Here is a 101,112-nt window from a genome sequence, read left to right on the forward strand (position 1 = left end):
AGTGCGTCTCACTTCGCCTGCATTTGTGCCTCTCAGGCTTTACTTAGTTGCATAACTACACCTGTGTGTTCCCACATGCTGCAGCTCCGAGCAACTCTAAGCCCCTGCTGCTGCTGCTGCTGCTGCTGCTCCTGCTGCTCCTGCTGCTCCTGCTGCTGGCTGCTGCTGCTGCTGCTCCTGCTGCTGCTGCTCCTGCTGCTCCTGCTGCTGCTGCTGCTGGCTCTGAAAGCCTAGCATTAGCCTCCTGCATCCGACCACACCGCTTCCAATCGCGCCCTGTGTTTGCAGCTACAGTGGGGTGTTAAAGGTGTGCTCTGTCGGTCGGGCGGAGAAAAGAAAGTGTTCCCATGATTGTATAGCCAGACTTAAGATAGATCCAGCAAAGAACATCCTTCCAGCCAGCCTACACCTCTCCCGCCGCTGTCGTCTCTTCTAGTCACAGACCAGAGACGCCAGAGCTCGGCAATTATGGCAATTTTTGGATGACATCAGACGAGCAAATGAATGATTTCATTTAGATGTCATTTTTTTTCTCTCAGGATCTGGTGCGGAATGCAGAACCTATAATAGAGCATGTCAAAACATGGTGGGAGGATTGTTTAGACGTTCACATGTGCAGCTGGCTGCGAGGTAATCCCAGCCTGGTAGGGAGGTTCGTCTGCTAATAATGACCACTGTTTGGTGTCGCCACTTCCAGAAAGAAGGCTGAGAAGCCGGACCACCCAAAGACTTTAAGGACCTCCTTTCACGTTCAGCTGTGTCTAAATCTATATTTACTGCCACACACACACACACACACACGCCCACACACCCCCACTCACGCCTGCACGCACACGCTTGCCAATTGTGCCATATTGAGAGTCAGTTTGGTGGTGCCACAGTTGTAGACTACCTTTGACCAAAATAACTGGGGTACCAACCAAAATAGCTAAATGACTGAGTAAACTAAGCCTGAATTAAACACAAGACATTTAACCCCATCCTGACAACTGAAGGTTCATTTTACTGTGTGACACCTGAGCTGCAGATCTGGGAGGAAAAAAAATGGAGACAAAGAAAATGATTCAAGGCAACAAAGGTTAAAGGCAAAAACAATAGAGAGGAATTGAGAAACTTATACCATATTTAGTCCAGAATTGGCAAATGGATTCTAACACACAGTAAGGAGTTATTTAAATGGCTGGTCTGCAAGAGGATCCTGTGGTTCTTCTCAAGGCTGCGATTTCGATCTCTGAGCTTCCCGTTGGTGCTGCGTTTTCAATTTTCTGACAAACGGTGAAAAAACTAACACCTTCCCCGTTTTTCTAAACAAAAAAGAAAAGGCTTACATGCAAAAAAAAAAAAAAAAAAATCTATCAGAACGTGGCCAGGAGTTGATCAAGTATTCCTTGTGCTTTAATGTCCCCAAGACAAACGACTTGAATAATGTAGCTGTTTGCAAACATGCCCATCAGGTCAAACTTGGCTAATAAATGAAGCAGTGTTCCTGTGCCAATAGGATGAATTGTGTTAGTGTGCAAATCCCCTCTTAGTCTGATTTCCTTTTCAACTGCACAGTAATCCACTGAGTGCACTATAGTTCAAACGCTGAGACGTGTCCGGCACCTTTCCCCTACCTCTGTCAGCGGCTTTATTCTTTCACAGTCTGCTAAATAGATAAAACAGGAGTCAGAGCTTGTTCTCGCATGCAGTATTACCTCACACTTCAAATTATTTTGCAGGAAATTTTATGTGACAGATCGAAAGAAAGTAGGAAATCATTAAAACTAGGAAGACGTTGTGCACCACAAATCTGGAACAAGCTTTCAGAAAAGTGCAAAACAGCTGAAACACTGAAATCAAGGCTGAAATCCCACTTGTTCAGAGAATTTAGCTGCCTATGTGCAGTGGTGATACGCAGGTTACATTTTTCAGTGACGAATTTCAATATTTGTAAACTTCTCATCTGAAAACTAACAGAGTTTCTCTTTAACAATCTGAAAGAGTTTACTGATGTCTCGTCTCATTATTTCTTTACCAAAGGGGCCAATAACTGTCTCGGGCATTTAATGGTCCCTCAAAAATATTGCCGCAATAAATTCTTACATTAAGCTGAACATAGGGAAACAATAAAGACTTGGACTATGTTTTCTCCAGGAGATGTTATGAGGGGGAATATCTTTAAGCAATTGGGTTTCTCCTAACTGTTGAATAAAACATAAAGAGACAATAAGCACTTCATTGGCAATTTAAATGACTGAAATTTACATGTCGTGTTGACAGGACATGAATCCTTGTTTGAATCATTGTTTGGATCCTCAATGCTTTGTGAATTTTAGTCCAGCTTTCAGGTGCCAGCTCTGGAGGAAGGGTTTCGTTCCCCCGACTTTATTCTGGACAGTGATAATCACATTCCTTGTCTAGTTCATGGTGTTCTTGATGCTCGATGCTTTCCTCGGTTGTTCCTGAACATTTCAACAGATTTCTTTTTTTCTGTAAGGGCGGCTGTTTTGGTGTCCTTCCAGGCGTGGGGAGAGTTTTGGAACATCCAGAATATTTGTGCTGAGATACAACAATATGAACTGAACAACAACATGACTCTATGATTGGTTAGAACTGACTCCAAGTTCCTCGTTGAATGTTGGTCATTTCTATAAGAGCTATCTAACAACCAGCTGCACCCAATACTACCAATTAGTATTGGGTGCTAATACTACTATTGATTAGTATTGGGTGCTATACCAGTAACAGTCTAACAAGTCAAGTTGAGATACTTTTAAATAAAAATGCATACAAATTCACAATCAATTTAAACATGTGATTCTAGTTCCTTCAAAAAAATCATCAAAGTTGTTATTTCCTCGATCTAAAATCTACACTTAAGTTACACTCACATTGTCGCCTATTGTCTCCACTTTCACTGTTTGCTGCCACCCTCCTCTTGTGCTGGGATCCCTGTGGGAGGAACTAAAACTGTGAAATCATGAATCATTTTAGAAAAAGAAAACAGTAAAATCAAGGCTTGGCTGTACAAACATCTGTCCTGGTTTCAAGCTTGTGGAATATTTATGGCCGCCACACGAGACTTCAGCAGCCCAAAGGAAAAGGAACCTTGTCCAAAAGCTCCATCAAACAAAAATAAGTAAACGAAGGAACCCTCCTGAGCTCAAGCTGACATGTTAAAGCGTGGGTGTCATCTCTGCTCGGAGGTCTCCAGTGTGTGTGTGTTGAAGACAGGGAATGTATGGAGTGTATTCTGGGGGAGGTGGGAAAGGCTGATGAGTGTATTTGTGTCGGTCTTGGTTCACTGACAACGCACAAACCCCACTCTGTTTTTGTAGGTCCAGGAAGTCACAGGGTCTCAGAGCAGAGGAGGCATCTCCGGCTTGGAGAGGATGCTTTGAGACCCCTTCTCAAGCTTCCTGCAAACACACCACGAGATGATGTAATCTTTTAAACACATACACCGTTAGAGCAACAAAGTAACGCTGTCGTCTTGATATACGTACTCTTTAACCGTAGCCTGAATATTAAAGAAGATGGGCTAATGCAGGACTTCTGATGGTCAGCCTCAACCAAGCGGAAGGATGAAAACAAAAAGATTACAAAGATGAAGAAAAGCATTTTGATCCAATCAAATCATTAATGTTTCAGTCTCCACTGAGCCATGGAAACCAGGTTACTGTGTTACATCACTTTGGCAAAGTACCAAAGGCCCGAGTTGGCTGCTACTGTAAACTTTAGCAGTGCTTTATCACTGTTCTGCATCTCTGATGACAGTAGACGCTGGGACAGTCGTCTCCCAGCTGAGGCTACAGAGCTGGCTGACAGTTTTAAGGCCCTTCAAAGCTTTACGTTAACACTAAAATAAATTTATGTTGATTTTTTCTTCATCAAGTTACACTAAATCCATCACAGTGACAAAACACCATATATCTGATGTTACCATGATTAAACTCAACTGCTGATACTTGTTTTGTACTATTTGGTCTTTATGTCATAGTGATACGGAGCAAACTGTACATCTGCATATTCCATTATGAATTTCATGAAATCCCAATCCTTTTTTCTTTTGCAACGCTTTTAGAACTACACTCCCAACCACGAGCATTATTTTGTTGATCTAACAAATCAAAATGCTTATTCCTCTGGGCAACGATGTTCACAGTGAGATTGTGAGAAACAGTATTGTCCCTTTCTGTCTCTGTCATGTAGCCTGGTTGGCAGGCTTTTCTTAAACCTCCCACGGTATTAGCGCATTAGCTCAGGAAGAGCGTAGCAAATGTCACGGTCGGACATTAAGGAGTTGTCCCGTTAGACCATCACTTTCCGAAACCACACAAGAAAAAATTGTAAAAGCGCACACAGGATCAGTGTGACATCCTTGGACCGCGCACTGATTCCGTGTTGGAGGAGCTCTGTCCTCGGCCATCACGTAATCCATCCATCACACACTTAACTGTAGCTGCAATAAAATATGCTACAAGCCAAATTATCAACAAGTCAAATTAAAACGGAGTGAAAAATAATTTTGATTGAGACATGCTAAGCAAATTCAGCTTGAAATTAATGTAATGCAAGTTTTTTTATAGATGTACTGAGATTGTTTTAGATCATATTTAACATTTGAGAAGCTCTGCTGGGATCAGGGCAAATCTGTTGTCCTCGTTGTCTGTTTCTGGTTGTCATCATCGGGTTCTTGGTTAAACAACGGTTTTCATGATAAATACTAAGTTTGTTTGGGCTTCCGGATTAACAAAGTCTGCTTATGCTTCTCATTTTGGATCTGCAATTCTGTCAGTTTCAATTTCCTAACTTTGTTTTGCATACCCTGGACACTGAGACATAATGTGGCAGAAATGTGCAACACTGTGATGCAAAGGGCTAAACAGAAAAGCTTTTCATTCGCTGCTGCAAACAGCAATGAACATTCTTACAATCAAGCCAGAACTTGGGGAAAATTCAGCAAAATTGGGAAAACAACAATGATCGGTTTAAGCTGACTCACCAAATCCACTTCGGGGGAGGAGTCTGAAGCTTTGTTTCATTACGGTGAGATGTCCAAATACGGATATTTCAGAATCTGGAAATCTGGAAGATCGCTCAAGTTGACAAATGAGATTCTTCCAAATCTGTTTGTTGTGCTTTATATTTTATTGTCTTGAAAATATGAAATTTGAAGCACACAACACACCAGCCAAAGTCAACACTCCTAGATAGTTCAAAAATGTCTATCGACTAAAATATCTCAGAAGAATGTAATAAAGAAAGATAAATAGGAACTCTGATATTTTCACATGGAAAAAGTGGGGTTTTTTTCTCCCTCTCTTTCTTGGGGTTCCCCTGGAGGCGCCACAGCTTCTGACAAACTTTAGACCTCTTGGTAGACAGACAAAATAATTTCATGAGAAATTGAGCTGCTCAGCTTTATGTCTCACTGTGGGAGCTGATGGATTATTCAGGAATTAACTTAATCAACAAAACAGCAGGAAACACTCAGATCTAATTTTCTCAGAACTTTCTGAAGTGTGATTTACAACTTGGAAATGTTCTCATGCAATTAACTCAATAATCTTTTGTTTCACTCCTTTATATTGCTTAATCGGGGAATATTAAATGTATACCAAGTATTTTCCAAAAGTTCTAATTTAAGTTTATACTTCTATTACACAATAGTGTAAAAAAACATTAACAATTAAACCTAATTAAATTATGTTGAGACACTAGTTTTAGTCAACCAACTCTTATAACCGTCTTATTTGTCTTTACAGATCAAATCAAAAGAAAAATATTAATAAAAAGCTGGTTTGATGCTCCCATAATGTTTTTGACGGCTCCGTTATGACTGGCATTGAAACATTATAAGGATTACCATGTTTTGGAGGAAAACACTCATGTCTCTGAAGTGAAAACTGGCAGAACAAAGCAGTAGATTTATATGTTTTGACAATGACCCCTTTTTTTTATTAAACTATATAAAGACAAGTTGGTTTTGATTTCGGGAAAATTCCCTCCTCCAAAGTACTCCAATAACTCTGGCGTAACATCAAGATATAAAGGCTTTATATCAGCACCAAACCATGCGGGTTATTATAACCAGATCATGTTCAGAGAACTGGTAGCCAGTATTCCCAGTCCCCTGCAGCTGGAGAATGATTGTGGGAGCTGGACAGCCAAGCAACCAGAGCACGATATAGAGATGTGGAAAACCCAATAATATTTCTGAGCCCTGAATAAACAAACCTCCATCAGATTGGACCAGGGTCCTCCTGCATGAGTCACCAGACTTTTGAAACCCCCACAGAGATCTTCAACACTCCCCTAGTGTTGATGAAGAGCATGGCCCAAACCCTTTTCTCAGACTTCCTGTCCTGTTCCAGGAATGTAGGAAGGACTGGACACAAGTGAAAGAAGTCTTATTGATGAGCTACATGGGGGTGAGAAGGTAAGCCCAGGGTGGTAGCATCACTTAAACCCACTTCTGGAAAGTTTTTCCTTTTTCCTTGAAGAATTTGCAAAATATGATCCTCTACATTGAATGCACTTAATCATGTTGTGGTCCCTTTTGGCAAGGCGAGTATAAAATTTACAGTACAATTTCCCATTTTAAATTGACAGTTTGATAAATAAAGTCTCCATCAAAACTCTTAAACAAGCTCCGAGTTTATATGAGCCCATAATTCCTGACAAGAGCTCTCTGAAGTAGCTTCACATCAGCAAATTCTTCCTGTTAATCTTAAACTGAGACGGTTGCAATGTTTCCCACAAGTCAGGATCAAAACTCTAAGTCATATTGCTTAGAAGGTTTCCTAAAGCTTCGGAAAAAATTAAGAGACTATTTAAAATGATCAGTTCCTCTGGTTTTACTTTTTGTAGTTATACGTTTGAGTAAAATGAATATTGTTCTTTTATTCTATGAACTACTGACAACATGTCTCCGAAATTCCAAGCAGAAATTTTTTATTTATTTGCAGAAAATGAGGAATAGTCGAAATAACGAAACAGATGCAGTGCTTTCAGACCTCAAATAATGCAGAGAAAACAAGTTAATTTTCATGTAGAAACAACAATACTAATGTTTTAACTCAAGGAGAGTTCAGAAATCAATATTTGGTGGAATAGTCATGAGAATTTCAATGGGGTTCAGTGCAGTGGGCTCTTAATTTTTGAGAAGTTGGAATCATCTAAGCAATGCAGTAATTTCTGGTATAGTAATGGCAAAATACTGGAGTCAACAACACAGATGTTCATGGATATCAAAGCTAATTATTGGCACATTTTTTCTTGACTTCGTCACTGCATGGTGGCAAGAATGTGGTTCCTTCTCCAACTGTTGTTTCCAATTTTAAGCATTTCAGTTATTGCTCATTCGATAGACATGGACAAATTCAGGCGAGCAGCTGTTCCCAGATGACTTTTATTACATGTTGTCTTGTCTTTCACATCACAAAGAGAAATCAGGATCTAAATGTTGTGTCATGTTTATACTTCAGGAAACAAGAAGTCCTGGATTACTAATCAGACATTCCTGGACAGTTTGATTAGCCTTGAATAATCAAAGTATGATTTAAAAAAGGGGGGGGGTTAGTTACATTTATTTTAAAGTAACTAAGATTGCAAATAATTGTGGTTTTTAAAAATATACATATCTTTTCAAATTTCCCCACCTGTCAGTGTGAGTTCATGTTAAAACAACAGGCAACTTGGTTTGATCTGGATGTTGTGGAGCTGTTTCAACGTGTCACTTTGGCCAAATTAAACACATGCTGATTTTGCACTAAAATGTTTGTAATTGTAGTTGATTAAGTTTATAGAAAGTAAATAAGGGCTTGTAGAAAATCCCCGTGTATCTGGTAGTAATTATCAGCATGTGTCAGACCTTAAATCTCTAAAGCAATATTTTTGATGCTGTGCTAGAATCATGATACCAACCGAGTTTAACAAATGAAAGCACTGGCAAGTTTGTTTGCTAGCCCCCAAATTCTGTAGATTATTTTGGGGGGGATTTTCAGGGAAGATTTACTGGCACCGATACAGAAATGATGATAAACGCAGTTGACAGTCCAGCCTCAGACATCACAGCATTCGGATGGGAACAGAGTTAGGCTGGGGCGAGCTGCAGCCCCCCTTGGTGGGTAAACTCTGCACACTGCCGCCATTCAGTTGGCCCGGCTCACAGGATAAAGTTAGGATTGTTTGTCAGTGGGTTGCAATGCCAAGAATCCTCAGCGCTGTGTGCAAGTGTCTCTCACACTTCTGCCTCCCCCAGCAGCAGTTTCCATCTGCCGTGACACCCAGTCCCCCCTGATCTTTAAAGTCAAGTCAAGTTTCAGATTCAAACTTTTTTGGTTGCTAACACTTAATATCCCTTGCCACCCCTCCCTGCTCCAAGCAGAGAGAGGCCAGTCTATTCTTTGCTCCAGTCTTTTTCAGGATGCTCCATCTGCACGCCATGACATCACTTCCTTCCCATAAACAGCCAGGCATGTCTGATGATTCACACCTTTTGTCAGTCTGAATATAACACCTGTGGATCTCCATGTGTGGTTAAATAAGTGCAAAGCACAGTGAAATGCATCCTGGCTTTGTGTAAAGGCTGTGCAAAAAGTGAAAAGAATTGGAAAATATAAAATATTATTATTAGTAAAGCAAAACTAATTTTGCAAAACTAAATATTTAAAGTACCAAGTAAAAATCGTCTGATCCGTATTTCTTCTTTTCATTCTTTTATATCATAATTAAATGTTTGAAATCATTAAAATAAATTAAATAAAAAATATCAGAACAGATATGAAATGCAGGTTTCGAATTATATTTTCATGTGTTGGATGGGGAGATCATGAAAACCAGGGTGTTCATGAGACAGATATGACACTGTCATAAATATGACACAGCACCCGATAAGAACATGAAGAAGTTTTCATTAATGTTTATAACTGCTGTCATGAAGTATAATTGGTAATGTTGTCTTTGGAGGCAATGAGATCAGAGTCCTTATCTGTCTGCCATAGAGATGAAACATTTAGCTGCGTTTACCTTCTTCTCTCTGACTATATATTTTGATCATGATCAGAATCAGTTTTTATTGTAAAGTGAATTGACATTACATTTATTGCGAATTGATTCTATCCAAATAAACTGAATTTAATTTAAAGTAGTTGAACAACGGTCCTGGTACAGTCCTTGAGTGACCATACAATTCTAGGTATACAGAGAACAGCAGCAGACTAAGCACCCATCTTTGTGGAGCTCCAGTATTGACAGTGATACTGTTTTAGGTATAGCCCCAATCCAATACTTTCATGCTACATAAGAATATTATTTAAGCTTGTACAAGTTCAAGTTTTTTGGGTTGATTAAGGGTCATTGCTCATTTTTTCTGAAACCTTTAATTACCCCAAGAAGGCTGCTGTGCTCCAACTCTTCAGAAGCTTATTCTCATGTTTGAATTTGTGATGAACTTGTAGACATTCCTCAACGCTTCACCCCAGCAACACACACACACACACTCGCGCAAAACACATTTGGGTAAAGCCTCGCTGTCAGCCTGCTCCAATCACCCTCAGTCTTTAGAGCAGACATGTGTTTCCGCTCTGCACCCTCAGGATGATGTCACATCCACAGTCATGTGCTCCCAGAGTCCTGCTTAATTTAAAACATCATTACATCCTGACTCAGGCGAGCGTGATCAGGATCACAGGGAGTGTTCAAAGTTTGACTTGGACCAGCTCAACCAACCACATATCTTGGATGAGTGGAACTTTTTACTCTTTTGGATGATTTGATATTTTTCCTGGTCAGAGAGAAATGTTAAAGGCAAACCAGGGCAGATTCTGTTGTGGCTAAAATCTAAAGTGTCTAAATTACTGTTCAGATTTCACACAACCGCAGGAAACTTCATATTCATGCAAGTCTAAATTAAACATCTCAGACTTCTCAGACTGCTATTGCTGGCTATAATTTCCATTTCTGTCATCTGGATGAGGCAGTTTTTTCAGAAACCACAGCGAGCCATCATTAAACACTGCTGCTCCCAAGACTGGAGGTGTATCGTCTCTCCTGGTTGTACAAGAAAGAAAATAAAAACTGCTGGATTCATAACAGATTGGAGCAATTCTCAGAAATTCTTTGATTTCTTTCCATTATTATGTCGCCAGAAAAAAAAAACACATCTTATTGGATTTTAATTGGTTATGACTGAGTAGCCAAGCCACAAGAGAAGCAGGTGTGTGGGCAATAGTCAAATAAAACTTCTTTAACTAATTATTTAAGCGGATTTGCAGAAATCACACCCTAAAATACAAAAAAAAAAAAAACCACACAGTGAAACATATGGCTTATTGTAGTGTTTAAAGGTCTGCAGAGGCTGTTGTGGTCAATCATAGCTACATTTGCTTTCCTTCTAGGCTATTTACAGTTTTACTAAATTCTTTCATATTCATAAAATTGAATGTGACAAACCTAAATGTCCCGTGCTGTTTTAACAGTTTCTGGTGTTTATAGCAAGGCTCAAAAGAGCTTTTTACAATAAATATAAGACGGCTGAGTCACAGGGAGGACAGTTATACAAATACGTGTTTTAGCCTTGTTACTCTGTGGCTGACATCAACCAGCATTTCAGGGATTGAAGTATTTATGCACAACATTGGTAGGAAAATCCAGAACAAGGACAAAAATTAAAGGACGAAGTCTCACTTCGTCCTGAAGAGTAGCAGAAGTCTTAACCTTTTCTTTATAAAAAGTCCTCTTCAGCTGAAGGTTTTCATCATTAACACTGTTTGGTCTGATGAGTAAAGACGAGGGAAAGCCTTGAAATAAATTCTGCTTTTATTGCATCAATTCACTTCAAGCTGAAGTGGAAAAAACAATATATCTTTTATCTGGGTACATTTATCGAGCTGGCAACTAAATTTGTACATTGTTATTGATATTGAAGCAGTTTTCAATCATTTCAAATAACATTTTTGTTGCTGTTTGCACAGTTTTTCTTTACTTGTAAATTTTTTTGTAGTTTTTAAATTTTTACATTTTTTTACATTTTGCAAATTTCTTGAATTGAATGTCACTTTTAATAATTGCACAGTATTTTCGGTAACACTTTATTTCAAAGGGTGTTCATGAGACAGATATGACACTGTCATAAATATGACATAGCACCCGATAAGAACATGAAGAAGTCTTCATTAATGTTTATAACTGCTGTCATGAAGTATAATTAGGAAAATAATGATAATTTCAATGCAAAGTTGCTTGAAAAGGTGCATTAAAAGTCAATTTAAACTGCCAACTTTGCCTTAAAGCGTCGATATTCACCAGTCATAAACATTCATAAAAACTCCTTCATGTTCTTAACAGGTGTTATGTCATGTTTGATAGTGTCATATCAGTCTTATGCACACCCCATCAAATAAAGTGTTACATATTTTCTTATGCTGTAAATTTGCCATTACTGTACATTTATCATTAGTTTTGTTTTTATATTTTTATTTTTGTGACATGTCTGTCACTTTGCTACTGGTACGCCTGGATCTCCCCACAGAGGGACAATACAGGTTATTGTCTATTATGAGGATAATCTTATCCTCATTTGATCAAAGCTCAAGGGTCAGCGGTATCTAGTAAACCTTCATAAACCAACATCTGGTTGGCATGTAAACAGCATCTAGTCACTGTTTAGGAGACAGTCTGAGTCCAAGATCTCTTTCTTTGTTGTTGTTGATTAGTGGTGTGAATTCCTTCCCATCTCATTGTTCATGGTGGCAAGGTACATTTAGATCTTCACTAAGTTTTGTTTGTTGAAATTCCAGTTTTTGAATTGCTTTAACTTACTGTCTTATTTGTACATATGAGTGGCTTATATGTACTGAAGAGAACTATGTTCTCTTGTGTTCCTTATCTAAAAGAGTGGCTAAATAAAATAAGCATCTGCGTTATGTCATACTTATTTATACCCCATGGATCATCAGCTCCATTTATTTTAGAGGAATTTAGTCCCCGAGACAAAACTAATGATTACAAAGTGTGGTATTTTTCCCTTGAAAGAATAAACCTACTCAATCTTAGGGTTTATTTTTCTGCATTTTCATATTCAGGAATTTTACATATCTTTATCAGGTGTGCCGTATTGGCATTTAGTTGCTTTAGACTTGAATATGGGAGGATCTTCTTTTTTGTTTTCTCAAGCATCAAAGTGCATATTAAAACATCATTAGCAACAGTTTTGCCTCACAATTGACTCAAATTCCTAAAAGGATGATTTAATGACTGCCAGCAAGCACTCCAAAGGTGGTGGCTGTACATTATTAAAAGGCTTATGCACACACCTGTGAAAAGGGACTTTCCAGCCCTTTTTCCAACTTAATCTGACCTTGCGTGCAACAGAGTATCACAAAAGTAAAAGAATTTCACAGTCGTACATTCGAAGGCTTACTGTACTTTACTTTGGCACTGGGACGGTTCATCTAGGGCACTGATGCTGTGACCAGGACCAATACCCTGCATTTAACAGATTTAGTCTGGGATCTGACTATGCATATATATAGCCTTCAATAACACCGCATTTTCAATTCTGCCTTTCAACATCAGTATGGTGGATTCAGCACGATCAGAGTCTGAATGTGTGTGTGAGAGGAGGGGATGTCACATATGGAAAAACATGCTGTTCTTTGCTCTCAGATTTCAGAGTAGATGTAATTATTGGTCAAAATATGAGCAGCGCAACCGTGCAGCGATCTAAATTCTGCCGACGAGATGTGTCACTCCCAGTTTGTCTGTCTTAAAAAAACTTCTTCTTATTTTGACTAAGACAAAATGACAGGGATATAGGTAGTCTCGGTCAAGCAAACAGGGCCGGGTTACCAGTGGTAACATGGATTGAGAACAAGCCAGCCTTTGTTAAAAAGGTTTGCTATCACAGAGGAGAGAGAAGCCATTGTGCTTTAGAAAAGCCTCCTTATAGTTCATGTCCTCAGATTGTAATGGATCCTCAGCTCCAGTTTAACAAACGCAACTCACTCCGCATATCGGTCGATGGTTTTCAATGGGCCGGGTTTGTGGAAATGAACCAACTTGTTGCCACTACGACAAACAGGAACCCATTCATCAGGACGGTACAGAACAAACAAATAAAGATGGAGTTATACAAGTCTCTGGTTTAAAGTCGAGACTTCTCACATTTAATGAAAAGAGGCATTTATTAAGGTCAAATGACAAGTAGGCATGGATCAGAATGAGATTCCCACAGCATGAAAAATACTATGGGAACACTATGGTTACCTGATAATTAAGAAAAAACTCCATTAAAAATATAGAAATGCGAGAATAAAACTAAAAAAAAAGGTTTTTGCTAAAGATGTAGAAAAAAGAAGTTATACTTTTTTCTCCTCTGATGTTTATATAGAGTAAAATTAGGATGTCAAGATGATATGAGCTAGCTAAATTGCAGGCAAGTATGTTGCTCTTTAATTTAGTTTTACATTCAAAACTTAACTTTCTTGGCAACGCAGATTAGCCAGACCAGGAGGCTAAAGCTAACAGCAAATCAAAAAGAGGGGCAAGACAAAGCAGGCTTCTTCCATCCTAAAACAACTTAATTCTCAAAACATCACAGTGGCTAATTCAATACCTATTTAATGCACAATCAAACCACAAATACCTTTGGACAGAGTTTTTACTTATGCAGAAGTTGATGGCTATTTGCACAAGCGGATGTTTGAGGCAGTGTGCTACCAATTATCTTCCTGTCTAAAAGAACCTCGATGCAAAGTGAAAATAGAAAATAAAAAACGAGGCAATGACATAAAGTACTAAACCAGGACTCTTTAGCCTTTGGCTCTGAAATTGCATATGGCTCTTCATAAGAACAAGAAGAATTACTTTATTCATCCCAGCATGGAAATTATTTCGCAGTTACAGCACACGACAGGAGCTGCGTCTGCAGGCAGCCAGCTGAGCTGGCAGGACATGCGGCAAAGGTCGTCGGGACCGGGAGTCGAACCCACGACGTCCACGGGTCTAAGGCCTCCAAATGTGGGGCGTGCTAACCCCGTGCGCCACCACAGCACGCCCCCTAACCTTTGTCCAAAGTGATTTTGAGCTAAGTCTTGTGGTGAATAGAAGAGACGTTAGCTTTTTTATATTTTTATCTGTTTTAATGCTGTATCTAAAGTTTCACAACAGCATGACACTAATGATTTCAGAAATCTTTTCTTTTTTCTTGGCTAAGACACAAATTAGACAATTTATTTTCCTTATTTATAAATACGGTACATGTCATTTGAGAAAATGGTTTTATTTTCTTGAATAAAGCTTTATTTTAACCTCAGTACAATTAAATGTTATTTGATCAGAGAGAGAACAACAGTGGCTCTTTAGATAGCATAAGTTGGTGACCTTTGGTTTAAGTTGGCACAATGATCTTGCATTTTACTTCCCATTACTTCTATGCCAGGCAATAGTTTAAAGACTAAAAGATGCTGCTCACATGAACTACTTGTCAGTTTTAAGACTTCTGTGTTTTGAGGAGGTAAAAGTCGAATTTGGTTTTGGTTTCTCTCAGACTAGCTGGTATCTTCATTCTTCAGGACCAATTAATCAGGACTTATGATATTTATTTACTAGTTATCTGTTGGAGATAATAACTCCCTTTTAACAAAACCCTACTTCAAAAATACTGAATTATCTCTTTATTAAGAGATTTGTGGAGTTATTTTAACCTCCATGTTATGACTTGATGTTTTTCACAAACTCTTTTTCTTTAAAGTAAAGGAAAAGCATAGAGATCCTCTTTCAGCCAGCAGAGCGGCAACAGGTGGGGGAGGGACTGTGTGCAGTTAAAAAAAAAAACTTTCACTTCAGCAGTTTTTCTCTGACATGTCCACAAAGGGACTTTAAACAATGGGATAACTACAAGAAAAAGATTTTTTGTGTGTGTGTGTGTGTGTGTAAAAAACCTTGGTATGCCTTAATATATGTAAGGTGACTTCATTGAGAATGGTGAAGTAACTCAGATGACAAACTGTAAACTAATTACGACCATAAACCCACCAAACATAAAATGACCACAATGCAAAAAAAGAATTTGGGTTTTCCTTTTTTTTATTCTCACAAAAATTAATGCTTATGTTTCTGAAAAGAGACAGAATCTAGAAAACACTGAATTCACAGTTGTCACTTTACAAATGTTTTCAAACATTTTGTGGTTCTTTTTAGGCACTAGGAATTAAAGCATCGCTTAATTCAGAACAAAAAAATACATCTTTGGTCCAGTAAGTAATTGCTTTTTTTCTTTCTTTTTTTTTTTTCAAAAATGTAAGAAAATAACATCAGCATCAATGTTTCATTCCATCAAAACACGTATTTCTGAAGCATATAAAGACTTGTTTTCTTTGTATATTTAAATATGATATTAAAGCTACATCTCAGAAATGACCAGCAATCTTACAGATGTTTTTGCATCTGAAAAAACAAAAACAGACAAAAGAAAAAAACGTGAGGAGAAATTATTTGTCAGCTCAATCAGACATCCAGCAGTACAGGATTGTTTGAATCAAGTCACATTTGGCAAACCAAGATTTCGTTTCCCTGTTCCTTTGACGCCTTTGACGCGGTGATGATAGAGACAAAGGGGCTCAGCTACAGGGCAGCCATGTCTGATACGAATTACTGCAGTGCGTGATCTGCGGCGCTTGCACATGTGCAATGTAATAATTGCTGAAGTTGATGTCCTGCACGTAAGGTGCCGGCTGGTAGTAACACGTGACGTTTGTCACAGTCGGGATGGCGTTCTGTTCGGCGAGGACCTTCAGCGCCAGCATGGAGATGAGGCTGAGCGTCTGACGCCGCTCGTGGCTCATTAGACACACTGTGCTCTCGTTCACAACGTGGTGCAGAGTCATCAGGCACTCGTAGCGTTTGTGCTCCATGCCGGCGAAGTGGTTCTGCAGGTAGGCCTCCAGCTTCCTCTGCTGCTCGCCTATGTCGGGAAAGTCAATAAAAAAGCGGGAGCACATGTAGCGCTGCATCTGCTTCATGTCTGCTTCGGAGGAGGGCGTGAAGCCCCTCACCAGCAGGTGGCAGTACTTCAGCAAGCCACCGCCCCTGATTTCCTCGGGGCTTCGCGTCGCTATGGTCCTCTGACACAGATGGTCCATAGCTTCCTGGAAGTCGCCGTACACGCTCTCCCCGATCACGGTGGGGTGAAAGCTCTCCGACATGGGGGTCTCCGAGCACCGGTCAAACAGAAGCAGAGAGTCCAGACAAATCTGGAAGGAGTCCACGCTGAATTCAAACTGCCGCCTCAAAGAGTCCACAAACTTAAGCTCCACGTTCTTGCCCGTGTTGTTGGACAGCGAGATAAGGCTCCAGCGGTCTGTGTCGTTGCAGACTTTTACCAGTTTTTGCACATAAACCTCCTTGAGGGTCAACGCCGTGATGCGCTCTTTAGAGACCCCGACCGGTAAGAAGTCCAACAGGCAGTCCAGGACGACGTCTTTCACCAGCCGGAAGGCCTGGTCATCCTTTAGCGACACCCCGAAGATCAGGTCGAGGTCCTTGTAGCCAAGGCCGTTTTCCTGATGGAGCACGTGGCTGGCCGCTGAGCCGTTCAACCTCACGTCCTTCACACACACTCCTCTCTCCTCGAGCCTCGCTCGCACCACCTGGACAAAAACAACACACGATCAGTGACCTTTACCAAATATATCATTCATTTAAAAAAGAAAAAAAAAATTACTTAAAGAAAACAAAGCATTTAGGCCATGTGAGATGTGCTTTGTTTAAGCTGCAGGACAGTGAGAGAGAGCAAGACTTTCATCAGATAACAGGAAGGCTAAACGGAGTACAGTAAAGTTGCGCTGTTTCATTCTGTTTCACCTTTAACCTCTGACTTATGGAAGATGGTGAAAATGTTGGCAGCTTTTTTGAAAATCTCAGAGTTAAAGGAAGAAGCTGAATTCTCTATAAATACACCCGAAGACGTCTGTTTTCGTAGTGGTTGATACACTAATCCTTAATATAATGCTGAATTCTGTAACTGTTCTTTGGTCTTTTTATTAAGAGGAAAACCATCTCACAGATGTATTTGACTTAATATCAAGAATTAATGACTGCTCAAAAAGAGCTAAAAAAACCAATGTTCTTATCTTCTTTTTGAAGAGAAACCAGAATCAGATAAAATTGTTTTTGGCTGGCTGAAGATTCAGAAGAATCAATAATCTGAAATTGTCCACAAAATTCTGATTAGTGCATCTCTGGAGGAACATAAATTAAACTAGGACTGCGCAGTTAACATAATAATTGTATTCAGTCACATTTAGAAACATAAATGAGGCATTTATTAATTTCTTCAGGAAACACTAGTCATTTCAGTTTTTTTAGTTTAGAATCATTAAATCAACATTATCTTTATTATCAGAGGAGAACTAATTACTAACATAAAACTGTTATGCCAACCTCAAAACAGTTTTTCAGTTTATTGAAATGTAAACCACAACTCTAAGTGCATTCTTGCAGCTGGCTTATGAGGTAAAAGATAGAAAGGGCAATAAAGTCAATACATCTTATCAAAATTATATAACAGCATAATACAGAAGGCTCTCTCCGATGACATCACGATCCCTCTGCTCTGGAAGATGGTCAACAATTTATGAGACTTCAGTATCAGATACGGTCATATTTCTGGAGAATCATCAATGAATTGGCCACAGATATTAACCAGAAAACTGTATCTTGACTGGCTTAGTTTGGCAGGCCTAATGCTGAAAAAGCAGATTTTTACCCTCTCGTGTTAATTAAATCTATCAAAACTAGCAACTTACACTATTTTTGGTCTATGGATTCATCACAGGTTTTGCTTTAAATTTTATTTTAAAAATGTATTAAACTCAAAGTGAATTAGAGATGGATTCAAAACTACAAATTATCTCCAGAATCCTTTTTCATTTGCATTAAAAAAAAAAAAAAAGAAAAAACTTTTTGGAATCGGCAGGTCCAAAGAAAACCAGAAATCGTCATCAGCCAGCCAGGAGCAGCTTGATCAGTGAATCTCTATCGACCAAAACCTGAAGGAATATCAAGTGAAACTCCACTACAGTTGTTTAGCAAGCATCTCATAAGACTTGTTTAAGTAACCTCTCAGCAACCTAGAGGAAATCAATAGATTGGGAAGGCAAGATCAATACCCCTGCTCACAAAAGTCCACCTCATTACCCTCAACCTCAGTCTGAATCAAACTGAAGTGCTGCAAAGAAAAACAGCAACGTAGGGATGGAAAGTCTCCAGGGCTACATCCACCCGGGTCAAACTGCCTTATCAAAGTTACACAGATAAGATTTATAATCCTAACCTGCCACCAAAAGGGAGCATCGGGACACGCTCTGGTCATCCTGCAGTTTGTTCTGAGCAGAAGCAACTGAGAGTCAACCAACATCGCTGCTTTAAAAACAGCAATAAGGATGCATTCAGATTATGGGCTTAAACTGCAATAATCTAGTTTAGGTTTCAAATTAAAAGGCATCAGCTTCCGTTCTGCGTCGGTAGGAAGGATCAGAGGTTTATCTTGTTGCTTGTACTAACACCCCATGCATCACTGACTGGACATGTCGGACTGCGGTTCTGCTGGGCAAACAACTGCTGCAAAACCATGAAGAAATAAACACCTGCAGCACAAATTAGCTACTGCACGCTCACACGCAATCCTCAATCCCCCACAGCACTGGCCTGTCAGATTAGCGTGTGTTAACGCTCTCTCCCATGGTGATCAGATGACATGATGGCTCTATTTTTACATACTGGGTCAGCCTAGAGACAAACACTTTTTAAAGAAGGGGCAACCCCACTGGTGGTATAAGGAGTAAGACAAAAATTGCGACAGCAGCAATTTGCCAGTGAGATGCTTACAGTCTTTCAGCCATAAAGCAGAAGGAACTGGGTCCAAACTCCAGTCAGAGGCAATGAAAAAGTGTTTTCTTTTTCTCTTTTTCAGCGCTTCAAGCTCTAATCGCGTCCAAGAGATCCTGCAGTTAGCAACTCACCTCTCAGAGATGCTTGGATGCAGATATGTGATTAACCCTCCAAAAAAGTTCAAGTAGAGGTATCAACCTCGTGGCTAAAATTTAGAAAACTCCAGGGCTCAAACTCTCTAGTTCAAAAAAAAAAAAGAAAAACGTGTGAAAGTGAAGTGGATTTGTGTTACAAAACCTGAAACGTCCAGTGAATGGAATCGGTCAGTCTATTCTTTGGTCGATTCTAACAAGCGGGAGCCAAGTCACATAATTGGAAAAAAATTATATATTTTTTTCTTACTTATCAAGTGTTCAAAAAGTAAGAAATTCTATATTTTTTGTCATTAAACATACTCATCAATTGTTTGTGAGCGTAGTAAAAAATCAGATCGAGATGAAGAACTTTTGTTTTGATAGATGGGAACATAATTTTCTGTTGGATTCAATTACAAATTAAGTATTTTGTTATGATATTTAGTTCTCATAGGATAAAAAAGATGAACACTACTACTAATAATATAATAATATTTAATCCCCAACCTAATATGATATTGATCAAATCATATTAGGTTGCTATGCTGTTTGAACTCATTTTCCACTCTTTTGTTCAGTTGGGTGACGCCTTGAGTGCAGAATTTATGGATGCTCTCATTATACCAATTTTTATATAAGAATGCAGAAATATACATGTATTTTTGTGAGGCTCTTGGCCTGAGGCATCTTGAGTGTATTGGTTTTCGACACCAGGATAATGAACAACTTAATGACATGTTGCAGAGATAATTCAGCCATTTCAGATATGTTGGAAAATGTGGAAGACAAGGGCTCTTGTTTTACAAGTCAGAGATAAACTTCTGAGTTTAGGGATTGGAATGGATCAATTCTGCCTTTGAACAATAATCAACAGGTGAAATACTGAAAAACAAAACTTGTCTCGACTTGAATATATGCCTGCTAATGATCAGAAACACGTGCTGTGAAGCATGAATGACTGAAAATTTGCCAGACAAAATAAACTTGGAAAAAGAAAACAAAAAGTCAGAGACTGTATTTAGAAACAAAAGTTTAAAATAGGGAGAAAATGCAGATTTATGATGGTGAAGTTGATATTATAGCAGTGCCACTGCAGTGGGACAAAGGTCCATGCATCCATTCATGTCGTTCCCTGTTATGTCAGAGGAACTGGAGCAGCACATCATCATGACTGATAAAACACACACCGAAACCAGTCATCAGCGTTCAGTCTCCGTTTAAATTAATCTATGCAGCAGACGGTAGATTCGAGAAAGAAAGAAGAAAAAAAAAACTAAATTATACAGGGATTTCACAAATCCAGAGCAAACACAGGAGTCCCCACACTTGGAAATCAAACCCCCCATTTAAGCCTCCCCGCGTTCTTCAATGGACCATTCATCTTTCCACAACCACAGGCACGGACCTCTGGGCTTCACAAAGTTCTTGGGCTCATCTTGAATATATCAGAGTGCAAAATGAGATGGAAAAATCAAGGGGGTATCCTGTAACAACCACCCGTTCATTTTGAAATTCTAGCTCTGCAGTTTCTTTTCCAGCTAAACGCAAACCTAAGTACCAGGGGAGGCGAAACAGGATCTGACCACACTGTTCTAAATCATATACGCCAAACAAATGACACTTACAGAGAGAATATGTAAATACTGGCTCCATCAATTTAATACATTTATTGAGGATTTCACTCATGCTCATGGAATAAAGTTAATTAATCTCTATTAAATTAAATTAACTTAAATTGAGAATGATATTGAGATGAAAAAGAGTTTTTTAAAAAAAGAGAGAAAGAGAAAATTAAGTTCTGGGTGTGTCTAAGAGTGATAAAAGACCACCAGGGGTCGTTGAGGACTTTCAAAGGGAATAACTAAGTTACAATAAATTATTCATTTACATTTGAAGCTCCAGCCAAATATATTGAGTTTGCAGGCTTAATAATAGATTATATGTTGGGTTTTTTTTAGTGGGCTAAATTAGTTGTTTGTAAACTTAACTAAACAGATCTTCACATTGCCTGTGTTAGAAATTTAAAAAAAAAAATGTAAAAAGAGAGTTGGGAGTGTCGGATTGCCATACCTGGACGATCTGACGGGGTTGCACGGACAGAGTGGGGAAGTTTCCTCGGCCGTGGATGGGGACAGCCTCCCCAAGGATCGAGTCCAAACGCTGCACCTGATCCCACGACAACACACAGAACCTCCGAGTCTGATCCAAAGCTCCAGACATTTCAGTCCCAATTTTTTTCCCCCCCGACTTAAATGAAAAACAAACAAAAACAAAAAATGGGTGGAAAATAAAAATAAAAAATAAAAATAAACAATTAACAACCAGAGAATCTTCTTCCAAAATCACCGAGATCACCGCGTATTCCTCTCGGGGTCAGCGGCTGGAACAGGTCTGGCTCAAAACTGGAGGCGGTGGGGAGAAAGAAAGTTTTAGGGTTGACAGAGATCAGCAGCTTCCTTCTGCCCTGTGTGCCGCTGAAATCCGGTCAGTGTGCAAAGCGCCGATTCATAAGGAAGGTCCTGGAGGCTTAGAGAGCCTCCTTTATTAGCATGGGCCGCAGTGATTGGCTGCTGCGTTTGGTCATTGATTATGGACGTCCTGCATGCAGGGAACACCCTCCATCTGACGCTCGGTGGCAGCTTTCTGCTCCTCCTCCTCTGCTATGCAGCAGTTGCATCCTGGCACAGTTTTCCCCTGCGATCATCAGGAATCCCGAGGAACATTACCTCGGGCTCAGACTACAGCTGAGCCCGAGTCTGACTGAGTCTATTAAAAAAAAAAAAAGTAAGAACTGGGAAAAGACTGCAGCTGCTCGGAGCAGAGGCAGCCCAAAGTTATTTGAGGCCCTGAGCAAGTTTTAGGGGGGGGGGGGGGGGCTTTCACACGCTCCATGATGAAACATTTTTGCATTCTGTGATTTGAAAAGAACTTGCTTTACGGCTAATTAGTGACTCAAATTCATTATTTAATTTATATACTGAGTGAAGCGCGAACGGTTAATAATTTACTTGCTGTAGACAGGTTTGTGTTGTTTCTCCTTCTTTCTGCATCTCAAGTACAATGAAAGAAAATAACATTTTAAAAGTTTGTTTAAATTATTGCCAGAAAGTGAAGCCTAATGAGCAACAGCTCACAAAACCCTGGAGAGAAAAAACAAAAACATTGTCGCTTAGTAAAAAATGTATAAAAAAAAATAAAGATGATTTTATTTTAAGATTAACCCCAGATGTTTGGGCTGTCAAGTAATAGGACTTTTTATGTTGAATGATATGGAAATCCAACAGAATCAGAATCACAATAAAATCTGTGATTATATATATATTTTTACTTCTCTACTCATGAACAGTTACAGTATGCATGAAATGCTCTTAAAACTCAAACACAAGCAGCTGACATCATTTTGGCCTTAAGCTGTGCCTCTGTTAACAGAACATTCAACTTTGAAGTCATTTGCGAGTATGATGTACAACCGCTGCTGTCGTGGGAGAATTGACGTCAGGATGGGACCTTCTGCAGCCACAAATCTAATGATGCCTCATGCCGACCCTGCGGCAAATACAAACTCTACTTCTGCTTATGATAAGGGCTGGACAGAAGCCACGTTAAAGAGATCATTTGGGATTTTTGGAAATGAGGTTCTTTTAAAAATATATATATAAAACTTAGAAGCAGTTTGTATATTTTTAAATCCAGATCAAGTTGGTCGAAGATGCTGAAGAAAACAGTGAATAAGAGAAGGTCAAAAGCAAACATCTACTGTCTTGAAAGTGCTTGAAAAGTCGAGTAGTTTATAGAGATGCTGTTATATTTTGTATAGGACGGTCATTTACGGAGAAGCCAAAAATGATTAACAAAAGAACTGGAGGATTTGAGTTTCCCACGCAAATAATGATCAGCTTTTGTTTGAATAACTGCTTAATGAATGGTTCAAGGTTTAATAAAACACTGTTAAATTTTTGAGATTGGTCTGGTCTTACCTAACTTTGGTACAGTTACTTTTAGCTTCACTTTTTCATGCCAAATAGTCTGAATGGATCTGGATTTTACTCCACACTGAAAGAATCCGGCAGTTTTTACATTAAGATATGTCCTAAACTCAGATTTGTGTCCAACTAAAATCCACAGAATGAGCCGAAGAGCGCTGCTGGCGAGAGGCTTGTTTGCATTTCCCTCCTTCACCCATTTATTAAAAATGAAAAGTAATGGATGAATGAATACGTCTTTTTTGTTTCAATGTTCTTTCTTATCTGTCATGAGGCTCAGCGTACATCTCGTTTGGGGAGATTTGCATGTCTTTATTGTCATTTGAGTATTTTAGTTCATTAATATTTTTCATATTGTATCCTTTTCATGACTTTTTTTTTGTGACATTAGAGCGATGGTAGATGGAAAAGAGGGCAGAGAAAATCAGCACACGAAGAGTTAATGGACCAGGCCCGAAATTGAAGCTGTGGTGAGAGCTGACAGACTCAGAACATGATGCGTCCTTGATTAAGCTCACTTTAAACCTTCTTGTAGCCAGTTTATCTCATTGGCTGTATGGCACATAGCAGATGAAAAACGTCTTCAGATGTTCTGTTTATAGCATGTTGGTTAAAATCCACCTGAAGCCTAAAACTGACTCCACCAAACACGTGGAAATCAGTCGTCGCAATTTTTTTTAAAGTCGATAACCCGCGGGGGAGTATTTGTCCTGTAAAAATGTGCTGTTAGCTTAACAGGTACAGTAGAAACCTGTGACCTTTTAGACTTTGCTGTGTCCATTCATCAAACCAAACTTCAGCACAAACGCTTGCTAATTTTATTTGCTCGGTGTTGCTTGCAATCAGATAACCTCTCGTTGCCCTCTCGGTTTTCTCCTCTCTGCCTCCTTATCTGTGCGGCAGGTTGCATTTTATTTGTTTTGCTGCCCTTACGAAGACACTCCTGGAGTGAAAACAGACCATTTGTGAGCTTTCCTCCCAGGAACTGTAAGTGCGGCACCGGTTTGAGGCGGACTGTCTGCACGTTTCTTGAGTGTCCAGAGTCTCTGGTCTTCTATGACTGGACTGCGGTCGGACCTGCCTTTGTCTTTACACCTCATCTCATCTTAAACGGAGCCTATTATGGGCTTTAATACTCTAAATGTCTCATAATGATGGACCTGACTCAATCATAGACATTACTCACAATAGCAGACATTACTCCCTCAGTGATGAGATGGGCCTTTGGATTGTTTCTGTTTATTCCAGCAAACAGCAGAGGCGGGGAATTTCCCCTTTTTAAGGTAATAATTAAAAATGCCCCCCCCCCCCCCCCTCTCCCATCAGCTCATCATACATTTCCACACTGCATGTTTACACACCCGTAAAATGTTTACAACAGACCAAAGTTCATCCCATGTTGTTTCAGCAATGCAGCCATTAAGCAGACACAAGCACATGCGCCAGTTCACGTCATTATCTTCTCTCCAAAACACAAGGGTATAAGCATATGTGTGTGTGCGTGTGTGTGTGCTTTTTTTCTTCTGTGTTTCATGCATGTTTCAGCTTGTGTCCAGAGCTGGAGGCTAACAGCTTCTCGCAAACCTCCGAGGAGTCAGGTGGTGATCAGGCTTTGGCTTTTTGGTCTCCACAGCAGACCACTTGAAGCACTGTGATGTCAACACTGTGCTGTTTCTGTGGCAACAACATCCACGTCTGTTGAAGAGCCAGAAAGCGGCGTCTCCAGCCGAAGGTCCTGCCGAGTACACATGGGATACATCATGCGTCATGCGACTATAAATAACCACCCTTGCGGTACTGGTGCATTCTGGGAGAAGAGCCGTCTCTTACCTGAACAGGGATGAGAAAAGTTTTTTAAAAGCGTTGGTGGTGGGGGTGGTGCCGATAAATGTCAGCCCCTTTGACATTCTCACGTTCCCTCACAGCTTCGTGTAAGATGGAGCGCTGCTGATGTAGAGGCAAGATGTTTATTCAATTGGCAAAAAACAAAAGAACAATGGTTAATGTTCATATTTTAGAGTTTAAAGTGACGTACTGTTGAAACGCTATGAGCATTTTGTGTATAACTCTCTTGGCACGTTCATTTAATGTAAATCCAGATTAAAAGCTGAAGCTGACAGCTAGTCTCCAATTGGCCACGACCAAAGTGGATTTCTATTATTGTGAAACAACTCTAGTGTCAAATACATCACAACTCTGTTTTACAAAACTTTTCATTCATAATCACAATTTTACTGGATGGTTATTTACACAGGAAACGGAGGTGAGGAGCCAGTGTTCCCCCTGGGATCTTCCCAAACTGAGAAAGGAACATGCATAACATTTCTGATCAAGTGTCAAATAGGAAAATAAGGCAGCAGAGAAAATTAGACACATTGGTCTAAATAAAAACTTGTTGATTTTTACACCACATTGCATTTATTTTACTCATTTCTCTTCTGTGTTTGCAGTCATAAGACTTTCTCAAAAAAAGATTATTGGTGGAGTGCCGACTTCTGCTTCGATTTCCTGTATAAATAGTTATTGACCTCTGAGGCAAAAACTACCTCGTGACGATGGTTTAAAGGTTAAGAAAACAGTCATTCATTACCTGCTGGGATGTTTTTGAGTTTGGAGTTGTTTAAAGAAAGTTTGGATTAGCTGCTAGCTTTAGTGCCCAGAAAAATTCATTGCTAATTTTTTTCATTTTGCAGCAAAAATCTAGATTTTTGCTAAATGAAAACCCCACGGCAGTAATCTGCTTGTTGTTGTAATCTGATTGCTTTTTAAAAATCCTAATCTTCAAAAAACTATATTATCATAAAGAAATACTCAATTTTGTGACTTTTCTTTATTTTTGACTATGGTTTTGTCACAAAATGTAACCTTATTTTGGTATTGTAAAAGTCTGTTTGGGCGCTCAGGAGGCAGGAGTTTGTCCCGTAATCGGTGGGCTGCCGGCTCAAAGCCCCATTCAGCTCATCTCAGTTTCTGTGTCCTTGAGCAAGGCACTTCACTCACCTTGCCTGCTCTGGCTACAGTGTAGCATACCACCATCAGCGCGTGAATGTGCACATGAATGGGTGAATGACTCCCCCCTTCGAAGTCCTCTAGATAAAACACTAGTACAGGTCATTTACCATTTGGATCTGGGGGCCTTTTTGTCCTCAGTCTCTGTGACCAATTAATCTCAGAAATGGACGTCTTGAAACCTTGGAACAAAACCTCATCTTTGAAATCCTGAACTATCCTTTATCGCCCCCAAGTTCCTCCATTTAAGCAGGTACTGCAATCTGCTGGATGCTCTGTTTATCCCTCAGGTTGACATCCTGGCGGAACTAGAATAACTAAGACTGTGAGCCTTGTAGGTGCGGTGAGGAAGCCCGTATTTAAACACACCTTCAATAAACTGTACATTAGACCAACTTTCTTACCGGAGATGCCCGTGAGCAAACAAATTGAAGACGTCAGTCTCTGGTAAATAGTATTAAATTACCTTAGTAAACCGGTGTTGTTCCTCCTAGTTAGTTAAAAAGTAAAACAGCAGACATTAGTGTTGCATTTTTCTGCTCTTGAGCAGCGAGAGGAAGTGCAGCAGTGCAGCAGAGCAGTCTTCTGTCAGCCGCACAGACACGAGCAGACGTCACAGCAGGTTGTAAAAGCGTGGCTGGAAACTGACATTGACAAACAATGAGCGCTTAGGTGTCACCGTGATGAATTGTGATACCACTCCGTTTGTCACACTGGATGAGTTGTGGAGGTAATTTTCTTACCCGTCTGTCAACTTTCCTGCAATTTCAGTGAATTATTCCCCCAAGAAGACTTCTTTTTTTTCCCTCTCCCTCGTATTTTGGCACCAACGGACGTGTTACTGAAGGCAACTGAGTGTTTGCTTTAGATATAGTGCATCATGTGAAGCTTTTGAACAGCTGAAATACAAATGTAGCAGCTGGCATTTACTGATTCGAGTTGATCCGAATCTCTATTGTTTTCAACTCTGACTGCCCAACATGGCAGATGCAGGCCGAGGGGAGCCTTCAGGCTGGACATCATGGATTCTACCAGAGAATAAGAGTGCGATAAGAGTCCGTTTACTTTGCCAGATTGCTCCATATGACAAATCTACGGGACTTGAGGGCCAAGATTACGCAAGCAGTCGTCCTGCTGACGTCAGACTCCAGTCTCTTCCTGCTTGATTTATTACAGGAGTGCTTTGGAGCACAGATAAGGGAGATGCTGAAAAACATAAAAACACCAAAATATGGCACAGACTCAAGTGGTATCATTGCGTAGAAGCGCCGCAACCTGTGTGAACGCCTGCAATGGCACCATCAAATAAGATTTAAGTAATGAATTGAGCTAAAAGCTGGCAAATTTGGTGGTTGGCAATTGCTGAAGTAGATTAAAGAAAACAACTGCTGTTGCCTGGTTATTGAGATAATAACCCTGATGCCAGTATCTTAACTGATAAAACCTGGAGTTATAAATACAGTGGCTTGCAAAAGTACACTTTATCACATTACAACCACAAACTGCCTCTTATTTTATTGGGATCTTATGTAATATATCAGCCAGCAGTAACCAGTTAAATGCAAAGTGGAAGTGAAGGGATGCAAGGTTCGCAAAAAATAAAATAAATAAATAAATAAAATTGGACTGTAACTTTTTATCAGCGTCATCTATTCTACTGCTACTAAATAAAATCCTATTCAAGCAGCTGCCTTCAGAAGTAAATCACCCAGTTAAACTCCAACTGTCCTGTATGAGCCAGGGCCACATTTGACAACATTAGTAAACAAACAGCAGCATAAAAACCAAAGAAGAGACAAGACGGGTGAAAAAAAAAACCCAACTAAAAAGGTTGTCAACCAAAGCTGACAGTCTGGAGGAGACGAAAGAATTTCTAGCTCAGATGGGACAAATATTTTTGACTCATTCCATAAATCCTGCCTTTATGAATGACTGGCAAAACTAAAGCCATAGGAGGAAGAAAATTACAAGAAGTCCAGTTACCCTAAAAACACCATCCCCACCGCCATCATGATGCGGTGAGGCTTTAATTCACCACGTGTTGGGAACCTTTTCTGACCTGTCAGGAAGGTGGATGCGGCGAAGACAGGTCAAACCTGAAGCAAAGGATATTCATGTGTTTGAACGGCCCAGTCAAAGTCCAGCTCTGACTGAACTGGAGCTATCCTACAAAGGAGAACGTCCAAAATATAACTCTCTATGCATAAGTAAGCTAAAAGACCTGCAGTTGTTATTGCACTGAGTGGTTTAGAGAAGTGTTGACTCGAGGGAGCGGGTACACAGGCATTACACACTCTTACCAAATATATTTTTAAAATATGTTGAAACCCAGGCATTCCTTTCATTCCACTTCACAGTCATACACCACTTTGTATTAGTCTATCGCATGAAATCCAAGTCAAAGGGATATGAATACTTTTGCTAGGGGCTGTATGGTCAACTGCCCCCATTTGGATTTGAGAGTATTTTTAGTAATGGACCTCAGTTCCTTCTTGCATGTATCCATGTGAGCTCTACTGGTCTCCAACCCCCCCAGTAACCTAGAAGAGGGGCGGTTGTTGCATAGCTGGAGTTCTCTGGAGCTCAGTGGTCAAATATAGACTATGTATTATGTAAGGCTTGTCTCGCTTTACAACCTGAATGGGCGTAGCTACAAAAACTTGTTCATCTGGAATGTTTAAATAGACTACAAAAACCCTACAGAAATGCCTTTACGGCTTGTTTGTTGCATAATCTGATGGCTTTAAACGGAGAATTGTTTCCGTCACAAATCCCATCAGTCACGTGAATGGAATATCCCCATACATGTGACTTGCTCCCTACCTAGAGGAGCGTGTATGTAAGGAGGCGTTTGTTTAGGCCTGGTAATAAAATACCCAGGCCTTCTTCTGTATGTCTGGGGCTTAAATCATGTTGGCTCTCAATCCACACCAGCAGATGTGTAACACTCCCTCCTCAACACATTTACACAAAAAATAAATACTTTGAAACACAATTTACCGAGAAACAGAAAAAGAAACCTCACGGTGGCGTGTCTTCGACTCTTTTCACGTTTCGCTGTTACTTAATTGGGATTTCATGTGACAAGCCAACATCAGAACTGTAGAGTTAAAGGAAAACATGATTTTCAAGTTATTGTTTTTTTTTTTTTTAATTAATAAAAATCTGAAAGGATTGTGCCACATACCTTATGGTTACTTAACCATAACCCCTAAGTACAGATTTGGAAAGTGCAGGATGTTTTCGTGTTTTTTTTTTGGGGTTTTTTTTATCAACATTTTGCAACCATCTTTTGTCCCATCTGGAGCTGCGAGCATGAGACACTATTTACGCTGCAACCCAGTCAAACTCAGATGTTAAACAGTTCTCTCTGCAGCCGCTTAAGTGGAGATAATGATAGCAATGCAGTCTCTGTAATGTAACACAGAGGAGAAGAACAAAAGAACTGAAAAGGAAGGATACGATGATTTGTCACCTAGTGTCGTTGCAGTTTTTGCAACCTCGTACTTGAGAGGTAAATAATCCACACTGTGACAACAGCACATCTCTCCTTTCAGTGTTACTTAAAACAAGTTTTCTTCTTGTTTTTTCTTCTCCTGCTTGTAATCTGACCTGCCGTTTTCTTTGTCTGCTGTGTTTAGTGCCACACTCTGACCGGAAGTATTTAGCATCTGGAAATGTAATGTCCGCCGGGACATCTCAGCAGTCTCCAGTGGGTGGGTACAGGCTAGGAAATTTACACCACACAGCCTTTACGGTCAAGTACACAGCGGATCGCACCGAGAGGCATGACTTCTGCCCTTAGGGCCATTTTAATGCTGAAAGGTGAACCTCCACCGCTCTCAAATTTAGCCACTAAAAGATTTTCTTCCAGCGTCACTGCAAACACAATAAAGTTTGTATGAATACTTTTGCGAGACACGACAAACGATGCAATTGTGCTGCGAACCAAAACGTAAGTGTAAAGATGTGAGCTGAGTTGCTTGCAATGTGCAGATGTCGCTGAAATAACAAATCCAACCAGACAAGCACAAATAAAATTTTCATGTTCTCCATTTTCTCCGGTGTCACACACATTTGCCTGCTGAGGACATTTTATTTTAGATGAGATTTGCCTTTGTTCACTTCCTGGAGCATTTACCAGAATTGAAGAGGCAGGCCTACTTAGTAGCAAGACCTCATTTTTATTCCCAGAAACCCCTATTGCCGTCTCTTTCCAGTAGCTGAACGTTTTCCTCGACTTTAGATGGTGTGAGAGAAAAGGACGTCACCTGCCATATAGCAATTGTGTCAGCTATTTGGACACTTATGGAATGCAACATAACTGGTCTAAGCGAAAGCGCCTGACATCTGAAACAGCGGCATTATATAACACATCTGCAGGGTCAAACTCTGTTCATAAAAATCCCGCCGACAGCACCCTCTTTGGATCGATCACCATCCAGACCTCACCTGGAAGGAATCCTCGCCATGCTTCAGGTCACAAAGTCCCGGCTGCGTATTTCAAAAGAAACCGGATTTTCTTTTTCTTTTTTTACTATCTGAGGAAGAACAAATGTACCAGACTAATAAACGTTTATGGATATTGATAAAATAGGTGTCTAAATGAAAACAAACCAGGATCGCTTGCTCTGATTTTGAAAGGCCTGCGGGGCTTTTGGGATGAAAGGGGAAGATTTATGTGCGCTGTAACTGAAAGCAGACAGGAGTAAATGCTGCACATGTGGCCAAAAGTCTTTCTGAGTTACAGTGGAGAAACGTGCTTCATATTTGAGACAAACGAAATATTTCATCTAACTGCTGCCCAATTTACTACCTGTCTTCACGAGTCAGACTCCCTTTGTTGTTTGAATAACAGAACGTCAATTGTAATAAGCATTACGGCTTCATTCCTTAAAGCCAGACTGGCCTGCATGTTTCTCAGGCATGTCAGAAATATGTTTATGGTTATGCCTTTTCAGTGACTCAGCATCTGCTATCTATGTGCCTGACCTTTTCATCCCTCTGACTTTATTGTCATTACAAAACTGGGCCATGACCACGTACATCAGGTTCAGTGATCCCCCTGGTTTATTGCGCAATCATCTGTTTGCGCTTAAGAGACTCAGAAGGCAGTAAGGCAGCGATGCCATTCTCTGAGTGAGAGGTTTAAGTCACAAGAAAGTAAATCAGGAGCAGTGTCTCGGCATAAAAGTGTTACTTTAATGGGGGAAATTGCTCCATCTTTTTACTGCAATAAATAAAGTTGCATCATACTACAGGTATATTTAAAAGTTTGCTTTAGGTAAGTATTTTACTGTGAAATAAAATTATTTAGATTTTTTAACAACTAATTTCTTTTTGGAGAAAGCAGCACAATCAAAAACCAAAAATAAATAAATTAAAACAAAATTCTAAATAATTTAATCTCACTATAACAGAATGATGAGGACCAGCAGACAGATTAGTGAAATACTACACAGTCTGTGAAAGGGTGAGCTTAAAAAACAAGATCACAGTGTTTAATGCATCTTCTTAAAATGGGAGTATGGCAAAACTGCAAACAGTCCACAGGTCCGATAGAGAATCTGTGGCAAGACATTAAAATTGATGTTCACAGATGTTTTCCATCCATTCTGACTGAACTTGAGCAATTTCAGACGGAAGAGTCTCTCTAGTCTCTGGAAAAGAGGATCTCCCCCCAAAAACTGACAACTATAATTGCAGCCAAAGGTGGATCTTCAAAACACCGACTTTGTGGGCGAAAATACAAAAGCATGCTGAGCTTCTCAGATGTCATTTGTCAGAAGAAGGTGGAAAATATTCACCTTCCCAGTTGGATATTCATTTGTTGGAATGTTGTCTAAAATCATCCAACAAAACACTGAGGTTTGTGTTTGCAACATGATCAAATTTGCACTTTAGCAGCTTACAGTAAGGTGTCTATATTAAGGCGGAGGCAAGTAAAAGGAAAACATGTTTCAGTTGATAAGAGAGTGTTACTATCACAGGGGGAAATTATGTCATGAGCAACCAAAGCATTTCCCTCTGATTAATTGAGCCGTATCATGCAACCTCTGCTGATAATGGCTGCTGCGATAAAGTCTGCTCCGTTGGTACCCTGGTACTCTAATCCAATGCCCTGGCACATATTCACGTTTCCATGGCGAGCTTTTTTTCCACTTCGCCACACAGAACCAACATCTTTCCGTTGCAAGAGCTTCGAAATCCCACATCCTCTCATTTATCTCTGGTCCATGGGATTGATATGATATAAAGTAACGTCTTTTCACACATCAGGGTGGAAAAGTTCAGAGTATTCTTCATCTTTGTCTGCTTTAATTGTGAGCAGGGGCTCTCAAAGAATCAAAACCACAGTTTTCTGCATTGAAAATGGTAAATTGGTCTTTATTTGAAATAAAAAGCCAGAAAAGTCATGATGAAACGGGTTGGATTAATGATCACCGCTCACAGATTACTTTGTAGCTGCATTGTTTGAGCGGTGACGGTGGAGCGACCTGACCCCGCTCCCGTCTCCAAACAGCTCCCAGGTGAAGCTGACACAAGCCACCGTGCCCAAACACAGATAATCAGATCCACCCGGGTCACACCCAAAACCAAATTCCACGAAAGGCATTGTACAAATATGCGGATCAGTACCGAGCAAACTCGTCACACGCGTGAACATGCACACTCTGCAGCCGTTTTGGATCGAGAAGACATTTTTCCATCAGCTTCGAGAGGTGAGAGCTGCAGAACTTTGGCATGTTTTAAAGGCTTTGGTGGGTTTTGTTAGGCAAAATACAATGCAGCATAAATCAAATGTTTCAAAGCAAGCATATCTAAGCATAGCAGGGCTTGTTTCATCAAAGTCAGTTCTGGAACGCCGAACATTTCCAAACCTTTTTGATTTTGTCTTGTTACACACTTCAATGGGAATTTTATGTAATGAATCTACAACATCTATAGTGCATAATTGCAAAGTGCAAAAATGATGTTTTATGGTCTCATAAATATTTTATATATGAACATTTTAAAACAGGGAACAGTTTAAGAGGGACTGGAGTGAAAACAAAAATACCTGCCACACTTTTCAGATTTATTGTGTTTAAAAATATATGTTTTAAAAGTAGTACATATGTTTCTAATGTACATTTATGTACTACTTTGTGTTGGTCTGTCACAGACAATCCAGATAAAATACACCATACATGTGTTGCTGACTAAATACAACAAAGTTGAAGAACTGTGAAATCTTTCACTAGGCACTAGGTTGACATTTCACTATTTGGCTTCAGTGGTGACCCTCAGCATGCCAGTTTGTTCAGCTCAGCACAGGGTTAATTATATCCAGCCCCGCTGCCTAGCAGGGAGACACACTTTTAGCACAGCAGTGATGCTGACAGCGAGCTCTGACTCTGAGTCACCTGTTTGGTTCAGTGAAGAGCTTCACTTCACTTCTGCTTGCCTCGGCTCGGCTCAGACCAGAGAGCCATGAGAAAAAGACTTGTGAGGTTGTGACACACGGCTGCACACATGACAGCAGAGCCCAACAGGTCTGGGGTAAGAGGAAAGAGGTGCAATGAGTCATGCATGTAGTGGACGGCGGCCAGTGGCGAAGGGATGGTGTGTTACTTCTTTGAGGAGCTGTAAGGTGTTAGCATTCAGTCAAAGAGGTGGCTTTCCCCTGCTGCACAGGTGCAGAAGTCCTGATCTTTTACTGCGACAGCAAGATCTCACAATAAAATATCAGAAAAACCCAGCCTATGATTTGAATACATTTTACGAAAAACATATCACTTTTCCAGAAATATATTTCACCATGAAATCTTAATATTTCCAATACTTGGAACAAACATCTTTTGCCAGCAGAACATCCATCTGGGACATGCAGAGATAATGGTCTTTAATCATTCTTTATATAACGCTGTCCAGAGTCCTGGTTCATGTCACATGGTCTCTTCAGGTTCTCCACAGGACAGATATTATCGTGAAGACAGTGTGAGTTTCTGTCTGATCGTCCGTTTCTGAGTTAATTTGCTTTACATCACTAATCTGCTGAAATACACAATGATGACCCATTTTTAGTTTATTGCTAGAGTCCTTAGGATCTGTCTTTAAAATCTCCAGACAAAGCTTTTTGGGCCTTTGGAGGAGAACAAGCCCACAGCACCACAGATCTCCCACCATGTTTAACAGCTTTTCTACAAATTTCCACTTTTATTGTTTTTACAGCAAAAAAAAAAGTGTTTTACAGCAACCACCTGAAGTGGTTAATTTTAGGGTAATTAGCTGCAGGCAACATTACAATATTTTTCTATAAATTTTACAATTACTTAGATTTTTACAATAGATTTATGTGTTTTCTACATTTCATGACCGTCAAAATCACTTGAAATATATGTTTATTGAGTTATTGTAATTCCATGTATTTTCTACGGTAATACAATGTTTTGGATATTACGGTCCATTTTACCATTTTTTACCGTGAAATTTACGGACTTTTTTTTACAGTGCAGTCCTAACATCATGTAGCGTAAGCGCAGGGCTTTCCAGTAGTAACCACCCAACTATTTACATTTGATGAAAAGACAGAAAACTATTTTTGTTTGGGGTTTGTTTTTTTTTGCATGCCTTCAAACATCATCATGTACAGCCAGCATCTAGCTCTCACTATGGAGACCTGATTACCACTAAAAGCCTCAGTTCTTTAACAAAGCTTTGAAGATTTTGCTACCTTCTGTGGCAGCAAGACAAACTCAAGTGTGCGTTCAGAAATGTTGCTAAAAGCTCCAGTTGCTTTAAACATTTTTATGTAATGCTCTCGCTGTAGTTATGCAGTCATGTTTACATTTTGAAAATTGGCTTAGAAAGATAGATTTTTGTCTTACATCATGTTCACACCCCAATGTCATTTTTCCTCTTTTTCTGGAACAGATGGTGTGGCATCAGGGATTCTGCATACAACAATGTTTCCATTCAGTAAATGTGCTCAAATAGGCTTATTCATATTTTTTTTTTCTTTCTTAAAAAATAATCTGCAGCAGCCAATAAGAACTGGCCATCTTTGAGTCAAGCCTGCTTTCAGATCAACCTGCTTCAAAAGCCCTTCTAACAGGTCTCTGTCCTTGTAAAACACAATCCTTACACTCAACTTTTTCTCATCCCCTTTAAAACCATAACTGAGGTGCCTTGTGCGACGACTGGTTCCGTTTAAGATCCGACACATCTGCTGAGGTTGCAACGCTTTTATTCTTTCGACAAGACGTTGAGCCAAAGGTTTGACCATCTGTGTTTTGTTTGCTTGAAATACACAGGTTGTCATGCTGAAATGCTCGAGACCTTTGAAGTTAAATGTTTTAATGTGTTCAGAGAAATAGAAAAAAAAAATCCATTATTCTTATCATGTTTCAAAGCAGACTGAAATATGTTGAGAGTACCTTGAGAGGTGAGTATCTTTTATCTCAATCCAAATGTGAGATGTCATTTAGAGCGAAACACATCTGCTTCTTTCTGTTCTTCCTGCGTCTCCGCTCCATAAGCCCTATGAGTGCAAATAGGTTTTATTAAAATGCCTGCAGGTAAACAGCAGCTTTCCAAATACAACTGGCTCGGCAAGGAAGAAAATGCGAAAAGAAATAACTCATCCTGGCATCCTGCATTCCAGCATCCCTCCTTTGGGGCAGGTGGATGCATCTTTGTATTCCTGCACATCATGACTTCATCTTCTAGGACTTTCTAGGTCAAATGCATCGCTGGTCTTTGGATCTGTGTCAATCATTTAGTGCTTCACACTGTCCACATCTGACAGAAACACTTAAACTTCTTCTAGCTGGCCTCTCTGAGCACATGTGGACAACATGCTCCTTCTCGTCATTTCCATGAGGCATCTGTCATAAAACATGAACTCTGCATGATACCTGCTTTCCTCCTGCGCGAGTTTTGTCCATTTGTTTTGATCACTGTTTGTAACTGGGAACATTTTTTTTTTTTTTAGAAACGAATAAACCTTCAACAAACATGGATGTTTATTGGTCATATGATACAGTTGTACTGCCACACTGCAAAATACAAACAAGTTTGTTCGTACGAGCACTGCTTGTAACCTACAGACTGATTCATGAGCTACGCCAAAGTGAATCCTCACAAACTCACAACATATGAACACGTTGAAAGCTCAAATACAAAAAGAATACATAAATAAACGAGCCGCATTAACGGTAACGGAAGGATAATAAATAATAATAAAGTGAAAAAGGCATTTGCCCTATTGATGTCCACATTACTACATAAAGACTGAGCTGAATTTGCAGTCCACATCCTGCCCCCTAGTGGTGCATTCCGCCTCATGCCGTTTGCTGTCTAATAAGATGATAGTTTCAGGTTTTGTGTTGAAAACATCGCATATGTGCTGCAGGCAAAGCGATAAAAACGGGTGAACACAGAAAACACTAGACATCATGTCAGCAACAAATACTTCCGAAATAGTTCCAAAAAAAAAGTTGCAAACATGACTCAAGTAATTTGTTTTCACGTCCAATTTTTAGACACAAAGAATTACTAAAACACTTCACCCTGTTCCACATGGGACATCTGAACAAACTATGTCATTTTAACATAGTTTTCCAGCTTTAGCTTCTTTATGTACTGAGCCCAAGGACACCGGAGAAAGAAAAAAAAAAGATAAAACGTAGCTTTTAAAGGAAACTTTAGCGACAACCTGAGTTACATTTAATGAGATCCTACAAATGTTTTACGATGCAATAGCAAAAGAAAAGTTTAAAAGAAAGAAATTGTATGGATGCCCCAAAAAATTGTATGTATTGTCATTGGTTTTTTATAACAGTAACAGTAAAGGTTTATAATTATTGCACAAGTAATATTTTAAGTAATATTTGAGTAATATTAAGTTTAGTTTAAGTAATATTTTGTCCACATCACAGTGGATGATTCACAATTAAACATATTTTCTCAAGCGCTTGATATTTCTAAGACTCTTGTTTTGAAAACCTCAGATTAAGCAGATTACATTAAATTAAATTACATGAGTTATAAACAATTAAAATCATAATTGTTATAATCATAATTGTCATCATAATTGTTGATGCAGTTTGTTCACGTTTTCTAAAAGTAATTCACAACCTAGCAAAGCTTTACCAGCCATTTGTAGAATTTCCTAAAATGACTGTGGGATCTTGAGAAAAGTTTTACAAAGTGTCATGAGAGTAACTTGGGGTCTCATGAAAGTTTTGCATGATCTTACAAATGTAACTCAGGGTCTGACAAAAGCGACTCATGATCACGCATTTTTAGAAAAATCTTGCAAAGTAACTTAGGATCCCACAGAACGTTTATGGAGATTTGCATAAATGAAACAGAATCTCAAAAATCTCTTCCAGGAACTCGCAAAACATTTGCAGAAGCTCGAGAAAGTAACTCAGGATCTTGCCAATCTTCAACGCGATCTCGCCAAAGTAACTTGGGATCTCGAAAGAGCAGGCGGAGATGTTCCAAAACCGTGGCAGTACATAGCCAAAGCAACCAGGATCTCACAAAACATATGCGTGATCTCACAGAAGTAACTTGGAGTCTCCCAAAACCTTTTGTTTTTTTCAAAAGGATTTGCAAAATTCCAACAAGTATGAGGTCCTTGTCCATCTATAACCAACCCTTCAAACGTAGACGGGACAACGTAGATGACGATGCGTGAGGCTTTTTGTTGTTAAAATGGTGCACTCTCTGGAAAACTGAGCAAAGTCCAACATTTGTTTCTGGCTTCTTATACACAAAAAATCCAAACTCAAAAGCCTGCCCATGTTTGCATATCATATTAGAACTCAAACACTGAGGTTCAGCAGAAGGAGTGCTGGGACATTTCGAGCGTACCTAAAAAAGATGTGAAAAAATATCTCTATATTGTGCTCTCAAGTGTTACTAAGATTCCCCTCCATTTTGAAGGATGTGTACAACTGGACACTAGTGACTTAAATTAACCGTAACCCCTCACAAGGACATTTTTGAGACACCAAATTCCAACATGCACCAAGTCTCTGACTAAGTGTCTTTGTGTCCAAAACCCCTGCCTGACGATAAACAGCAGCAATGTGTGCAGCCTGAGGAGCGTATAGTCCCCGCCATGGCTCCAATGTCTGCTCTGATGGTGACCAAAGCGCCCTTAGTGTTGCGGGATGAAACCAATGTCAGGCCCGTCGCCCAGAACCAGCGCGCTCCGGCTTAGCGTGGGCGAGGGAGAAGCCAGGCGGAAGGCTGGGTTGATCGAGTGCAGCGAGTCTCTCCTGTTGCTTTTGCTGAAAGCGACAGGGGACAACAGGGGGCAGGGGTCAACCACAGCCTGGCGGGCGAGCTGCCGTGAGCAGCCGGAGGAAAGGTAGGGCTCTGCGGTTGCTGGGGCGCTGGAAACCTCCTGGACCAGAGGCGAGGTCTTGGGGTTCCCTGAAGGGCACAGGCCATGGAAGTCGGAGGAGTGGAGCATCCTCTCCAGCACGTCCTTCGTGCTCTGAGTGCACTGCGTGGAGAAAAATAAACAGGCAAATCAAGAACACAAGCAGACTCTGAACAGCAAAGTTGTGATGTCGAGAGTTCGAATCAAGCAGGATTAATTTGGAAATCGTTTTCACAGTGAGAGCAATGAGACAAAGCCTCGCGGCAAGACTGCAAAAGGACGCACATGAAGAAGCAATGGAGGAAGTGAATTGAAAGTATGGAGTGACATTAGAGGGCAACCATGCACAAACCACGATCCCAGAGAATTGGAAAGTTATCTAAACTGCAGAAATCTTAATCTTAAATCAGTGTCAATGTAACTAACAGTTACATTGTATGTCTGCTTTATTGAGACATACAATAAAGCAATACAAAGTTTCAATACAAAGAAACTGTTTTTGTTTCAGTTTCTTCTGACCAACGTCTTGAAGAGGCTTTAGGCAAATTTAATGTTAGGCTTCCAAAATATCTCTGGAAAAGAAGGACAGAACATGCTGTATAACAAGTAACACTGTTTCTGAAACATTTGAATGAGATCTGAAACGTCTCACATCTCATTCAATGTCTTCCAATCACCACCGGTGGTGATTGGAAGACATTGAAACTATTTTGAGCTTGTAGTGAATAGTGTAACAAAAACACACAATAAATTAATTTAATGGGTAGATGCCTCTCAGTAAATTAAACCAAACTTAATTTATTTCAGTAATTAAATTCAAAGAGTGAAAATAAGTTATATATAAATATAAATTTATTGTACAGTTATATTTTTAAAGGCTTTTTTTCTGTAAGTGTAGATGATTGTGGCTTATGGCTGATGAAAACCCACGTTTAAAATTTTCCATAAAAACCCTACAGATCATCAGTGTCTCCCTGAACTACATCAAACTGTTTTGTGAGATTTGCTTGTGCAGATGTGTCTACCAAACTCTTTTCTTCCACTCAACTTCCCATTACTATGCTTTGATGCAGAGCTCTGTGAACAACCGACTTCTTCCTGAATGACATTTTGTCGCTTACACTCCTAGTGGAGGGTGTCAACGTGTGCTGGACGACTATCAAAACTGCAGCCTTCATTGGGATTGCGAACATAACATTTCTATATCAAAAATTGATTAGTCTTTTTATTTCTCCTATGTGATACAATGTTTTGATGACTAATATTTAGGGTTTCCGTTGGCTGTAAGCAACAATCATTATTAGTAATAAATCCACATGTGAAGTAGATGTTTTAAAGTTTAATTACCAAAGTAGATAAACTGTTCTATGATTTCTAATTTATTGCGATGGACCAGTAATTTTAAGAATCCACATTCAAAAGTTTGAGATACTTAAAGTTAAGATCATCAAATTTAAGAGTTTTTTTTTAGATCTTACAGAAATCTTGTGAATAAAGTGAGAATATCCACTGGACTACAGAGAAATTTTGTTCGAAAAATTACAAAGTTCTAAACCTGAACAGTACTGGAAGCTGAAACCTTCAACTCAAGAGCGCAAAACTCAACAGGATCCATGAAAAGGATTCAAACTACATGTACATAAAGCTTTAAGTTTTGTTGCCTTTTAGAAAACTTTGCCTGAGACGTGGTTTGTGCTGATAAGCCGATTGAGCTGGTGATTCCGGTTTGAAGAGTAGACGTGGTCGTACATGCACAGGGGAGAGTTTCATTCGACTAGATCATCAGCCGTAAGAGCAAGGCTGATCCTGCAGCGAGCGAGCGAGTGAGCAAACGTTAATGACGGCAAACATGATTGGCTGTGATGAAAGCATGCAAACCCACATTTAGACAACCATGAGTGATCCACACCATCATCAGAACACCCATCACAAAATCTGCACAGGCTGCATCTGGCACAGTTAGTAGTGCAGAAGGGTAAGCGGTACAGAGGAGCTGACGCAGTAAATGGAAAGTGATGAGATGTTGGGGGTTGGCTCGACATTGACGCCCTACTCTTACCATCAACTGTCTACCTGCAGCACTGTCTACCTTCAGGCTGTGCAGGACAAAGAAAATTCCTGACAGTTCTCCTCCTGGCAGGGTGGAACGGATACAGTACACAACACAGAGGGTGAGACTTGTCATGTGTTACACAGTTACAGCCATGGTAAAAAAAAATTTAAAAAAAAGACAGAAAGTACACCCTCTGTCAGTTCAAGTGTTCACCAGCTCCGAAAATATATTTTGTGTAAATTTCGTGTACAAAACTACTGAATTACAGAATGCACTGTCATTATTAACCGTAAGATGAAGGAAGGCACAACGGAAAAGTTTATGAAAAATACGTACGCACAAATAAAACCTAAAAGTCAAAAGTTCAAGTCAGAAGTTTACATGCACTCATTCGAATGAAATTCACATTGATTTGGGTTTTTTAATGTTCTTTTTCTAGAGGAACGATGCAGCTTTCAAAACACAAATCTTAAATTAAGTTTAAATTTAATGCTAATTTGTTTTTCTATGCCACACGCATGCAAATTTATACACGTAACTACATTGCACTTAAATAGACTTTAGAGTTGGACAGTCTTATTAAAAGGTTTTCTGCCACAGATCCAGGCTTAAGGGGCTGTTAATACATTTTCTAAGTTTTATGTTGGCATGCTTTATAAATTGCTAAAATAGTTTTGGTGTGTTTAGGATCACTGTGTCCAGAGTTCAACCATGTGGGCCAAACTCTCACCCACAGAATAACATCAATCTTGTTTGGTCAAGACTGACATGTTGACCAAACAAGGAGACTCTGCTCCAAAACTGACACCTTCCGATATTCAGCAGCTGCCCACATGGAGGATCTGAAAAGTCTTCAGGAGAATTTCCAAAGTTTACACAAGAGAAAAACGATGAGTTGAGATGACGCTTTCAAGCTAATGAGTTGAGTAATCAGGTGGATTAACATAATGACACAAACACAAATTAAAATTGGTTTTAGAGTAAATAAGACAGGCTAACATCAAGATTAAATTGGCTCCATTTTGAGCCATACTGAAAAACTGTGCCAGGAAAACAATTTATATGAACTTTGCCCTTTCTGATAACTGGCCCAGTCAAAAAGTTTGTTCTTACCCTGGTGTCTGCAAACTGACATTTATCTACAAATCAGTGGTGTGTAAGTACATATCCGAGTCTGTGTGTATAGTTTTAATCGTCTTTGGAATAACACATTATTCCTCTCTGGGGAAAATAAGGGCCTAATTAGAAGTAGGGGTAAAAAAAGAAAGAGAAAACCTGATATTGTAAATATTATTTTCTCAATCATCTGTCATTTCGAGCATTGAAATAAGATCTAGATCAGGCAAGAACAGAAAGGGCATCTAAAGACCCTCTAAATTGTAATAAATGCAAGCAGAGCCTGAGATATAATATTCAACCAAATATTACATCTAAGCAGTTCATTGCAATTTAAATTTTGGACATTACATTGCATGACATGATGATTCAACATATTGACACTTATTAGAAATCGTACAAACAATAAAAAATGTAAGCTAATAATGAGTGTATGCAAACTTCTGATTCAAACTGTACAACGTACAGAAAAACACAGCAATTTCAAAGGGGTGTACTTTCTTTTTTACCATAACTCTAAGTAAAAGGCATACAAATGTGTATCTGAATCGGCTTTGGAGAGCAGATTCCTGATGAAAGGTTAAAAACAGCTTCAAGTGTAAGATGTTCAAAAACAAGACTAAACTCAAAGCAGACCAAAACTCAAAATACAAAAATAACATTTATTTAACAAATCAAAGAACTCATTTTTGTGAACATGGCGATAAAATAAAGCAATGGACAAAGCAAATAATAAAACATTTGTTATGCTGAAAATACTCAGAGAGAAATATACTTCAGGCATACGAGTAATGATTCCGAATAAAGTGCTGATAACCCAACAGATGTCCACTTAAAGGCCCTGATAATAAAAACCGGTAGAATATTCCTATCAAAACATGCAAAAATAAAGTCAGTAGTTTAATAACATGGAGCATGGCATAGAAAGATGCTCATTAAGGCAAATAAATAAAAAAACTTAAAAGAGAAATAAGGCGTTTACTGTCCAGTTAACATAGTTGCTGCAGTCTGACAATAGGCCAGCTCAACTTTAATATTAAATGATTTCAGTCTCAGTTGTAAAAAGTCAAACTAAAAGGTTCTCTGCTCACGTCCAGCTGCACTAATCCGATCACCTCTACTTTGAAAACTTGAACCTGATGCGATCCGAGTTATTTCAACCGAACTCTGGTGAAGTTTTGTTGAGACGCTCATTTTTTCAATAACAGAAAGAAAGAAAAAACACATCTCTTACACATAAACACAATCATGGTGCAAAGTTCTTAACAACGGTAGCAGAAATGTAACTGCTGGTGGTTGACGCTAATCGAAGGACTGAAGCTGGAGGTCTGGAGGCTGACGGAGGGGGACACACAGGGTGGGAGGGGCTAACAACCACACAGCAACATGGGGGCATTCAGGACCGGGGAGGGACCGCAAGCGCTTTCATCATACCATGTTCGCATCGCTCTTGGGCGTAAAGGGAGGCAGCTCCATCTCTGAGGCCGCAGCGGCGGGGATCGCCTCATCGGGAGGGAGGAACCCTCTTCGATCAATCAGGCTGGAAACAAAGCAGACCGTGATGCGTGGTTCGAACAAGAAGAGGGGTTGAAAACGTGACGAATAATTACGCACCTGGGAGGCATTGGGCCGCATAATGTAACACAGCAGTTGGTTATGATGTTGCTGTAAGTGTAGGGGTTTCCAGACTCCTCTGCTCCCCGTTTACCCGACCACGACCCCTTGATCTGTTGATCAGCACACCGATCAGCAGGCAGCTCGTGACAGAAGTAATAAACACTAACCCCAGCCCAGCTCCGTCATTTTAGACACTAAATACTCACGTCTTCATTCGTGGTGAGATTGGAGGCTACTAAGTAGGTGTGGAAGCCTGAGAGGCCCAAAATAGACCAGATGGAGAAAAAGCAAATCACCAATTCCACCACAGTGCACAGGGAAGAGTCAAGGCAAAATATTAACATACATGGCACCAGTCACAAAGAGTGAGTATTAGATCTCACACTTATCACTACACAAGGCAGCTCATCAGCTTTTACATAGATTAATGTTAATAAATAAGAATGTCATTAAAAAGTTCATTTCAGGAACATAGATTAGGACGATATATGGGATTCACTTTTTGAATTTAACTACTGGAATAAAGAAGTTAAATAATATTCTAATGTACTACCCTTTAATTAGATAAATACTCAAATTGAAAAGGCAAGCAGACCAACACAAACTCATTCCTACTTGCAGTAAGTAAAATAATCAAAACCAAATCTTAATTTTCTGAAAATATATATTCTTTTCCACTAAAATCATCTCAAACAGCCCTACAACAGCAAATCTTCTGTTTAAAAGCACTTATGCTTGGCAGACTGCTTCGAAAACGTGAGTGCAGCATAAAGTGCTGTAGTAAATGCCAGATTGGCACCAGATTTAGTCAGATCTGACTCTGCCCAGTAACATTTTAAAATAAAAAACAAAGACTACACAGTAACATTTTAAAATAAAAAACAAAGACTACATAAAGGATATCTTGCAGGACTCTCCTGAATGGCTTGAACGATGCCTTTCCCTGCCTGAGAACCTGTAAAGAAAAGAAAAATAAAATATCTGAAAACTTATCTTGGCTCATGACAAATGATCCATCTCCTTCCTTTTAAGTGACGCAGCCACTTACGGAGGGTGATATGTGTGATGACACAGCCAAATATAAAAGATGTCAGAAAAGACAGAGAGATGATGAAGCTGTAGAAATAGCGGTAGTTGCGTTTCCCGACACAGTTCCCCACCCATGGGCAGTGGTGATCAAATCGCTCTGAAGGAAGAGGAAAATGGAAAATATGTCAAATATCGGCAGCATGACAGTAGCTTGTAAAGAGATCAACAAAAAAAAAAGGAAAATGCTGGGAAGTAAAACCCTTAAATGAACCATCATCTGGAAAACATGCTAATTCTGACTATTTTTTAGTGTGGAAGCTGTTACTGAGGAAAGAAGACTCATATTTTCAGTATCAGTAAGGTACCAAAGAAATCACAAAAAACACAAAATGCGGAACAAACACCTAAAAGGAAACTATTTTCCACAGAAGCATTCCAACTGATCATTTATGCTGCCAATACATTGCAGTGAAGATGAATATATTACAGGAAAGTTGCTCTATTTTATCCTGGTAAGAACCATCATATCTTCATAAGAAGAAACAATGGTTTTGGGGAAGTCGGCCGTTTCGGAAACCTCACAGTGAATGTAAGGGTCCATATTAATTACAGAGTTTGGTCTGCCTGTGCCCAATAGAGGATGCTGTTTACCATTATCGTTGCTCATACAAATCTAAGATTTTATAAGTTTGTTTTCTTTGCTTTAAATGGTAAAATATTATCTGACTGCGGAGCTGTGTAACGGACTCGTCTCTCTCACATATGCAGTGCCGTATAACCAAAGAATCATTGATCAAAGAACAGTTGTTCCGTATAGATGAGTGATTTAACAATGCAACACAAAACAGTAAATCAGAGCTTTTTCCTCATAAATCTTAAAGAAGAAAAACTGATCTTCTGGAAAAATTTGGACTAGCTTCTGATTTATAACACTAATACAAAGAGAGCTCTATAATACGCTCCTGTTTTTGAGGAAAATCTTTTTTTATTTTACAAAGAAGTTATTGTGAACACGCTTATATCTTCAATTCATCCAGATAGAAAAATAAATGTTGCTTTTTGTTACTTACAGTTTACAAGAAAAATCAAGAGTTTTGAAGCCACAACTTTGCAAATCAGAAAACTGAAATTAAGCAACAAAAAAAATCCATAAGTAAATCACTAATCACTAGACGGTCACTACAGTAGGATGGAAAGTGACAGCAGTTAAGAGTCGAGTCTTGTGATGAGCAGGGGCGCTGGGGTTTTGCTGTACACAACATAGGACACAGTCACTTCCTATTACTTGGTCATATTAAAAAAAAAAATCAGTTTGCGAAATACACAGCTAAAATTTCCCTACACTGTTAGGGAAGTGACCTCAACACCAGTTCTCTTCAAAGCAAATAATTAACAGCAACAGGGATGAGTTGGATTTAATGAGTGTGATAAAACTGAATTCATTCTGATAAAAACATATAGGGAGTCCCAAACTTTCCAACAATGGCCTAAGACTTTAGGCAACAAGTGAGTTAGTTTAGTTTTAAGAAGAAGCAAAAGAATAAGTGGAGATCCTCCAGAACTATTCTTACCAACACAGTTGTCACACAGACTGCAGTGGGAGGTCCGTGGAGGCCGGAACATCTTGCAAGTGAAGCAGTACTTGAGTTTTACCACCTGCTGGTTGATGAGGATCTCCTTGGTTCGAGGAGGCGGGCGATATGTTGAGGATCCTGAGGTATCTGTGAATAAAAGATGTGACATTTTAACAACAGGTGTCCGACACACGATCAGAGCAAAGTGTGTGTAGCTATGAGCTCCTCCTGCCATGACAGGGCGCAGTAAGCTGCTTAGGTCTTGGTCTGTGTTTTCACAATAAACGTGTACTCCATATGCCAAAGCTCTTTTGCTCCATCTGCTCCACTGTGTTCAAGCGGGGGTCTCACCTATCTGCCTCTCTATGTCTGCAGCTTCGTCTGCCGTGGCTCTGGGTAAAATGCCTGGATCTGTAAAGCTGGTTCTTAGCAGGGAGGCGACCACAAACAAGAAGAGCACCCCTCCTATCATAGGTATACAGACGGTCAGATGCTCCACCAGGAAGGGGCAACTGTTGGAAATAAAACAAGTTTCATTACAATAAGACTTAAAAAAAAACTTCTCGTGTTTTAATTATAGTCGCAGAGCAGTCTGCAAGTTACTCACTCGAAAGCAAAAAAAAGGCCATTAGTGACAACAATAAGGCCTAATGTTAGAGGAAGGACGCCGTTCTGTCTGGCCAGGATGAGCCGTCCGTCGCAGAAAAATCTGTTTTTTCCCGGGAAAGCTTCCCATTTTCTCCGCGGGCGCTGCACCTTCTTCTCGGCGGGGTTTTGAGCCGACAGCGGCGAAACGGAGAGCGCCCGTGGGTCGATCTGCTGGTACTCGCAGTTCTTCATCGTCTACGCGGTTCGGAGGTAGCAAAAAGGCATCCAAACCCCTCCGTTACTCTCAGGAGACGGTGCTCTCAAGGTTCATTTACAGGACATTTATTTGTTACTCACTCAGCTGTCCATCCTGAAGCTAAGTCCAGCTAGCTAGCGTAGCAACAAAGGCATTCTTCTTCGTAGGTCAATTTTACCAGCTGAATATATTCACGGGCTGACGACGAACAAACCGACATGTTTGGTTGTTAAATTAAATCCGTGTATAAATGTCGGCGAAACATTTTGTGAAGCAAACGCATTTTTTTTTTTGTAGACAGAGACGGTAGGTCAGGTTAACTGGACTGGTTCTCCTTTTTCCTTTACTACCAGCCGACGTGCGTCATAGTGAGCATAGACATCAGAAAGTAGACGCAGCACGAGCGTCAGGTTTGTACGATAACGTTGCCGCCATATTTTGAGTGGCATCTATCTATCTATCTATCTATCTATCTATCTATCTATCTATCTATCTATCTATCTATCTATCTATATATATATATATATATATATATATATATATATACATACAGTACAGACCAAAAGTTTGGACACACCTTTTAATTCAATGAATTTCCTTTATTTTCATGACTATTGACATTGTAGATTCACACTGAAGGCATCAAAACTATGAATAACACATGTGGAAATATGCACTAAACAAAAAAGTGTAAAACAACTGAAAATACCCCTTATATTCTAGTTTCTTCAAAGTAGCAACCTTTTGCTGTGATTACTGCTTTGCACACACTCTGCATTTTCTTGATGAGCTTCAAGAGGTAGTCACCTGAACTGGTTTTCACTTCATAGGTGTGCCCTGTCAGGTTAATAAGTGGAATTTCTTGCCTTATAAATAGTCATGAAAATAAAGAAAACCCATTGAATTAGAAGGTGTGTCCAAACTTTTGGTCTGTACTGTATATATATAATTTATTTATTTATTTTTGTTGGAAAGGGCTACATTGTTAAAGCTGGGTGACTGTACAAGACTTTTTTTTTTCTAATGGACCAATAGAAGGTAGCGCATATTTGTAAAGTGGAAGGAAACAACAATTTTCATGTTTTGTCTTTACAAGTAAAAACCAAAAAACCATTCCATTGTAGCTCTGCCTGTACAGGTAGGGTTATCCTGCTGTAAGTTGGCCCATCTGGCCCAGTTTATTTTTTGCAGCCTGTAAAAGTCTTTCTTGCAGAACTTGCATGTATACAACTCCACCTATCCCTAGTCCCTGCAGGTGAAGAGTATTACTACAGCATGATGCTGCCACCACCACTACTATGTTTCAGTATCAGGGTGATGTTTTTTTTATTTGACGAAGGTTTGATTTTGCTTGCATTTCACTGATGCACTTTTTCCACAAGTTTGCCATGTCCCTATAGTTTACGGTAAACTGTGAACAGGACTTCTCAACAATGGCTGGGCTAAACAATTGTATTTAATCAGGTTTAAATATATCCAGGCGTAATGTTTACTTATTAAGTGACTGACATTGATGTAGGAATATGCAAGTAAACATAAATCCACTACACTCCTCTGTTTGTAAGTAGGAAGAAATAATTCTTTCTCCTCCTCCCCATCTTCTTTACCAGCTACTTAGGTCTACATTTCACATATTATCCCAATAAAACTCATGTAAGTTATGGAAGATATTTTTCCCATCATATTTACATTTCCAGACTGTTCATTTCGGCTCGATTATTCCCTCCATTTTCTTTCAAAAACGAAAACGTGCATTTTCCTGCCTATCTAGAACCTTCCGCTCGCGACACAAGGCGAGCGTCTACTCTTTTATATCTATGGTGGCGAGAACGTAAAAATGACGAACGCAACTACGCTAAATTTTAAGGACAATAGGAGTATGGAAAAACTCAACGAACTCTGGGTCAGCCTGTGAATTTTGAGTTAACTTACTCCGAGTGGAGAAACCCGGAGCTCTTCGGTATCAGAACCGCTGATTTCCATGAGTTCTGTGGACTCGGAGTTGGTTCACCTAGAAGCAAGCGCATGCGCCAGCGCCATTCAAAGCCTTCATGCGGATGCTTTCAGTGAACACACCAACAGCTCCAAAAAGAGATCGAGTTATTTCACGCCGCTAGAGCAGAGGGTCCTCCTTCAGGCTTATGAAGAGCATGCTCACATATTTAGTAAAAAGAGCAACAAGGCGGCAGCAGCTAAAGCGAGACAGGCTGCATGGAAGAGCATTGCTGCCCGAGTCAATGCGTGAGTTTGAATGCACCACGTCATTTATCTGTATTTTTAAAAAAAATGTGGTGTGTTGGATCAAATTTGGTTTTCATTTAGGTGTAACTCAGGGGAAAGGCGGACTTGGATGCAACTGAAAATGAAGTATAAAAATATGATTCAGAAAGGTAAGACATGAATACCTGTGGCAATAATTCAGTAGTTAATTCAACATATAAAATAAAACTATTTTTTTCCTTATTGTATTACTAAATATATAGTGTGATGCAGAAGTAGCATTTTCTCAATGTATTTTATTGGGATTGTGAAATGAAAGAAAAATGATTCTGTGACTATAATAATAATAATAATAATAATAATAATAATGGAGGAAGTGGGTTGCGATCTAAGAGAGAAATTCAAATGATTGACTTTTCAGGGTTTTCAAAAAAAAATTATAAATAAAAATCTCAAACAAAAGTGCTGTGTGAATATCTATTCTCAATTTCCTTTACACCGTTAAATAAAGTCCAGTGCAACAAATGACCCTCAGAGGTCTGCTACTTGTTAGAGTCCATCTGTGTGTTGTTTGGTCTCAGAATGAAACAAGACTTTAAAAAAATAGTTAGTTTGCAAAGAAGTATGAAACAATTAATTGAATTAATCATTTACTGAAATAATTGTCAGCTATAATAATCAATTAATTGTTAACTGGAGCACACGAACTTAAAAAAGGTAATTTGCTGAAAGAACAATATATTCAGTGAAGTAATTCAGCCTGTACCTTGTGCTGTCCAATTATCAGAAAATATTCAATAGATTATCAAAAAATAATCAATAGATTATTCATTTTTAGCTTCAGATGCATCTTTTCCTACAAATGATCAAGCATATACTAAAGGAATGCTGTTATTGCATTTTAGGCTATAAAATTATTTTCTTATCCTAAAAAGTAATTTAATTATTTGCTTATTAGCATTGTTTAATGTATTTCTAATACATCATAATAAATGATAGAATAATTGATTAATAAAATAATCGTTATTTGCAGCCCTTCAAAGAAGAATTGGAAAAAAAAAATTCAATGTCTGAATTCAAGCCATGTTTTAATTTGTAAAAAAAACTTAACTGCGTATAATTTTCTTTCCATTTCACAATTATGCACTACTTAGTCTGTTATTTAAAAGGCTGATTAAATCCCCAAAATGTTGTGGTTATGTGGCAGAACGTGAAAAAGATGCATGAATACTTTTGTAACGCACTTTAACATCCAGTATATTACCTGTTATAATTTGACACAATTTTAAAACAGTACATATTAATGTTGGAGCCATTAATTTGCAGATACCCCTGTAATGTTTTAAAACGATTCACTCTGAGCTGCATTCAGCTAACAGAAAACGGGCTGTGGCCCGAAAAATCGACAGTGAGCTACTAATCCCGCCCCTGACGGAGGCGGAGGGGCTGGCCATCACCCAAAGCTCCCCCAGACCTGTTTCCGAAGGCATCTCTGCAGACAGCTCACCTGAACCGGGGGCCAACCAAGACACAGGTACCTATGTCAGATTAAGACTACACAACCACATACATGCAGCTAAATGTGGTTATTCATCCACCTTTCTCTTCCCAATAGTTACAGATGCTGTTTACGTTGCTGAGCCTTCATCCACTGCAACAGGGGAAGAGCCTGCATTCGTAAGTACACTAACCTCTGCTTTTGCTTCATGAGGTTAAAGGTTATTGAAACATAATTTCTTCCTCACAACAGGAGGATGATGTTCTGTCTGCTGCCACCAAGAAGGAAGCTGAGATTCATACTGAAGTAGATACTAGCATTCTTTCTAGTTACTACCATCGGTAGATTCTTTTACAACTCGTACATTGTTGTCCTTTGACAGAGAAAAGCTGGCCACTACCAGGACGGGGTTCCTCCAACCTCCACAGCACGGCTCGACTCAGTGGGTTTTTAACAGTAAAGACTTATGTTTATTCTGCATTTAAAGCTGTTAAAAATTAATATTCATCAATTTATTTCCTAGTTACCAGTAGCAGAGTTATACAGGCATCATCTCCTTAACACTATTGAGAAAACGGATAAAGAAATCACGTATTTGGACCGCCAAATCAAGAAAGCGGACCTAGAAATTCTTATACTGGAGCGCCAGTTGAGGTGGGTGCATTTCCTTCACAGGTCAAACATATTAATTGTTGGAACACCATTAAAAATCCTAATATTAGTATTTTTTTCTTCTAGGGAATAAAGAAGACTGAATGACTGAATTATTTATTTTTTGGTGGAGAGACTTGTTGGGAGACTATCCTTACATCTGGGATCTCTGCAAGGAGTTGCAGAGAACTCATGCTTCAGTAGTGTCACATGATATATTGGTGGCTAGATTGACCTTATAGTGGAACTGGAACAAGAATCTACGAGCTGGTCATCTGAACCTCAAGTCCCAGCTCATGGCTGGGGGTAGTGGACCGCCCTCTGCGCCGCCCTTAGCTGGTATTTATGCAATCATCTTATGACTCCTGTGAATACATTTGAGCATAAAGTGGTGGGAATAACATGCAGAGCTTTAGGTTTAATAGTACATCCAAATATGGAGCTCACACTATCCATGCGAGTTGTTTAGTGTGATTTGTACTATTAGTTAAAACCTTATTACATACTCAACAGTAACATTATTAGACACTATAATGCCTAAGAGTCGTTCTGGTGCCTTAGAACAACTCTGTTGCTCTAAGAGTTGTTACTTGACGCAAGTCATGGCAGCAAAATAACGCACTTAAGTCATCTAGACATGGTGAAGACGACGACTTGCTGAAGTTAAAACCAACCATCAAAATGGAGACTTTGAACATGTTGTGTTATGGTGTTTCAGAAACTTTTACTGCTCCATCAGGCCTTTGTTCTCTAAGGTTTACAGAGAACAGCACAAAACAGAGGAAACATCAAGTGAGCAACAGTCGTGTGCATAAAAATGCCTTTTTGAGTTTAGAGGTTAAAGGCGAATGGGCAAACTAGTTAGAGGTGATAGAAAGGCAACAGAAGCTCAAATAAAACTTTGTCACTACCAAGCGGACAGAGCTTTTCTTTTCTGTTTCTCTAAAAGTCTGGAGCTCCCTTCCTCTGACTCACATCAGTTCTCTGTGACTTCCTTTTGAAGGCCAGCTAAACGCATTTTTTAAAATCCGATTTTGTTTTGCTTTGTGTATTTTATTTTGTTATTCTGTTTGTTGAAGCACTTTGTGATTTTCATCTTGAAAGGTACTGTACAAATAAAATTTTACTTACAAAGATATGCAGAATACCATCTGTAATCCCTAAAGCAGATGGGCTGCAGCAACAGATGATGGCACCAGGGCGGCTGCTCTTGTGAGCTGAGAACAGGAAACTGAGGCAATACAATATCACTGTTTGGACAATTTAACTAGAGCAAAGCAGAAAACAAGAGGGCTTTTTATACAAGGGCTTTTATTGGTCAATTTAGCCAAGTTGTTGAGGTGAAATTTGAAAAAAAAAAAAAAGAGCTCAATCACAGGAGAAATGCCTCCAAATGTCACTAACATGCATCTTAAAGGTTAAACTCTTCAAGGATGACCAAATATTAAGCTCATTTGTAACGAATGTTTTAATAACCTCGAAGCCAACTTGCCAGTGCCACCTTTGGTAAATATTATTTTGTGACAAACACATTTCAAAGATTTTCATCAGTGCCTCGAAAAGTTAAAATTCAAAGAAAAATAAATATAAGCTGAGAAAAATTAACCTAGCTTTTATTTTTGACATCAGTTTTTAAAAAAGCCGTTGAGGTTGAGTATTTGCTTTAAACGTGCAGTACTTGTGAGGGAAGATGAACTTATTTGGATTCTGATGCAAGTTTCAGTAATAATGTTCTCAAGTAGAACCATGCAACCACTCTATATTACAATGTGCAATAGTGCGAATCAAGCACAAAATATATGGATATTTTTTGTAATCTCGGGAGCATTTCAAACTGGGTGACAACGTAAATATGAGAAAACATTTCAACTTTGTCCTACAGAGATTTAGTTTTTTTAATCAGATGTTCATAAAAATATTTATTTTATGTGTCCATTTTTTCCAAGGCAGACTACCATTATCATTTTATATTAAAAAGTTAAAAAGATTTCTATTGATATGCCCCAGCAACCCTCATAAATAAGTGTATTTACATGAAATATCTACACAGAAATATCCCATTTTGTCTTCACACTACTGTATTAAATCAAGTCCAAGGCAAGAAATTGCAATGCAAAGCAAGGCCCAGTATCCAGTATGAGAGGAAATAACCCAGGATGCTTTGAGTGGTGGGAGAACAGGATTTAAAATGTGGCAGCAGTGCTAGGATGGGGTTCTGAGGTGTGTGCATGAAGCTGTTTTTGGGGTCAGTCTGCAGCTGCACATTGGGGTTGGAGGTCTTCCTTCGGTGAAGAAGAGGCTCGTTGAGGAGGAGGAGGTGAGCGCTTATCCAGAAGGGCACCGGAGATGAGGAGGCCATGAATCTGGTGAGAACCTGAAAAAGCCCAATAAAAAGAATTGGCGTTACAAAAATCCATCAGATTCCAAAAAGTAACAAGAAGTTATGATTTTCTCACCTGCACATGCATGCACAGGGTTCCAAATACGAGGAGCACAGTTGAGTGAACGACATACACAAAGGCTTTGGGGTTAAAGAAGCCCGGTGTTGGTTTCTCCAGTCCCGTCCCCCAAAGTCCGAGCCTCAAACACAGCTCTGGGTTAGCCTGAAAATATGCATAGGCAGCCATAATGGCGAGCGTAGCCATGGGCATAGCCAGAATAAAATTTGGTATCTGCTTCAGCTCAAAGTAACGGAGGAAGCCCACGTCCCAGTACACATCCTGAATGTGCGAATAAAGCAAAGGGAGGGGTCTCATGCACCAGAGTGGCGGCGGACCGTTTTCGTCTGGCACCCGGTAGCCCCTCCGCTCCCCCAGGGACAAAAGAGCCGGATGGATCTGCTCCAGGGAGGTGGACGGCGTACAAAACGTCCTGTAGCCGTAGTACTGGAAAGCACAGAAGGGGAGCGCGATGACTGCAGTTCCAAAGAGGGATGTGAGCAGGAGACGGAGGATGACCCAGATATAGTGCAGGACTTTACTGCGCCCTTCAGTTGTTGCCCGATACACACGAATCTGTGAAATGGCATTCAGTGACGGAAGATACAGAAGAAAGCCTATATTAACCAGTCCGTTGGACCGCGCTGCCGTGGCGATGCTGAGGGCCAGGCAGGCTCTGAGGGTGAAGCCTTTCTCCAGGAGGAACAGACCACCGAACGTGAGAGCAGCAAACAGGCTCTCCGAGTATCCAGCGGTCATGAACACATTGGCAGGTGTAAAGCAGTACAGCAGGCTGGAGAGCAGAGCGAGGCGTCTGTCCTGAAGAACCGCTCTGCTCAGGGCATACAGGGCAACCACACTCAACAGGAAGAAGGCGCTGTTCCCCAGAGCAACAGCCAGAAGCAACCGGCCCCTCACACTGAGCCAACTGCTGAGGGGCCACAGCAGAGTCTCAGCGAGGCCCCGCAAAACGATGGGGAAAAGTGGGAAAAAGGCAAAGTTGTGCTCATAGAGGTATCCTCTCTCTGCAATGAAGAGAAAATGCTCAGCATCCCAGTGAGCGAGGCCACCAAACAACCAGTCCACCACAGAGTCCAGGTACAAGGGCTCTTCTGTCCGAGGGGGCCTGAAGGCATCGGCTTCATGGTCAGGGATGGCAGCGTTCAGGACAGCCTGAAGAGCAATAGATCCACTTTGTTACTATATGTACAGTCAAACACTAATCACATGTAGACCGTGACAGTTTTTGATTGAGAAGCATGGTTCACCACCCAGGGCGCTATTACATCAGGGGATGGCATGTTTAAATGTCAGTTGTGTATCACATGTTTTTGGGGTTGTAGCCCATTCAAAACGGGATAGATGCCTTAACCACACACCCCCACCTTTTTTAATTTTTAAACCCTCTAAGTTCGCTGAAAAATTATACATAGTTTAAGTTGCTGATGTGGTATTTACTCAATTGGCTCCTTCCCAGATTTTGTTGAATTTGAACTAGATTAGATCTAGTTCAAGCTGAAAACCTGTGTGAGGTGATTGAGAACTCAAAAGGGATTCCAGCTCTACCCTTCTGGGTCTTCCTCACCCGAGGTGCACTTTAAGGAAACTCCGCCACTGCGTGTTGACCGCTGTACCCCGAATTAGTTCATACAATTAAGGCTAAACGTGACAGATACCCAACTACATTTAACTGTAAATTACTTCAACCTTACCTGTAAAACCAGAGAGAGACCTCTGGTAACTGTGGCGAACTCTACAACTGCTTTGACATCCATAGTCATTGATGAAACGGACAAACTGTGGACAAACCGGTTCCGACAGCCATCCGCACTGCTACAAACCATTCACCGTTCCCATGTTTACTATGAGACATCACGGAGGACTGAACAGTGTCCGCCAAATAAGCTAGTTATAGGTTTTCATTATTTATCCCACCAAAACATACGGTCGGAACAAATGCAACCATTTCGACATTCATGTAGGACCTCTAATTGTTTGTCGCTTTGCTATAAATCTTTGTCCTCATACTGCAGCAGGATGCCTCTTTTCCAGAGGCATTGTAACTTCCGGCACGCAATAGATCTTCAAAATAAAAGATTAAGAGCTGTGTCACAAGTATCCGCTCGACAGAGTCGTTCTCAGTATCCATCACTCAGTCATTCTTCTAAAGTATCACCTTCAAATACTATACCTAAAAGCAAATGATATAAATAATCCGGCTAACTGTAATCGAAAGAGGAACCAGAAGAAAAAAACTCGCGGTTTTTGTCCCTTTTTGTGTTTGCGTCACCTGAACGCGCTGTGCGTGAACCGGAAGAGGATCAAGCTGTGGGTCACACGAAGGGATTTCTGAAAGCGCGTTTCACCCAGGGCGAAACTAGCGTCCTGGTGCTAGTTTCGCATCTAAATATATATATATATATTATCAAATGAGTCTCGCCTGAACAACTACACATTTGGGATTTTATTTTGGCTGTTGTGAAACCCAAAATAGCTCGGAAATTTGCTAACGTGCAATTCTGTATTATCTCCAGCAAGAGGCGCCAAAGAGTCATAGTGACTTCCTAATTGCTGCATGGTAAATAATTTGTGTTACTGCTAACACAAACATTGTATTTCTGCTTTGTTTTTCGAATGTCAAGAAACTTCTTTTCTAAACAAATATTTCTTTTTTAAAAACACTATTTTAAATGTATGCTAGTTGTGCGAACATAAACCAGATCTTTGTTTAACGAATCTACATTTTAAAACACTGAGTGTGACGATAAACAGCTTGAGCTAAAAAGAAAAATCTTCTCTCATATTTCACTTTTATATTATTGCAATTATTTGAAAAACCTTAATCCTATGACTGACTAGAAGCTGTACGTAAAAATTACCAAAATTAATAAACTCATCCAATTTGAAGCTTTTACGTGCTCTTCTAAAGTCAGGTGCTTTCATTTTAGCAGGTTTCACATGCCATAAAAATTTGTCCAAACCATGACAGCATAAGACTAGAAAGTCAAACAGATTTTGTGCAAAACTCAGAAATTTCAGTTGAATAAAACAATGAAACAGCTTAGGAAGATTTGATGTACATTTATTCTTACCACGTGGAACATATAGTATAAAGATTTCATACTGAATAAATGATATTCCTTGAGCCAAAAAAGGGGAAAGGGAGGAATTTACATGTTTGTCTTAGCTACATAGTCTGAAATACAAATATGCAGAATTCATGACTGGAGAAAATTTGTCAAATGTGTACTTCATCTAGTTTATTCTTGTTTGTACCAGGATATAACAAGTTTGAGCCGTCTGCCATACTACGGAGCTGTGGAGGAGACCAGAAGAGTGGGTCTAATCAGTGGGGGCCGGAGGTCGCTGGCAAACCGAAGAGTCTGCCTCCGTCTCTCACCGATAGCAAGTGTGAGAATAGTGACACAGACAGAGACAGACAGAGAGGAAGGAAGTATAATGTACAACATTATATATACACCACAGCAAAGCTGTATCTGAAGTTGAAAACCAGTCCTAAGAGGTGATTTCTTTTCATAAGGGTATTCATACAATCAAGGGATAAGAGGAGGTAAGGGTGTTGTAGGTTCTTGATACTTTGGGGAAGAAAGCCATTTTCTGTTCAACACCAAACTAAAATGACCTCAGAACTCTAGCTCATCAGCTTCTGTGTGAAACATAGTTTACAGAATGCTTACACTCAAAGAGCAGTACGGCACAGAAAATGTCCTACAATCTACTGCACACTGCACAGGCCTCCCCGGTGAAGGTGTTTATTGACAGCACGGTCTACTGTCGGGCTGACTGGTGAGGATCCAACTACAGCATCTACAACCAGTAGGTCACTTGTCAGTCTGTTTCACCTCAGTTACAGACTCACTGTGCCCCTCAAGGGGAGAGCTAGGGCACACCGCGTCTCCCAAACTCACTGTAAACGAGACAGCAACTTTGGTTACAGTTTTTGTTTTTCAGCTATTTATTTATTTAATCATTTATTTATCTTTATTAAAAAGAACTCTCACCCCCACACCCCCTCCCCAAGTGCAGAACAGTCTCCCAACAATGGCGCTCTCGGCTCTGTATCATCCGGTTGGCGTTCAGGCTTGCGAGCAGTGTCCCTTTGTCGGCATCTCTCTGGTTCGCAGTCCGCAGCAGCTCCGTGATCGCCCTCTCTTAAGTAGGGTTGGCCTGTGAAGGGCACGCTGAATGTAATCTGAAGGATTTTTAAAACATTTTTTATAAATTAAAGCCAGTCACATGAACTGTCCTTGCCCAGTTTTACACGCACAAGCCAGATTTTTTTCTTTTTTTTTCCCAGGGAGGAGGGGGACTGGAGAACAAACCCCTCAAACAAGTGGAGCCACAGCTCCCTACAGCTGTCATGACTGGCCGATCAAAAAGAGTACATCACAGATAACGTGAGAAACCAGCGAGTTCATTAGGGGAGACACTGAAAGGTCGAGAAGTCGCGACTCGTGTAGTGTAAACTCCGAGTGGTTCTCCTCCACCTTGGCTAAGGCGTGCAGAGCCCGGGCAGCTCGTCGCATCATGTCCGGGCTGGTGGGCTCGAAGGGCATCCCTTGTAGGTGCAGCAGAGAGCTCTGGCTTTGTTGTAGCTGGGTGGCAGCGAGAGAGTCCTCCAGGAAGCCGAGCAAGTTGCCCACACTGCCCTTCTGGACAGCGATTGCTCGGGCTGCAGTAGTGTCACCCTGGGCCAGGTTGGCCAGTAAGACGACAGCCATCTCCCTGCAAACTGCAACCTTCCTGTCTCCGATTAACCGCACCAAGTTCCCATACAGCTTCTCCAACCGACTGAAAGGGGGAGTGGCCAGGATGAGGTCCACATTGTTATCTTGAATGCTCAGTTTGCTAAGAGTCTCCAGGACCAGTCTCTGAGGTGACAAAGCACTATGGGGGCCCAGGGTTGGGAAGGGGTCCTGGGCCTCTGCCGAGGGGCACACCGCCCAGTGGAGAAGACCATCCAGCAGGGGTAGGCAAATGCTCTCAGGGTAGGTGGAAAGGTCAAGTTGACCTGAAATGTTTGCCATAGTGACCAGCGTGTTCTCTCTCAAGATCTCCAAGCAGTCCCACCACCACTCATCCTTCTGGCCCACTCCCTCATCTGAATCCTCGTCCTTCTCGTAGGTGAGAGGGGCCTGCTTGCGCTCAGGGTGCCAGTGGTGGAGCAGTATCAGGTGTCCGAGTATGAGCAGCAGTCCGGGATGTTTGGACATCTCGTGGTCATTTCCTGGCACAAAGGAGAGGCTGCGGACAATATTCGAGACACAAATACAGCGACGTGCCAGCGAGTCCTGCCAGTCGGACAGCGTGACGAGCGGCCCTTCGTCTTTACTGTGAGGCTCATCTTCTAGGATGGTGCCAGTCTGCTGTGCCTGTTGGTTGAAAATGCTTCCAGAAGCCAGAATGGGTCTATTATTCTCTTGGTGACTTTTAGGCCCTTTCTCAGCCAGCTTCGTCTCTGAATCAGACGGTTGCTCCTCGTCATTGCCAACTGTTAAGCCAGCTTTCTCAGAGTCTGTTGATTTTTCTGACAAACTGCTCTGTTTTGGCCTTTCTTCTTCATCGTGATGCTTCATTCTGTCTTCCTCAGTTGGCAAACAACTTCCCCGTATGTCTTCATCCAGCGGCCGACGCTTCAGTAGAGCTGAAGGCACGGGTATCCGTTGTCGTGGCTCTAAGAAGTTCTTGCGAGGCTCAAAGAGGGTCTGGATGTGTTCTGTTGAGTCGCCCCCTCCCGCGCTCCAGTGAATTAGCCCGCTGTCAAACTCTTGAACTTTACCATGATTATTTAACTGGGCAGCCACAAACGGGTCTCTTTTTCGTACCACCTTAACTGGAAATTTGTCAAACTTGCTGGCCTGTTTGGGTTTCTCATGGGCAGGCAGAGATTGCACAGAGCCCGTCTGTTCAGATGAAGAACCCTTGCTCCTCCTCTCTTCTTGTGTCTTCTCATCTCGACTTTGCGAGCATGGCTCTTGGTCTTCCTCCTCCTTCACGGGAACAGACCGCTCCATTTCGTGTTCCTCCTTCTCTTCGTCGTCTGTCTCCTCTTGTTCCATGTCCTCAAACCGTGGTTGCTCTTCTTCCAGGTTGTCCAGGTCCCGTTTCAAGGCATCAGGATCGAGCAGAGTCCTCTGACCAGGGTCCCCAACTTCATACTCCCGCAGAATACCGAAGATTTCTATCAGGCAGCGCCTGAAATACTCCACGACCAACTCCAGCAGCCCAGGTAACTGCATTTAAAACAAGGACCAGAAAAATTAGCGTAGATAGCCACATGCTCAACAAAACAATCCTTAAGTAGACCTTAGCCAATTAGCTTATGAAGGTTTCAAAAGATGAGTCTCAAAACCTCAGCAATCTTCCCTTTATTAAGATTTTAAGTCTTTTCAATGAGAAGTCAGAGTAAGTGGTGGTGTGACCAGAGTCACTACAGGAAAATTTTTACGAGAATTTTTGCTCACCCATTGAAATCAAAACAACACTAAGTGCTAAAAAGCCAACACTGCCATAATTTAAACACTATTTTAATAGTTAAACCAAAGTATTGCATTTTTGCAATTAAGTAACTACACAAATGCTATATTTGAACAAAAAAATATAAATATTGTGTAACCGTGGTAATTTCACTCAAGGTATAAGTTCTGAATTTCCAGACTTTCTTTCAAGTAAAATTCTGTTATTTTTTTATTTTAAATAGTCTTTAAATATGTGCAAAAAACAAAGACATGGCTAAAAGGGAGAATGTCAGAGTAAAAAAAAAAAAAAACAAAGAAAGAGATAGGAGCAAACAAATGGTAGAGGGCAACATTTAGATAATAGTGATAAAATTATGGAAACAATTCTTTATGCTCCTAATTTCTTTTATCAGTTACTGAGACCTGGAATAAAATTTTCTGATTGCACAAGAGTCATGAATTTCACACCAAGCCGTGCTTATTATAAAGGGAATGATAAGTCTTACCGTGTTGAGATCGAAGGTTGATATACTGTTGTCATCATACAGCAGAATATTGATGGTATCTAAGGCCCATGTACTTTCAGCCAATAAACCAGACTTTAAGGACATCATGACTCTCCAGGCTTCCGGGGTTCCTACAACATTTGGAGAAAGTATTATATTTAATAAAATTATTCTTTAAAAATACTTTAAAGCAAAGTGTTTGAACATCGTCATACCAATATCTTTCATGGTGAGTCTCCGTCGTGGTTTAAGGACAGGAAGTGTTCCTTCGACAGAACCCTGGGGGAAAGGCATGTCTCGCCTTATTAGAGGCGACTGCACTGGAGGGGGCACAATGTGGGATGCAGGTACCGGGGGGCCGGCCTTTTGCATCTTCATCAATCCGTGCGTGTAAGGAGATTTGCTTGGTGATGTCCGAGCCTCCATGGGGCGGGGTATGGAGGCGGGGCTCGACACCTGTGGAATGTGGTTCTGCACACCCTGAGGGGGCTGGTAGTTGGTCTGGACTGAACGAGGCATGGGCTGTCCAGGCCCGGCTGGACCGTAGGGAGGCTGCCGAGGGCCCATCTGGGCCCCCCACTGGCCATCGTGATTCATCCGCTGGTCTGATTGCATCATTTCGTCAGGGCGGTTCATGCCATGGTAGCCGGGTCCCTGCGTTGGCCCCCCAGGTCCACCTTGTCTAGGGTAATTCTGATAGTTAATGTCTCGAGGTCCCTGCCACATGCCCCCTTGAGGACCCTCGGGCCCCGACTGCATCATCTGAGGAGGCATGTTAGGCTGAGCATTGGGCCCAGTTGCTCCCTGCATCCGTTCTCGACCAAAAGGAAATGGGAACTGATTGCTGGGGCCAGGTGGACGGCGGTCAGGGCCAGGGTAGGGCCCGCTGCCGCTGTACTGATTGTACGGCTCCTGCTGTCCTGATGATGGAGCAGCGGTGCCACCCTGTTGCTGCTGCTGCGGTCCTTGCTGTCCACCAGGGAAAGAACTGCTGTACTCTGCCTCATGGCGTTTTGATGGGGGGTACCCTCCCTCCACAGGACGCTTATAACCCTACAAATAATGATATTTTTTAAATAATAAGCTTTGCTACTGTACTTTTAATTTATTTAATTACATCACATGGACAATAGTCAGAGATTGTGCATTGCAGTATTGCAGATGGACATTATACCTGTTGTGGGTACATTCCAGGCTGCTGATTTGGGTAGGAACCAGTAGGGGGCGTTCCTTGTCCAGGATACTGATTTCCATAGGAATCATGTCTGTAAACATCAGGCCTTGTCAGTTTGATAAGTGAGGATATTGGTCATATACTTGCACACTGGATTTCAACACAAAATACACCCACATAGTTTTATTTTGTTAACTATTTAGATTTCAGTAAAATTTCAGTTAAATTTGGGACACACCTTTAAACAGTGTGCAACATTTCTCTTCAACACATTCAAATACAAAAAGATAAGAGCTTTCTGCATTATCTAGAATATTGATTGTACTATTGGAAATTTATTGTTAAAGGTACCTACATTATAACAATATTTGATTTCTTTTTGAGATTAATAAAGTATATTTTAGTTGCGTCATGTGACTATCTGGGGAAGATTTTAGGATCAAACAATGAAGTATTTGTGTAATGTTTCTTTCACATATAGATTTCTCATCTACAACTTTGAAGTTAATGTATCAAGTTTCAAAAGTTTTCTTTTACATGAAAAAGATCAGTTTTTAATAATAGCTAGTTCGAGGCCAGAAAGTCTGCCACGTGTCTCGCCTCAAGTGTTCTTTAAATTTACCGTGGCTGTTGTGGTGGGAAGCGATTTGGAGAATACATCCCCGTGTCGGTGTTGGCAGGCATCATCGGGTTTGGCTGAGGAGGTCCAGATCCCATGTTGCCCTCTGGGCCCATTCCTTGCTCTGGTCTAGAAAAAGCAGGACAACAGACATGGAAGATTTATAGTTTACCTAAATATTTGTTTGTGCAGATATTAAATGATGAGAAGTAGAAAAACTAAATATTAGCCTGGACACTAATCCTAGAACAAACACCAGTCTAACATCTTATGGTTCTTCTCTAAAGCGTTTCAGGTTGTTGTCAATATGCAGGAGTAGACTACAACTACTATGTGTTTAGAGATGCTTTAAGGTCTGTCAATCCATTCAGTAAATGTGCAAAACTGGACTACAGTAACAAAGTAATGACTCAAAAAAGAATGCATACGTTATTAGAGTTCTTTATTTTAAATTGTAAGTACAGCTGCTAAACATTACAACACTTAAAAAAGCAATATTTCTGTTAAATATTGCAATAAAAAAGTTTTTCGATCATCTCTGGGACACACAATCCATCTCTTTTCTAAAAGGTTCAATGTCTGGATTTTCCCATGCTAGTTATACTTTGATGAAATTTTAATAATCTCAACAGATAAATGTGGTACTTCAAGACATCTGGAAATTGTACCCAAAGATGAAGCAGACTTATGGAGGTTCTCAGTTCTTTCAAATGATGTCACACTAGGAAACAATTTGTTGGAGGAGTTTCCTTGAAAGGAGGTGTGAATATATTTCTCCAATCAAAACCTTGCCATCATCGGGCTTTCTGATATTGTGTAATGGCATAGTGATCTTAGTGTACAAAAGCTATTTATTCTGACATTTAGCAAATAAAAATAATTTTGGCAATCAGATCTGTCCTAAAACAAAACTGTTGAATTATTGTCAGTTTGTGGGAAAAAGGTTGTGTCCATTGTGCATAAACATCTGATTTCAACTGCAAGTGTTTCCAGGTCTCATAAACACCCTTTGGTGTGGACACCTGTGCTGAAGGAAAATACTCAGTTTACCATTTTCAGTACCAAATGAGAAGATCACTTGGTACTAGGTGTAAGAAGCTATTTCAGAAGTAAACTATTTTCTAGATAGGCATATTTAAGATATGTTTTGTAGTTTATTCAGGCTGTGAAAGAGCAACATCTTTAGCAGATGGCAGAAATGCTAAACAAGTATATCAGAGTTTCTGTTTTTATTTTTATTTTATAACTCATCAGTCTGCAAATTATCCTAGATTTGGAAATACTGGCAGCCTTTTTGAAGATTTCATAATTAAAGGAAGTTTTAAGACATTCAAACTAAGACTTGGCTAGCTGGGCAAATCGTTACTAAGGGATGTTAATGTCTGTGTAAAAAGTCAAATCAGTCACTCTGTCTCTGTATTAAAACTATTAAATTGTGTTTTATAGCTACTGCTTTCACATAATTTGTGACACAATCTCTGCCAAATTAGACCATCATCTCCAATGGCAGGAGGGCTATTTGTTTATAAAGAGGAAGAGGAATCAGCTAAAATTGGTATCTGCAATTGTCATCCGTGCATAGGCCTGTCACGATAGCAAATTTTGCTGAGCGATTAATTGTCTCAAAAAATTATTGCGATAAGCGATAATATTGTCTGAAGACCTTTTTACACTGATTTAATGGAAATGACGTAATAATGCATGTGATTTCCTGCCAAAGATAGATACACTTTATTTTCAAAAGAATATTTAACACTGGAGCTGATAAACAAAATAAACAAAACAACCAAAAACAAAATGGATTCTCAGTCTCCATTAACAAAAAATGTACTTGATAAAAACTAAACAACATAAAGCCAAAGTGGAAATAAATACTGCATTCAACCAAAAGAGTGCAGATTATGAAGTCTGTATATTATGTTGCCCTTCAGTAATAATTAGATTTAAATAGAGAAGATGGGCATATCCGACTACCTGATGCAATAGTTCACACTACATGATTTTTTGCTCCTATTTTTCCCCTTATGACAATCTTAGACCTTTGGTCTTTCTAAGATTGTGTGGTGTGTTACGGTAGATCGTCGTTGCCGCTCCGATCCAAATCAGGGGTTTTTCCCCACTGGGATCTTAAGCAGCCTGTTAAATGTGACAGGTAGCCAATCAGAAAGCGAGGATTCTCCTCAGTGTTTTCTGAGGGGAAATTAAGTCGGGGAATCCCAAACAGCTGACACGGCGCAACCCGAAGTCCAGCGGACATTGGAGATGATATGTGGAAACAACATTAATGTTTATTCAACATGCAAAGAATATAGAAATGACAAGGGGAGGAGTTGGAGCGAAATTGCTACCGCAGTTGATAAACCTGGTAACTTTTCAGCTGTTCTTCGTTAACGTGACGTAAATAGGTTATAATGATTTTTCATTCAGGACTTTACGCTGACATTAGTCACATGCATTGCAGGTAGATTGTAGTAAAGCATTGATTAATGTCTGGTTTTAAAATTAGTTCACTGGACTTGCAGCCATTATTTTGTGCCCATTGTTGGACACCACACGGCAGGAACGAACCCGATCGAACCGTTATACCTAGGATTTCTGTCGGCTAATGTGTGGTCTGTCAGGTTTTAAAAATGGGCCAACAATCGGCCGACAGCTCTAAGATGTGTAGTGCGCGCTGGGCTTTACACTAAGGAAATGAGGAAGGGAGGAGTCAGTGGAGAGCACCGGAGTTGAGCCTTTTTTCATTCGGTGTCATCAACAGAAAGAGAAAAAGGCCGGAAGAGACGATAATGCCGATAATTGAAATGACGTCGATAGTTTTAATTTATCGTACGATTAATTGATTTATCGTTTATCGTGACAGGCCTATCCGTGCATCTCTAAAATAAAAAAATATCTATATATCTAATGCATAATTCTGCACTAAATGGATAGGGTTATTTTTATTAAATCAGAAATAATAGTTTCCATTAATCAATATTCCCCAAAATGCCATCTTTAATGGATCCTACCTCCTGTCATAGCCTGGTCCATAGGGATACTGTTGTCTGGGCCCCATTGGCATTGTGCCCATGGCCCCAGGCGGTCCTCTGTTGAATGGAGGCTGTTGTTGTGGCGGCTGCTGCTGGTCACCCACAACGTTGTTAGGGCCCTGGTTAGCAGGCAGAAACTGCTCCCCGACTAAAAATACAGTCACAATTACAGCAGATTAAAACCTGACGACTGGTAAATGGCCGTCATGCTTCAGATAAGTCTGAGGACTTCCACCTTTCCGCATGTTACTGAAGGGGTCCTTGTTGGGTTCGTAGGGGCCCATTCGGCCTGGCAAGTCTGCTGTGTTCATGCCGGGCTGATAGGTGGAGTTGGGAGTCATGTTCTTTCTGGGAAAAGCGGGGTCGCTTCCGTCCGAGAAGGGGTCTTGCAGATTTACACTGCTCCTAAGAAAGAAAACACCAACAGAAATTAGCCCAATTATCAGCCTATTGTGAGTTTGGATCTACTATTAAAGATACTGACCTAGGGCCAGGTGGCATGGGGGGCATTTGGGTATGAGGAGTGGATGCCGGCGTGGGGGGCTTAAGATCGCCCCCCTCAGCCATTGAGCTGCTGGTGGACTGGGGCGTTTGTGGACCCTGAAGGGACCCTGACCCAGCTGTGGAGCAGAGGGACGCTTCAGTTTGAAAGAAGAGAGGAGCAGACAGATAAGGTACAAGGTTTTAATTAGGAAATCAAGTCTTTTTTTCTTTTAGGAGGCGAGTCATGTTTTATCTAAAAAGACGAGGGGAGTTCTAACCTGGAGAGGGGGGCTGGACTTTAGCAGCCTGGTTCTTTTTGTTGTCTGTGAAGATCTCAGGAGGAGGATCTTCACCACGTTCTATTTTACACTCGAAGGCATACAGACACTGGATGTACTGTTTCTTCAAAGAACTGGCAGCACTGCTGGATGTACCCACATTCAGAGTGGTGGCTAGATCACGCCACTTCTTATTTTTATTCACCTATCACAAAGAAAAGGCACACAATAATTAGAGAAAAGAAGACTGTAAAGACAAAAGCAAAGTGGGATTTTTAGCTTATTGTGGTTTCTGGGCGCCATGTTCACCTGCATCATTCCTCCGATTTCTTTAACGGAGACGTAGAGCCGGAAGAGGTCGAGAGGCTTGCGCCCCACAGCGGGCAGGTTGGTCATGCCCATGGCTTTCTCATCCACAAAGGCCAAGTAACGGTCCACCCAAAGCTTCCTGTCTGGTTCTGGTCCCAGCTCATAGAGGCGTGCTATCTTTTCACACGTTGTCGTGGATGAGTTGGACTTCTGTTTGATGTCCCCGGAAAGAAGTTCAAAACGATTTTAAAAATTCTGTAAAGGTCCTGCAGCTACCAATAAACACGGAGACTAACAACAGTTGCAAAAGTAGTACCTTTGATTTTGATTCTGGCTTTGGCGTTGCACCGCCATCTACTTTGTTATTCATCTTATTGTTAATTTCTGGGCTAGGAGCCATACCTGCAGGTAAGGAAAGGGTTCCAGTTATCTAAAAAGTTCCCATGTTACTGACTAAATGAAGCAACAGTCATCTCTGTATGTATTATATTACCACTTGTGTTGTTGGCCATGTTTGGCCCCATGGGATAAGGCGATCCACCTGGAGTGTTCATCATTCCAGGCATGCTGTTCATCGGTGGGCCATACGGTGGACCGGACCCCATCATGCCTTGCGACATGTTGGGGTACCCGGGCATTCTGCAAATCGAAAACCAAGGAGAATACAGCGTTAACAGTTCAAGTCCCCATTTCTGAAAGGGGCAATATGGTTTACCATCCAGGGGAAGACAGTGTTGTGCATTAGTAAAGTAGAAGACGATTATGTCGGTCGCATTTAGAAATGACAAGAATTTTCATTAGAAAATTTCCAATTTCAAATTTCCACACTTTTACAATTATTTTAGGCAATCTACAGGAAATGAGAAGAGTAAATTCTGGATCTCATTTGCAGCTTTAATTTTGATGTTAAATTCAAGGGTTAAGTCTGTGTTTTGTAAGAAGGCAACATCATCTGTAGTCTATGGAAAATGCCCCGGATGTTTAACTCTGGACTGTACTCAGTGTCCAGATGAACACCAACTGTAAACCAACCTGTTGAGCATGGAGTTGCTGGAGGGGTGCTGCATGACTGCAGGATCCTGGGGCTTTCTGTTCATTCCTGGAGGTGGGCACATTCCTGAACTGACCTGGGGTGGCATGTTGCCCATGTTCGGAGGCATGTTTGGACCCATGCTAGGGCCCATATTGGGGCCGTAGGGACGAGCCCCCATTTGATTCGGAGGCATTCTCCCTGGAGGGATGCCAGCATACGGTGGGCCTCCCCCCTGGCCCGCCATGGGGTTCATGGAGCCCATGCCTGGGCCAGGGTAGTTGGCATTGGGCATGTTCCCATAGGCTGGTTGGCGGGGATAACCTACAGTAAAGAGTAAGCAAAGAAATGTTCAAGTAGATTATTAGCCTGCATTCTACAGTTGCTACAAAAAATGCACCTCATTTTTGGCAAAGAAGTGAAAATATGTTCACCAATATTCTGTAACAAACTACAGAAGCTTTATCAGAACAGTTGGGGTTATAAGTTCTAATGGTGTGAATGCATTTGCATATTCAATGCAACACATGGATGTTTAAATTATAATTAGAAGCTTTTTATTATAGGAAAAAAAAGAGTTTATTTAACAATTTGCTAGCAGAGCAACAAGCCTTCGTCACAGTTTGAGCTCCACTGACAGGAGGCTGTGCAACATCAGCTGACTCTCTGACTCCATGGCAGCTATTTATAGCTGTGAAAGCAGAGCGAAGGACCACCAATAGCATGGTTTTAGACATGGAGACAAGAAAATCGTTTCTGTAGGTTGGTCTGACGCGATGTCTAGCTAGTTTCACCAGCAATATTTAAAATAAGAAGACATTTATACTTTATAAATATCAGCCCTATGCAGGCAGTCTCCAAGGGCTGTTGCACAATTTTAAAGTACCAACCTTGGGGACCGTACTGTCCTCCCTGCTGCCCATAGCCACCCATGGAGTTGTTCTGCTGATAAGGCGCCATCCCAGGATGCATCTGTCCTCCAGAGGACTGGCGAGGTGACAGTGCAGAGGCCGACTGGGGGGATACGTAGGGAGGCATCTGAGGGTTTCGCTGCATGAACCCTGAAACAAAAACGGAAGAGGAAAATATGTTGGTGAAAATGAGAAGCAACAGAAACTATTTTTGACGCGTTAATTTTAGTGCACACATTCAATTAAGACAGCAACAAACCTCTGTCCTGCGCCATTGGAGACTGGCTCATTGCAGGGTGCAGCGTCCCATCCGAGTGAACGCTGGATGGCCTGGGAGGCATCTGGGTCCCTGAGGAAAAACCAGAAGATTGAGTCAACTTAAGTTTAATCGGGGAGCAAGGGGTTGATTCACACAGTCAGACCCGTATTCTCCGAAAACCAGATTCCAGTTTATGACATTAACAATGTAAATCTTGATTGATGGAGCATTTGTGTTTGTCATCAATCTTTTTCTGATCAATAAATACATGAAGTGCTATAAGATTGGGATAAGAGCAACACTCTTCTGTGTGAAAGTTGCTGCTGAGTGAAGAAGGCCCAAAGTTCACCAGTTCCAGCATCAGTGAGCTGCTTAGAAAATCAGAGTATGCACTGAAATGTACGTGCATGTTGGGACAGGCTGAGTTTATTACTATTCGTTTTTAACTTTAGTCACAGAACAAGCTGGAGTTGGAAATGTTGGCAGCCGTTTGGAAATTTCAGAGTCAAGATAAGAATCGACACTCTCTAGTAATGCACCGTCACAAAACATTCCCATCATAAACCTGCAGAGACGAACGGCCTACGATCTGCCTCTTTCCTTTCTGAAATTACAAGGTGAGACCACAATCTGCAGCGCGGCTTTCAGAAATGACTTTCAGAAACGTCATATACAGTTAAGTATGACGTCAGCGGCAGTCAGAAAATCTGCACCACACTAGTCGGTTTTATAACAATAATGGCGGACAAACACTGTGTATGCATCCTGTTGTTTACCAAAACAATGCTTTCAAATTAAACATAAATCTCTCCTTACGCTTCTCTCTGCAAATTATTTCTGGATGTTCCTCCTGTTAATCCTTGAAGTTTATTGTGAAGGGTGAAACTTTACAAAAAAACAGATAGGAAATCTGCTACAAACATCTGATCAGTGCCTCCCTCTCTGTGAATTTTATTCAAATGGTTATAAGATGTGACAAAAGTCTATCAAAATGTCCAGCCTCATATAAATCAGGCTACATCTGCAAGACACTGAACTTGCATCATTGTTCAGAAAGGGATGAATGTTACATTCCTAGATAGCTAAAAAGTACACCTTGGATGACGCATCTGAACAGCTGCAAAAATAATGTCACTAACTGTTTTTACGTCAGAGACTTAGTAGTTGTGCTAATTCACTTGTTTTTCCACATGCTTTTAGTTTAATGTGAGGGCATTGTGTTTATAAAGTAGTAAAAATTGCAATCGCTCCTTTTAAAAGAGATGGGAAAATTAAATGAAGAGCTATATAAACAATTTAAACTCGCATGTCTTGTTCTTATTTTCCAAGGAGCCAGACTGCTTTGAGAATCTTTTTAATTTGTCTTAACTCTCCAGATACTGTCTTCCAGCAGTTTTCTTTCCAATCTTTTTCTGTCCGGCCCTTGTATCAGACTGGCAGAACCGCGTCCTTGAGCAAAGTGAAAACAAGTGTATCTATCTACAGCAGATGAAGAGTATCTGAAAATGTATTTAGGAAAAATAGAACCCGACAGAGAGCTGAGGCCTGGACACTTTCTCAAGGCTTCAGCTAAAGTTATGAAATCAAACTTTTTATTTGTCTCCAAAGCTTGAAAATGTTTGTACCAACAGATCAGATAGGAGCAAATAATAGTTTAACATTTAACTTATGCTCTGTAATGAATTCCCAGTAAAGGGATAAAATATCCCATTTAAAATTGGATATTTATAAAGGCATACACTGAAGTTCAACTGATTGATCAGTTGAGTTGTGAAGATTTTTTTTTACGTCTAAAGGACTCTCAGGTTGGAATCAAGTGGCTAAAAAAAGTTCCTTGAAAAACTTTCTTGTTCCCAGTCGATTTAGAAAATTACACAAAAGTCTGGCAGCTTGGAAGTGCATTAAAAAAAATCACTTTAAAAAGCAAGTTGTCTTGAAACTCAGATTTACATCTAAACAACAACCAGAAAGGTTGAAACACCACTCCCCTCAGACTGCAATTCAAACATGTAATCAGAGTAAGACGTCAGGAATCTATTAAATATCCTCCTCAGCACAAGCGATCAGCTCACCTGGCAAGTTGGCGGGTGACAGCGGGCCTGTGCGGGGAGTGCTGGCGCTGGCGGGGGAGCCAGCTGGAGAAGGCGAGGGGCCTCGGATGCCTGGCAGGTGGGGAGACGTGTGCGGAGAGAAGGGCGACTGGGCTGGGTTACTTTGCTCTCCCTGGCTGCTCGACACGCCAGACGTGCTAACGCCAGGACTCAGGGCGCCCTCCGTGCCCGTCGGCAGGTCGTCGATCGACCCGGACAGGTCCTGGAAACAACAAGACAGCCGGTTAAAGAGAGACAGAGACGGGAACAAAACCAAAAGTGTCAGAGCCGTTCTGATTTACAGTCAGCACTGAACTGGCTTCTTTTTGCATCAGCTGAGATAACGTGATGCAACAACTCCTCCGTGTTAACACGTGAGTGGCATAGATTCAAATACTACACATGCTCACACAAACATCCCTGGAGGCCTTTGTCCTTATTTATCTTTTTCAGAGAGAAAGTGAGTGTGCATTATTGCCAGGGGTTGTCATGGTTACTAAGGTTTGCAGGATGTGAGCAAGCAGAGTCAGCATGTAGAGGCAGCCTCTTCACCACGTGACTTCAATAAACAAAAGACTCCTTAAAATACCTATGTGATATATGGCTTCTATAAATGCAAATAAATACACACGGGAGTGAGACTTGAGATCCGAACGAGCAGAAGCTTAAGCGTTAAAGTCAGATAACTTAGTGATTAGTTACTGATGTGATTTTACTTCATCTAGCCTCCAGGTCAAAGATTACTGACTGACACCAGGTCAGCCTGTACTCTGATACTCTGTGTATATTTATACTTTCTAGAAGCACAAAGAGCTCAAAGAAAATAAACAGGAATATCAAAATAAATTGGTTCCCAAAGCATATTGATAGTGATGCTGAGAATGCTTGGAAAGACGAACAGATACAACCAAAGACTGGTCAATTAGTCAAAATATTAAGAAATCGTGCTTGCAGGGTCACAGTGTCTTTTTACTGCCTTTTATAAGTACACAGAGGATACAAGCAATAAGCTGCAGCTTTGACCGTCTGGTCGATGTAAAATTCATGCAGTCGAATACAAACACTCAGTTAAATGTTCAATAATAACTTATGTGAACTGCATAATACAAAAACCTCAAACTGTACATTTCTGATTTCTGAACACACTATCACCATCAGGATGCAAGACAGCGAGAGAGAGCAATACTTTATCAACACCTATGTGGGTCTGATTCATCTTTACACGCTTTCAATTTATGCTGCACTTGGAAATGTTGGCAGATTTTCAGTTTAAACACTCAGACTAAATGATGTAGTGAGGAGAGAGTAAAACTCTGTTTTACGCATTCAGGATCTTATTCACACACATGGTGATGACATTTCATCTATAATAAATAGCTACTCACGGCACCAATAGGAAAACAAATGCATTATTAATTTTCAAATCAGAATCCAATAAAATCAGTTCTATTCACAAAATCCAGAAATCAGCCATGAAGTTTGAATCAGGCACGTCTTCCTTTGTGACACATACATAAAATGTTTGGTTTCTATGCTCCGGGGAACAAAAATGCTTTAAACATAAAAAACATCAAACTGCCAAATAATAAATACAGATTACAGCGAAAAAAGAAAAAAAATTATCCCAGTCCTGCAGCATTCAAACAGAACTTCTAATTTCACAAAAACATTTTCCACCAGCATCATCCAGAAGCAAAACAAACACAGAAACTGTTATTTTATAGCACTAAACAAAGGAATCTATAAAAAAGAGCTTTTAAAACTAACCGTGCCCATATTAAGATGCAATTCTAGATTGGTGCTGAAACGTAACTGTGTAATAAAGCTGCATTTACACAGCTACAAACTGTCTTAGTGAAAGAAAGAAAAAAAAAAAAAAGTGATTTAACAAGCATTACTGACCGGAAGGCTGGATGGACGGCCTTGACCGTCCTCTGGACCAGATTTGGGCTGAGAGGATGCAGGGGCATTGGACTGAAACGAGTCCTGGGATATCTCCTAAACACACACACACACACACACACACACACACACACAGGCTTAATAGAAGCACATATACAGAGAAGGATGTGCACAATCCAAGGCAGAGGGCCTGTACCTGCTGTTGTGGAGGAGGAAAGCGCTGATAAGGTGACTGCTGTGCTTGCTGCTGCTGAGTGTTTGGCGGGTAGGCTGCAGGCGGACCCTGTGGATGCTGGCCGTGTCCCGGTGGCTGCTGCGGGTGGGACTGCGCCTGCTGTTGCTGCTGCGGAGGGGCCTGCTGGGGGCCTTGTGAGGACCCTGGGTAGCTGGATTGGCCTTGGGATCCGGGGGGAGCCTGGGAACTTGGCTGCTGTGCGGTCTGAGTGGGAGGCCCCTGCTGCTGGCCGTACGGAGACTGGCTGGGCTGCGTGGCAGGCGCCTGAGAGTAAGGCGGCTGAGACTGGGGGGCGCCTTGGGACGGGCCAGGCAGGGGACCCTGGGACTGTGGGGGCATGTGGGGCTGTTGATAGGGTGGTCCCCCCTGGTTGTGTGGAGCTGAAGACGGAGGGTGGGGCTGCCCGGGGTAAGGCGACTGCCGCCCAGGCTGACCGGGTTGTTGCTGGGAGTAAAGGGATTGCTGCTGGCTCTGATGCGGAGCCTGACCTGGCTGGTTGTAATACGGCGCCTGGCCCTGTGAGCCGTAGGCTCCTGGTCCCTGTTGGCCATAAGATCCCATCTAAAATTAAAATATATGCACATCTCAATTTTAGACAACGCAGAACTCCACTGGAAACAATTTTAGGTCACATCTACTTTTGGTTATGTATTCACAATCCTGATGTTAGCCTTCAGATGTACAGTGATATGACAACTCTGTGTCGCTGTTAAACACTGAAGCTGTTGCAAAAAAGCTTAAAATTTTATTAGAAACGTTCAGTGTGGCTGGACATCCCATGTTGACCGTCAAATACATGGCAAACAATTTTTCTTTAAAGAAAAAACAAACTACCGGTAAACAAAAAAAACTGTAGAATCACCTGGTGCCAATATTTGATAACTTCTGATGATCTCAAAATAAATTATTTTAATATAGTAAAACCTTATTCTTTAAATTTGTTGCATCTTTTTTATAAATATAATTCCATTCTGTGTTTCTGTCAAATGCTCTGCCTGATCTCAAGCTATCAACTCTACAATCAAATCTACGGAGTCCCTTTCTAATTGAGCATTAGAAACTCTTGCTTACAAAACAAATAAGACAGTTACGTGCATCAGTGTACAAATCAAATCAAATATATTTTGGATTTTTGCTCAGGTTATTGTTTTCAATATAAAATTTTAATTTAGGTGTTTAACTAAGCATGCACTTTGACCTGTCTGCGATTATGTTTACAAAATTACAGCAGATCTGTGAGAGATGCTTCACATGGTGATGTTTTACCCACAAAGCTCAGGGTCATTTGAACTCTGTCAGATCTACTTTGATGGTTTGAATTTAACATTGACTGGTTCAGAAACAAATGGGGATTCATATCTGGGTTTAATTTTTCTTTTGTATGCACTTTTTTCTTTGGTCTCAGTTGATTTAGTTGACTATGTTTTAAGTAGTTTTGATTTTGCCTCCTAAGTCCGTGATCAAATAATCTTCTTTGTTTAAAAGCATACTAGCTTTTTTTTGTCTTACATTTATTTGATTTTCCTTATTTTAACGGAAAAACACAGTCAGGGACTACGTCTGAGAATTGGACATTGACTGGAAGGCCAAAGCCACAGTTACTTTATAACATTGTCTATATGCTGCCCATTACCAAAATAAACATGAAAGAACACAAATAAGTAATAATAAAAATATAAACTTCTGAATAAGATGCGATTACCTGTGGACCGTAGGGCATGGCACTCATGCTTCCTGGTGTACGACCTGGCATGCCTACTGGGTATCGCTGTGGACCTGGTGTGCCGTAACCCTGGCCAGGATACCCAGGCCCAGACTGAGGACCTGTAGGAGGCACCTGTTGAGACTGCTGGATGTATGGACTGCCTGCTCCATATGGCTGACCTCTAATTTTCCCCATTGGATCCATAGGACCAGGAGGCTGAGAATGTCAAAAAAACAAACTTATTTAATGAGACAAAAACAGGAAATAAACACCAAAACCTACAAGCAATTTCTCTTAAATTGGTGTAATTAGAGCATTGCTTCATTTCAAAGGCTCAAAAAAATGCATGACTGCAGTGCTGAGGTAATAAAGCAGTTTCAGTGAATGGGCAAACTGTGCTTTTTTTCACCTTATTTCCCACGGTCATTACCCTGATTTTTTTTTTCACTTCACTCTGCCATAGTTTTGGAAGTCAACAGAGCTATATATATCTGCTTTCGAATGGAGGGCAGTCTGCCCAATACTAAACATATCCCAGCTGTGCTCCTGTTTTGAGCCTGGTCCAAGAAGGGTTCTCTTCCCCCCCCCCCTAAGAGAAGGCGGTTTGGCTTTGGATGAATGACACCAGAAATGAGGGAAGTGCCTTAACAACAGTGAAAGCAAAGTGAAAACGGCGCAAGAGCTCACCCACCACTATAACCTCTCCATCCAAAAGATTTCCCCAATAACTAAAAAACAACGCTTAATGCCGTTTCGATTTGTGCCGAAATGAATGTGCTCACCCTACAACGCTCTCTTTTGCAAAAAGAATACAAAGTGCCCTGTGTGACAAACTGTAAATCCACATTAATGAGGTGAAATAAATAGGCATAGCACATGGCTAATCTGCATAAAGCAGACAGGAAACTCCCTTGGTGGGTGAGAGATGGCGAACAGCTTTCTGATTGGCTTGGGGTGGGGAGGTCGGGGGGGAATTCTGCAGACACACAAAGTCAAACTTGTGCGGCATGCCAGACACAGCAGTCACATAGCTGCCAAAACAAGGTTCAGGACTGGACTTGTGGAGAGATACATCTATCACTCTTTAAAAGGTCAAAAACGATTTAAGGTTTGCTTTTGAGGTCCCGACCGGCCAATTCCAACTTTAACAGGGTTAAACAACTTTAACAAGATTTTTTTTTTCCCTTGTAAGGACTGTAAAGTGAAAGAGAGGGAAAAAAAGGCGCTGGAAGTTCCTTTGACTGAAGTAGGAGTTTTGGATGCAGCAGAAAGTAAAGGAGTAACAAGATCATTCCCATTTATATATCACAGCATATTCCCAAAAAAAGACATTGTCCAGCTACTGACATCAAAAGACGCACAGATTTAAAAGGTTACCGTTTAAAATTTGCTAATACAACCCATCATATTGACATATTGAAGCTTTTACACTATTGTGTAAAAGCTTTTTGAAAAAGGTGCAAGAAAAAGTTCCAGAATAAATGGGACTTTTTTTAAAGACCACACAGCAATGCAGAACTGCCCCTTCCCCTCCTGTTGCTGCAAAATGCAGCCAGCTGAAAAAAAAAGACTACTTTACAAAATAGCTGGATGTTTCTGAATATTTGGGTCACCAAAAGAAAACAATAAAGTGCAAACAAAGGGAACAGTATGAATCAACTACAGTCAGCAAGTTACAAGTTTGGCCTAAAACAATCATGTCATGCTGCTTAATTTATGAATACACAATATAGTAGCATTACATTGCGTCGGATAATGTTAGTAATTTAACATATTGGCATCAGTCCCATCAGCGCAATTAATCAGACATTCAAGTAGTCTGTAATTTAAACACCTCCATTAGAAAGACTGATTTACTACACAAACACTTGAATAAGACTGTCTCAACTCGGAAATGTATTTTACTACTTGAAGGCGAACAGAAACAAATGCCATTTTGTTTTAACAAATTATAATCTCTGTTATCTCTTTAACTGTAAAAAGAAAAATCCCAATTATATGGTAATACAAGTCAATTAACTTGTGTTTATTTCAACCGCCAGAAAGACAGGGTGTTCATTTGGTATTTTACATTCCAATGAGATGAGACAGACAGAAATTATCCCAGAAATTATAATTTTTTTTTAAATCATTGTCCTAATACTTAACCTACACACGTAATCATTTGGAGTTTTTCCTATTACATTGTCAGATGAAATTGTGTTCACACACAACTCTTAAATTAAAAACTGCCTCACATTCTTTATTATATGCACCATTATGTGGACTGGAGCCTCCATTGACGCATTTGAATTCTGGTAACAAACAACTAAGAGATATTGAACAGCTTTGAATATAACATTTTCTCTGTCCCCCGCCGCTTTAGCATTGGCCAATGTCTATTGAAAGTAAAAAAAGTGGAACTGAGAGAGGGAGTGAAGCAGAAATACCTCCGATGACCCTGTGATGAGCTAACGCTGTGTTCTTATCAGCAACTGTTGCCTTGCATCACATGTAATTATAAATGGCCATGAGCAGCGGATGAGGAGCCAATCAGATTTCACCTCGCATGTCAACCCAAGACCAACTATCTCCTGGCTTTGACAGTAGGATTTTACCTCCACAATTCAAATCCCACTGCAAACTGCAATCTGGAAAAGGCTGCTCACCGTCACTCATAAGGCAAGAGCTGCCCGTTTACAGAAAGAACAGCAGCTCCACGGAACAAGGAAGCGCATCTAATCGATATATGATTAAAACAATTTAAGAATTTACAGCCTTTCGTGATATCCCCGGGGACAAATAAGCATTTTAAACAGGACCTACACAGGCCATTTAACTGACCGTGAAAGCCCCCATTCGGCACGCAACACATTCCTTCCGTCATGGCCACAAAATTACAGCTCAACGGGCAAGAAAGCAGCACAAACATCAGATTGTGAACAACCATATCACACTAATGTGCGAGTGTTTGTTATATAGTCGTACAGGATAACTACACTAATAGCAAATGTGTTGTAAATCTGACGTATAAAGGGAGAAAAATGTACGGGAAGGAAAAACGAGCCGTTGCTCCTATTTTCGCCCTCTTTTCAAAGTCGGGCCTTCTTGGCTCCCTTAACATAATTTCCTCAACTTATACCCAAACCAAGCACCACTCTACTCTTAAAACGTGCATTTAGAAATATAATTAAAGCGAAATTTATTAAGTGGTGTGTTGTAAAGAGTGAAAAAATACACACGAGAGGCAGCCATTTTAGAGTCTTTGCGAACTACTATCAGACAATGGCTGGCCTGCTACGTTGTGAACTAGCTCAGAGGAGGGAAGCAGACATGCTAAAGCTCTTGTAGCGGTTAAACGGTCGGGTTTACCTGGTTTCTGGCTAGAGGCTGCCCAGCACTCCCCGGACTCATGGGCGACGGGTGATGGGTTCTTTGTTGCCAGCCTGGGTTGCTCCCTGCGTACTGACCGCTGCTGCCCATATCTGCTGGTCCCTTACTAGCTCCTTCCTGGCTGCTGTAGTCGCCACCAGACGGATAGTTTGGATACCCCCGTGTTGAGCTGGGAGAGGTCAGGAGCTTGTTGAGCGTCGGTGTGGATGTTGGTTGGGGATTTCCGATGTTATATCTCTGGTTACTGTAAGATCCAGCCATCGCCGTGGGTCCTCCCGGCGGTGGCTGCTGCTTAGCTGGCTGGCCCCCAGCTGTCGGCGCCTGAGCGCTGCGAGGGGAGTTCATGCCGAACGCCTGGCCCGGGTGTGGAGTCCTGTTCGGGAATGGGTTGTAGTTGTTAAACTGGTGATTCGAGAAGCCATGCTCGTGTGAATTGGGTTGATATGGGTCCATCATGTTGCTCGACTGCACACCCGGACCCGCAGCAGCTGCCATGCCAGGGCTTTGTTGTCCGCCATATTGATGAAAAGCGGGCCGACCGTAGTGCTGACTGTATCCGTACGAAGGCGGAGAGAAAGTGGGACCGTGGTGATGCACGAACCCGGGGTGGTTGTTTCCCTCCGGTCCCACAGAGTCATTCGGGGTATTATTATTAACCCTGGGCGGGTTCCCATTCCCGTTCTTCATCTCTGGTTCCCCTCCTCCCCCTGCATTTCCACCGTCGGCCCCGTCCTGCAGATCTCCCCGGCCCGGCGATTCGCTGTCCAAACAGGGCTGCTTTTTGTCGGATTGCTTGTCCCCTGGAACCGTATCTTCCTTCGGGTCTCGATCCGGCTTTTTAAGTTCAGAAGGCGGACTAGTGTTAAGAGTGGCGACCTGAGCGGCCATGATATACCCCCCCAACTCTCTCCCTCTCTCTCGCCGAGTCAGTCACAATCAAAAGCTAGCATTGAATATAAATAATTGTTGAAAACCATCAATCCTTGAATCGAATCATTCCTATCCCTTCATTCCGGACCGAATCCGGCTGCCATCTCCCCCGGTTTCAGCTCCGAAAGTAGGGTTAGAGAGGTGATGGAGGCTCCATACAATGCGTAGAGAAGCGACAGAAATTGTTGTGGGAGTTGTGTTACCGAGCCCGGGTAGAGGCAGGGAGCTAACCCAACCAACACGAGGCTCAGCTACATACAGCCATTTTACCCAGCCGCACGAGTGGCTGCAAAACACGGAGCGGATCCCCTCAAGGCCGGACAGGAATTTTTTTTCTTCTAAAAACATCACGTAAACTATAGGTGGAATATTTTCTTCTCAAGACGAGCTTCGTGTTTGAGCAAATGAAACAGAAATTTCACTCAGTAAAAAAAAAAAAAGGCATTCTGCAACAAAAGTAAGGCTCATTTATTAGAGAAATGAAAGTGTCGCTCATTCATGAGATAAAGGAAAATAATTATTCTTTAACATCCAACTGTTTTCTATCCGTATAAGTGTAGATATCAAGAGAACACATTATATAGACGTGTAGCAATAATTTAAAGGCCCCAAACAGTCAAATGAATGCAGATTCAGAGTATGTCAGAGTGTTAGGAAAACATGGCTTACATGTTGTCATAATTTTACTTTTTTTTATATTTACATCCTTTTATATTTATTTCTGCACTGTCTGGTTGCGGTAGTTCCAAATGACATTAGGAAAATACACATTTGAATCATCATAGTAGAATACTGATTAAATTCATTGTGGTTACACTTTTCTCTTTCTTTTTCATCATCAAAATGTTCCCCACCACTATCCTTGAGCTCTATCATCTTGCATGACGTAAAAGCTATATAACATGCAAGTGTCAAGGGCAATGAAATTCCATTCAAATGGACAAATATATTATTAGGATGGAGACCATAAATAGAGATACATTGATTCACCAGAAACTGCTCCCAAATAGTCCTCTACTATTTTGACTTTGTATTGATACAAAATTTAGGAGGATTTGGGCCCAACTCATGAGTTTCTTTTTCATATTCCAAATGCAATAGTTTACAAGTTAGATACACATAAACTTGTCCACGTGGAAATAGCTTTTTTAAAAAACAACCTTTGTGTTTGCCCTATAGCGTTCCAAGAAATGTTTTCATCCATATAAAAATATTCAGTGTTATAACTATGCCAGACCTGAGTGAGACAGAGTGACTGAAATATGCCAAAAACAAAGAAGGCAGCTTGGACCATGCTTAGAGGAATTCTTCAGTCTGACATATTTGGGCTGGATTTGAGATGGGGCGATGACATCACCATACTGATTTGAGATGGGGCGATGGCATCACCATACTGATTTGAGATGGGGCGATGACATCACCATACTGATTTGAGATGGGGCGATGACATCACCATACTGATTTGAGATGGGGCGATGACATCACCATACTGATTTGAGATGGGGCGATGACATCACCTTACTGATTTCTTGCATGAAAATCCAACAAATGAAACCTCTTCACAGTCATATGGATTTCTGAAGCTTTAAAAAAATAAAACTTGTAAAACACAAACATGAAATACTCTGGGCCCCCTGAAATTAACTTCCTGGGTAAGCCCTTGCTAAAGCCAGGATGATTATTGTGATTCAACATATTGTGCTTCTTCAGATTTTGACATCTAAACCTGTTCATTTAGCATCTCCCTGTAAGAATCTACTCTGAAAGTGAAGTAATTTTGTATCCTGTTCAGGGTTTATTTTTAGGTTGCAACATTGGGTGGGCTAATCACCTTTAATAAAAGCTACTGGACTCACACTATTTTTTGGAGACAGTCAAAAGACATTTACGGTATTTTGGCAACCTGGAGGAGAGATTACAGTTCTGGTCTCATTTTCAATGATTTCAGAGACAATGAGTAACTCTGTCTCAGTCTAGGCGATTTTTTAAATATGTTTCACATTATATTTTTAGTCATTTTTCATGTTTTTATCTTGGCTGCTGTGCTTCACTTTTAAAAATATAACTTTTCCCTAAATGCAGATGATCAATTCTAATAATCTGAAATCAAAATTCAAACAATTGTTAAGGAATCATCGGTCATGAGGGGGAAACTAATTCATGTCTTAAATATAACCTTTCAGTGATGCAACTGTTGAAGCTCACTATTAAATGCACGTGAGTGAAAAGCCCAAAACGCTTAAAATTCACACAGATCCAGTGTGAGTACCAGTCTGTCTTACACATGTTTTCATCATTTCACATCTGTTGCATCTGTTCACTTTGCATGTCTCTCCACTGGCTTCTTCACGCAGTGCACTCGTTTCGCATCGTATTATTTCTATCAAGTGGGAAATACAGTTCTCCAAAGTGTTCAGATGAAACCAACTGGGCTTGGTTTCATCTCATTGGAAATCAGGAAGGCAGTTATCATTGTATCACGAGACAGTAAAGTTGCACATTTTTTTGAATGCCATATTAGGTCATGTGCAACATTTTGTCACGTTTGTGCCTCATGTTGTATCTTTTTTGTAGCCATTTTGGATGTGTTGAGGTCTTTTTGTGTCGCATTATATTTTAGATGTTTAAGTTAGGAATGGTTTGGGATGAGAATCCCAAGGTATTAGTATGAGCTTAAATATAATACACAAAGTTTCGCTGTATCATAATATAAACAAAGCATATTTTCTAGCTACATTTATTTCCAGCAGAAAAGCAAAAGTTTCCATACTGCTGCTTAAATAATACAATATATAGATTATTACAATGTTAACTTTGAAAGATAATGAATGACAATGCTTTCTGAATTTAAATGACTAGTGGTGAGGCTTTATGTGGCAGTATGGCTTTCTGCCCAGGGCGGCTCAGCTTAGGGAGAATCATGAGTCAGAAATATTGTCTTGGTTTAACAAGCAGACGTCATTCTCAAATATAGACCCTGAGAGAAACTGAAGATGTTGTTTTACACCGCATCTGACTGACAATCATGAAGGTAATATTTGATTTCCAACAAATTATTCAGCGTAAAATTAAAGAGCAGTTGTTAAAGAGCAAATGTTGGTCATTCTTGCAGAAGTCTGAACTGCATTTGCCAGTTTCTAATGGAAAATTACACATATTAAGACTGGTCAGTGCTCAGTTGAGTTTGTTTTCAGTGGACAGAGATTTTGTACAAAATGACTCGAGATGTACAAAAGTTGTTCACCGAAAATACAAAGCTAACATTTCCAGTTCATTGCACCAATTTAGATTTAGACAAGCGTGAAAACAATATATTTGTCCCAATTTAATAACACGAGTTCAGCGTTTTTTTGTTCCTTATGTTATCTACAGGTTACATGCTAACATAATGTTTAGCAGAACAGGGCTTCCAGTCGAGTGTGTTTGGTTGTGTGTGCGGATGGAAGGTCTAAGTGTGTGCAGCCAAATTGGTCTTATTGAAGTGAGGAGAAAGTGCATTAGTTATCTTTCAGCCAGCTGACCGACTGTACACAGCAACAGCCTGGGGAGGAGCAGCCTTCTTCCTTAATGCGCTGTACAGCATGATAAAACTTCCTCTTTGTCCTTTTCTCTGATGACTCATTTTAAGGATATTCAACTTTAGAAACATTATGACTAAAACATTTTAGCAGTTTTGAAACCATGATGTTTTTAAACCCTTGGTGTACACTGATGGTAAGATTAGTCCCTTTGTGATTATGTTAAACATTTTAGTAATGTTCATGATTAATGTAAGAGATTTACTCCACAATCTGTAGTCCTGCATCAAAATGCTAAAAACAATTTGAAATCAGCCAGTTTGTTTGTCATTAACAGTACTAATTTTTCATGCAGATAAATAAAAAAAATGAACCAAATCAGTTCATCTGTGTTTTTTTTTCTGTTGCTCTTTATCAGCACTGTTTTCAAGAGTATTTCGTAAAGAGAGGCAACACGCACAGGTTTTTCCACAGCAGAAGGAAGAAGCCTTGCAGCAAGCGAGACTACCAATGCACATTCCCTCCTGTTCCCTCCCCTGCCTGCCTGCCTGTCTGCCTGCTCTGCTCTCCTCTACCACCCCCTCTCCTCTTCTCTCTCGGTCTGTATCTCACTCCAGCAGAAACACACTCTCTGCTGAGCGTGGGGGGATGGGCGCACAGGCTCCTGCTCTCTTTCTCAGCCTGCTGCCATTGAACTGAACCAAACAGAAAATTAAAACAGACTTTATCTAGCCGAAATAAGACACGTAGGCAGCTTCAAAGTCTCACAACGACTAAGAAGAATTAACCATCAGAGCTCTCTGAGCTCTACAGGCAAATGAAGCAAACATGTTTTTTTTTTCTCTTTCCTCTGGCAGCACAGGGTGTGTGCTCTGCATTGAGCAGGGGTGGAATGGAAATGAAAAGTGTGGAAGATAAGGAAATCAAAGGGTCTTTTTTGAAGGAATAATTAAAAAATAAAAGTCATGAGACGCTCAGTTGTTCGATTCTGTATTGATATAAATTCTGATTTGGCATGTAAGTGGGACAAGAGTGGCTTTCGGTTTCTTTTCTCACTCTAGACACACACGCCAACACACACACACACAAAACTGTCTCTCTTGCTCTCTCTTTTCATACACAAACACACCACACATCTACCTCTAGGGGGCTTATAGAGGGAAAAAAAGGCAGGAAGTACCAATGAGGAGGCATACTTGATCACATGTACAAACACTGAAACACAATTTAACATTCTGCCTGACACACCCCCCTAATGCACACAGAGCTTTACAGGCAGGAAGCTGTCCAGAGATAATTTGCAGCCACATCACACCACAGAGGGTTAATGTGATTTCCCACATTTGTGCGAGGCTCGTGAAGTGGCTCACGCTTTATTTTAGTCTGACTGCAGCAGAGCGGGAAGACACACAAAAAACACACACACACACAAACTATACCCAGTGATTAATGTGCGGCTTGGATTGTCTGTTAGGTGGTGCAAAATTCATACATATGTAATTTTTAAAAACATATGTCGTATGGAAAGGGACACAATTGAAACTTGTGCTAATAGAAAACAGTTTAAGCCAGATTTAGAAAAAGGGAATATCTTCCATCCCAAAGACCAGACACAGGGCCAGTTGTGCAGAAACACAGATTTAATGTGGCTTCCTCTCCCCGCCTGACTTAATTTTTCTGCTTTGGCAAAAAGAAAGAATTGGAGCAGACTTTTGGGGATCTGGGAGCAGGTTTTTGCAAGCACATGTGCCATCTGCCGGCCAGAACCGAGCCAACACACAGCAGAAACGTTCAGCTATTGCTGCTTATCTGATGCGGTGCTGACGGCTTTGATTGGCGCTGGTCTGTGTTAACTAGTACTGTTCACTCCGTTCCTGCTTAGCTGTAAGGAATTACTTCAGCTTCAAAGAATTGCATTTGTAGCTGTTGCACTATGAATGTTGAAGACACCACCGCTTAATCTCGCATTTATTACATTTTATTTGGGTACAAAGCAAAATGTAGGTCTGCAGATGTATTGTGAAATAAACTCCACACTTATTTCAAGGGACAATATTGTACAAAATCAAAATTTTTGAGTTTTATAATATGTTATATTATCCACCACTCATCAGAAACATACATGCAGTGTTGAGTGCTTTGATTCTGTCATGCATGTTTGAGAAATCCTTGAATCTCCGGTGGCAACCATTCATGGTGCCTAAACGCTTGCTCTCATGCTGCCTTCTCCACAAAGCTCCTCCAGCTCCTTCAGACTAGCACCAGCAGCAATTAGCAAACACCAGATGTGCTGTTAAGCTCAGCGCATCTGCTGAGCTTAACATACAAGCTACATCTCATTGAAGGTAAAAAGGCTGTTAAAGCTTTAGTTGTGATGAAGGCGGAGAGTCAGAAAGATCGGGAGCTTCTTAAAGAGACAGAGGCCTAAATTCAAGCCTCTGTCTCTTCAAGTTTAAGTTAGCATAACTTACAATTTATTTTAATTTTTTTAATTGCATTTTTATAACTGAAGTTAACGTAGTTATTCTATTGCACTATAAAATGGCACTATGTGCCTAGAAAATACATCACATTGCCCCTTTAAACCAATCTGATCTATAACAAAATCAGAGGAATGTTTTAGTGATCATAGAAATGAACATCTTAGCTTCTCTGTTCCCACTGAAGAAAGGAATCCCCTCAAGATGATACCACCACCACCACGTTTCATATGAGACGGATGTGATCCTGGTGATTTGCAATGTTAGTTTTCAATTACATACAAAAAGTTCTGTCTTGCTCTTAATAGACCATAAATTTTAAATTGTGCTCTAGTTTGTGAGTGTTATGCGGTGCTATAGAACACATGGCCACAAAAAGCAAAAAAAAATCAAAACAAAGCTCTTTACAAGTTTCAAAATTGTACATTATTTATTTTTCATTATAATAAACTTTACATTATAAAAACTAACACAAATGCTGCCAAAACTGGTTCGGTGGTGCTAAAAATGCCTCCGGTTTTGTCCACTTCATTTGAGCTTTTCGTGTTACAGTTCCATCACTTCCTCCTCCACGGTCTTCTCACCGGTTTCAACATACCGCTCCTGCACGCCGAGAGTTCTAGTGGGTCAGACATTAAGGGAAAGCACATCAAAGTCCCACAAATGTTCAGTGCATACAATTATTACATAATTTTTTTGACATAACTGATACTTCTGGTGAGGTATGACCTAACGGCCAAAGAATGTTAAACTTTAATGTGTTTAGTTTGACTCTGAACCCAGATGAGTCACCGCAGTGGCTGAGAAAGGATACGAGCTGAACTGGAAGTCTGCCCCCACAGCCGCTGACATCATCGCCTGCAGATTCCTCTCCTCCAGGTCTCCGAAGCAGTACCCGTTGGCCTTGTCCACCGCCCGCAAGACCTGAATCATGCTGTCCTTGTCCTGGGGAGAGGAAAAGCAGTAGCATGTGATCTGGGGACTTCCCCGAACGAAATTCAGAGAAACTATCCCCTGACAAAACATGTGCCTAAAAATACTCTCACTGAAACCCTTGTCATACATTGTATGAGGACATTTCTATTTGCTGTTTCAGCATCTGCAATTTTTAAATTTTTTTTTTTTTAAGAGAGATTTTGATGTCTTTTAGAGAACACAGTGATCAGGCTTTCTCAGTCTCAGTCTCAAGTTTGGCTTTGTGAGATAAATTAAGATACATAGGAAGCAACAAAAAGTTGGACTTCTGATAAAAAAGCCAAGTTTCGCTCCTCTCTCACCTATTGTCAAAGATTAGACTTGCTTTAAACTCGCAACATGAGGAGTAAAAGTGAAAAAAAAAATCACTTTTAGTAATAATAGGTCAAATGAACGTTTACAGTCATGGAACAAATGTTAAGAGTCTGTATCAGAAGAAAACAACCAGATGATTCTTTGTTTATACGTCCTGTCAGGGAAAAAAGCAGCAGAAAGCCTAATGAATTTCTAACACTCCCGTCTCTTTACACATGACTGCTCCAATCTTCAGTTTCAAAGGCTACAGGTTTATTACTGACCTGTCTGAACATGTAAAATGAGTGAGTTTGAATTTGAAGGAGCTCATTAATATTAAGTTAGTATGAAGCTAATACAATAAAGCAAAACTGAAGACTTTAAACTGCTGGCAAAAGTTGCTTGGTAAGACATTCTTAAAATTTACTCAGGATTCTTACTGAAGCAAAACACTTTAAAGCTGATGGGAGCCACAAATGAAAGTAAAAAAAATAAATAAATAAAAATGTGAATTTTAGTATATAACAATTAGAGCACTTTAACTGCTATGAAATACAAAAGGCAAAACGTTTTATTCTTTTTAAAAGTATTTTTAATGATTATATTATAGACAGCGTTAAGTTTTAAATTATTCCTTATTTTAATCTTTTTGCAATAAAATCTTTTAGAACTGTGCGATATATCTAATAATCCTCATCACAATGCCAGTGTGTGCAATATCACAATTGTGAAAGACGGCTTGGATGCAATATTGAGTAGGATGTCATCAACTGAAGGGTCATCCCTTCATGCTCCAGTTAGATGGAGGCTAACTCCTTTTATTGTATGTTCGCAGCACCTGAGACATTAAAGCTCACAGAGTTTTGCTACATTTGTGAAACGACTGAAAGCTGCAGCGGTACCTGCACATTGAGAGGCACGAAGGACACGAGGCCGTAGTCTTGGATAACTTCCGCTAACTTTTCGTTAAGATGGCGAAACTTTTTAAAGAAGGGGTCTGCAGCCAAGTGATCGAGAAGATAGGTCAGGTCCATAACCTCCGTGTAGAAGTCAAGGTTGAATGCTGTAAAACAAAAAGTGGAGTGTAAAGCCATTTGACAGAAATTCTCCTTGCTTCTCGAGTTACAATGCGAGTAACTCTTTGCATACCCAGTTTTCCATATTGTTCAATCAAGTCCATCTTGGAGAGGATGTTGACGTGAGGAAGCTCCACGTGCAGCATGGTGGAGAGAGACGTGCACAGCACCGAGATGAACTTGGCCGGGTCGGCGCAGTAATGAGAGTCTACAAGGTGCACTGCTGTGAGCTGAACATTAAAAAAAAAACGCAAACAGTGTGACAGAATGAGAATCAGTTCATCTCGTTTTTAGTGTGTTAAATTAGTATGCCGTATACAGTGCCTTGTAAAAGTATTTATATTTATAGTTTTTTTTATTATCTGAACTTTTTCACATTTGGGCTAACACACTGGAAAACCATATTTCTCTGTGATTATATTTACAGTTGCTTTGGATTATGATTCTACAAGCTTCCAAATCTAGAAACTGATTTTTTTTGCCCATTCTTTTTAAAGTAACTACACCACCACCAGTCTTTTGCAACTTGTAGCATATATATATATATATTTAGCAAGGATTGAGCTGTAGTAAACTCCATCAGCTTTGACCAGCTTCCAAGTCCCAACCAAAACAAAAGCATCATGCACCACGTCTTACCATGGGGTGTTTTTTATCCCATAATGTGTAATGTTAGAGTTCCTGCACACACATTATTTTGAATGAAGTTCTTTACTTATGTTTTATGGCAACCCTCTCTGGCCTTTACGGAACAGCTGGACTTAAATATTGATATTAAAGTATGCAGATGTAGACCCTGTTTACTAACGAGCTGACTACACTGGAGTAAAATGGGGATAGGTCTGTGGCAAGACACCATATTTTTGAAAGTATTGCATAAAGAATGGGATCATTATTTATTATTGGTAAATAATCTTACTCTGAAATTCCACTTGGCCAGCTGTGAGAAAATATTCTTCACTGAACTCTGGTGGGTGTAAAGCTCCACCTGTCCAGGACAGTCAAACAAGAAGTAGCAGTCACTGTATTGTGTCAGCTTGCTCTCCAGCCAGTCCAGGTTGGCCTCCACGTACTCCATGCAGTAAAGAAGTCCACCATTAGGCCCGAGTTTCAGGTTCTCCATAACATCATCCAGAGTGACCAGCTCCGCGACGTCCACTGCACAGGAATAAGGAATCCCTTCGTTGGCTGGGTCCATGTTCACCACCACCACCTTGCGTCCCAGGCTGGTCAGGAACTCTTGCATCCCCCGGCAGTAAGTGGTTTTACCTGAACCTGGTGGGCCGATGACCACCTGACCGAAGCGCAGGGAGGGTTTGAGTCCAGGCTGAGCGGACATGGTGTGGAGGTGCTGCGAACTGGGTGCAGAAGCTCACGGTAACTGGGACCAGTCAGTCAGAGGGAGCAGGTGTGGCAGCATCAGGCTGTGTTGCTACCGAGGAGCTACTGTTGCTTCTGGTAACAAAAAAAAAAAAGGCACAAAAAAATCCGCTTCCTCGCACTAATAATTAAACTAAAAATAATAATAATAAAAAGTCCTGGACCTTCCTTCGATAAACAAGTTGAGTAAATAACCTAACCGTGGAAGGTTTACAAAAACCTCCAATTAAACGATACTTAAATAACTTATTGAGATTTAAGACGGCCTTAAAATCTACACCTAAACATCAATAAATATGTACCACAAAACGTCACGCAAGTATTAAGCATGCAAGCTTCAGTTGCTAGCTGTCAGGCTAAAGCTACGAATGACATCCGGGTTATTTGGGTTGTATTTCAAAATAAAGGCAGCGATTTCTTAATTCACACAATTCCTACGCGCATTTCATTTTAAATTGTAACACTTTATACTATTTTTTAAAACATCTGTCTTTCAAATTCCATCCTTGTTTTAATTAGATAAACAAAGAAAGTTAATTAAGAACTCACAGCAGGCATTTCAAAAGTGCCCTATATTTAGTCAATTGAGAAAAAAAAAAAAACATGCATCCAAATTATGTTTATGGTGAAGAATTGGAGGGATAAAACGGTATAAGGAGAAGAGGAATGTAATCTTTAAAGTTAAGGTACTCTGTTGATTAGTAAACTTTATGCATTTCTCTCTACGCCTGGACTCTATCCAGGGAGGGAGAGCCTAGATGGATATAATTTTTAAGTCTCAGTCAGACTTCTATCAGCTCTATCTCTGTGCAGTGATTTTCTTCCTGGGAGATTAAACTGTACCCCAGGTTCTATTTTTTTTTCTCCATTTCGTTGGCCGCTACCAAGTTTTCTCAAATTACTGCCCTTTATTAGCTCTGACCAGGTTTTTTTTTATTCCCACTTACAAAAAAAACATTCCCACATCATAATGCTGCCACTATCATATTTATAAGTGGGCCTAGTGAGTTCTGGGGGTTTGTTTTCCTCCACACAGTTATTAGGATGTCGACCACAATGTGAAATATTTGTGTCAGCTGAGCAAAGGGCCCTCTGGGATATGTTTACTTTGGATTATGACAAGCTGCAGATGATGGCTGCCTTCTTGTTATTCTTTAGTAAATGGCAGTTTCATAGTTTTAGTGCTGCAATTTAATATACCAAATAATTTTTACTTTGTGGAGTAACAGAATTATTGTGAGGCACATGGGGAAATATGGACACAAAATACATTTTTAAAAAAAAATTTTTATTATAAAAATCTAATAAATAAAACGGAGCTATACATTTGATGTCATCTTTTTGATCCGATGCTGCCACCTGGCTGCCAGCCTCTGTACTTCATGCTGGTGTTGGGTTGTCGCCTCCATAAGGTGTCGCCTTCATCTATGTCTTTGGGTTTGTCGTACACTGTACCGATGAGATAATCTGTTCTGGCCTTCTTCACAGGGTGCAGCACCAACTTTTCTCCATGATATCTGCAGCAAAAGAAATCCAGAATTCAGTTTCTTCCATTGTTAAGATGGCCCTTGAATTATATCCTGTCCGTTTATTGATTCTCTTTCAAGTATTCACACTCACCCAAAGCCTCTTTTGCAGTGTGGATGTTGGCCCTCATTCTCCAGGGCTTCAGGAATCCCAACCTGGCTGCTTCCCAGCCCTTCACCGTCCCTCCAGCCCTGCTGCTCCATCACTCGTCGGCCAAAGCCCTAATCACATAAAAGAAATGTGAGCAATATTCACACACAAGAGTACAGGAACATATGATCTAAATAAGCCTGCTTACTTTAGTAAACCTCTCAAAACTGCCAATCGACTGATTGTGCCCTGATCCGTCTTCCACACCGTCCCTCAGCCTGTTCTCATAGCGCATTTTTATGTAGTCGCGAGCATCCATGTCGCCTCCATCTATGAGAGGAACGGTTAGCATTATTCTGACTATCAGGTTAAAAGGTTATTTAGTCAAGATGACGATTATAGGTGATAGAAACGGCTCAGATACCTTTGTCATAGTAAACGCTCATGTCGACATCCCAGTCGTCTGCCGTTTGCTCGTCAAAATCTACAAAAAGAACAGATTCACATTATTTTACAGGGAAGGTAGAGATTAAATGCATCATTTTTTTCCAGCCATTTTTGTGTGAGCAAAATATGTTCATGTGCATCTCATAAAAGTAAACATTTTCCACAGCAAAAAATTAAATAGCATAAAATGTACATTTAACTTTTTTTTTGCTATATAATTACAGTAAAAAGTACTAGATCCACTGGAAGACATTTTTCACTCAAGACATTTTCTTGCAAAAAAATCTGCAAAAAATGTGTAACTGCAAAAAATCTGCCATGGAACAGAATGTGGAGCAATTCAAGAATTAAAACTTTTACAAGGCTCTGTATATTTCCAACTTTGAAAATCCTCTGGAAAAATAGAATTATATTTGCTGTTTTCATGTCTTACCTCCCTCTTCCTCCTGCCAGTACTGAGCGTCAGTGTAGAAAACCAGACCAGAACCTCCTTTTTCCCACTTTAGCTCAATCTCTTCCTCATAAAGCCTCTCCTTGCTTCGCTCCTGGCTGGTCACGTCGTCATGCAGGGCCTCGTGGCGTTCCCACTCTTCACAGCGGTCGTCATCCTGCAACCAGGCATTATTTTATAAACCCAAATGAAAAGATGATGGTTAGTTATGTACCTTAACGAAAAGATTGGCTTTTAAATACTCTTAATAAAACGTACATCATCTGCATTTGACTGCGTGTCCTCCCCTTCTTCTTCATTCTGCGTGTCGTCAGCCTCCGTTGTGTGTACATCGTCAGCCAGGTGTCTCGATTTTGAAGACGGAGCCTTCAGCGAGCCTGGCCCTGATACCTCGTGTCCGGCAGCTGTTAACACCGTCTCCTCTGTGGCAGGAAGGATGCACGTGTTGTGGTAGTGGAAGGGCACGTTTCCGTAGCGACGGCTGGAGCTGGTCTTTGGGAAAGTGAGACCCAGCTTTCGGATGAGGCGTGGAGGGAGGCGACAGGACTGGATGAGTTGGAGGAAGACTTTGATGGGCGTGCCCACGTTCCCGTTCTGCATCAGAGCAGGTGGGTTCAGCTCAGGCAGCCTGCTGAGGTCAGCTTCAGTGAAGAGCTCAGTGAAGGAGACATGGTGGCGATGCTCATACTTGGTTTTATAAGGGAAGGAACCTTCACCTGAAATGACATCGACAATGTTGGGCGCACTTTATCTACATATCTTTTTTCAACATCCGAGGCTCCATTTAAAAAAAAAAAGAAGATTTTTTTCAGCCTTAAACTTTTGGTTTGTTTTGAAGATTTTGTTACCATTATTCTGTAATGTGGGGAACTTGAGTACAAACCTTTAACAAAGACGAGTTTGATCATCTGCATGGGTTCCACAAAGCTTCGTTTGAGTAAAAAAGGGCAATTTCATTGTTGCTGTTTTTTGTTTAGTATCAGGACAGACTTAGATCAGGCATTATTTTAAACCCTTAAGATTTGTGTAAACATATTCACCTAATAAAGACTATTTACATCCCAGTTTGTGATCTGTAATTGTTTTATATTGTTTGTAAAAAAAAAAAAAAGAAGAAAAGAAAAAAACCTTATTAAAAAAATTAATTCCATAAAACTGTAATGCAGTGCCATAAAGAACCACAGATTCAGTTAAAAAAAATCCTGGTCAAAGAAGGTTAGGACAAGGAGAAAAAGCAGTGAAATGATCATCCTTTAAAAAAACATTTTAAAAAACATCTAGTGCATTTATCTATGGAATATATCAGCAAATGAAATCCCAAATCGCCCAGTACAACAAACAAAAAGTACTATTTTGATGTCTAAATTAAACATATCATCTAGATGAGATCTCATCAACAAATTCTAACATATTATTATTGTTATTAATGTTTTCTTTTAGATGTAGAAAAAAATGGCATTTTCTTTCTCCCAAAGATCCAGCTTTGGGGAGGGGGGTGATAACTTTCATGGATTTGAAAAGAGCGTGCATAAGAGCCCTGAGTCACGTACTAAGAGGTGAGATCATCGAGTAATTAAATTACTGCTTTATGAATTTAATGCCTATTTCCTGTCATAAGAAAATGAGTAATACTCCACTTCAACAATGCAATCAAATGACTGTCTCTTTTATGTATATATCTATTATATTGCATCACTCCCTAACCTTTGTCATGCGAGACTCTTATTCTCCTGATAACACAGCGTCTGGCCAGCCAGTTTCCCTTCGAGTTGATCCAGTGGTTCCCCGCATACATCCTGATGAACCTCTCAGCATGTTCATCATGGACTGAAACGATACAACAGCACGACCTCACCGCCACCGTCTTCGACTCGCAGCTGCTCTGAGTTGATTCGTGGGGTTGTGGGGACACGGAGCTAGCTTTCTCTCCGTCTTGGTCCACCGCAGGTTCGGACCCTTCGGGCTCTCTTAGAACTTCCGGTCGATGTCGGTAGTGAAAACAGTGAAAGCCGCCGCTCTCTATAAACTGGCTGAAATAATTTCTCAGGTCCGCCGAGTGGAAGGCTACGGGAATGTTGCTGATAGCTAGATACACAAGCGGTGCCGCTTCGCAGTCCGCCATCACTGTTTACGTTCTCGAACAAATTAGGAAACGTCACTTCCGTTACTGTGGCGGCTCTGCCACTGCCTACGCCACCTACTGAGACAATTCTGCTACTGCAAGAAACAAACCGAGGTTTATGGCAAGTCATTGTGACATATAGTGAAACCGAAAATAACGCATGTTTTTCAAAAAATGTTCTCCAGTAAAAAAAAAAAAAAAAAATCTGAAGCGTGTCAGCAGTTTGTAAAACCACATATCGCTGCGGTTATGGTTGCAAGTTAGTGGAGTATGTTTCTGCCAGCTTTGGATATCAGAGTTGAACTTGAGCTGTTGAAGTTCAGTCAACTTGGATCAAAACTATCTGGGAACACCAAGTTTTATGTCTTGTCAAGTCTTAAGAGTTGGACTTTGACTGGACAGCTCTAACGCATGAAATGTTTTGATCTTAACCACTAGCTCTATGTTTCATGTTTCACTGGTCTGCAGAAAGGCGCAACTCCTTTCATGTATTGTTCAAGCCTAACAGATTGGGAGAAACCTGAATTTCCCACTGAGAGACAAGAAAGGTTATTTCTATTCTATTCTATTCTATTCTATTCTATTCTATTCTGTTCTATTCAATTCTATTCTATTTAGCTCTACCCATCTTCCCATCAACTCTGACTGGCTTTTCTGTATGTACCCCCACATGTTGATGCTGCTATCACTGCATGTCTTTAATGGGATGGTGCCTTCACAGTGATATGCAGTGTTAGTTTTCTGCCATAAATAGAGCCTTTTGAATATACACCAGAAATTTCAGATTTGTTCTACTTTTATCAAAGAGGTTTCAAACACATGTTTTCAATGTTTCCTACATGGCCTGTGGCTATTTTAAGATGGGCTTCCTATGGTTTGCTTTCAACAAAGACTTTCTTCTCGCTGCTCTTTCATAAAGGCCAGGTTTGCAGAAAGAAAAACTAATATTTGTCCTGTCAACACATTCCCTCACCTGTGCTGTAGATCTCTGCTGCTTCTCCACATTTACAATAGACCTCTTGGCTACTTGTGAAGTTGACTGGTTGCACTGGATTTCATTTAGAAATACTAGATTAAAGGTGTGTTTGATACAAATGAGCAACCACTTTTTAAAATTTGTGTTGGTATAAAATCCCAAGTAAAACAGGTATATAGAAGTTTGTGGTTGTAATGTGACAAAGCACAGGATCTCTTATACTACTTTTTGGGATATCAATGGCTGAATAGCTGGTATAAGTGGAAATACTGTACTGAAATATCAAAATATGTTGAACGTGAAATTGACAAATCTCTAAAAGCAAACTTTTTTTTTCTTTAGAAACATCTATAAAAGCTGAAATCTCTATTTAAACTAGGCCTTTAGCCTCCTTGCTTTTTTTAACCATCTTGTTGCAGAGGTTTTGCAGATCTGCTCGGGGTTGTTGTCCTGCTATCTGACCCATTTTTAGTCGAGATTCAGCTGGTGGACATCATGTAACACGACCGATTCAGAAGTACCTCAGTACACGGTCAGCACGATGACTGCGAGGTGCCCAGATCACCTGAAACAAGTACATTCATTCCCCACCTGCTCGACAGGCTGCAGGAGGTGTTCATGCTGAACTGATGAACTGAGTTTGATTCCGTCCGAATGTGTTTCTGTACACTTTAGTCTCACCTGCACAGATTCTTCAGAAGCAGCTTTAAAATGAGAGTTGTGCTGGATGGTTGTTTTTTTTTTAGAGCAAAGAGACTTTCTCCTGGGGTCTCTGATTAAACTAAGCTAAGTTTAATCAGCCTGTTTTGTAATGAACTTTTCTGATTTGGTTTCATCGGGAGTAAAAAACTTGGCTCTCAATATTTAATTCTATATTTGGTTCTATTCCATGTATCGTTTAGTTGTGCACATCATGATCTGATCTTGGGGTGAACTTCCATTTCTGTGAAGACTGGTTTTAAGATGTCTTCCTTTTCTATAAAGTCTGCCGTAATAAAAAAACAAAGGTCCAGTTTAAGCATTTTAACCTATTTGGAAAATATCCACTTGAAACAAACTTATATGGGAAATCATGACGTCTTTTCTTCTTGTACAAACTTCTACCTTTCTAATTCAAAGAGGTCTTCACGCTCACTGATGATCGCTTATTGAGTGCCAAGAACTGCCAGCGTGTGGAAACTACCTACGCAGACTGAACTTTGTTTTTTACACAATGCTAATATTAAGATAAGTTTCAAGCTAAAGATCGGACACTAAGCTCCGCTTACTGCAAAAGTCAAATATTTCAAATTTAGTTTTGGAAAGGCTTATAAAATTATCTGCTTAATTACGATGTTTTCAATCTTTCACACAACCGAGTGTTTTTCCCTACTGTTTCACATTAAAGAAATGTGGTCAGTCAAAGTTCACTAACCCAGAGGCTAACCCCAGCTGTGGCCTTCAACTCAGACTTTATCATTATATTTTGTTAGTAATGGGCAGTAAAACTAAACTCAGTAGTCTGAACTCTGACATCATTTTTACACATCATTTGCCCCAGATTATTCAGCCGAAGTCATGGTCACTCTGGTTATGAGAGGATCCTACTAATGATTAGAAATATGTTTTGTTATTCGTGTTTCTATCATTTCACCTAAACAACCAGTAAAAAAGTGAACACTCCTCCTGATATTCTTCTTCTAAATGAAAAGTACAATTTTTTCTAACCAAAGTGGTCTTGTAAACTAATGTTTAATTTACATCTAGATGAAAAAATAATCTTGACATTGAAATATTATTGCTTGATGTTTAAGTTTTTTGTAGAACACATTGAAAATTTCTAGCATGCACAGATTCGTAGAGTACAATAGTATAATAAATGTGACACATAAGGTTTCCAGAGACAAAATTTTATTGGCGAAAAAAATAAATATTAATCTGATGTTATAAAAACTTTATCATCTTAATAACTTCTGTACTTCTTAAAACCATGTTATTGCTTTTGTCAATGAAGGTATCTAAGCTCAATAAATTTAAGTGTATACTTATTTCATTGAGGCCTATATAGTTATTGCATTTGCTATATTATATATCAAATTATAAATCATTATATTAAATTATATTAAATTATAAATCAAATCATAAATAAATCAAATTATAAATCAAATTATGAATTACATTTTGTCTTATTTTTGGTTGCATGCTAAACAATCTTTTCTTCTGACAAGGGTTTTTTAAAGAATAGAAACAACATGACAAAGCCAAACATCGGCCACAGCGTTCCCGTTTTCCTAAAGTTATATAGAATTCATATCTGTCCATTTTAAACATGAAGCCTGCTGTAAAAGTCCACATAACTAAGTATCTTGACAGGGTCTCTTTCAGAAGAGGCGCTTTCAAAAGCTCGAATTACGTCAGATTTTTAAGTAATTCCAAATTGTTTAGCTTTCTAACGTTTTCTTCATTTCTATGAATATTTAGCAATCGAATGTTTCATGTATTTAATTATAAATTCCAAACTTTCTTTTACAACACTGGTGTTTACAAACTTAGAAACTGATTCCAGCCTGTCTACTTCTCTTCGTCTGCTTTCTGTCTAATCTACTCCTCATGGCTCGTTATTCCTTCTGGTGTTCAGTAAACACTGTAGTTTTATCAGTAGTACACTTTGTCTCAGATTAGGTCTACTGTACATTCTCAGTTGTTATCTCACTTTACCAGGATATAGGACAGCCTTCTGAGTTTTGGACTTACTAATATTTTGTACTCGTGTAAATATGTATTTAGTGCCTTGTAAAACTGTTGAGACCACTTGAACGAGTTATTGTTCTGTCATCTGTGGGCATTCATTTTCAGGTGGACTTTGACTGGGCCACTCCAAAATATGAATTTATTGCAATATGTTCTAAAATAACCTATACAACTCCAGCGGTGTGTTTTGGATTGCTTTCCTGCTGGAAGGCGGATATTAGGTTTCCATGGAAATGGCTGTGTAAAACTTCCCAGACTGATAGATGGATTCTTTATATGGACATAATATGTTGCTTTTTGATGCTGTTAGCCTAATTTGTGCTGTTGTAAAGATTATATTTATGCGATTTCTTAATTCTGACAGTCTGTTCGAGATTTCCAAGTTTAAGCACATAGTACAGGTTGCTAAATAAAACCTCCTTCAAATGCTGAGTAACGATGTTCTCATCATATGGTCTTGACATGATCCACCTGTGTGACATTTAAGTGAGAATAAATGTGAGGTTATCCGAGCTTATTATTCACTAGAAGGTAATTTTTTTTTATTACATTTTGCAAAAAATTCTAAAAGGTATTTTCTTTAGTTCCTTTTAGTATTTATATTATTTAGATTTCTGAGTATGGTTTACATATCCGTATGTCCTAGCATGTAAGAAAGACACACTGTTGTATTGTTTTAACTATAGCACCTGTAGGATAAAACGGTGGATAAAACTCACTTGGTTGTTTTTTTTGTCAAGTCACCACCGATGATCTCATCGCTCGCCCACATCAGGTTATTGAAAGTTCAAAGCAATGTGACACAACCTTGCTTAGAAGTGGATCATAAACCTGACAGAGCAATACGAGTATAAATGCGGCTTTAATTTCTGAGTAACATTTGTTCAACAATCACAGCCTGATCTTGGTGCTGATGACCCTGTCCGAACAGAGCCAGGAATCGACTGTATTTGCTGTGAAGTAAAGCGTGGAGTCATGCTCCTCTTCATCGTGCACACAGAGAGCCGGGAGTTCACTGACCCAGTGGGAAAAATAACGAGAGGAAGTAACGTTAACACAAGTCAGGTCTCAGGGGAAAGCTTTAGAAGAAGAGCAAGCTGAGGTACAGGGAGTTTACATGTGTAATATATCAAAAGCACGTTTACATATTTAAAATATAGCTTATATTTTAAATATAAGCTATATCGCTATATAGCTTATATTTTAAATATGTAAATTAAAGGACCCTTGAATGTGGAATTATGTTGTAACAGTTCCAGTTGTTGACCTATTTAAGTTTGTTTTGATTTTAAATGACTACAGATGTGAAGATTTGGATCATCTTTGGAAGACAGGCATTACATCACATCCAACCTGAGGAGGTACTTCCTCCCTCCCAGAACATTCCACTTATAGACTGAAGGACATTTTATTTTTACTGTCCAGGCGGAGATAAGTGTCTGTCCTCCGTGCCCGTCTCTGCCTGCTCCTAACCTCTATAAACACAGGCCTTATCACAGCCATTTACAACTGTCATCATGCTTCATGAAGCCTAAGAGCAGCCGGGGTGCATTACAGGTCACCCTGTAAAAAAAAAAAAAAAAAAAAAGTTCACATTCCTCCTAATTGTGATGTGTTTTCTTGTTTTCAAGTCGCACTCCTTCGCACACGGGTGATTATTTCTGGTATAGATTGTTAGTGTATTAAAATGAAATTACATCTGGGGAAAACAAATGGGGCTGTGAAATATTTTCTAGAGGAATCCTTCAAGAAATGAGCAGGGGCGCTGCCAGGAATCTTGGGGCCCATGACAAAAAAAATTAAATTGCCCCCCGCGCAGCTGCTGTTACAATTTTTTGAGTCTATCCGACCCATTAAAAGCGTCACAATTTTAAAGGCTTGCAACTGCTTTGCTTTCTTTGGTTCAATACTGATAACTAGCACAATATTTACTGCTCGTGAATTTTACATGAAGCAGTCTGCATACAGTATGCAAGTAGGTTGCTTAAATTTTTTCTATTAGTTTTAGATTACTGACATGTCTCTCCCCACGAGCAACAGTCATAGGCAACATGCAAAATATACATGAAGCCATCCAGACTTCTCAAAAAATGCTATGTAGTTGCATTTGCATTTTACTCAAGCTGCAGTATATAACTTTAATAAAAAATATGTTTTCTCCATATTTCTTAAAGCTGTCACCATGTCGTGACAGTTTGTTACGAGACAGATAATCTGTGAAAACAATCAATCTCCTCCCTGAGCTACTATTACTGGCTAAAGTAATGCAACGTTCCGACCAAAACAACCAATCAGAACCAAGAGGAGGGTCTTAGTGCTGTCAATCAACCAATTCATTCAGGGCAAATGTGAGCTGTTTGGTCTGGGACTGAGAGGGGTAACCTTTCATTTTTACTGCTAGAAACAATTTTAGAAAACACAATATAATTAATTTTGTAATTGACAGGGTCCCATTTTTTTTTAATTTCTACGAACAGAAAAACAAACAAACAAACAAACAAAAAAATGTGAAGGGCCCCCTGTTGGTCAGGGGCCCTTGGAATTGTCATAACTTTTCCCCCCTTTATGGCGCCCCTGGGAATGAGTAGAGAGAGTAATGAAGTAAGGCAAACACTCGGTGACTGGTGCTGCCAGTTGTGTCTGGCGTCTAATCTCTTTATTGCAGTTTTACACTACATGACTGACCTTGACTTCACTGCTCCACAGTTTAGCTCTTCTCCTGGAACTTCCCCTCTGCAACACTTTAAAGCTTCTGGGCAACACTCTGAGCAAATATTAAAAAAACAAAAAAAAAAAAAAAAAAAAAAACCTTTTTTGTGTCATTTAACCAAGTCATAAACATTTATCATGTGTATCGACCGAGGAGCTAAACGTCTGAACCGAGAAAAAAAAAAAAGAAGAAGCGTCTTTTACCGTTTTGTTTATGTGAGATCATAATAAAGTAATTTGCTTATCGTATTCCCCCCCTCGGTGCCAGGCACAGGCAGGATAATAAATTAGGATTGTGGAACATTGTGTTACCTGTCACAGAAACCATAAATTGAAATTCCATGATCTAATTTTTTTTTTTTATCTGTTTTGATTATTTTAGAATGACAACATCACGTTACGTACAACCAACACCCTTCTTTTAAATCAGAACGTTGCTGAAAAGTGTATTTATTTAGTCTATTCACACATGTACAACGACAATGATAACCCCCATGATGTTTGTGAAATTAGATAATTAGATAATATTAGATAATTAGATAATTATTAGATAATTAGATAATTACATAAGACCAGTTACACACATTCCCACACAAAATTTCTGTTATGGTTATATTAAGGCCTAAATCACGAGGAAAATTGACGACTTTTCAGCCAAAAGAAGGTTTGATGAAGTAATTGGATGTTTGCAGAGAGCTGTATGCAAGCACATAAATGCAAAGTGGAAAGAAATAGTGTGACAGAATAAGATCCACTTTGTTTCATTAAGTTCAAGGTCAGGAAAGCCATCCGCCTGCCATGTTTGAGGCATTAAAAATAACCAAATGTAAAATAAAAATTAAAATCAGCTAAACGATGTCTAATTACAAAGTTGTCATTGGTCGAAGTGTAAATGTGAACATAGCCTAACACCAGCTTCCACTCACCACTTAGCAGGTAAAAGACGAACATTATCTAAAGTCAACAAACCTATTCGCCCAGTGGGAGCCAACATCATTGACACAACCCACTGACATTATTACATAGCAATACCAAGAGTCAGTGATGTTTGATCAGGTTGTGGAAAACTTAAAAAAAAAATTATTACAGTCTTTAAATTTACATTTACCAAGATTACTAAGCCTTACATGGGAACGCTCCGATGACGTCACCGCTTTAAAGTTTCTGGTAGGTTAATTCACAGCACAGTTAGACCAAGGCACACCCGTTTTTGTTATTTAAGGCAACACTTGAAACTCACTGTTTCTTTTGAGAAATCGATGAATAATCAAAAAGCAAAGATTTTAGGAAAGAAAACTGTGGACCTCCAGAAATCCGGTTCGTTATGGGTGAAATTTACAGAAGAATGAAGACTTCATCTGTTCAGCGGTTCATCTTCATGCTGTTCAGGAAAGAGTATGAAGGCGGGACCTTTGAAATCCAGAAATATGCCTTTTTTTGTGTGTGAAAAAATACAAGCAAAATATCTTGTGAAGCTGATGAGAGAATGAGCCTATCTACCTGCACCAGCATGGGCTGAAATGCCGCTCAGAGAGAAAGAGGTTAGTAGGCTACTCTAGTCTAAAAGCAACATGAAAAGCCGTGCATTTTACAAAA

General features: G+C 40.2%; 7 protein-coding genes and 1 long non-coding RNA gene across 14 annotated transcripts; 1 reads left to right on the forward strand and 7 right to left on the reverse strand.

Moving 5' to 3' along the window:
• Positions 1-15,057: 15,057 nt before the first annotated feature.
• Positions 15,058-21,609, reverse strand: tent5ba (terminal nucleotidyltransferase 5ba). Its single transcript, XM_032559458.1, has 2 exons — positions 21,084-21,609; positions 15,058-16,637 (listed from the first exon to the last, which is right to left on the reverse strand). The coding sequence occupies exons 1-2, from the start codon at positions 21,231-21,233 to the stop codon at positions 15,609-15,611; spliced, it is 1,179 nt and encodes a 392-aa protein (XP_032415349.1). The 5' UTR covers positions 21,234-21,609; the 3' UTR covers positions 15,058-15,608.
• Positions 21,610-24,323: 2,714 nt separating this feature from the next.
• On the reverse strand, positions 24,324-26,627 carry LOC116717826 (uncharacterized). The gene is made up of 3 exons (XR_004338817.1): positions 26,472-26,627; positions 24,827-24,940; positions 24,324-24,731 (listed from the first exon to the last, which is right to left on the reverse strand). It is a non-coding gene; the product is annotated as an uncharacterized LOC116717826 (long non-coding RNA).
• Positions 26,628-35,992: 9,365 nt separating this feature from the next.
• On the reverse strand, positions 35,993-46,995 carry zdhhc18a (zDHHC palmitoyltransferase 18a). Of its 3 annotated transcripts, none has more exons than XM_032558768.1 (10): positions 46,722-46,995; positions 46,384-46,619; positions 46,128-46,288; positions 45,774-45,923; positions 44,222-44,359; positions 44,077-44,128; positions 43,380-43,482; positions 43,171-43,283; positions 42,991-43,096; positions 35,993-38,510 (listed from the first exon to the last, which is right to left on the reverse strand). In XM_032558768.1, the coding sequence occupies exons 2-10, from the start codon at positions 46,614-46,616 to the stop codon at positions 38,160-38,162; spliced, it is 1,407 nt and encodes a 468-aa protein (XP_032414659.1). In that variant the 5' UTR covers positions 46,617-46,619; positions 46,722-46,995; the 3' UTR covers positions 35,993-38,159. The 3 variants fall into 3 exon arrangements, with proteins under 3 accessions (XP_032414659.1, XP_032414658.1, XP_032414660.1); XM_032558769.1 differs by adding an exon at positions 40,447-40,520 and having other exon boundaries at positions 38,367-38,510; positions 46,384-46,992; XM_032558767.1 differs by having other exon boundaries at positions 46,384-46,994.
• A 1,501-nt stretch (positions 46,996-48,496) lies between these two features.
• On the forward strand, positions 48,497-52,353 carry LOC116717772 (uncharacterized). 3 transcript variants are annotated; one of them, XM_032559370.1, is made up of 8 exons: positions 48,497-48,861; positions 48,943-49,010; positions 50,213-50,374; positions 50,456-50,517; positions 50,591-50,644; positions 50,721-50,780; positions 50,862-50,996; positions 51,077-52,353. In XM_032559370.1, exons 1-8 carry the CDS (start codon positions 48,602-48,604, stop codon positions 51,095-51,097), a joined length of 822 nt encoding a protein of 273 aa, XP_032415261.1. In that variant the 5' UTR covers positions 48,497-48,601; the 3' UTR covers positions 51,098-52,353. The 3 variants fall into 3 exon arrangements, with proteins under 3 accessions (XP_032415261.1, XP_032415263.1, XP_032415260.1); XM_032559372.1 differs by having other exon boundaries at positions 50,862-50,992; XM_032559369.1 differs by having other exon boundaries at positions 50,862-52,353.
• A 232-nt stretch (positions 52,354-52,585) lies between these two features.
• Positions 52,586-55,689, reverse strand: pigv (phosphatidylinositol glycan anchor biosynthesis, class V). The gene is made up of 3 exons (XM_032559368.1): positions 55,140-55,689; positions 53,446-54,600; positions 52,586-53,363 (listed from the first exon to the last, which is right to left on the reverse strand). Exons 1-3 carry the CDS (start codon positions 55,269-55,271, stop codon positions 53,076-53,078), a joined length of 1,575 nt encoding a protein of 524 aa, XP_032415259.1. The 5' UTR covers positions 55,272-55,689; the 3' UTR covers positions 52,586-53,075.
• An 803-nt stretch (positions 55,690-56,492) lies between these two features.
• arid1aa (AT-rich interaction domain 1Aa) lies at positions 56,493-79,016 on the reverse strand. 3 transcript variants are annotated; one of them, XM_032557961.1, is made up of 20 exons: positions 77,791-79,016; positions 74,437-74,655; positions 72,696-73,274; positions 72,500-72,595; positions 70,580-70,820; positions 68,508-68,597; positions 68,228-68,398; positions 67,340-67,661; positions 66,801-66,946; positions 66,624-66,709; positions 66,308-66,517; positions 65,999-66,203; positions 65,722-65,875; positions 65,473-65,642; positions 65,217-65,385; positions 62,209-62,334; positions 61,587-61,677; positions 60,628-61,465; positions 60,413-60,543; positions 56,493-59,681 (listed from the first exon to the last, which is right to left on the reverse strand). In XM_032557961.1, the coding sequence occupies exons 1-20, from the start codon at positions 78,697-78,699 to the stop codon at positions 57,807-57,809; spliced, it is 6,828 nt and encodes a 2,275-aa protein (XP_032413852.1). In that variant the 5' UTR covers positions 78,700-79,016; the 3' UTR covers positions 56,493-57,806. The 3 variants fall into 3 exon arrangements, with proteins under 3 accessions (XP_032413852.1, XP_032413849.1, XP_032413851.1); XM_032557958.1 differs by having other exon boundaries at positions 72,696-73,295; positions 77,791-78,699; XM_032557960.1 differs by having other exon boundaries at positions 57,807-59,681; positions 65,722-65,857; positions 72,696-73,295.
• Positions 79,017-85,150: 6,134 nt separating this feature from the next.
• On the reverse strand, positions 85,151-88,845 carry gpn2 (GPN-loop GTPase 2). The gene is made up of 5 exons (XM_032559377.1): positions 88,004-88,845; positions 87,158-87,314; positions 86,911-87,071; positions 85,554-85,684; positions 85,151-85,358 (listed from the first exon to the last, which is right to left on the reverse strand). Exons 1-5 carry the CDS (start codon positions 88,421-88,423, stop codon positions 85,286-85,288), a joined length of 942 nt encoding a protein of 313 aa, XP_032415268.1. The 5' UTR covers positions 88,424-88,845; the 3' UTR covers positions 85,151-85,285.
• An 886-nt stretch (positions 88,846-89,731) lies between these two features.
• Positions 89,732-93,133, reverse strand: gpatch3 (G patch domain containing 3). The gene is made up of 7 exons (XM_032559375.1): positions 92,684-93,133; positions 91,238-91,695; positions 90,962-91,136; positions 90,506-90,565; positions 90,290-90,411; positions 90,085-90,212; positions 89,732-89,981 (listed from the first exon to the last, which is right to left on the reverse strand). The coding sequence occupies exons 1-7, from the start codon at positions 93,099-93,101 to the stop codon at positions 89,798-89,800; spliced, it is 1,545 nt and encodes a 514-aa protein (XP_032415266.1). The 5' UTR covers positions 93,102-93,133; the 3' UTR covers positions 89,732-89,797.
• Positions 93,134-101,112: the final 7,979 nt, after the last annotated feature.

Source organism: Xiphophorus hellerii, chromosome 3, assembly GCF_003331165.1.
Source record: "Xiphophorus hellerii strain 12219 chromosome 3, Xiphophorus_hellerii-4.1, whole genome shotgun sequence".
NCBI lineage: Eukaryota > Metazoa > Chordata > Actinopteri > Cyprinodontiformes > Poeciliidae > Xiphophorus > Xiphophorus hellerii.

What these genes read in the sequence shown, in the direction of transcription:
- tent5ba (XM_032559458.1), bottom strand. Translation starts at nt 21,233, where the DNA reads ATGTCTGGAGCTTTGGATCAGACTCGGAGGTTCTGTGTGTTGTCGTGG. An exon ending in AACCCCGTCAGATCGTCCAG is followed by an intron (nt 16,638 to 21,083) that starts GTATGGCAATCC and finishes GTTTTTGTCCAG; the next exon opens with GTGGTGCGAGCGAGGCTCGA.
- zdhhc18a (XM_032558768.1), bottom strand. Translation starts at nt 46,616, where the DNA reads ATGAAGAACTGCGAGTACCAGCAGATCGACCCACGGGCGCTCTCCGTT. An exon ending in ATCTCACCACGAATGAAGAC is followed by an intron (nt 43,284 to 43,379) that starts GTGAGTATTTAG and finishes GCTGATCAACAG; the next exon opens with ATCAAGGGGTCGTGGTCGGG. An exon ending in CCAAGAGCGATGCGAACATG is followed by an intron (nt 38,511 to 42,990) that starts GTATGATGAAAG and finishes TTCTCCACGCAG; the next exon opens with TGCACTCAGAGCACGAAGGA.
- LOC116717772 (XM_032559369.1), top strand. Translation starts at nt 48,602, where the DNA reads ATGAGTTCTGTGGACTCGGAGTTGGTTCACCTAGAAGCAAGCGCATGC. An exon ending in GGGGGCCAACCAAGACACAG is followed by an intron (nt 50,375 to 50,455) that starts GTACCTATGTCA and finishes TCTTCCCAATAG; the next exon opens with TTACAGATGCTGTTTACGTT. An exon ending in AAGCTGAGATTCATACTGAA is followed by an intron (nt 50,645 to 50,720) that starts GTAGATACTAGC and finishes GTCCTTTGACAG; the next exon opens with AGAAAAGCTGGCCACTACCA.
- pigv (XM_032559368.1), bottom strand. Translation starts at nt 55,271, where the DNA reads ATGGTTTGTAGCAGTGCGGATGGCTGTCGGAACCGGTTTGTCCACAGT. An exon ending in GTCTCTCTCTGGTTTTACAG is followed by an intron (nt 54,601 to 55,139) that starts GTAAGGTTGAAG and finishes ATTGCTCTTCAG; the next exon opens with GCTGTCCTGAACGCTGCCAT. An exon ending in CCCTGTGCATGCATGTGCAG is followed by an intron (nt 53,364 to 53,445) that starts GTGAGAAAATCA and finishes GGGCTTTTTCAG; the next exon opens with GTTCTCACCAGATTCATGGC.
- arid1aa (XM_032557958.1), bottom strand. Translation starts at nt 78,699, where the DNA reads ATGGCCGCTCAGGTCGCCACTCTTAACACTAGTCCGCCTTCTGAACTT. An exon ending in TTCCTCCTCCACAACAGCAG is followed by an intron (nt 72,596 to 72,695) that starts GTACAGGCCCTC and finishes GTGTGTGTTTAG; the next exon opens with GAGATATCCCAGGACTCGTT. An exon ending in CCCATGCCACCTGGCCCTAG is followed by an intron (nt 65,643 to 65,721) that starts GTCAGTATCTTT and finishes TTTCTTTCTTAG; the next exon opens with GAGCAGTGTAAATCTGCAAG.
- gpn2 (XM_032559377.1), bottom strand. Translation starts at nt 88,423, where the DNA reads ATGTCCGCTCAGCCTGGACTCAAACCCTCCCTGCGCTTCGGTCAGGTG. An exon ending in TGGCCAAGTGGAATTTCAGA is followed by an intron (nt 87,315 to 88,003) that starts GTAAGATTATTT and finishes TTTAATGTTCAG; the next exon opens with CTCACAGCAGTGCACCTTGT. An exon ending in GCAGACTTCCAGTTCAGCTC is followed by an intron (nt 85,359 to 85,553) that starts GTATCCTTTCTC and finishes CTGACCCACTAG; the next exon opens with AACTCTCGGCGTGCAGGAGC.
- gpatch3 (XM_032559375.1), bottom strand. Translation starts at nt 93,101, where the DNA reads ATGGCGGACTGCGAAGCGGCACCGCTTGTGTATCTAGCTATCAGCAAC. An exon ending in CGCAGTCAAATGCAGATGAT is followed by an intron (nt 91,137 to 91,237) that starts GTACGTTTTATT and finishes GCCTGGTTGCAG; the next exon opens with GATGACGACCGCTGTGAAGA. An exon ending in CTGGCAGGAGGAAGAGGGAG is followed by an intron (nt 90,566 to 90,961) that starts GTAAGACATGAA and finishes TTCTTTTTGTAG; the next exon opens with ATTTTGACGAGCAAACGGCA.